Here is a 129,216-nt window from a genome sequence, read left to right as displayed (position 1 = left end):
TGTATGCCTTATGTGCGTCTGCTAGTCAACTAACAGACATTTTGACCAAAAGTCTTAGTGTGCATTCTTTTTCATTTATTCGTGACAAAATGAATCTTTATGATATCTATAACTCATCTTGAAAGGGAGTGTTAAAATGAACTGTAGATCCCTCTAATTAGGAATACAATCTTCTAATTAGAGAAAAATATGTTTGTATAATTCCTAAATTGTAGATCCCTCCGATTAAAAATGCAATCTTCTAAAAATTATACAAATATATTTTTCTATAATTAAAAATGCAATCTTATAGATCCTTCTTATTAAAAATATAATTTTTTAATTATAAAAAAATATATTTATATAATTTCTAAATTAGAAAGTGGTGAACCGTTGGATGGTGAACCGTTGAAAAAATGACGTTCCACTGCAGCAGGGCCTAACTCGAGGGACACCGTAATAACAAAACATTATTGCAGCCCAGCCCAAGGCACAAAAGGATAACCGATTCCTTTTAGCTGCTTTTAAAAAAAGGCCTTCGGACCCTGTAGATCTGTCACCAATCCAACCATTAAGTCCTATCACTCCATAAGGAAATCACAGTAGAGACTGTCACATTTTAGATCGAAGAGAACTTTCCATCGTCGTTAAAGCCATCCCATTAGTGGAGCCAAAGTCCAGCCCAGCCTAAACCAGAGTCCAGAAAATTTGACCTTAGAACTCCCATGTGCAACTGCAACCAACCCTACTATCAAGGTCCCAAACTCTAATAAAAAGGTTCGATGATTCTATAACTATAGATATAATTTTTTTAGAACAAGTGTTACTCAATCATAAATTTGTAACCTAACATTTAAGAATTTTATTGCTTTCGACAAATATCACAACGGAAAAAACAAAGAAATAAAAAATCCTATATGTAATGCTTATATATAGAAATCAACACCACTTCGAGTTGATCAAGTAATACAAACAAAACCAACTAGTGCAAGCACAACCCTGGCATCACACAACAATATTAATACACGTCTCTCCTTATCCCTTTGTGTAGTTTAAAATATCAAATAGAACTTTTAATCACATATCAACAGCAAACTGTAGTAACGGACAGGAAAACACAACCCATCTTCACATTCGGCAATAAAAATTTGAATCTGAAGTTACTGGCTCAGTTTGTCTGAGTCTCCTCCTCAATCCTTGCTCCTTCAATTAGCTGAGTATTCTACAGCCACACAAATTTAAAAAAAAAAAAAAAAAAAAAGCTATAATAAGGGACAAAAATTGAAGGCATATTGAGGACAATGGTTATCTTAACGATCATGAAAGCAACATTATAATGTTATAGGTCACAAACAAAACAGAGCTATGTATTGAGTCAAAACTAATGAGCATACCATGTTCTCCTTGTCTTCGTAAGATGTCTCCTCAATAGGCAAAGGATCAGCTGCATCAACTAAAATAAAAACCAATCATTTAAAATATTAGCATATAGAATACTAACCAATACAGTAATTAGAGAGAAACATGCGCAGGACCATCGTGGACCTTGTTAGCAGGAAAAATTCATGTCAAAATCATTAATAAAAAGGCCCAGAAGGCTGCCATCAGATAGATTTTCATATAATAACCAGTTAACCACTAATAAAAAGGCCCATCAGGTTGCCATCAGATAGGTTTCATGATTAGCCATTCCTCCCATGCAACTCCTATGGAAAACATGCTCTGTTAAAAATCAAGAAGGCTGGATATGCTAAGAAGACATGCCAGCTACATGATGATTCTTACTAAGAATATGCGATGTTCTAAATTTCTTAGTAGTTACCTGTTTCGGATATTGACTTCTTTGGCGAGCTTTTGATCTTCCCCTTGCCCCCGTTAGATTCCATCTTTCTTGGCTGCCGAAATTTTTTCTGTGCATTACTACCATTAGTATCGTCCACAGACACAGCATACACTGGGCTCTCATTGCTGGATCCCTTCTTCTTATATGCAGGTTTTCTCTGCTGAATACTCTCTCGCTTATTTGACTCTGCAACTGCCCGAGTGTTTGGATTCAGTGACTTCGGTTTCAGATTCCTACTTTTGGAAGCAGTGGAGCTGCGAGGAGCTTTGTCTGAAAACTGGTTTCTCTCTACAGGTAACTGAGAACAGCTCTCAGAAACCTTCAAATGTTCAAGATCTTCTACAATGTTGTACATCTGGAGTAAATCCTTTGCAGGCTCTCCTAGCTCTGCTACCAGGTTGTGTCTGCATACATATGATTTAAGCTCATCTCGCACTCGATCCAAAGGCTGTGGATTTGATAAAAAATATGAACTAAAATTAATAAAATGAGATATAAATAAAAAAGAGAGAAAAAAATGAACATCCCTATAACAAGAATTTTATGGTTTATATATTGTAAATGTAAACTAATGGGTAGTTTTCTTGACATCAATCATCAATGCCTGGAAATCAGCGTCTTGCAAAGTATATATCCATGCTTATATAAAGTACTTTACATAGAGAAGCAGAGTTCTACAGCTGCTGCTTAAAAAAGCTATTTACGTAATTTCAATAAATAAGTACATTACATAGAGGAGCAGAGTTCTGCTTAAAAAAGCTATTTACGTCATTTCAATAAATAAGTACTTTAAATAGAGGAGCAGAGTTCTGTTTAAAAAAGCTATTTACTTAATTTCAATAAATAAACAAAAATGAAAGATAGGAAGAAGAGACCATTACGCAAATTTAAAGCACAGACAACAAACATAAGATGCCGAGTATATATACCTCACATCCTGACTCCATTGCAAGCTTGAAGAAACCAAGTGAGATTGAGTGCTTGGAGGCAGACTCTGACAGTTTGATCTGTGCTAACCAATAAGAGACTGAAGATATCACGCTAAACTTTCGCCTGCTCATAGACTTTGATACATCAGAGACGGGAGTATCACTTTTCCCTGGGGTGTTTGATCTCTTCATTCGGGTCTCTGATATTGGAGTTATACTTCCAAAAGGGACCTGTCGAGGGCTCGTAATAGGTTTGGTAGGTATGGAGAGCCTTCGTGGAGGTTTTGCCGATTTCTCCTTTCCAGAAATATCAAGAGCACTCACACTCTTGCTTACAACTGATGGAGGCCTTCCCCTGAATAATATATTGCAGAAGAAATGACTACTTGAATAGATGGAAATGGTAGTGGCAAAATCAGTCAGTACAGCATGGAAAAGCCAACACATATAGTACTTGCAGTAAGTTACATTTGGAAAATCTTGCATAAAATTGTACAAAGTTAGGACTGACAGGATAATCTGCAACTTTCAAAATGTAGGCTTCAAAATTGAGAAAAGAAGATCATCGCCATCGACTAAGTAGGCAAATTTAGCTTTAATTCATAACCAAAACATAGCTTTGTTAGCATATGTTCATAAACAGACGACTCAAAAGGTTACCAACAGACTAAGCACATAGTCGGTCATAGCCACAAAACTACTATAACAGTAGTAATACTTACGATGAAAATGAAAACGCTCATAAAAAACAACTGTGCAAGAAAGTACTATATTACATAAGTTCAACCTTAAAGTTAATCCAATTTCATCACTGTTGCCATTGACTTCTAGCATACTTAATCTTCAAGGGCTCCTTCCATAAAGAAGCTTGATCAGAATCATGATTTTGGCCGGCCTATGCAGTTTCCCTTCTTGTGTGAGCATGTTTGTGCACGCATGCATGCATTCATGGAGAGGGGGTGGGGACGGGGAGAGGAAGAAAGTTCTATATGCTTGAAAAAGATTTATACTGATTTTTAAAAGCTTCAACAATCAGAACTATTATTTTCTAAAAAAAAAAAAACTGATTTCGGCTACAGAATCCAGACAGCGCTTCATTATTGGAATGATGATAGAATTCCACTATCGACACAATTAATACCAGATATAATTTCATTAAGAACCCCATTAAGTTTTCTGAGACTAGTAAGTCAGATGGTTGGTTCTCATCATAATGAAGATATGACTACAGTAAAATGATACATGATCATAGATGTATTTTGCCAGTGACATATTCCGCTGACCATCCATCTAAATTGCTGGTGTAATGTATCATATTTTTCATAGTTTCTCGATATGCAGCCCAGAAAATAATGTATGCATTTTCACATATGTTACAATGTACAGAAAATACAGCAGGTCATTAAGTCAACACTAGCAAGGAATCAAATTGATGCAGTCATACGGCAACAGATCTGATCAAAGCCCTGTTTGTTCCAACCAAAAAAACAAACACTAGATTTCATGCAACTCTCACACCAGCCCTTTCATCCATCTTTTTTCGCATGAAAGTTTAACTAGCTATCATATTTCACTCCCTTTTTACATGTCATTTGTGCGTCTAATGTACCAAAAGCTTTGCAACTTGATATTCCCATAATAATCTGAGAGACCATGTTTCTTGGGATCTTACATGCAGATTATAATGTTCTCTGAGACTCCTAGACAAATGGACCATCTCCTCTGAATTGTACAAACTGTAAATCTTGATATTTCTATCAATAATTTCAGTTTGCTGTGATCATCTACGATAATATCTGTACTAATCGGTTTCAAGTCAAAGAAAGAAAGAAAGAGAGTTACAGATGCAGCTAATGATCGCTCAAGTTCAAGCACCTTCAGATCTTTCATGTTTCGTGAGTGTTTCAACCCATTTAAAAATTTAAATATATTTGACTACACATACATCTGATTATAGTTGTTGTGGCGTAGAAAGGACTTCTTTAATTCTACATCAGTTATGAGTTAAGAGGAAATATGGCTTATATGGATTAGAACCTTTTCTTCCAATGTGAGGCATTTTTAAAGGACAAAACCGTGAGACTCTAAATAATCAAAGCCCATTGAAGTCAAAAGCCCATTGAAGCCTAAGGCCAACTGAAGCCTAAATATGGTCATGAGTCAAAACGGACAATATCTCACGTATGCAGAGACATAAGCCAACCATCTGAACTATTTGACCCCTTGATCCATGACCACAACAATAATAATGCAATGTCTCGTTTGCACTTATACTTCCTAATTAAATTATACAATCCCTAATTTGTAGTTATTATCATTATTTTTATAATAGTGGTATCTTGTTAGAAATAAATATAAATCCATTAGCATTTGTTGACTACTTACGTTGGCAGGCGTTCCATAACTTATACTTTTTAAGGAACATTCTCATATACTTCAATTCAAGAAGAATAACTCTCTCCTGGAGTAAAGAAAGAAATGCCACAATATTCTATTGATTAAATGCCTTTTTCAACTGCACTTTCATGGATGTGTACACCAATCACAACCCAATGTATAGAGTTAATACATGAAGCAACGCACAAATGTTTGGCAACACTGTATTGCTGATCAAATTTACTGACCTAGCAAAAGTAAGCAATCCGACATAACAGGAATCCATCACTCCATTCAGCAATTATGGTAAATCCTAGGAACCAGGCTTGAATCAAGAGTCTATGTACAAGATAAATATCTAATAAATATTAGATCACGTCGATATTTTAAATAACGCGATAACACTTACGGTCCCAATACTGAAATAATCCAGATAAAATGCTCAATCTTGAAAATTATTATTTTGTTGTGGAAGCAGGGTATCTCTGTAAAAGAATTTTCACTGACCAACCTGAATAGCTTTTTCTTTGAGAAAAAATTCAAACATATGGTGACGCAGTTATTATTGGCTTTCCAGTATCCTCTGGTATAAATCCAACATTCCCATCCATCAACTGACACCATGCTTCTTCCCAAAATGGCAGCATTGGCAATATCCAATATCACAAGCGCCCCGATTCCTATATAAGCACTGAAAACTATCGATCCCATAACTTTTGGCCTCATTTCTTCTTCAAATCAAGAAAAAAAAGGGGAGAATCCAAAGTCCCTAATTCACTTGTGGCAAAATAAACCAAAACATATAATTAAAATGAAAGGAGGAAGATTAACAAACACCTACCATCCAGAAACAGAATTAATTGTAACAATAAAATGCTAATTTAAATCCCGGGGAAAACTTAAAAGGAAAAAACCTCTTTGAGGTGGAATTTGATGCATCCGTGATCGCCGGATTCGCCTCCTTCGGCCTGGCAGCAGATCTCAGCGGGTACCGTAACTTCGATGGTCTCAGTGAAGCTGCTAGAATTAAGCAAGTTATATGGGAAGCAAATCGAAAGTGTGAGAGGAAAAGAGGGATAGAAGGAAGAGATACAGAGAGAGACGCAGGAGGCAAGAGTAGGAAAATAACCAGGGCCAGCGGAGTCGTCCTTATCCATCTTCCCTCTTCTCTCTCTCTCTCTCTCTCTTCTCGAATGCGGTGGAGTGAATGCGTTGCGTCGGTTGCTAATTTCTTGTAATATAAAGAGAAGGGGAGCTTTACTGGGACCCCCCTCTCGATTCAAATTGTTGTTTGGGCGGGAAAAGACTGCATAATCGGGAATTCAAAGAAAGCGGTGACGATATTGCTCCACGTCGCCGTTAACGTTCGGGAAGGCAGAACGCGCCATGGGTCCCACACTTACGGGAAAAAAGTTTCCAAAAAATAATAATAATAAAATTTTTCGGCACATGTATCTGCACCCATCTTGACGCCCATAGTGAATGTGCTCCACTGCCGAGTAGCGGGTCCCACGTTCTTTGTTGGCGGGGTACAGAAGTTAGTGACGTTTATGTTTTCTTGTTTAAAAATTTCGAAATTTGAAACGCAAGGAAATGGCGGGTGGGACCAGCGAGAGGAGGGAGCCATCGAGATAGAATTTTTTTTCTTCCTCCTTCCTCTCTTCTCCCCCCACCCCTCCCCCTCTTTCTTTTTTTTTTTTTTTTCTTTTTTTTTTTTTTTTATGTGTTACGTTGGGACCAGGTTATTTTGTGCTATGCTGATGGGATCCGGAACCGTTGAGGGAGGGTAACCAAGAAGATCCACCCGCTCCTGATCAATTTGCTTCTCCACCCGATGCTTGTCCTATCTCTACCCCTTTTTTTATACCCGCCACCATCTCCAATACTGCCTCTCCTATCTCTTCTTGGTCTTTCACTAACATAAATATTGTGACTTCTATTTTTATAAAAATTATTAATTAAAATAATACTATCATGTATATTTTATATCATTCAAAAATAAATCAGCATATTATCAATTATTAAAAAAAATATACTGCTATCTAATATCATTTAATATTAAAAAAAGATGCATTGCTATATAAGTTTGATTAAAAAATTTTAATACAAAAAATTTTTTGCTAATTATGATTGATCAGTTGTTATAATTGATCATATAGTTTTTTATTATTTTTAATGAAAAAAATTAATTTTCTTGAATGATGTACTTACTTGTTATTAAACGATTGAAGATATATACGATACAATTATTTTAATCAATAATTTCTCCTCCCTCGTAGCCTATCTCAACTTTGCACGCACCCTTTCCCCCTTTGTCCATTGCCTAAATTAGACATATAATATGATAAATAAATCTGATAGCAGGTGGGCGTGACAGACCAGATAAACTTCCGTGCAAAACACCTGCCCCAAATCCGGACCAAGGCATGCAATAGAAGACTGGCTCTGTATTGTGCTGTATCGTGCACAATAGGGTGGGACAATAACCCCAGTGGCATGGGAGGTGGAGCTTAATTATTTCGACAGCAAGGTTAGAGTCCAAAACATTTTTCTCCCTTAAAATGAATTAAGATATGGATTACTGAATCAATTAATCCTGTCAATAACACCAATCTTCACATGCTGCATGACATGTAAAATGCTATGCTCGCTTTTTTCTTTTTTTGTTTATTTTTTGTCATGGAGATTCTGGTCATAAAAAATAGCAACGTGTTTCAACGAGAGGGATCCATTGTATCCCTCCATGAAATGAATTATTAGCAAGGGAGACATCTATGATTTAAAGTAATGTCCATTACAACATATTGGAAGAGGGATCAGTTGTATCGTATAAATCAGTAATAAGGAATTGAAGCAATGGCAAATGCTTGATATAGTTTATTGTGTCTTACCAAAAAAATATAGTCTGTTGTGATTCATAACAAATATTTTATTGGAGAAAATGTTATTATTTTGTAATTGCTTCATGCTGATGTTTATATTAACAAAGGTGGTGAGAAAATACCAGTAGCGGCCCATTGTTATGTTACAATGACGAATAATGACATCAGAATAACCGTTATTGTAGTTCCGGATAATCCTGTTACAGTCGCGTTCAAGCAAATAGTGGTCATCATACTAACTCGCAATATTTAAGGATGAGATCTGTTGTGGCGAAATAATTATCTTGTTGGAAGTTTGGTCCCATCTTCATTGCTTTTTCATTGTGATGAATGATCTTAAAGCTTGGGTCGGATCTAGACTGTGATATTTTGGCTTTTAAGTTAGCCGGAAATTGCACTCGATTAGGACCTCCAAAAATCGCATGTAAACTTTTTCAGGCTTCAATTTGTTGATCCTACTTTAGAAATGATTGGATCAAACCTAAATTCTCTTTTCGAGTTTAAATCTTTGAACCGATTAAACCATACCATCTTGTGCGGCACTCTTATCTCGGCATGGCAACGTAAATGCTGTAAGTAACATAGGGACCAAAAAAAGAGGAAGAAAAAGAAGCATAAGAACTCCCAAAAATCATTTTGAGTCTACATTCTAGACAAAGGGTTAAATACCTAGGCGGTGGGGCCATCCTAATAGCAACAATTCCTAGGCACTAACTATGGGCTCTTCAAGGTTATTCATGTACCTTCTTGACCATTCATGTTGGGTTGATATTGCTCAAAGCATAAGGTATGGTATACCAACCATTGACCTATATTTGTCAATAGAACAAAATAGATTAGTATCATGAATTGATTGTTAAACTACTGACTATTGGCTCTTCAAGGTTATTCACTTACCTTCTTAATATTCACGTTGGGTTGATATTGCCCGGAGCATAAGCCATTGACCTAAATATTCTTGCAAGCAGCCAAAATATTTTAGTATCACGAATTTGTTGTCACCTGAGGACAACCAACAATTTACGTTAGGATGACGATGACGATGATAATAATAATAAGGGCAGTAACAATAATAATAACAGATATTATCTTAAGAGTACTATATGCATTGAGCTTGGAATTGGTCATTATTTTGAGTTCATTGATTGGATTGATGGATATCTAATTCCAAGCCTGTCACTCTTGGGAGACGACCATTGGTACTTGATGCTAACATTTGAACTTTTGAAAGGATTTAGCCAACCGCATGAGCCACGATGTACAACCAACTCTCTCTCTCTCTCTCTCTCTCTCTCTCTCTCTCTCTCTCTCTATATATATATATATATATATATATATATATATATATATATCCCGAATCCTGATATTTCTTGAACGGACAAGAGAAGAAAATTAGAGAATAATATGGGCTATGTTCAGATGGACGTTCTTATTGAGCTCTTGATCGCGTGAAGTCGTAGTGGCTTGACAGACTCCTTTTGATGGCTGCTGCTCCGATGAGGTTAACACAAATATAAAAACAGTGGTCATAGGACATTCGATTTTCAAAACTTTTTGTAATTGAATTGCCTTTTTGAATGGGTGTGTGCGTGTGTGTGTGTGTCTATATATATATCTCGAGGAAATTTGTTTCGGCCAAAGATCATGCAATTCATACGATATAATGGATTGTTTGAAATTTGTGTTTTTATGATTAGTGCTCTGGTCATCTTCATGCCTGCAACCTATTGATAGTTGATGTTTTGGATAGAGGTGCATCTTTCGCATGAAATAATGATTAACCTCCCTGCGAAACTATTATTGGATCATCAAAACTATTTAATTTGAGCTCTATACCGGCAGATGAGTGGACTTTAGAGTGCTTTGAAATGTGTGGTGGGTGATCCAACAATGATTTTGCATGAAGAAAAATTAGTCAATCATTATTTCATGCAAAAAATACAACATGATCCCTTGATAGTTATGCTTAGGCTTGCAAATAGATCGGGTCGGACCGGATCCTCAGTGATCCCGACCTAATCCTATTTTTTGATCGGATCTTAATATTGGATCCATACCCATCCCGATAAAAAATTAGGTCGGATCGGATCAGATCTATAGCCGAATTAATTGATCCATTGGATCATTCGGGTCGGATCGGGTCTATATATAATCCGGTCCCAATCCATAAAATACGGGTCTGCTTTGGATCGGATCAGATCATAGGTTTAATTTATTTGAAACCTACCATCAGATAATACTAATGCTCGATGATAACTAAAAAAAGCCTCTTTTCTTTTTTTTTTCTTCAATCCTTCAATTGTAACTTCTAATAATTAATTGTATTGGATAGCAAAAAGAAACAAGTGATTTTTTAGAAGAGTCAATATTCTAGAAGTCCATACAAAAGAAAGAAAACAAAAATTATATATAGTGATATAATTATCTCAATCTAAAACATCATACAAGAGGAATACTTGTACATGATTAAAAATGAGACTGCATATACTGTAAAGGACATAACATCTGTGCACATTAAAGTATATTTTGAAATTTTTTAAAGTCAACAAAACGAATTGAAATTCAAGAAGTCCTCTTGCTTTTGTACCTTATGGCACAGTAAACACAAATCAGAAGGTTTAGAAAACTGAGTCCAGTAAGAAGCTTCATTTAAATTATCAAGAATCCATCCAATCTTTCCTCCTCGGGTTGTTATAGATGTTACATAAAAAAACTGAAGGATTTGAAAAATTTTTAGTTTTGGAGATTTTTAGTTTGGAAATCAAATAGGGAAGACCGAAGGATTTGAAACCTTTTGGTTTAAGCCCAAATTTCTATTTGGGTGAGTCACTCTAATTGGGTTCGGATCTTATATTTGGGTCCGGATCGGATCGAGTTGGGTCATGTTTCTTAAGATTCAAATTAATCCAAAAGTCTCCACAGATCGGGTCAGATCCAAATTCAGAAAATCCAGATCTGACCTAAGAAAGAGAACGGATTCAATTTTTGAATCCGATCCGGCTCCATGGGTCTTTTAAATGGGTCCGGATCGGGTTTAACCGAATTGGATAGGGTCGGATCACGAATCAATCCGACCCATTTGCAACCTTAGTTATGCTCGATATCTTCTCTCTCTATATAGTCGTTCGTTGTGCATGTGTATGTACACCCATGTTATATGATATGATGATTTGCAGTAAGCACGAACGTACTCGTGTGTTATTGCATCCTGTTGTATATATTCATAGGACTAAAATTGGATCGGATATGGATCATTGTAGCTGGATTCTCTGGAACCACAAGAATCTTTAGAATGGGATTTCAATACTATCATATCCCTATTCATATTTGTTTTGTTTGATAAATATAAATACGGATACGAATATTATTAGAATACAAAAATTTATATCAATATTGTTTCAAACGGATGCAGATATAATTCGGATACTGAAAGTATAGATATAATTATAGATGTTACTTAGATAATTAAACTTTATGACTAGAGAATCAAAGATATCACTAAATAAATGATAAATCAAGTTGATAACGTGATTATAAAGTTGTATATTTTTTAAAAAATTAATAAGTGCTATATAAAATCATATATGATTATATATAGATTCGGATATTCGGATACGGATCAAATAGTTATCTATCCATATCCATATCTATTTTTTTTGACGGATATTGATACGAATATGGATATTAGTTGGATCTTCAAATTTCTATTCATATCCGGATTGATTTGGATATAAAAATGAATTCGAATGGATAATATCCATATCACTTTTATCTCTATGTATTTCAGTGATAAGGATTCATAATATCCTATGCTTTTTGGATGATGTCCTCTAATGATAAGATAATGCTAATTGTCATGAAATTATAGGCATGCAGGTTTCTCATAATTCAAAAAATTTCTCCTCATCCACGGCTAATCTGCCGTCGTTGATACACACACATATACACACACACGCACAGACAGACATACATGCCCTCGTGATATCTTCGGCACATCTCTTAGCCTTGAACTTACAAGAACTTATTCAAGGACTCTGATTTTATCCAATAATCTTCACCGTACAATTGATGCACCCAAAAATGGAACTCGAATTATGAGGTGGCCAGTTGTCAGAGTGCATCAGATAAACGGTTAAGATTGTTCTGTCTTTCGCGAATCCGACGCCAGCTCCTTCCAAAAGGAAAAGTTGAAAGTTAAAGTTGGTTTAGACTGCACCATCTGAGCCGTTGGATGTATGCCGGGACGATAAAGATCCGTCGTTTAGCACGCGCCCCATCATAACGCGTCGGGGTTATAATGGGCGCACGTGATTTTCTGTAGCCCACGCGTCCGAGCGATGGAGGCCGCGTGGTGTCCAAATATAGCGTCTCCATTACTAGCGGTTATATGCGGGTGTTCGATCTACCGTTGCAAGCATGCTTTATATGGGCGGGCGGTCAGGATCCACTCGAAAGAAACGACGTCGGCGGTGGTTTCATTGCCCGCGTATCAATTTATATGCGGACTATCGTTCCATCTATTCAATGCATCTCCTTTCGGCAGCACCTTAGGTCCTTAGTCCCTCCCAGGCGTCATTTGACCACCGAGTTCCACTACAGACTACACGGCCGGAGTCCTTAACATATGACAGTGAAATGACATAAATACCCTTAACAGGACGTGTTCAGAACAAGGAAACGAAAATCACTGATCCAGTTGCTACATTTTCTCCGCCAAAAGTAGGTCGAATATGAACGGTCATTGATCCAGCCACTCATCAGAGGGAGACAGGGCACCACTCGCACTTGGCGCTAGGATTGAGGGTAGTTCTGGAATGAGGACTGATAACGGCTAATACTTATACCATGGAGTCCGAGAGAAGTCAAAAAAATTAAGTTTTCTGTTATGCGGCCCCGTCAATGCCATCGAAACAAGTGAACACTTATAAAGCGGGGAGATCCGGTCCGCGAGAAACCACGTCACCTACACGCAAAGCTGGTTTTCACCTTTGTTGGGACTTATATTGGGGCTGCATATCTTCTTGTTTGTACTGTTTAATATCTACCTGCTCATGGCATCCAACGGCTCTTTCTTGAAAAAGCTTTCCCGATGCCATGTTCGTTCGCTCTGCCGACCCCCTCCAACCCCCCCCCCTCTCTCTATGTCTCTATTTTCTTTACTTTTTTTTTTTTTCTTTTCACTTGCTTTTGTTGGTTGCGGGTTTCCATCAGTTCCTTAGAGATCTGAAACCTAGTCTGATCTCTCCTTTTTCTTTCTCCATTTTTCCCCTTTCTTGATTGCGGTGGAAGTTAAGGTGTAGTTAGGGTTCCGGTATCTTGGCTCATCTGGTAAGCTTCAGATCCATGGGATTTCTGTTCTTTTCTATTTGATTTCACTCAGTGTTTGTTTTGTCCTTTTCATGTGTATTGGATTTGGAGTTCGGACACTGTTGGTCGAGCTCTTGGACTGACAATGGTGTTCTTGTTGATCGGATTCAGGCTTTCTCACTTTTCCTTGTGATTTGAGCTGTTTTTCTACATACTGTGGGTGTTTTGGTCTCAAAAGCTTGGATTATGCCTATCGATAGTTGTTTTGGTCTTCTTTATCCTAACAAGTAATTGTTTTTTGGGTAGGTTTTCCAAATTCCTTTCTTATCGTTTTTCTCTCATTTAAACGTTTTGACCTTTTTGATAGAATGTGAAGTGCTGAGGCGATCGGTTGAGTCATCGTTTCCTTCACGTTACAAGTCATTTCTCTGCCTTTCGTTCTATGAATTAGATTTTTCCTTACTTGATGTAGCTTGTGCTACATGCTGTGCTGTGATGAAGGGTTCTGACAGGATTTGTTTCGAGATATAACAATTTAGGATCTTGAGTTTCTGCTGATGGGGAGGTCTCCTGGAAGATGGATCAAGACGGTGCTTTTTGGCAAGAAATCATCCAGATCTCATGCATCGAAAGGAAGGGATGCTTTGGTATGCAACTGGATTGCTTTTTTTCTTTATGTCAATAATTGATTTATGATTTATTTTCTGTGCATGGAAACGAGTTTAATGATCAGATTTCTGCTTTTTAAAGGTAAAGATTCACTTGGTATAATTGATCTGCATGTGTTACATATGGCTTCGATCATTTGCTTTCTAAGCTGATTAAGGAAGCCTTCCATAGTAGCAAGTTGCTTGTTTGTGCACTTCTTTAGCCACACGTTATTCTCACCATGACCAATTAATTCAAGTGATGATGTCTGCATGACTTTCTGTAACATTTCTGATTTTTCATTGGTGCATACATTTGTACCTAGATTAACCAAACAGATCTAAAGCATTACATGCATGCCATCTCACTGTTTTGTCAAGGGGTGTGGTCGCCTTGCAGTGAAGATGAAGTGGAGGGTTGGTCAGGTTGGTGTATATTTGGCTTCTCTATATGATGGATTTAAGAATCTTCAACAGAGAAAGAACCGAGGTGATGAAAATCATGCAAGCCTTCTTTTATATGGGATTAAGATGATGAATATCATGAGTTTAGAGTTAATAATGGCTTCAAAAGATGTAGCTTCATGGGGAGGGAATGCATTGAAACATCAGATGAGCTTCTTGATGGTTGCATTGTCATTAATACCAATCAAGGTATTAGTAAGTTTTGATGGGATGATTTTGACTGTTGAGAGGAAGTGATTAAGGTTAATGTCTTCTGAATGCTGATGCATTTCTAAGTTAGGAGGTATCATCCTTTGCTTTTTGGAGGACAAAGGAACGTTAAAAGTGGATGACATGGGGGATAGGTAGCACTCATGCATTGCATATGGCTTTAACCTGAGGACAAGAGGGCTTCATTGTCTCAATTCTCTAATGGAAGGATGTCCTTAAATTTTGTAGGATCTCTTCCCCTTGATTATAGGTTTCATTCTTTTTTTCAAAGCCCCCATTATTGTTTCATATTGTGATCTGATGGTTTATTTGGACACAAGGTTAATCAATCCAACCATAATGGCCATAACATGTAGTAAGCTCATAAAGTTTCGTCTTTTGGGACCAGGTTTCAAATATTGGTGTTGCATCTCGTTCCAGTTTTTTGTCTGAATGGTATGGCACCGGTTACCAACATGGGGTATGGGATTGCATCCCATATTGACACACTAGTACCAGTGTTGAAAACTCGCCATAACGTTATGGTATTGTTCTTGTGGTCCTATTCTGGCGGTATTGGATACGTTGTTTTGGAAGGTGAACATTACAGCCAAAACTAAGGAGATCAGTTGAAAGTTATATGATTAAAAAGAGGTTTTGGTAGATAATCATCCAAAAGAAACATTTAAATAGAATGCTGGGGAACAAAGAGATCAGGAGTTTCCTATCATAGCTTTTGTGTTTTCGAGTAACCATGATATAATGGCAATGACAAAAAAATAGGGAAAGAGATGGGGATTATCATTGCACTTACAAAAGTTGACACCTGAAATCAAATGTTGGAGGAAGCACATAAAAGATAAATCATCAAAGAAATAATTCTAATTTATAAGCTTCTGCATCACCCTTTAGAGTTGAGATAAGCTTGGGACTTGGCTTCTCTAAACTCAAAGAGACTATTAGGCTTCGATCTATCATGTAATGGGTTGCATTATATTCAACAGACTGCCATTCTAGCGATACTGTATCTTTACAATGTGGTTTTCCACAACAAAGGCAATGATTTTTAAGGGCATTTGATGATTATACATGAAAACCAAGCCATTTGATTATAATAGATCCTCAAACAATGCTTTGTTTCCAAGGGCCTGTCTGGATGCAGGCATAACTTTTCCTTGAGTTAAGCTAAACAGTTGGTCAAAGTTAAGGAAGGGAGCGGTGACTGGAAATAAGTAAATTGATGAGAACATAGGTGCTCTTGTCTTCCACAGAGCACCCAATCCCTGAAAAAACAAGATACTGTATTCCACTTAAAAGGTGTTTCCTGGTGTCCCAATCCTTTTGGGATTTGATCTCAAGTTTCTCAAATAGGAAGGGTTTTCTTTGCACTATTTACTGATTCTCAGCATTTGTCATATATAGATAAATCAACCGGATAATCTGTAGTGGCATCCAAACAGCCCCTACATTAGGGCTTTGCATTCCTTCGAGTTGACAGTGACTACAGTATGATGAGGTTTCCTGGGGATAGAGAGTGGATGTCTTTCTAAGTAAACAAGTTATTTTGGGCAATGAATTAGAGACATTTGTTACTTGATATGCCTATAGTTAATCAATGTTTCAACTTGGAACAATGACCGAAATTTTTAATTGGTCATAACCCTCTATTAATGCTAACTGAGATGCATTGATGCAGTTAAGAATGTATCAGATTGAAAAGGATGCAATAACTCAACTAAGGTTTGTCTTGGCTGCTTTACTTTAGTGTGAGGACCTAATTTAGCAAAAGTAAGATGGTTTGACTTGGTTTAAGTAAAATATGGAAGATTAGTTGGTCACAATTAGGTAGTTATGTTGGAGAGGAAGGGAATATGTTTATCTTTGAGGGCTTGGATTACTTCTCTAAGTTGTTTTGTCTATCATATAATTTTCTCTTATAGAATTCTGCATCATATTTCCATGGAGAGAAAGAAAAGGTGATGGTAAGAGGCTAATCTGTTTTACCAGAAAAGGCCACATATAACTAGGGTTCAGAGTTAAACCTTTGAAGCAAGTATATCATGCACCTTGCTCATGGTTCATTCATGCTTCCTATTACTTAATTTCTGAACATGCAAGATACAGGGGGACATCGAATTACTAGGATAATAATTTTTAGGAATAAATTGACCTTGTGGGGTCCATGTATTTCATGTTATTGAGTGTAATATAGCTTAGTATTCACTTTATTGGGTCAACCCCCCCTCCCACCAAAAAAAAAAAAAAGCAGCGTTATCACTGAAATTTATATATATATTTTTTTCTTTTTTTGATTTGATATCAGAGGAGTCTAAAGGAAAAATTATCTCCTTGATGAGGCATATTTCTTTTCAAAGGAGTTGCTTGTTGTTAATGTTAATTCTGCTGCTGTCTTCTCCTCCCAGTATTTATTTTTGTTGATCCCTTTTCTCCTTACCCCTTTATTAGGGCAGTGGATGAGCTAACCTTGCTTTTTCTTTGTTCCATCCCATGAAATTTGCTATGCATGGACTTTAAAGAAATATTGCCTCCGCGTGCTGCGGAGAAATTAAGTCACAAGATATCAACATGATCATCTTTCGGGTCTGTGACCCAATATAAAGGAAAAGAAAAGGAGCATTGGTGATTGATCAGTTAGTTATGGATGGCTAGATATCTTACTTTTGTTTTGCCTTCTGTTTGCTTTCAGTGCATGTATGTTTGGTTGCTGCTTCTAGGTCTTATTTTTTCTGGCTTTTTTTGGGGTAATGATGATGGTGGTGGTGGGGTTTCTTGTTCTGCCTCTACTTATGTGTTGGAGATCTTGTATTTTTCCCTCAGGACGACCCTTGAGCCAGTTATAAAGTTACAACTGCTGAGGTCTCACTGTTTCTGGGAGAACACGCCGCCCCCCACCCCAACCAAAACCAAAAAAAAAAAAAAAAAAAGAAAAGTTCATTTTTTATTTCAGCCTCTTCTTCATGTGATGTCAGACTTATGAGAGCTTGGTTTGGCTTGAGATTGTATGTGATGGATGCAGTCCAGTAAACTTGTCTCCTCCCTGATATTTTGGCACCAAACAGCTTTGGCATTGACAAGTCGGCGTAGATTTGTTTTGTGATTTTAATACCATTCTCTGAAATCTGTTCGCTGTCCTGGAGCATTTGAACTTTCTCTGCATTGTTTACTCTTCTTTTAGAGATGACCAGAAACCTATGCTTACCAGATATAACTAAACAAAAGGACTGTAGTCTTGCTGTATTTCATCAGCAATGCAATGGTTCCCAGATGGAAATGGGATCATGCTTTTTGAAGTATGTCACGAGAACCTAACGAATCCTGATTAAGCAGTAGAAAAGTTTGAGGTACTCAATATTTGCTGCTAGGTCTGTGCATCTTCACGTGTGCAAGATTTGTTAACATTTTAAACCTTTTGCGTTTAATTTAAAATTGTCAGATATGTTCACTCAACATCACTTTCACTTGGGAGGCCTGGATTGTTAGTATAGTCAAAACTTCTTAGTAAGTTTTCGATACTATATATTAGCTGTCTTTTTCCATGTTGCAATGCTATGTGGTGACAATTATTGGAGGTCTTGCCTTAAATTGGTCAGTCACCTATGGTGCAAGGTCTGGCTGGTTAGTTGCATAACCAGTAGATGGGGCCATTAAATGATAACAAAAAAAACTTGCAATATCAAGTGCAGTTGTTGAAGAGAACTATTAAGCTGGAAAATGCATTTGTTAGTAGCTGTACGGGGCTTATTAGTGGGAAATATCACAGAATTAACCAGTTGTCTGAAAACCATTTTTACTCTACGTGAAGTCAGAGAGATGAGGAATAACATATGCCTTCTGGAAATCAAATGCTGGTTTTCTGTGTATATTTCTATATTTCAATGTTTCTTTCTCTACTTCGAGTCTGCTAAAGTTTATCGTCAAGTTTCTTCACAAAAAAATGGTTTTGTCATGCATTAGTATGCCCACTCTACATCTGCTAGAATTGATTGTATTTGCAAGGACTAACCAATCTGTCAATTTCTATTAGAAGAAAGCTGTAAATGATAAAGAGAATATTGGTGGAAAAGGACCATCTGCTCAGGTTGTGAATTCGCCAGTGATATCTCAATCAGTACTTGTAAATGCCAAAGCTAATGATATCATCTCAGAACCAGAAAAGGGGACACCTGATCGTATGGTTGTTGGAGCAGTTCCATCATCCATGGTTCAAGATGCAGATGATCAAGGAACGATGGGTCCTGACATATCAAAGGACTCTGAAAAAGTTCAGGAAGAGCAGGCTGCTACCAAGGTGCAAGCAGCCTTCAGGGGTTATCTGGTAACTTTTGCTTGGAGTTATGATAATTTGCATTTACTTTGGTTATTTCCAATTTTCCTTCCTCGCACTTCATCTATGTTGCATTTTGGCCAGGATAATGCACTCCTATTTGCATGCACTCCAAATTGCACATTATTTCAATAATGTGCTCGTCAATATTTTTTTTTTTACTCTTTAAGCTCTTTTAGGGAGATCATAGTTGATATCCCTCTCCTTCCCTCTCTCAGCATCTGAAACAATCTCTCTCTCTTTCTCTCTCTCTAATTTTTTAACTGCTTTGGCAAACTGTGGAACAGATAGATATATGGGAGAAGTCAATGGGAAAAAAGTCCTCAATGCTGTCTGATATCTGTATAATTTTGATGCAGTCTCGCAGGGCATTTCGTGCACTTAAGGGCATCATAAGGCTGCAGGCATTAGTTCGCGGGCACTTGGTGAGGAGACAAGCAGTTGTAACTCTACGTTCTTTGCAGGGAGTCGTTAGGTTACAAGCATTGATTCGTGGGCGGCGAGTCAGGCTTTCCGGTATTGGCCTTGAAGTCAATACAAAATGCTATCAGGGAAAAAATGTGGTAGATATACTTAACTTGGAACTTCTAAACTCTAAAGAATTAAGTTAGTGGATGTGCAACTTGTTCTTTTTTCTCTCCTTTCTCTGAAATGAATCTCCTGCTTGTGGATGTCAATGATGCACTACTTCAAAAAAAATTGCCACATAATCTTGTTTGATTGCGATGTTGGTCAAACTGGTGGGATCATAACTGGGTAGCTATTGTTAGTCCGGTTGCCTTGCTGATGTGTTATGAAAACAAGGTCTTGGATATAGTGCTGGAGCAATGAAGCTACTAATTCCTTTTGTTTCACACTCTCTTGGGCAATTGTACTGACATACATGCCCCTTGTGAGAATGTGGTCTTGCGTGTTTGGGGAAGGGAAGGTCGGCAATTAGTGGATGCATGGATGCAAATGTGCATTCAGCTTTTTGCAACAGCAATATTTCAAAATTGCAAGACCAACATGCTTGCATGCATTTTGTTTTATTTTATAATCTAAATAGAGCTGGGAATATTTCACTTGTACCTTAATCAATTCACTATAAGGTCTTGGAATGGCTGCACCAGTTTATTGAACTTTCTCACCTCCTTGTTGAAGATTGCCTTATTTTTTTTTTCAGGATGCTAAACAGTTGAAAACTTGGAATGAGAAACTGTCAATTAATGCTTTTGTTCGTAAGGTAAGTTGTGTTGCGTTAATGATGAGATCATGTTTTTCAAAAAGCTTCTTCATATACTTATATCTGTTAAGCAATATCTACCAAGCTGCTCAAAGAAGCTTTTAAATGATTTTCCAGAATATATATTGAGCATCAATCATGTTCATTATATATTTATTTGACAAGGGATATCTATCACTTGTTCCATTGTTATAGCTTCTTTCTACGTCGCCTGTTACAAAACCTATGCAAATCAAGTATGGTGATGGGGAACCCAATTCAGTCTTGATTTGGATGGAGCGCTGGACGTCCTATCGGATTTGGAAACCGCTCCCTCAACCAAAGAAGGCTGTTGATTTGAAAACTCAGGCAAGAAGGGGTGTTAGTGCTATGGAAAGTGAATCAGGCAGATCTAAACGTAGACTCCATAGGAATTCAGCTGGAAATGCTGACTCTGGGCCAGCAAATGTCACCACTGAATCTGGAAAATCCAAACGCAACCTGAGGAAAGTACCTATCTCCCCTGCTGATTCTGCACAGGAAAGCCCACAAACTGAGCTTGAAAAGGCCAAGCGTAATTTAAGGAAGGTATCTAATTTGACAACAGAAGCCTCTAACAGGGTGGATATTGAAAATGAGATACCACCTCGCAGTTTGAAGGTGTCAAGTTCCCCTTCTGATGTTATGCAACAGAGCATTGAGGATTCTGCAGACAAGGTGGAGACAGATACTGCAGTGACTATTGAGAATAAACCTGATGTGGAAACTGCACGACTGGTGGCATCAGATGGACCTATGAATACATTACCAGATGATTGCCCCACTCTTGAATTGACCCCATCGCAAAATATCTGTAAAGAAGATAATCTTTCTGCGGTTTATGGGGATTTGAGCATGAAGGATGAACAGCTATGCGATGGAAGCCAGAAAAGCAGCAAGAGGAGGGCTTCTTTCTCATCCAAATCCGAACATCATGCAGAGAATGGTTTGCAGAATTCACCAAAATTACCGAGCTATATGCAAACGACTGAATCTGCCAAGGCAAAACTACGGGGACAAGTTTCACCAAGGTTTGGGTCAGATTCGGCTGAGAAAAATAGTGCCACACGTCGCCATTCTTTGCCATCTTCCATGAATGGAAAGCAGAGCTCACAATCACCACGGACACAGAAACTGATTCAAGCAAGTGGCAAGGGGGTGTTCAGAAATGACAGATCTCTGACATCATCTGGAGATGGTAATGATTTTTGACCAACTCTACCTATATTTTTGGGAACTACGTTCTTGGATTTGCTTTTGTCAGGGTCATATTCTTTCTTTTTTAAAGTGCATAGGTTCATGATTTTACATGAGAAGTTGATAGTTCTCTTGTTTGCTATTCCTTCTGGAGATGCTTGAGTACTTTCGTTTTCTACACGATCATGAAACCACTCCCCTTTTCTTTTCATTATTAAATGCAGGGAAGGCAATCCAGGTAGATTGGAGGAGGTGATGACAAGTGGGTTCCAGTTCTTACAATAGCAAAATATTGTGGTTTATCTGCAGTTTTCCCCTGTTCATTGCTTGTTTGTGATGTAGGGTTGTCCTGTAATCCGTAATAACTTATTATTAACTGGGGTTTGGTGTGCTTAATTCTGTGTTCTTCACAAGCTTCAGCTTACAGAACGTTGTTTTGCACAGAAAAAAATGCCTTTTGGATTTGCCTTGTTGGTCATTTTGGTAGACTGCTTTGAATTTTCTAAATGTCGAACAACTGTGGGACCACTTATTAAATTCAGAATCATCCCAGTACTTTTTCCTACATGAACAAATTCCTGGACATATGCTGATGTGAATATCGGGCAGGTTCTACATCAGGTGTTTAATGATCTTCTGGGTAGCTTATCGAAGCTGATGTAATTCCAAGGTGGTTGAGTTCTGTACTGCAGCTTTTATCACAAGGTTGGTCCGTAACGAGGGCTCCAAATATGTGTATATTTTTTTGAGAACATCAGTGGCGATTTTAGTTGGATGGTTTTGTTGAGAACATCAGCTACACCGGCCATGCTATACGAGCTATGACCAACTCTCCTACTATTTAGTTTTTCTGTATCCTCTGCCTTTTTTTTCCTCGTGAGTTATTTAGAATGTCAGCGTGGAGTCGAGTATTTGGTAGGACGGTAGCATTCGTCGTTACTTGGATAAGGGGATGGAGAATTGATCCCTGATGGAGAATCAATCCTGGTTGGACTCAGTCCTCAAGGATGAAGTATAGGGTAGAAAAATAGAGATTATTATTCCATTCTAATCTTTTAAAAAAATGTTATGTAAAAATAATGATTATCAGTAATAAGATCAAGGACGAAGGTTCAAATTCTTTCTGTATATTTATGATTTATTTAGATGTTTTTTTATTAAAAAAAATTTATCAAGTATTTTGAAAAAATAAAGGAAAAGTTCAACATCGCAAGTGGAGCCGAGCTAAAGAAAAAATATAAATTATCTGATGTCTTGTTCAACAAAGGAATTTGTTTCAAAACATCCTTCATCCTCGTAAAAAATTTAAACAAGCCAGCCGTTTTAGGAACTCCATTCCAAAATTTAATTAAACCATTTATAGTAGATGAAAATGACATCAAATCACAAGTTTTAGGACGAAACCTGAGCTTTCCATTTATTCATCAGCCTTATTTAAAAATGATCAAATTTTTAAAATCTCAGTCAATAAACCAGATAACTCAGAAACAAAAACAACTTGAATACTTATATATATATATATATATTCTTTTTTTTTTTTGGTAAATTAAAGGAGTACAGCTTGCATTAAACATAAAGGAGAGAATACAGAGCCTGAAAACAGAGGCATATATACAGCCTGGAAACAGAGGAAACAGAGGCATATACACAGCCGAGAAACAGAGGAAAATAAACAGCTTAAAGACTAAAAATCAAAATACAGGAAACAGCAAAATGGAGTTCTACTTCAAAATGGCGCATAGCAGAGAAAGGGAGTAGAGGTTGCATGATTGAAAACTTTCCCTTTTGAAGAACCGGCAGCAGAAGACATATGGCAAGGAAATACATGTCGATCCTTTCTCAAAGCATTGTCCCTTCTCAAAGCATTGTTCCCTGAAACATCAGCCGGCAGAATAGATTGGAAATAGGGGTTTGAAACAATGTGAGCAATGTCATCCTGTTCTTCATTAAGACCAGCCTTGGCAACAAAATCAGCAGCCTGGTTTGCTCCTCTTGGAGTGTAAGAAACTTTAAAATTAGAACAAGAAGCCAACCAGTGGAGGATATCATTTAAAATGGGAAGATTATTAGCAGCATATGGTGAACAACACTTAGTCAAGAAAATAACCTTCATAGAGTCACCTTCTAATCAGATACTAGATGCTCTAAGATATGTGACCGCAACCAACAAGCCAAGCCATGCTGCCACTAATTCGGCATAAAAAACTGATGAAGGAGGTAAGGCTCTAGCTCCCAAAGCAAAAATAGTGCCTCCAGCATCCCTCATAATATAAGCGGAAGAAACCTTACCTTCAGCCATATCTGGGTAGGAGTACTAATAGAACCATTGAAAATACGGTTATTTCTAGCATTCCAGATCTGCCAAGTAAGGGTAGCCCATGGAGCTTTTAAATTTTTTGAAACAGAAGAGTACATGAGAGTGATCAAGTGGGGGAAAGAAACCGGACGAGTGTTATCAGTAGCAGACAGATGGAATTGCACCCAACAGCTAGCTGCAAATGGGCACTCAAACAAAACATGGGCAATATCCTCCATGGTATCCTCACAGAGATCACAGTAAGTATGAGATACATTAATAATACCACGTGAGGCTAAAATAACTTTGCAAGGTAAGCCCTGCCAAATCACCTTCCACAAAAAATATTTGTTTCTCATTGGCAAATGAAGGCCCCAAATCCATTGGAAGGAAGAGTCCCCACCCAGCTGGTGAGAGGGAGCAACCAGAGGGTAAAGATCCTTGAGAGAGATGAGCATAGAGTTGGTAGAATTCCAAGTAATCTGATTAGGGCCTTCATTAATAGTAATAGGGATCTTAGCACTATGGCTTATCATATTAGATGGAAAGAGCAAACCAATCTTATGTTCATCCCACACTCGACCAGGGGCAATGAGTTCAGACACGGAAAGCTGTGCCAATGGTGAGTCAATATTAATAAAAGTTGGCCAAGCATTAAGGGGTATAGAAGTAAGCCATGGATCCTCAAGAATGTTGATAGAGCGATCATTTGCCATATGAACTGATACCTAATAATAGCAGCAGCTCCACAGATTTTGGCCCAGATTGAGGAAATATGCCTAGGCTTTATATAGGAGTTCCAGAAACCAGCAAAAAGATACTTGGATTTAACAACAATAGCCCAAAGGGAAGTGGGATTGAGGACAATTTGGGCAGCAAGCTTGCAAAGAAAGATTTTCCGTCGAGTATCAAGAGAGACAATTCCCAGCCCACCAAGCTGTTTAGAATTACATACATTACTCCAGGCCACAAGATGCATTCCTCTATGATCAATGGAGTGGCCCTAGAGGAAAGTCTGATATTTCTTTTCCAATGTGTAGAGAACAAATTTGGGAACAGGAAGGCAAGAGAGGGTATAGAGTGGAAACGATGAGAGCACAGATTGCAGTAGAGCAGCCCTTCCAGCTAAAGAGAGAACTTTTCATTGCCAAGATGCAATTCTCTGGGTCATTTTTGCGTGAAGAAAAGCAAAATCCCTTGCATTCAGCCGTCGATGAGACAAAGGGAGACCCAAGTATGTCCAGGCACCTTGGGCTTGCCGACTTGAAAGAATACGCAGAATGTGAGCTCTATTAGAATTGGAGGTCTTGGGGCTGTAGGTGAGGTGAGATTTAGTCAAATTTATAGCTTGGCTAGAGAAAGAACAGTAGGCATCATTATAGCTTTTAAGCAGCCCACGTTCTTGACAATAGCTCTAACAATGAACAAATAATCATCGACAAAAAGAATATGAGAAACTATTGGTTCTCCTCTAGAGGATTTATACATCCTCAAAAGATGATTGGAAATGGCATACTTAAGAAGAGTGGACAGAATCTCCGAACTCATAATGAACAAGTATGGTGATAGTGGGCAGCCTTGTCATAGACCTCGCGAGGCAAGAAACCATCGGGAAGGAGAACCATTGATCAGTAATGCAAAATGAGGGCTAGTAATGCAGATCCGAACCCAATTTATAAAAGTAGGGTTGATTCCAAAGTGAGATAGCGCAATAAAGAGAAAAGGCCAAGAAACCTAATCAAAGCTTTCTCCATATCAACTTTCACCTACATCAAGCTCTTAGTAGGAGCTGTCCTGTTTAAAAAGTGCATGATCTCTTAAGTTAAGAGAAGATTATCAGAAATATTGGGGCCAGAAATGAAAGCCCCTACTCAATAGATATCAAAGAATGAAGAAGAGATTTAATCTATCCACAAGAATTTTTGCCACAATTTTATAGACCGAGTTGCACAAACTAATAGGGCGATAATCATTAGCTATAATCGGATTAGAAGTTTTAGGAATCAAAGTGATATAAGTATACTTCACAGGTCAGGCATCATAGAGTGGGAGAAAAAAATTCTATATAGCAGAGGTCACATCATCCTTAATTTTGAGCTGCTAAAAAGCTTAGAAGAAAAATGTAGGAAAAGCATCCGACCCAAGGACTTTGACAGGATGCATATCCCACAGAGCATTTTCAATCTCATCAATAGAGGCAGCTTTTATAAGACTGAGGTTTTGTTCATCAGATACAGAAGAGAATAAGATAGGGTAGCCATAGCCTCGATATTAGATTGTGCTGTCCATCTGAGCTTAAAATAATAAAAAAAAGATAAATCATGAATTTCAGCTGGTTGATCAACCAGATTATCATTGACCCTTTGCATCATCGAGATTTTGTTTCTTCGCCTCCTCAAGATAGTACATCTATGAAAGAAGGCAGTATTGGCATCCCTCTCTTTCAACCAAATGGCTTTAGATTTTTATCTCCAAAGAACTTCTTGCATGTGAAGATTTTTATTATATTCACTAAGAGTGTTGAAGAGTTGAAAATATTGTTGGTCGGTGAGGCCATTTTGTTGAGATTCAAGGAGTTGGAAACGGGCAATGTCGTCATACAAGCACTATCCCTTGGCAAAGATGTTGCCTACAGTGTGCTTCCATCTATTAATAGCTCTTCTAGTATCATGAAGAAGTATAGAAAGCCGGATATCTCGGGAGTGATTGCCATTACACTTCCAAGCTCTATGGATAGCTTCATAGAAACCTTCGATATACATTCAGATCTTTTCAAACTGGAAAGGAATATTCTTTCTCCTTTGAGAATCAGATAAATTTAGCAAGATCGGACAGTGATTGGAAGCAAATCTAAGAAGATGAAAATTTTAGATTTAGGATAAAGATTAAACTAGCTATCCGAAGCAAAACTCCAATCAATACGCTCCCAGACACTGGCCAAGCCCAACCTGTTATTACACCACGTAAATTTTGGCTCAAAAAAGTCAAATCAACAAGACTAGTTCTCGTGAGAAAGGATTTGAATTCTTTAATGTCTCGATCAAAAGAAAAGTCTTTGCCTTCTTTTTTATCTTCAGCAGTGAGAATACAATTGAAATCACCGTTAACAATAGAGAAGACCGACGGAGAGAACAGATTCATCTTGTTCCACAATTTTCTTCTTTAAGACATGAGTACTTGCATAAACAATTCCAAGGACCAATCAAATTTTTTGGTCACATGTATATCCATTCTTTGATTATAGCTTGCGTGGTTGGTTTTTACCTGAATTGTTTGAGCAAGACCTTGGACTCATATTCCTGCACCATCACACTTCAATACCCGAGATGCTCCCCAACTCATTATTAAAATAACGGGCATTTTCACCCACAGACCTGGTTGAGAACATGCAACCCATCAAACAATCGCATCATGACATAGTCGAAGCAAGTGCAACGGTTTATTTGTTTGGATTAGCTTTCTTGTGCCAAGAAAAAAAAAAAAATTCCATTAAGTGACAATGTCATCCAAAGGAACACAAGGTGCCATTTGTTTTAGTTAGTTTTATTGCATGCGTGAAGACTCAAATTGATAGGTGATTAGCTTTATAATCATCGCAAAATGGCTACCATTTTTTTTTTTTGGTTTGACAAGCTAAACATTTATATATATATAAAAGTTAGATGATCTGCATTTCCCTTTCAGCCGATATATCCCTATTATAAGATGAGACAGATGGCAGTATAGCTGATCCAGCTTCTCACGGACGTGAGCCTTGTGTTGGACTTCACGGTGAGCACTGCGTCCACCAGTCAATTTAAGTCGACTCAGGAAGCATTTAAGCTGTCTCTGCTCAAACAAGAAACAGCTTTAGTAGCCCACATACATAACGGCCTTTGCACACCATTCACCGCGCGGTGGTTTCCGGAGGTCACAACGGTAGAATTACCATAAAACAAACACACTTTGGATGCGACCTGAGAGCCCCACTACCTACAGAAGGCTGTTTTCTGTTTGCTACTCCGAGCCAATCGTGCGATGGTCCTCAAGTAAGACGTCTAATAACAGGGGCAATTTCGTCATTTCGTTGCACAGGGTCCGTGATCTACATATAGGAGTGACGTGAAGTCCTTGAAGGTCTGGTTCAAGAAGTAATATTACTACCTGTTGCTGCTATCTCTGGAGAGCGCAAAGGAATCAAGAAGACGTGGAATCCAGAACAAGAAGAGGGTGGATGAAGGGCCGTTGTCCTTCGGAGCCTCGTCACCCAGGCCGACGCTCTTCTTGAAAAGAACCCCACATATTCCAGGTCGGAGAATTTCACCTCTTTTTATCTTCCCCGTTTCTTTTTTGCTCTCTTTCGTCAATGGGAGTTAAATTTATAATCTTGTCGAATTTATTGATGTCTTCGACGGTCGTTGCGCTTTTTGGGTTTTGGTTTCCGTTAGGAAATTTCGATGTCACCAGGGATCTAAAATTTGTCTTGCGTAATTTAGATTAAGGTTCTCATTCTTTCTTTTTCCTGGTTCTTGATGATAGTTCACGTAATGTAATGTAGAAATTGGATTGGACGCTGCGAAAGTTGAGATTTTTTTAACTAAAGAATCACGCTTCAGTTCATGAATGCTTGCTTCTTTGTTTTTCTTTTTTAGTTAATGCAAACTAGTGGTGAATGCTTTGGTAATTCATTCATTTGGAAGATTCAAAAGTTCAAAGCTGAGCAAGATTGATTACAAACAGGCTTTTTTTTGAGTTCTTGCAACAAATTTCAGTCAATTACGAGGATCGCTTTTGTTTCGGTGGTCTCTCTTGCGTGCTGTAAATTTGAGATCGATCTTCTTGATTCTTGGTGGTTAACACAACATATATCGTAAAAAGAATTGGGTAATCACCATGTTTAACGTTTTTTTTCTTCCAAAATGTTCAGAGTTGCAATTTTTGCGAGAAACTAAATGAATGTTGTCCTAATTGAATGACCCTCCTGTTGGTGCAAAAATCCGCTTGCGTCGGAGAAGCTGGAGTCGGAAAGTCCAGTCGCCGCCGGGACCTGCAAAAGAAGTCTAAATCGGAGGTGGGTTGTTCCGGCAAGACCCTCCGACGCTCAAGTCAGTTCTCTGCCTCAACAAGAATGGAGTGCTCGAACGGAGAATTTAGCAGAGTTTTTAGATGAAAGATGAAAGCTTATCAAATAACGTATCTGGAGCCCCCCTTTTATAGGCGGAGGGGGCAGTAGCCTGATAGCGACATCTGTAACCGTCTGGCAGTGGGTTGCCCAGGGTCAGGCGGAGTTTGCTGCGAAGAGTAGTGGAGTGGACCCGTGGCTATCACCGAGTGTACCACGTGGAGTCTGCCACGGGGAGTGGAGCGGCGTCTGTTGTCGCGATTTGCCAGTGGATGGGAGAATCGCGCGGTATCCGTCGCAGGAAGTGGAGCAGGATCGTGGCCGTTATTGTGGCCTGCCAAGGAGTAGTGGAGCTGCGCGAGACCCATCGTAGGGAGTGGAGTAGTGCTGTGACCGTTACTGCGGCCTGTCAGGGAGTGATGGAGCTGCGTAGGGTCCACCGCAGGGAGTGGAGCAGTGTTGTCCGTCACTGTGGCCTGCCAGGGGGTCCAGACTTGTCGGTCGAAGTTCGGTTGGAGTCGGTAGCGAGGTCCGGTATCCGTAGGAGTTTGGGCGAGGTCTTCCCGCAGTCGGAATAGAAGACGGAGTCTGGCTTCCGTAGGAGTCCGGACGAAATCTACTTGCAGTTAAAGTTAAAGGCGAAGCCCGGCTCCCGTAGGAGTCCGGGCGGAGTTTTCCTGCAATTAAAGTTAAAGGTGAAGTTCGGCTCCCGTAGGAGTCCGGACGAAGTCTACTTGCAGTTAAAGTTAAAGGCGAAGTCTGGCTCCCGTAGGAGTCCGGACAAGGCTTACCGGCGGCTGATGTTGAGGACGGAGCCCGGCTCCGGTAGGAGTCCGGGCGGAGTCTACTTGCGGTTGAGGTTGTTGGCGGAGTCCGGCTCCCGTAGGAGTCCGGACGAAGTCTGTCTGCAGCCGTTGGAGTCGAGGACGAAGCCCGGCTCCCGTAGGAGTCTGGGCGGAGTCTTCCTGCAATTAAGTTAAAGGCGAAGTCCGGCTCCCGTAGGAGTCCGGACAAGGCTTACCGGCAGCTGACGTTGAGGACGGAGCCCGGCTCCCGTAGGAGTCCGGGCGAAGTCTACATGCGGTTGAAGTTGTTGGCAGAGTCCGGCTCCCATAGGAGTCCAGACGAAGCCTATCTGCAGCCGTTGGAGTCGAGGACGAAGCCGGCTCCCGTAGGAGTCCGGGCGGAGTCTTCCTGCAATTAAAGTTAAAGGCGAAGTCCGGCTCCCGTAGGAGTCCGGACAAGGCTTACCGGCAGCTGATGTTGAGGACGGAGCCCGGCTCCCGTAGGAGTCCGGGCGGAGTCTACTTGCGGTTGAAGTTGTTGGCGGAGTCCGGCTCCCGTAAGAGTCCGGACGAAGCCTGTCTGCAGCCGTTGGAGTCGAGGACGAAGCCCGGCTCTCGTAGGAGTCTGGGCAGAGCCTTCCTGCAATTAAAGTTAAAGGCGAAGTCTGGCTCCCGTAGGAGTCCGAACAAGGCTTACCGGCAGCTGATGTTGAGGACGGAGCCCGGCTCTCGTAGGAGTCCGGGCGGAGTCTACTTGCGGTTGAAGTTGTTGGCGGAGTCCGGCTCCCGTAGGAGTCCGGACGAAGCCTGTCTGCAGCCGTTGGAGTCGAGGATGAAGCCCGGCTCCCGTAGGAGTCCGGGCGGAGTCTTCCTGCAATTAAAGTTAAAGGCGAAGTCCGGCTCCCGTAGGAGTCCGGACAAGGCTTACCGGAGCTGATGTTGAGGACGGAGCCTGGCTCCCGTAGGAGTCCGGGCGGAGTCTACTTGCGGTTGAAGTTGTTGGCGGAGTCCGGCTCCCGTAGGAGTCCGGACGAAGCCTATCTGCAGCCGTTGGAGTCGAGGACGAAGCCCGGCTCCCGTAGGAGTCCGGGCGGAGTCTTCCTGCAATTAAAGTTAAAGGCGAAGTCCGGCTCCAGTAGGAGTCCGGACAAGGCTTACCGGCAGCTGATGTTGAGGACGGAGCCCGACTCCCGTAGGAGTCCGGGCGGAGTCTACTTGCGGTTGAAGTTGTTGGCGGAGTCCGGCTCCCGTAGGAGTCCGGACGAAGCCTGTCTGCAGCCGTTGGAGTCGAGGACGAAGCCCGGCTCCCGTAGGAGTCCGGGCGGAGTCTTCCTGCAATTAAAGTTAAAGGCGAAGTCCGGCTCCCGTAGGAGTCCGGACAAGGCTTACCGGCAGCTGATGTTGAGGATGGAGCCCGACTCCCGTAGGAATCCGGACGGAGTCTACTTGCGGTTGAAGTTGTTGGCAGAGTCTGGCTCCCGTAGGAGTCCGGATGAAGCTGTCTGCAGCCGTTGGAGTCGAGGACGAAGCCCGGCTCCCGTAGGAGTCCGGGCGGAGCCTTCCTGCAATTAAAGTTAAAGGAGAAGTCCGGCTCCCGTAGGAGTCCGGACAAGGCTTACCGGCAGCTGACGTTGAGGATGGAGCCCGGCTCCCGTAGGAGTCCGGGCGGAGTCTACTTGCGGTTGAAGTTGTTGGCGGAGTCCGGCTCCCGTAGGAGTCCGGACGAAGCCTGTCTGCAGCCGTTGGAGTCGAGGACGAAGCCCGGCTCCCGTAGGAGTCCGGGCGGAGTCTTCCTGCAATTAAAGTTAAAGGCGAAGTCCGGCTCCCGTAGGAGTCCGGACAAGGCTTACCGACAGCTGACGTTGAGGACGGAGCCCGGCTCCCGTAGGAGTCCGAACGGAGTCTACTTGCGGTTGAAGTTGTTGGCGGAGTCCGGCTCCCGTAGGAGTCCGGACGAAGCCTGTCTGCAGCCGTTGGAGTCGAGGACGAAGCCCGGCTCCCGTAGGAGTCCGGACGGAGTCTTCCTGCAATTAAAGTTAAAGGCGAAGTCCGGCTCCCGTAGGAGTCCGGACAAGGCTTACCGGCAGCTGATGTTGAGGACGGAGCCCGGCTCCCGTAGGAGTCCGGGCGGAGTCTACTTGAGCAGATTCTGCTGAGGACTTCGGCTGTGGGTATTTTATACCCAACACCTTCCATTCAAGAATTTTCATTTTTGTCGGTTTTTCCGATGGTATTGCCTATCATTTCCAATTTGTCTCCGATTTCTTTCCTTCACTTCTATTGACACAGTCTAATAAAAATGATTGATGTCAGTTCATTTCTCATGATACATGGTGCAGGGCAAAAACTGAGTCCCCTAATGCCTTGATAAAATATCTATGCTTTCTTTTCATTCTTATCACCTTATCATGTTGGTGTTAATTTGTAGAAATGTAATTTAAATATATATTTTCTCATCCCTTGTCTTGTTCTCTTATATTGGGTATTCATTGGTGATGTGTCTTAAATTTATCGCAAATTCATAATGTGCAATATAGCACGTCTGACGAGTACGGGTTAATCCCACAAGAAATTAATTTTAAAGTATATTCAAATACTTGCTTAGGCGAGCTTTAAAGAAAAAGAGAAGAGATTGTTTGTTAAATTATGAATTATCAAAGCAGTAAATTAATCAAATGTCAAGATAAATTATCTAAAAGATCTAAAATTTTTGAATTCATTAGACTAGTGATGTGTCTTAAATTTATCGCAAATGCACAGTGTGAATTGTAGCACATCCGACGAGTATGGATCGATCCCACGAAGAATTGAATTTTAAAGTGTATTCAAATACTTGCTTAGACGAGCTTTAAAGAAAAAGAGAAAAGATTGTTTGTTGAATTACGAATTATCAAAGCAGTAAATTAATCAAATGTAAAAATAAATTATCTAAAAGATCTAAGGCTTTTGAATTCATTAGACCAATGAATTAGAGAGCCTTCCTATGGTTTCTCTTATAGTGTCCCTTAATTAAGGTATAAAATATGAACAAGTATAGATCATGAAGAGATTTAACTCAACTATGATCCATCAAGCTGTCACGCCCCGAACCCAACACCCGGATCGGATACGTGATGGCCGCACATTCCTTAGAGCAAGCCCTAAAGAATATGAAAGGCCAAATTAAATCATTACAACCTTATCAACCATAATAATTTATTTTAACAATAATTCATAAAACTTTGCATAATTACAATTTAAATTTCTTCAATTCTCTGATCAGATACTATGACACTCTTATTTATCCTTCTGCTCACCCGTAAATTCAGGCCATAGCCAATCATAAGCATTCTGTAACTCTGAGAAGAAAAAAAAGATGAAGGGGTGTGAGCTTTACAGCCCAGTAAGAATTTCCATATCACACCAATATAATAATATAATCTGAAAATAAAGATAAGCAATAACACATAAAAGTCGATGTTCACTGTCCAGAATACTGCAAACATTTATAGATTATCTGTTTTATCAAAAGAGATGCATTATCATATATTAATAAGTGAAATAATTTTATTCAACGATTGTTTCATGTCTTATCTTTCTATTTTCTTTTATTATCACATCATCTTTAATCCTTTTCTTTTTGGCTTTGGCTTTGGACTACCAGGATCATGCGACGATCTTTTATTCGGATTGATTTCTGTGATCTTTCTCGGATCGAAATATTCATGATCTTTTTCGGATCAAAGTGACCATGATCTTTCTCGGATCAGATTCTTCATGATCTTTTTTGGATCAGATTCTTCATGATCTTTCTCGGATCATATTCTTCCACACATAAGCCTGTGGGGGCTGTTCCAGGCATAAGCTCCTGGCAAACTATTCCATATAACAAGGCCAGTCCAAACCATATTTCTCTTTCTTTTTATTTTCATGAAATTATAATATTTGACTTCATTAATCAATTCAAATTTTGTAGTATAATAAATATATCATACCTATATAATCATGCCATCAATCACTGATACATTTGTATTGATATAACATACTCATGCTCAAAATCACATAAATAAATAACAGTGTCTCAGATAATAACAAATTCATCGATCTCAAATCCAACGATGCAAAATCAATGAAATAAAACCAACGGTAAAATAACATATATAATGATGATCATGTACAGAGATTCTTACCTTTACCGGTGACTGATCCAAGCACCAAAAATCAATGTTCTTCTTTGATTTATGAATGTCTTTAACAAAATAATCCACTCGATATCATATGCAGACAATTATCTCTTCATAACCCTAATCAAATATAAAAATCATATATGGAGAAAATTATCCGATAATCAATCCTAATAACACAAATCTAGGACCTCTCTCAGGATTAACCAAAATTAGGATTTGTCTAAGTATCTGGATCTTCCACTGATCCATAAGACTTTTAGAGAGAGAAAATTCATGAAGAGAGAAAATTCTAGAGAGAGAAAGTAGAGAGAGAAAGTGGAGAGAGAATCTTCGTATCCTTCCGATGAGACAATCATGGTCGAGATCATCAGAGGTCCTATCAGAGTGACTTAACATGAATCAAATATTATAAATTAAGAATAGGATCGGACTGAGATCAAATCTACTGCATGAATTTCGGAGCAATCTCGGATCATCTTATTTTCATCTCAAGTTTATCCTAGAGTCTGTGATACAGTCAGAGAGAGAGTAGAAAGATTTTAGAGAGATAAAATCCACAAAAAGAGAGAAAGATCTAGAGAGAGAAAATAGAGAAAAAATTTAGAGAGAGAAAATATAGAGAGAAGATAGAGAGAGGAGAGAGGAAAGAGGAAGAGAAAGGAGGGAGAAGAGAGAGAGAAAATTCTCTCTTTCTTTTTTTTTCTTTCTCTTTTTCTTTTTCTTTTTCTTTTCTTTTCTTTTCTCTTTTTCTTTCTTCTTCTTTTTTTTTTCTTTTCTTCCCACGGCCTCCCTTGGGCCGAAATAGGGGAAGATCGTGAGGTCCCCCCCTCCAGTGACCCGAGCTCTGACGAGGTGGCTGGCTTCATCGGAGGTCAGGCAACGATGGCCGTCTATGCGAAGCCGACCGGCGACGGAGTTTGGCCAGCAAGCTTTCCCTTTTTTTTTCGAAAAACAGAGGATCCGCCCCTTTCTTTTTATTTTTCGGTCATTGGCCGGTCACCAGCGACCAAGACCTTCAAGGAAGAGGGATAGAGAGATGAGGGTCCGGTCTCGGAAATGGGATGCCGCAACCGACGGTGCCGGTGGCCGAAAAAGAGAGGAAATGGCCCGACCGAACAGAGCAAAACAGGGGTCACCTTGTTCATGGATTTTCTGATGATTTTGAAGGCCGGAGAGGGTGCACGAAGCCATGAAAAAGAGAGGAAGGAGAAGAAGGGTTTACCTCAAGCTTCAGCAGCATCGTCGACTCTATTTTCCGACGAGCATGGGAAGAGGTTGCCGCAGCTTCTACGGAGAAAAGGAGAGGAATCAGACTCAAAGATCACCGGTGGAGGGTCTTGAGAGAGGGAGAGGCTTATTTATAGAGGTCCCTAGGGCTCCGGTGGTCCTAGGACTTCTTTCCATCCAGAATTCATCTCCCGTTCTGTTTCTTTTTCTTTTCTTTTTTTTTTGTATGGGCTTTGGATTTTTGGCTTGATTCTGGACCCAATTGGGCCGGGATGTTACATTCTCCCCCCTTCAAATAATTTCGTCCTCGAAATTAAGTTATGTCGTTCGAGATATCTATTTCAAAGTATACATTCTTCATGTCATTCTCAAGCTTACGATAATATCTTATATATTATTTATTTCTCACAATCTTGTTATAACAAAAATTATTTGAAATCTCAAACTCATCTCTTCTTTTTAATTTCTCAACTTTTTGAAGAACTGTAACATTTTAGACTTGTATTAATATACCACCATTATTTGTCTAATACATTCCACTCGAAACTCATAATTATCTCAGACTACCCTTGATAGAAAAATAAATAAAGGTCAAACATCGGACACTCTTCATAATCATCGATTTCTTTCTTCTCTTGACCTTCCAACAAATTTTATATGTAGACTCTCATCTTAAGAAAACCTCAATCTTCTATATCAATCCAAGTAATAATATTAAATTTAAAAAAAAATAAGATCTATGTCAGGACATTCTAAGTTTGAACTAATATCAGAACTATCAAGCTTTTAATAAACTTGAGATATCTAAAATTTTTTGGCATTATTACAATGAAGCAACCTACTGACAAAAATTATCTGGCTATGATCAGATTAGATCAAAATTTATAGTATTCTTTCATTATCAATAAAATCCTTCCTTATTTGCAACTAATGTATTCCATCATAATATCTTTTGATTTAAAAGATTAATATTTCAAATCGATTTAATCCACCACGCTTTTGCTGCGTACTCTGATCTTAATTTATCAAATTATATAGGTCTATCAAAGATAAAATATCCTTATATGTTAGATCAATCTAGGATAGATCTAACCTTCAAATTTTATATAAGATTTAGGACAAAATTTTAAGTTTCTTTATCTTTACTACCTTTGGGTATAGCATATAAAAATTAAATCTTGATCTACTTCCTATATTTGAAATCATTGTATAAGTTTCATCACTCTTCAAGAATCCAACATGTCTAGAATTAATTGGAGTTAATCTTAGATTTACTTTACAATCATTTAGATAATTTCTAAATCAATCTTTTTTTTTAAAAGAATTAATTCTAACTTGACAAACTAGAAGAACTCAAGCTAACATCCTTAAGTAGAATCAATTTGATTATTTCTTATAGAGCTCCCTTCATCACACTCCCTTAATATTAATCAATAAATCCATACAAAATCTTGTCCCTTGTATAAGTCATTCAAAATTTAACACTAGCAAGATGTCTTAGTTCAATTTTAAAAAAAAATCCAAACTTTGACTTGAATAATTAATACACTTCATCATCTTCAACAATCACAAGAAAAAAATAAAAAAAATTAATCCATATATAGTAATACGAATTATTAAAGATTTCATCATAACCTGTATATTATACTCTGACAAAATAAATTTTCTTCTTTAATTTAACAATAATATCAAAATACTTTTGATCCACTTAGAAAAGTAAGCTTTTGACTTGAAATTCAATGCAACTTAAAAGATCAAGGAATCATATTCAGAATATGATATTTTGAGTAACCAAAGATTTCACCAAGATGTGTATCTCATATTCTCATAATAAAATTCGAGTATATTTTTCATCTAAGATTGAGTTTCATATATGACCTCTTATAGGTTCAGTGTTCAAAAATATTTCTCTCTCATATGATGTAATTTCTTCTTAGACCATATCCTAATTAATTTTCTTTGATAAATCCAAAATTTATAATGCTCAGACAATTATCATCGAAATTAAAAAATATCATGATCTTCAATCATATAAATTTTACATTCCAAAATCATCTAGTATACTCAATATAACTTATCAATACCTTGTACTTCCTTCCAGGATCAACTCTTCTTATATTCAGGCCACCCTACTAATTGAAATCCAAGATATACCTCGTCAATTCTATTATAGATATCATATGCCACTTATGCATAAATTTCATCTTAATATCTATTGATTTAAAATCTAAATATTAAATCTTCTCTTTTAATTCTATCATGTTTCTCATGATCATAACCTAAGTTCAGATATCACTAAAATTACAATTCTGAATAATTATAATCTTAAACTCAAATACCACTTAAATCATATTTTCTAGTGATCATAACCTAAACTCTAATATCATTCTATCATACCTTTAATGATCATAATCTTAAACTCTGATATTATCAATCATACTCTATTGATTATAATCCCAAAGTTTTGATATCACTTATATGATAATCCCTAGTGACCTTAAACCTGAGCTCTAGTACTGTTTATCATATTCTCTGATATCACTCTGTCACATCCTATTAATCATGCATAAAGTTTTGATATTACTTCATAATCCCTAGTGACTTAAACTTAAGCTCTAATATCATTTTATTAAATCCTAATCACTTATATCATAATCCCCAATGATCATAACCTAAGCTCTGTTATGACTCTGTAATATTTAAATCACTTATATTATAATCTTTAATGATCATAACTTGAGCTCTGATACCACTTTGTCACATCCTATTGATCTTACATAAAGTTTTAATATCTCTTCATAATCTCTGGTAATCTTAAACCTAAGCTCTGATACCATTCTGTCATATCCTATCACGTATATCATAATCCCCAATGATCATAACCTAAGCTCTGATACCATTTTGTCATATCCTATCACGTATATCATAATCTCCAATGATCATAACCTAAGCTCTGATACCATTTTGTCACGTATCCGACCCGAGTGTTGGGTTCGGGGTGTGACACAAGCATTTCGTTTTCATCCTAATTAAGAGACTTTTTCTTTCTCCTTTTTCTCTTGTGTTATGAGTTATGAAGAGATTCTGACCCAACTATAATCCATCAAAATTTTCATAAGGAAAAAGAAGAAAGGATTAAGAGATTTGTGAGCCTTCAACCAATCATCCCCTCTTGCATTGAATCAAGCATGGACTATGAAAAGATTCTGATCCAACAATAGCCAAATCTCTTGTAAGAGAGATGAAGGGAGAAGGACTCTAAAAATTAAAAGCTCGAAAAAAAAATTCAAAGGAGAAGGCTTCTATTTATAGTCTAGGTTCATCGCAAATCCCAGAGGGATTACTTAGCCAGACATAGTTGATTTGAAGTCCGAAGAAAAATAAAATAAAACCTAATTCTACTTTCTAGAATTTAATTTACGAAAATTAGAAATTACAGAATTGAAAGGTGCAGAAATTTAAATTACTCTATTGCAGAAATTAAAATTATAGAAATTAAATAGAATAAGAAAAACTAATTTATTGTTGAATAAAAATTATGATATAAAAATTTTTAACTCTTGAGCAATTAACGAGACTTGGAGTTGGAACAAAAAATAAAATAAAATAAACTCTATTACAGAACCTGACTCCCTTTCTTGGCTTGGGGCCAACCTCTCCTTGGCTGACTTTCTTTCTTGTGTGTTCGAAAGGTGGAATAAAGTGAGAATAAGATGATTAAAAGATTTAAAAGTGGGTATATTTTTTTTCTCATGTGTTGGAAGGGTGGAAGAAAGTGAGAATAAGATGGCTAAAAAATTTAAAATATGGATATATCTGTCTGTCACACAGGCTCCTTATAAAAATTATGATGTGGAGAGAGAGATGTCTAAGAGTAAAGATATTAGGTTTTATTTATAGATGTTAGGATAGAGTAAGATTTTATAATTTTTAGATATGAGATTAAAAAAATAAATAAATAAATGGTTAAAATTTTACTTGTAAAAAATGAATGGATGAATTGATAGTTGGTTAAATAGAGAAAATAGAGAGAGATGTCCCCCGGGAACTTGCTATTTTTTCTCCTGCGCTACGTGGAGATCGCCAAAACCCGTGTGCACGCTTGTTAAGTCTTAGCCGCATGCCACTTTAAATCACGTGGACCCCATTTGTTTGTTTGTTTGCATTTGAATTGCTTGACATCACGCGCTTGCATCACCTAAACTGAGCCACTATTTGCTCCCTTTTAAACCACAAAGTTGTTTTTAAAGCCCCCTGTGGACCCAATGTTAAATGCTCCTGTAAGCCACTTAGCTCCTTTTAAATTCCTATTTGCTGTGGGCACCTCACATGGGCCGGGCCAAGCTTCTTTGTCGGCCTTTATTTGGATCAACCATTCAATAGCTGTTTTGAATCTGATTTATTCTCAATTTATATCCTTTTAATCTACAAATCAGGCTCTTTATATTGACGATCATATTTTCTGTAAAACATAAATAAAAATATTAATTTTTAAAAAATAAAAATTAATTAATATATATTTTGATATTTTTATTGTGAAATATATTATACTTATCACACTCTCCAACTTATTCATTGCTAGTCCCTTAGTAATGCAATATATAAAATTTTTTTTAATTTTTTTTAATTTTAAAAATTTTTGTGGGATATATTTTTCAAAAATCTTTTGAAAATATTTTTAGAAGATTTTTTCAACCCCCAACTTAAATATCATTTTCTAATGAAGGAAGAAAGAAAATGCAATGTAAGAAAGAAAAAGAAAGATATCACCTGGTGAATATGTATTCTTTGTTGAAGGTGATCTAGTGCAATGTTGGCTTGAAAATTCAAAATTTGAAGATGGGTATCTTTGTTTATTCAATAGAAAAGATATTAGTTTAAAGAAATTAGGTTGCCTTCCAACAAGTGCTAAGTTTAATGTCTTCAGCCAGATACTAAAAGAGTGCCTATTCTATTCTTGCCCAAATCTTAACATCAGTCTATAATTTCCTACTTGATTCAGGCTCTTCCTCAAGATATTTTCTACTTGGGACCATTATGTGACTCATTCTTCTGATAACTAACAATTCTTCCTCTATAATTAGATTTAAGTATAATTTAAATACTTGTCGGGGTTTTAAGAGACCTAGATTTATGTACTCGATGTGCTGAGGTAGTATTTCTGGATCCCTTATTATTGTCTCTTCTTTTTTAAGCAGAGATTCAACCAGTGTTATGAGGGATTCAATAACTAATTTTGGTTTTAGCTGAGTGTAATAGTCACTAGGTGTGGATACCTCATTATTATTATCAGCTTCAGGTATCTCCTCCAGTTCTTCAGACCTGAATGTTTTCAACTGATTGAACTGGTCTTTAAGTTTTAGACCATTCTGAGCTCTAGGATCAACCTCTAGTTGGCTTGGTAATCTATCCTCTTCTAGTTTACTAACCGCTATAGCTGATTGGCCCAATTGTTTAAATAACTGATCAGTGGTTTGCATAAAATTTTGAGAGTATTTTTGATGTCTGAGGTTGATTGCGCTAAGACATCTAAATTTTTTTCTAATATGTTGATTCCTTCCTCAGGATCTAAATCTGATTGATGTTTGGTTGGGCCTTAGATATGATTAATAAAAATTGTGGGCTCCTAATGTTGCATCTTGTGACTATGTAAAATTGGTATGACTTTCCGACCTTGGGTTATAGGTTAGTGCATAAGGTTCATTTATATAGCTTTCATTGAATGCACTCTCCTGTATGAACTCAGTTTAGGTTGGGTTCATCAAATAAGGAGACTCCTCCACAATATGATTTAGTGCATCGCATCCAATGCACATGGTGCAAGCACTTGGTTAAATTGGATAGGTCTTTCGAATTCTAAGGCTTCAATTCTATTGATCAAAGTTGCAATTCTAGTATCTTCAAACTCCCTTGAATAAACATATGCATATTTAATTTCAGTGAATGTAAGATGTATGTTAATTATTTGAGGATCAATTGTAAAATTGTTAGCTGAGGAACTAATTCTAGATGGCTGGACAGAGCTAATCAGATAACATAGGTCCAGCAGAGTTCTAGTTTGTCTATTAGAATTTATTTTTTTCTCAGTGACTTTATAGGCTTGTAGACTTTAAATTATGTCTGGCAATCATCGTTTTGTCCTAATGGAATTTTTTTAAATTTTTTTATTATTTTATTTATTTTAATATATGAGAGAAAAGGAAGAGAAGAAGAAGAGTTCTAAAGATGAGAGTCCTAAGGGATCCTAGACCGATAGATGAGAGAGTTTTAGTTAGATTTAATTTATAAAAACAAGCAAGTTATCAAACAAATTAAAACTCTACATAGGGTTATCCTAATTTTAGATAACTCCGAACCACCAAGGTTGCCTTCGAGCTCTCTAAATTCACAATCGACTAACTGAATCGGCCAGTAAGTGTAAGATCGATGGAAGGCTCTCTATGCTTTCGCAACGAACCTAATTAGATAACCATCTTTCTTGGAAACATAGTTTCGAACCACTTTTCTAGACACCGACCGGCTAACCAACTTGAACCTGATTCAACTCTTGGGTTCCCTTGTCCTAATGAGCTCAGATGTCTCTAGGACTGGCGTCTAATCAATTTTATTTAAGGGTTAGGTTATGTAGATGTAAGGAAGTAATTTATGGACTGAAAAGGATGATCAAATCTCCACCTTATCTGATAATGAGTGATGCCCTTAAGATATATTATGAAAATGCAATGCAAAGAAAGAAAGATGATCAAATAAAGTGAGGTTTTTAAAGTTTAGGTGTTTCTTTATATTAGTTAAATCTTATGTGATTAATATTTTTTTTTATGTTAATCTAATTATAAAAATCAAAGTAAATGTTATGTTTTGAATATATTAGTGAGTTATGAAAGAAAGGAAGAGATTCAACTTAAAAAAGAATTAAATCAGCTAATAAGAAAAAAAACTTATGTAATCTAAATATAATGTGAGAATTCTAATTATATTAAAGACAGAAAATTAACTAAGCAAATAAAATAGCAATTAAAGGAGAAATTTAAGAATTAAAAATAATAATTTTTTTTTGATGTAAATCAAAATCTATCCTAGGATAACTACACAATGTAACTTCCTATTATGCTAGGACAACCTTATGTTATGATAGATTTTGATTTAACTAAAATAGCTAAAAGAAGATAGAAGAGAATTACTAAAATTAAAATTAAAACTAAAAGCATAAAGAACAAGAATCTGAAATATAATTTAAACATGCCAATTTTTCGACAACAGCGCCAAAAACTTAATGTGTTTAAATTTACCGCAAGCGTACAGTGTGCAATATAGCACGTCCGATGAGTACAAATCAATCCCATGAGGAACTAGATTTTAAAATGTATTCAAATACTAGCTTAGGCAAGCTTTAGAGAAAAAGAGGATAGATTGTTTGTTGAATTACGAACTATCAAAGCAGTAAATTAATCAAGTGTAAAGATAAATTATCTAAAAGATCTAGGACTTTTGAATCTACTGGACCAATGAATTAAAGAGCCTTTCTATGGTTTCTCTTATAATATCCCTTAATTAAGGTATAAAACATGAACAAGTATGGATCATGAAGAGACTTGACTCAATTATGATCCATCAAGCATTTCGCTTTCATCTTAATTAAGAGATTTTTTCTTTCTCTTTTTTTCTCTTGTGTTACCCAAGTATGGGTTATGAAGTGATTCTGACCCAACTATAACCCATCAAAGTTTTCATAAAAAAAAAGAAGGATTAAGATATTTGTGAGCCTTCAACCAATCATCCTCTCTTGTACTGAATCAAGCATGGAGTATGAAAGGATTCTGACCCAACGATAGCCCATCAAGTCTCTTGGCAAGAGATATGAAGGGAGGACTATAAAATCTAATTCTACTTGCTAGAATTTAACTTACGAAAATTAAAAATTGCAGAATTGAAAGGTGCAGAAATTTAAACTACTCTATTATAGAAATTAAATAGAATAAAAAAAATTAATTTATTGCTGAATAAAAATTCTGATACAAAAAATTTTAACTTCTAAGCCATTAACGAGAATTGGAGTTGGAACAGAAAATAAAATAAAATAAACTTTCTTACAGAATTTGACTCCCTCTCCTGATTTGGGGCCAACCTTCTGGCCGACTCTCCTTCTCGTATGTTGGAAGGGTGGAAGAAAATAAAAATAAGATAGCTAAAAAATTTAAAAAATGGGTATGTTTTCCTGTCGCACAGGCCCTCTACAAAAATTATGATATGGAGAGAGAGATGTTTTAGAGTAGGGGTATTAGGTTTTATTTATAGATGTTAGGAGGGTGAAGATTTTATAATTTTTAGATATGGAATTAAAAGGAGAAGATAGATAAATGATTAAAATTTTATTTATAAAGTGTTGCGGCCAATCGCCTCGTCGTCCGATCGTTGGGGAGCGTGCACCTGCAAAAACGAGAAGTCCGCACTGACCGGAGGCGGCTCCGGCGGGGACCCTCCGACGGTCAAGTCAGAGAGGTGACTGGGCAACAGTGAAATGAAGAGAGCTCGGTCGAGAGGGGGAGAGGGGGAGAGGAGCGAGCCTGTGGTTTCGAAGTCGAGAAGTGGAGAGATAGAGCGGATCCCTTGCACTGTTGCCTTCCCCGGTTTATATAGTGGAGCACGGTATGGCGCCGTCATTAATGGCGCAGACGAGTGAGGAACTGTCAACTCACTGTAGACTGTCAGAGTCGTCGTGAAAACGTCACGTCGCCGTGGGGCTGTCAAATCACCAGGGTTGACAATGCCCTTGGCGGGACAATGCCCCTAGATAGCCGCGCCGCATGTTGCTGTCAGAACTGACAAGGTCTGGCGGCTGTACGGCGATAGGAGGAGTCGACCGACCCTGAGTCGGTGGCCAGCTGAGTGGCGTCGGACCTCTCGTTAGTCGGGGAGTCTTACATGAGTCGGCCATCAGACCTCTGGGTTCATTCGGTCGGGGAAGGTGTGCCCGACATATCCTCAGTCGGTCGTGAGCCGATAATTAGCCGGTGGTGGCGTCCGTCAGTCGGTCGCTCAGACCGTCAGTCGGTCGGTCGGTCCCCCCGGCAGTCGGTCGGTCGGTCCCTTCGACCGTAAGTCGGTCGGTCGGTTCCTCCGGCCATCGGTCGGTCGGTCGGTGGGTATTCCCCAACAGTTGCCCCCCTCCACTCCTGAGTCGGATGGTGAGCTGTCGGATGCTTTTATTCGGGCAGCAATCCTGGGCGACCAGGAGTGGATTTGTCGCATGCATAGATCCGACCGTACCGTCGGTTGATCCGATGTCAGGCGCCTCATAAATGCCGAGCAATTTGGACGTCTAGTCGGTGTCAGATGTCACGTCGGCATCAGGTGTCAGATGTCGCATCTTATCATCGAAGACGTTACGTCGGTGTCAGGAGATCGGGCGCCGGACGATACGGTGTCAGACGATCGGATATCCGGCGTCGATCGTGGGAGCGTGGGGCACTGGCAGGCATCCCATCGGGAACGCGAATTGGTGCGGGCGCATAAATGCGGAACCGCGTCCCCGCGTGCCGCGTGTCGAAGGTGGTTGGCCGGCGCCCCCCGCATTTAATATGGGCGGTGCGGCCGTCTCGGGATGGGGCGCGCCGAGTCCTCAGCCACCCGGAGGCCGCCACGTGTCGCGCATCCATGGAGCTTCGATCGACGCGGAGTCATCTTGGCCGTCGGTCGGGCCTATATATATAGGACCTCTCGGACCCAAGACCCCACCATTGCCATTTTGCTGCCGAAACTCTGTCCGGGCGATTTCTCAGTCGTCGCGGGCAGAGCTTTCTTGCTTCCAGAAGAGCTCCTCCAGTTCGTGGTCTCCTCTTCGTCCTTCTCATCTCCTTCTTCTCCGTTTCTTTCTCATTCGGTTCCGGTATAATGGCCAGGAATCCGACTCAGGGAGCTCGGTCGGGGAACCCGACCGACGACTCCGGTTGACTCCGGAAGATGAGGTCTCCTCGCTTTCGGGGCCGAATGTTGATCGGCTTCGGGAGCAATATTGCATCCCGGAGCAGTTTCAACTGTCCGCCCCAGGGGCCGGTGGTCGGGTTAACAGCCCTCCGCCTGGTCAGCTGGCGCTGTATGTCGAGGACCTCCGTGCAGGTCTTCGGCTCCCGATTCCGGAGTTCGTCCGGAATCTTTTGAACTATTACGGACTCTGTCCGGCGCAACTAGCGCCGAACTCAGTCCGTCTCATAATCAGTTTTGCTTTGTTGTGTCAGCTTTTGCCGACCAACCCTCGCATTTCTCTCTTCCGGGCCTTCTTTGTGCTCCGACCCCACCCTAAAGCCCGAGGGTGGTGGCTCTTCAACCCCCGGAAGGGCCTTTCCTTTATCACCGGTCTTCCATCGTCCATTCATGGGTGGAAGAACCAATTCTTCTTTGTTTCTTCTCCATCTTCTTGGGGCTTTCCTTCTCATTGGGGTGTGCCCCGAACCGAAGCCAATGACAACAGTCGGGTGGAAGCGGACGACCGGAAGGACTTCCACCGACTCAAAGATATGTCGGTCCCGAAGCAGAGGGAGCTTGTTACCGACAAGCTCTCTATGACGCCGGCTTAAGCTTGGTCCCCCGACTAGGTATCGTCCGATTTCCCGATCTCCTTTTCATCCGACCCTTAGTTCGGTTCTTTAGTTAACACCTTCGTCGGTATTGCAGGGACACCTCCGAGAATGCGGCCGACAGACGCGGAGATTCGGCAATTCGCGACAAGGAAGAGGCTAGCATCGGGGGCCGGACCTTCGCGTCCGCCGAAGAAGCCTGCTCCAGCGGCGCCGATCATCGAAGCGTCGGTGACCGATCAATCCGAGCCCGTCATCGCGCTCGCGCTCCGGCGACGCGTTCGGAGGAGAGGCCGATGGGTGAAGCGGCCGAAGGAACGTCGGCGGCATCACCGGAGGCGGTGGAGCCGGATGTAGTTCGGGAAACCGAACACCATCCGGCGGCGTCTGTGGCCGCAGCGGGGGGTGCTCGTTCTACTTCGAGCATCCCCTCGCTGCCGGTTCCGTCGGTCGGGGCGACGATCGAGGGAAGGCCCCGATGGACCCCGCGGACGAAACAAGGTCGGAGAGCCGATCTGTGCCACCCAGCGCACAGTTTCCTGAGGGTGCATCGGCGTTGGCCGACCATAACCTGGCGAGAAGGTTGTGCCAGGGGATCCTCCTTCCGGCCGACGTGGAGTCGCTGAGATCTCGGCAGGTAACCGAGATGCTGTCCAAGTTCTACCCGACTATGGTCGAGGTAAGCTTCGCATCACCTTCTCTTTTCCTTAGAGATTTTTCTCATTATGTGATCCTGACGAAGCATTTGCAATCGGCAGCTGATCTATACAATGTCGGAACTGGAGGCCGGGTACCGGAGGTTCGGTAACGTCCGGGCTGCCTATAAGGAGAGGTCGGCGGCGGCCGAAGCCGAGAAGGCGATGTTGGTCGACCATCTTCAGCAGTCGGCCGACCGGGAGGCCAAGTTAGTGGACGAGGTCTCCCGGCTTGGGTCCGAACTTAAGTCGGCCAAGAAGGAGGCCAGACACAAGGGTCGGGCCGTGCGTCGTCTTCGGCACGAACGGGACGGCGTTGCTGCTGAACTCCAAGGCGAGCGCGAGCAGCTCCGGGTGAGCCTGGAGAAGCTCGCCAAGGCCGAGGAGAAACTTTCAATCGCCCAAGCCGACGCCGACATAGCAAAGGCGGAGGCGGAGTCGGCGAAGGAGTCGCTCGGCCGGGCGGAGGAAGAGGCAAGGTCGGTGAGGGAGTCGGCCGACCGGGCGGTTGAAGACTTCCGTGTCTCCGACCAATATCGGGAGGAGATGCTCAAGTCGGGTTTCGCCTCGTACCGGGTGGGGTACGAGGAGGTCGGGAGGCAGTCCGGGCCTTGTATCCGGAGCTGGACCTTAGCAGCATCGTCCCACCGGGGGCCGAGGAGGAAGCCACCGAGGAGATGGCCGACCAGCCATCGGGAGGCGTAGTTGCTGCGGAGGAAGTCGTCCCGGAGGAACGGCGCCGACTGCCAGTCCCCCCCGACCGAAGGACCAGCTCTAGCCGTCGACCCAGCCCCGATCGTGGCCGACACACCAGTCATCCCCGATCCCCCGTCGGTCGAGGAGATCGACTCAGACGGGTGATCGGGGTTTACCGACTTTCTTTTGCTTTTCCTGTTTTCTTTGAAATACTTGTAATCGGGCTTCGACCCGACTTTGTACACTTTGAATGAAAATTTTGAATGAAAACTTCTTCTGCTCTCCCTTTGTCTCCTTCTTCCAAATGTATGGTTGAATGCCTTAGTGAGTCATTAACTTATGTAAGTCGCTAACTCACTTAAGTCGGTAAGACGTTCGGCAACTCATGCCGCTACGAAGGAGGGGTAAGTCCCGACTTTGGGTCAGCTTCTGATAGTCGAGCTCGTCAGTCGGCGCGTCTTGTTGAGTCGGGAGCCGACCGAACCTGGTAAAGGTTCGGTAGTCGGGCTTCCATGGACGCGTTTAGTCGAATGTCGTCCGGCGCAGTGTCGGGGGAACGACAATAAGTCGGATCCCCATGCTCTTGCGTCGGGTATTCGTCCTGTATCTTTCGATATACGGTAGTAAGCCGAATATCGTTCAGCCGGCCGTAGGTCGGTCGGCAAGTCGTGGATGCGACTAAGGTCGCGTTGTGCGATAGACAGTGGCAAGCCGAATATCCCTCGACCGGCCGTAGCCTGGTCGGAGGTCGCGACGTCAGTCGCGTAGGCTTTTCGCCTCTCTTTGGTCGGGGCCCGATCGGCTTGTCAGTCGATGGTTTGGCCCAAAAGTTCGACCGTAGAAGGAGTGTTAACTCCCGTCCGTAAGGGTGCATCGGTCCTTGTAAGGGTCCGATGTATCGTCGATCGTCGAAGGAGTGTCAACTTCCGTCAATAAGGGTTCATCGATCCTTGTAAGGGTCCGATGCATCGTCGAAGGAGTGTCAACTCCCGACCATGTTGATGAGTCGGTCCTCGCAAGAGTCCGATGGATCACCAGCGATAAGACCGTTGGTTCCAGGAGGATACTAAGTCCACATTGGCATGTCGGGGCTTGACCTTGATGAGCACCGATCATCAGTCGAAGAGTTAAAACTCCGAACTTTCAAACTGAATTTGTATTCCGACTATCGAATTACAAAGTTCATTGGTAATACAGCTTCAGGTTGTCGACGTTCCAAGTTCGGGAATGGATCTCCCCTCAAGGGTCTCCAGTCGGTAGGCTCTCGGTCCGTAGGTGTCTGCTACCTTGTAGGGTCCTTCCCAATTGGGAGCCAGCTTCCCTTGGTCCAAGGGCTTCGACACTTCTGCCTTCCTCAAGACCAAGTCGCCAGGCCTGAAAAGCTTCGGTCTGACCTTGGCGTTGTAATACCGGGCGACCCTCTGTCGGTACGAAGCCATGCGAATTTGGGCCTCGTCCCGCAGTTCGGGGAGGAGGTCTAGGTCGGCCCTCCGATTCTCGGAGTTGTCCGGCTCTTGATACCGCTCGACCCTTGAAGATGGCAGTCCAATCTCGAGCGGGATCATGGCCTCCGTTCCATAGGCCAAACTGAAAGGCGACTCCCCGGTCGGAATGCGGGGGGTCGTTCGGTAAGCCCACAGAACGGAGCCTAGCTCGTCGACCCAGAGGCCTTTGGCTTCGTTTAGTCGGGTCTTGAGCCCGTGGAGCAAGGTTCGGTTGGTCACCTCGACCTCGCCGTTGGACTGGGGGTGCCCGACTGAAGTCAGTCGGTGCCTGATGTGGAACCTGACGCAGAAGTCTCTGAAGTCCTGGTTGTCGAATTGCCGTCCGTTGTCGGTGATGATGGTGTGCGGCAATCCGAACCTGAAGATGATGGATTTCTGGATAAAGTCCTCCATCTTCCGCTCGGTGATCTGCGCCAATGGTTCGGCCTCCACCCACTTGGTGAAATAGTCGATGGCGACAACGATGAACTTCCTCTGGCCCGACGCTGGTGGAAAAGGACCGAGAATGTCGACCCCCCACTGGGCGAAGGGCCACGGAGCGACAATAGGGGCAATTTGGCTGGCCGGTTGGTGTTGAATATTGGCGTACTTTTGACATGGCTCGCACCTCCGGACCAACTCGGCTGCATCCCTCTTCATGGTAGGCCAGTAATAACCTTGCCGCAGGACTTTGTAGGCCAGGGACTTGCCCCCCAAGTGATTCCCGCAAATTTCTTCGTGAACCTCTCGGAGAGCGTAGTCGGCGTCGGTCGGTCCCAAACACCTAAGCAGGGGAAGGGAGAACGACCTCTTGTAGAGTCGGCCGTCCATGATGACATATTGTGAGGCCGACCATCGGAGTCGCTTGGCCTCCGTGGGATCTTCGGGACTGATCCCGTCGGTCAGATATCGGACGATCGGGTCCATCCAACTTGGTTCGGATGTTAGCTGCTGTACCCCTTCGACCCGATCGATGCTCGATGCTCGAGGTTCTCCATGAACGTCCGACCCAAGGAGTCGAAGGCCGAAGTCGCCAGTCTGGAGAGTGCGTCGGTACGGGCGTTCTCCGACCTAGGGATGTGGGAAATTTCGAAATACTTGAGGCGTGCCACGAGGTCCTTCACTTTCTGAAGGTACTTGACCATGGTCGGATCTCGCGCCTCGAATTCACCCTTGACCTGCCCTACGATCAGCTGAGAGTCGGAGAATGCCCGGAGGCTGTCGACGCCCAGCTCCCTTGCCATCCTCAAGCCGGCGAGGAGTGCCTCGTATTCGGCTTGATTGTTGGAGGTCTTGAAGTCGAACCGGAGGGCGTACTCGGTGACCACCCCCTCCGAATTCGTGAGCAGGAGCCCGGCCCCGCTTCCCTGAGCGTTTGAGGCTCCGTCGATGTGGAGTACCCAGGTGGAGATCGGGTCTGGCTCAGAGACCACATCTCGTCCTGGGTCTTCAGCTCCCGACCCTTGGTCGGTTGTCGGGCATTCGACGATGAAGTCGGCCAAGACCTGAGCTTTTAGGGCAGGCCTTGGTCGATACTGAATGTCGAACTCGCTGAGCTTCATCGCCCACTTCGCGAGTCGCCCAGATGTGTCGGGTCGGCGCAATATCGCCCTCAAGGGCTGGTTGGTGAGCACCACTATGGCGTGGGCCTGGAAGTATGGACGGAGTCGTTGCGCGGAGACGGTCAGGACAAAATCATCTTTTCCATCTCTGAGTATCTGGCCTCGGCATCGTGGAGTACTTTGCTGGTGTAGTAGATAGGCTGATGGGTTCGGCACTCATTTTCTCGGACGAGCACCGAACTGATCGCCTCAGAAGATGTGGCCAAGTAGAGATACAGGGTCTCCCCGTCCTGCGGCTTTACGAGCAGCGGTGGGGAAGCCAAGTACTTCTTCAGGTCCTCAAAGGCCTGTTGGCACTCATCCGACCAAGAAAATCCATTTGCGTGACGCAAAGTTTTGAAAAATGGGAGGCACCTTTCAGCTGATCGAGAAATGAATCGGCTAAGAGCGACAATTTTTCCGTTCAGCTGTTGGACCTCCTTCTTGGTGTTCGGATGACGCATGTCGAGGATTGCCTTTATTTTCTCAGGGTTGGCCTCAATCCCTCTTTGAGAAACGAGGAATCCGAGAAACTTCCCTGAGGTCACCCCAAAAGCGCACTTGGTCGGGTTGAGCTTCATTCGGTGTCGTCGAAGGGTGCGGAAGGTCTCCTCGAGATCCTGAACATGGTCCGGGATCTGCGTGCTCTTCACCAGCATGTCGTCCACGTATACTTCCATATTGCGCCCGATCTGGTCTTTGAAGACCTTATTGACAAGTCGCTGGTAGGTGGCGCCGGCGTTCTTCAGTCCGAAGGGCATCACCCGATAACAGTAGAGGCCCTTGGGAGTCACGAACGCGGTGTGCTCCTCGTCTTCTGGTGCCATCCGGATCTGGTTGTATCCGGTGAAGGCGTCCATGAAGCTGAGCAGTCGAAATCCGGACGTCGCGTCCACCAGCTGGTCGATCTTGGGAAGTGGGAAGCTATCCTTTGGGCAGGCCCGGTTGAGGTCGGTGTAGTCGATGCAGATCCTCCACTTCCCGTTGGCTTTTTTGACCATGACAACATTGGCGAGCCAATCGGGATACATGGATTCTCGGATGAAGCCTGCTTCGAGTAGCCTGTCCACTTCTTCGTCGATGGCCCTCTGCCTTTCTGGAGCGAAGGACCTTTTCTTCTGCCTCACCGGCCTCATCGTCGGGTCGATGTTGAGTCGGTGGGTTATGGTTTCCGGGGGGATGCCCGACATATCTGCTGCCGATCAAGAAAATATGTCGGCATTGGCCGTCAGCAGCTCCGTCAGTCGGCGTCGTTCGGTGTCGGGCAATTGAGACCCGACCCAAACTTTCCTGTCGGAATTTTCTCCTATCGGGATCGCCTCGAGCTGCTCGGCCGGCGAACCTCGCTCTTTCTCCTCCCGCTGGTCCAACTTGTCGATTGTCAGGGAGCCCTTCGACTCGTCGTCTTGAGCGGAGATTTGGAAGCATCGTCGGGCGAGCTGTTGATCTCCGCGCATCTCTCCGATTCCATTTTTGGTCGGGAACCGAACAAGAAGATGGTACGTCGAAACGATCGCCTTGAGGGCGTTCAATCCGGGTCGTCCAAGTATGGCGTTGTAAGCCGAAGGAACTTGGACGACCGCGAAAGTTAGGTGGACCGTGCTTTGCCGTGGTTCGATGCCGACCGTCACGGGCAGGGTGATTTCTCCCTCTGTCGTGATGGCATCTCCGGCAAAGCCGATTAAGGGCATGGAGACCCCTTTAAGTCGGTCAGTTGACAGTTGCATTCGGGAGAAGGTCGAGTAAAACAAAACATTTGTCGAACTTCCATTATCAACAAAAATTCATTTTACATCATAATTTGCTATTGTCGCCGACACAACAACAGCATCGTCGTGGGGAGTTTGAATGCCCCGAACGTCGTCCTCCGTAAAGGTGATTATGTCGTCCGGGCGTGGCTTTTTCATCGGTTTCCCTCCCGCAGACGTCCCCAGGCCCAGCCGCTTGGAGATCATGTTGATGACTCCGGCCGTCGGCTGATTGTTCGTCGCTTCTTCAGTCGGCTGGGATCGTCGATCGGCAACTGGTTGGGTCGGCGGACCCTTCCAAAATTTGCCGAGATACCCCCGACGGATGAGAGCTTCGATCTCATCCTTCAGCTGGATGCACTGCTCGGTGTCGTGGCCGTGGCTTCGGTGAAATCGACAGTACTTCCGACGGTCGAGGCCTTTTGCCTTCAGAGGCGGAGGCCGTCGCAGGTATTCCTCCCCCTCGATCTCCATTAGAATCTGCGCACGAGGAGCGGAGAGAGGAGTGTAGGAGTCATACCTGGGGCGTGCCGGCCTCGGAGTCTGTTGCCGGGGTGACTTTTGGATTCGTCGGGGTGGCGAGACCCGACTATCGGTCGGGGGCCTGCTGGGTTCGGCGGGCTCCCGACCTTTCCTCCGCTTCTCTTTCGGGCCTCTGGGCTCGGCCAAGCGTCGGTCGGACGCTCCTTCGTCCGCGCGCATATACTTATATGCGCGCTCCAGCAGCTCGGCGTATGTCCAGGGGAGGGTCTTGTCCAGAGAATAGGTGAATCGGGACGCCCTCAGGCCCCGCTTCATGGCTGAGACAGCCATGTCTTCGTTGAGGTCCCGGACCTCAAGCGTGGCCGTGTTGAATCGCGCCACGAAGTGTCGGAGCGTCTCATTTTCCCCCTGCTTGAGGGAGAAAAGGCTGTCCGACGTTCGCGGCGGCTTTCGGCTGGTGCTGAAATGGGCCACGAACGAGTGCTCGAGCTGTCCGAAGGAGTGGATACTTTCCGACCGAAGGCCGGAGTACCAGGCCCTGGCAGCCTTGCGGAGCGTAGCGGGGAAGTCGATGCAAAAAAGAGCGTCGGTTGCCCCTTGAATCGTCATGAGAGCTTTATAGCCCTCGAGGTGGTTGACTGGGTCGGTGGAGCCGTCGTATGGCTCCACGTGCGGTATTTTGAACCGACTGGGAATCGGCTCGTCGAGGACCAGTCGGGAGAGAGGTTGGGCGGTCTGGAAGTCGACGTCGTTCGAAGACTTCTGGCCATCCATCTGCAACTTGGCGAGTCGGCGGTCGATTTCCTCGAACCGACGCTCGTAGTCATCCGCTCGTCGATGCTGAGAGACCCCGGGAGTGGAGTCTCCGGAAGATTCCGAGAGGGAGGCCGACGGCGTGCGCGGTCGTTTTTCCTTCCTTGCCCGTTCCAGCGGGGAAAGGGAGGGCCGTTGGGACCGTCGGTCGTCGCGCCAGGGCCGCTCCTCCTCTTCTCCGTGGGAGCGCTGTTGAGGGCGCTCGCGCGGAGGCGACGGGGATCGGCGCGGTCGTCGGCGGCTGCTCCTGGAGGGCATTGGACGGGCCGTCGGTTGCTGCTGGAGGCTCTTGACTGCGTCCGTCAGTACGGTCATCTGCCGTACGATGGCCGCGATCTGCGTCTCCGTGGTCACCGCGGGGTGTGGAGAGCTGGGCTCCGCCGCCGGCGGTGGCGGGGAGGCCTCTTCCCGGTGGGAAGAGCGCCTTGCCGATCCGGTGATCCTCGATCGTTGAGCTCTTGTCTTTGTCATGCTGTCCCCTTCCTGGCGCGCCAATCTGTTGCGGCCAATCGCCTCGTCGTCCGATCGCCGGGGAGCGTGCACCTGCAAAAATGAGAAGTCCGCACTGACCGGAGGTGGCTCCGACGGGGACCCTCCGACGGTCAAGTCAGAGAGGTGACTGGGCAACAGTGAAATGAAGAGAGCTCGGTCGAGAGAGGGAGAGGGGGAGAGGAGCGAGCCTGTGGTTTCGAAGTCGAGAAGTGGAGAGATAGAGCGGATCCCTTACACTGTTGCCTTCCCCGGTTTATATAGTGGAGCACGGTATGGCGCCGTCATTAATGGCGCAGACGAGTGAGGAACTGTCAACTCACTGTAGACTGTCAGAGTCGCCGTGAAAACGTCACGTCGCCGTGGGGCTGTCAAATCACCAGGGTTGACAATGCCCTTGGCGGGACAATGCCCCTAGATAGCCGCGCCGCATGTTGCTGTCAGAACTGACAAGGTCTGGTGGCTGTACGGCGATAGGAGGAGTCGATCGACCCTGAGTCGGTGGCCAGCTGAGTGGCGTCGGACCCCTCCGTTAGTCGGGGAGTCTTACATGAGTCGGCCATCAGACCTCTGGGTTCAGTCGGTCGGGGAAGGTGTGCCCGATATATTCTCAGTCGGTCGTGAGCCGATAATTAGCCGGTGGTGGCGTCCGTCAGTCGGTCGCTCCGGCCGTCAGTCGGTCGGTCGGTCCGCTCGACCGTTGGTCGGTCGGTCGGTCCCTTCGATCGTAAATCGGTCGGTCGGTTTCTCCAGCCATCGGTCGGTCGGTCGGTGGGTATTCTTCAACATAAAGGATGGATGGATGGATAGATAGTTGGTTAAATAAAAAAAATAGAGAGAGATGCCGACGTCCCAGCTTGCTATTTTTACTCCTGCGCTGCGTGAAGATCGCCGAAACCCGTGTGCTCGCCTGTTATCTGATCTCGTGCCAAACCTCTCGAAGACCCGTTTGGGCCCACGTTAAGTCTCAGCCGCATGCCACTTTAAATCACGTGGACCCCATTTGTTTGTTTGTTTGCATTTGAATTGCTTGACATCACGCGCTCGCATCACTTAAACTGAGCCACTGTTTGCTCCCTTTTAAACCACAAAGCTGTTTTTAAAATCCCGTGGACCCAACGTTAAATGCTCCTGTGAGCCACTTAGCTCCTTTTAAATTTCTATTTGCTGTGGGCATCTCACATGGGCCGGGCCAAGCTTCTTTATGGGCCTTTATTTGGATCACCATTCAATAGCTATTTTGAGTCCGATTTACTCTCAATTTGAGTATTTTTAATCTACAAATCGGACTCTTTACATTGACAATCATCTTTTCTGCAAAACACAAACACAAACATTAATTTTTAAAAAATAAAAATCAATTAGTATATATTTTGATATTTTTATGGTGAAATATATTATACTTATCAATTGGCATTTAATATTGTTTAATTTTTAATCAAATAAACATAAGAACCAACATGGATGTTGCTATATTGGCAAAAATGGGGATGGCATGTGGAGAATGTCCATGATTGCCACTATTCATTCTTAGATAAAATTGCCTACTTGTGCGGTACCTATTCCTCTGAAGCAAGCACCTTTATTGCAAGTTCCATAAGCTGAATATCCTGTCACGAGAACTGATTGTATTCAATATTCAGATCTTCCTAGTGAATCATGCAAAAAGTCAAAATTCTCTGCTCCTTTCATTATGAGAGTTGATTTTCTGCTGAGAATATGTAAATGTTTGATTATCACAGTACTCTAGATCATTATTCTAAAGAGAAATTGTCATTACATTTCTTAATTTTTTGACAGGTTAGGTTGGAAATTTATCTATGATTGCAACTACTGCATATTTCTTTGTTTACCGGGGCACTTTATCCAATTTCATTCTGATGAGTATGCCTTAAAAAATACATGTGATGTTTTCTTCACATCTGGTCTAAAAATATTTATACCTATATTTGCGATGCCAGGTTCTAATCTTTCTAAACCTTCACAGGGTTCAGACACAGAAAGTGGTGTGGTACATTTTGTTGAACCTGCTTTCCTCTCTACTAGACACTTGTATGTGTTTCGACCTAAGTGCATGCCAGATTTTACATTTTTCTGTTCAGATAGCTGTCAGTACCCTTTATCAAGGTATAATTTTTCTTACTTTGTAAAAGATTCCATCGTATCAGAAAATTTGTCTGATGAACACAGGGAGTGCTGATATTCTATGTTTGGTAACTGAAATTGTGTTCAACAAATAAATGTTGTGGTCATCACGGAGTATAGACGTTGGTGTTATCTTTATTTATACATATGGATATTATTTTTTTGTTTATGCTCACATCATTTATCTCATTAAACTGGTACAGCTATAGAAGCTTGAAGCAGATACATTTCTTTTGAGTAGTTCACCTGTTCTATTTCTCTACCCTTTGCAATTAAATTTTCATTATTTTGTTATTTATTTTTCACACCCTTCCTGGAGGTGTAAAATTTTGATTGCTTCTATTATGATGCTTGGTTACTGAAATCCATGGTTCACAGACTGATTCAGTAGCTGTTACCAGGCGAATTAATGATTTCAGACTTATGTAAGGTGATAATCGGATGCTCTTTTATTCAGTAACGCTTGTTTCTACCTTATATCTGTAGAACCTTTTTGAGTTCGGCAACAACTGCTTATCTATATAGCTTTGCAGATTAAAGGGGTGGATTATCCATGTCTAACAACAAGTACTTCTGCCCACATTGATAAAGTTATCACTTCTAGGCCATGTTTTTCTGACTGGCATTGTCATATGAAACTTGATTAGCTCAAAGAGATTAGAGTGAAGTGTACAAGTCTCTTGTTAAGGCTTCAGCCTCATATATGCAGGTTTTGAAGATGCAACAGAAGCAGGTGAACAGGTGCAAGGGTGTGTATGTATGGACTGTATGTCATGGTCCTCTAAGGCCTGTGCTATGTAGATGATGTTTGCTGTGCCACTTCACTAAACTTGTAGCCCCACTCAGATCCTTATCATGCGTTATTCAGCTATCAACCAAGTGTGATTGCATTTTTTTTTTTTCCATTTTTTTGAGAAAACCTAGAACAGTTATGGAATGCTTTCTAGGTTTTATTTTGTGCTGGAATGATTCATTATTGGTAAATGATGGGCTGTTTATTTTTTGTTTTTATTTTTTTGGGGGGGCAGGTGCCGGCAAGGGAATTCAGAGAAAAACAGAAATGAAATTATTGCAGGTATTTGCTGTTTAGCTTTCGTTTTTCATATCTACTGTTAATCATCTACGTAGGTAGTTTTGGATCTGATTTGTTTTTAATTTTGCCTTTGCAGCTTATGACTTCATATACTCCCATAAGAACAACTTCATGCACCCTACTATTGCAATGTTGTGTGTTCCACATGCAATTAATTTGGTGAGTACACACTAAATGAATCAGAATCATTCATATTTTTCTTCTTAGGTCGTATTACCATCTTCTTACTTGTTCGTATCAATGTTTCTAATTTATATCAGAACTCTTATAGCTTTTGAGCGGGCAAATGGGCTATGACATCCGGTTTGATTCTTGGCTGTTCATTTTGGAGGCGTGGATTCCATTGATTCTCTTGCAGCCACCTTTCCTCCCGACGACTAACCGCTGGAGCTCAAAAGCTTGAACTTTTATGGCAGGGGCCGCAGGGCCATGCACGTGAAAGCATAAGTTATTTAAGAATGACTCGATATAACAAGTCAACAAAGATTCAAGATAACCAGTGGGAAAGAGCAAGAAAAGAAAAGACTCCAGATCGCAAAAGAGTGATATAAAGAAAAAAAAAGAAGTTTATTCTTGCTTTTGTGTTCTAAATGGTCATGTACAGTCATGCTTCTTAAACTTTCTTTTGACCTTTCTAGTAAACTTTTCTTCAGATTTTCAAGGGACATGGAAGCCCACATTTAGTATTATTACAATTATGGTACATAATATTTTTTTAAAAAATATCTGTAAAGTATATTTTATATTTTTGAGTCTTGATTTTTTTTTTTTTCGATACAGAAGACGGGGAACTGGTCCGAGAAAAAAGGACCTAAAAACGAATGTAAGAGACACCCGCCAAGTCTGCCATAGCCAGACTGGTGGTGCAGGGGAGAGAACAGGGGGAAGGGAGGGATTCATCAGTGGGTCTTTCGGTCAAACTGCCGCCGACTGGTTGGTTTTTCGGAGCGCGTCGCACAAAGTGATATCAGCGAGCAGAGGCTATAAATGGCGTATTGGTGTTATTGATACCGTAATAAGCGTTTCCGCGTTTGCGACTCCGCGAAGCAAAGGGGCATTTTCGTCTTATAGTCTTGGGTGCGGAAGATTCTCGTCGGCCTCGCTCTCCGCTGTATATATTTAGCAGATACGATGCTGGGAAATCAAGTCATCGAACTCTCGGTCTTCTGTTCCTCGCTCCGATGGAGGGCACGTCCCGTGTGCCTGCGCGTTTCGTCGCGGAAGCTGGTCCCGATGCGCTACTGAGCATGCGAAAGTCGATGGAGTCGTCCCGGGGCCCTGCGAGCTTCTTCACCCAGGCCGATGCTCTCCTCCGAAAAAATCTCGTCTTCCAGGTCGGAGATTCCCACATCTCTCTTTTTCTCCTTCTTCTGTTTTCTTCGATCAATGCTTCATCGTTTATTTTTTCCTTCGTTTTCGATTTCTGGAAATCATTTCGATCCATGTTTACCTGAGCCTCTCTTGCATGGTCTAGATTATATCCCAGGTTCTTGTTGTATTCCTATTCATGGCTCACGCTATAGCGTGAATAGGGATAAAATTCTAATAATAGCAGAATAGCCTTTGCAGTTCAATATTCTAATAGCAGAATAGTTTAATTAGTTAAAAAAAAAAAAAAAGAATGATCCTTTGATTCAACTTATTAATTTATTATGATGATTTCTTTTCGAATCCCTGGCTTGCATATTTCTTTTTTTTATCTTTTTTTTTTTTTTTTGCCCCTCCTTCCTTTATGGGTTTGCGTATTTCTCGTTTATCCTTCTCCCTTTATGAATGTCATGCAGGCTAGTGGTGCATGCACTGAATCTTTTGCTGGCTTGAAATTTCCGAGCATTTCAGATATTATGCCGGTGTGTTGTATCCGACCATTCTCTTGGTTCTGGATTTGGCAACACATTCTAATTAGTTACTCAGTTTTCAGGCATGCTTGTATTTTGATCCCATTTCTTGCGCGATTCATATGCTTTAAACGTTAGGGTTGGATAATGATTTTTGGTGGTTCCTGAAACTGGTGCAGAAATCGTAAGTTCTTATTTGCGTCTGGATGTTACTGGTGAACTTCATTGTGAACTTTATTGTTTAGTTTCATGCTGAATTTGTCACAAAGATCTTTTTTTTTTTTGGATTTATCATAAAGATCTTATTTTCCATCCCTGATTTGCAGAAGCGTAAATCCTGCACAAATATCTGCACCATTCTTTTCCCAGTTCTTATCTGTTTGCTAGTTGGTTCCTTGCAAACTTGGGTTAACATCCTGTTGGTCAAGTATGGACCCAAATGTCAGTGTTACTGTGTTGAGGCTAAGAATGGCACATGCAAGAAAGAGGCCTGTTTGGATAACATGATGCCAGATCAGTTGTCTCCTTGCCCAGTCCCCAGCCCTCCAAAATGGCCGCCTTTACTACAAGTTCCTGAGCCCAAATATCGTGCGACGAGAGATGACATTATTCCATTTACTGACCTTCCAGATAAATCATGCAAGAGGACAAAATCATGCCCTGCTACTATACTTGTAACTGGTGGCAATCAGTCTTTTGCAAAAAGTAAGTTAATCTGTCAACAAAGCAATGGCATTTTACTTTATCTTTTTGAGTAATTGCCACTTACAAACTTAATCTTTTGATAGGTCTGACAGACAATTTTTTTATGAAGAATTCTTCTTCAAATATCTCGGATTACCTGGGCACTTTTTTATCCAATCTTATTCTAGTGAGTTTGCTTTCCATGTACATTTAATAGTTCTTCATGTTTTCTATGTTTCGTTTTTTCATATTATCATTATTAGCTATGACACAATATTTGAATCCTTCTAATCTTTGAGAGCTCCACAGGGAACAGACTCACAACCTATGCAAACGCAGTTTACTGAAGCTGCTTTCTTGCCTTTTGGATCTTTGTATGTGGTTCAACCTAAGTGTGCATCGAATTCTACCCATTTAGTTTCCTTTCAGGTAGCTGGTTCTCCTCTTGAGAAAGGTAAAGGACTCTTTTTTATCTGAAAAATTCATGCCTGAGTAGCATCGGTACTAACTATATTCTAGGTTTCAGTTTGATGGTTTCAAGGAACTAGTTTGATAATTAAATGCTTTTCTTATTATGGAACATAACATTTGCATTTTCTTTATGTGTTTGTGATTCCACCTTTCTCTAGTAATTTCAGCTGCTTCTCATTTTGGCTCATAGGCATAGACAAAGGACACATTACATTTAAGAATTTACCAGTCCTGACACTCACTCAGCAAAGTTGAAATTTTACAATGCATGCAGTAGTTCTGGCACGTAGCACTGAGCAATTTAGGGAGGTATGGAATAGCAATTATCCTATGGTTTAAGTGCTGATCTCATGCTTGGTTACAAGATGTATAGTTTAATGACTGCTACAAAAGCCATTGTCAATTATATCAATGATTCGAACCACATGCCGTAAAAAAATAGAATGCCGTGTTTTTATTTCCAGTGAAAACATTAGAACATTTATTCCCTCCCTTTTTTTTTATCCTTCTCTGTATGAAACTATTTTTGAGTTCATTATTTAGCTATAAGATTTCGGTCTTAAAGTATGGATTTTCCATTTTAAAACAACATATACCTTTTATCTGTATTTATCATGACTTATGGAAACATTTACTAATGTCAAGAGCATGGTTTGTCATAGCGGTGCATGTCTTACCGTAGTGGTACCAAATCAAGACTTGCTACAGGAGGTGTACCGATTCTCGTTATGTTGAATCGACATCTATATCGGACATACCGATACTGTACTAGCATGGTACTAGTGCTACCGAGATGGCCAACTTTGGTCAAAAGTAAAGTTTTATGTTTCGACAAGATGGGGGCGTCTTGGCCATCCCATCTTTTTTTTTATGAGAAAATGAGATCGGGACTCCAAAACCCATCCACACGGGAGAGAAAAAGAAAGAAAAGAAGGAAAGATGAAGAACAGAAAAAACTGAAAGGAAACAAGAAGAAGAAAAATGAAAGAAAGGAAGGAAGAGAGAAAAAAAGAAAGGAAGGAAAGAAGAAAGACAGGAAAGAGGAAGAAGAAGAAAAGGAAAAAAAGAAATGAAGGTATAAGAAAAGAAAGAAAAAGGAAAAGAAAGCAAGGAAGATAGAAGAAAAAGAAAGAAAAAAGAAAGAAAAAAGAAAGGAAAGAAAAAGAGAAAAAAGAGAGAAAGACGAAGGATATCTATCAGGATGCATGATCGGGATCGCTATTTAGATTGAACGGGACGATGGGATGTCCCGTTGCATTGAGAAACCGGGACACCTTCATCCCATGGGATTTTAAAACTTGGTCAAGAGTATTACTTTGATTGATATTGTGACTTGAAACTTGAGGAGCTTGAGGTGTTCGGTTGGAGTGAGGAGTCTAAGTCTTTTATGAGGGTCGACCGCAATATAAAGTTATAGAGATGGAAAAGTCTGTCATCACAGGGTGCAGGCACATATATGCAAACTGCCTTTGGGAATAAAGGAACACATTGTGACCCTACAAGGCCTGCAGTACATGACAAAATCACCTACACCACAAGAAACGAGGGCTCGATCCATGCATATACAATCTATAGAGACATAACCGCTAGTAATTTCAAGGGGCATCATATATTTGTGGACTAAATGCTATTTATGTATGATATGTAGACTAATTCGTGAATAAAATAATACATTATGGTCCTAGAGCACCTCTAATACGTGATACTGTCACCTAGAAAACTTGACATGAGTGAAGTTGTAACTTCATCTTCATATTTTATTTTATTCAGCTAGCTAGTCTATACTCGTGCTTTTTAACTTTTTAATCCTTTAATCCTGGAATAGAGGTTGAATGTGTACAAGGTTTACCATTATGGCGCAGCAATTCATCAGCGATAAATGATGAGTTGTTTAGGGGATATGAGAAAGGGAATGCAGAGAAAAATTCTAATGAAATTCTTGCAGGTAGCTGTCATTTAGATTTTCTTTTTTTTTTTTCCTTTTTAAATTTATCTAATTTTGATGGGTAAATATAACTCTTGACTTGTTTTCCCATTGCAGCTTATGATTTCTTAAATTCTGATGAGAAAATCTTAAATGTTAGTATCTGGTACAACTCAACCTACAAAACCTTGGAAGACAATGGGGAGCCTACAGTGCTCCGTGTTCCACGCTCAATTAATGTGGTATGTCCATGCTAAATTAATCAGGATCTTTTATGTATGTTCCCTCTCTGCTGGCACCAAGAGGAGTACCATTTATTGGTACAATGCCATCCCATAATACCACTGATATACTGGTATGGGTATACCAGTATCCAACCGTTGCTTTGCTGATTATTATGGTACATGCTGATCATTTGTATGCTAGCAGGCCTCGAGTGCATACCTTCGGGTCTTGAGAGGTGGTGCCAATATGCAGTTTGAATATGTTAAAGAAATGCCCAAATTGGGAATGCGGATTATGATTGACTTATCTTCTTTAACTGGTACACTATTCTATGTATGGGTTATGGAGCTTCTTTTTCCTGTAAGTATGATACTCCTTAAATTTGGAGACCGTGCTCTATGATTTATTTTCTGTGTACTCTGTTTCTCATGAATTAAGAATAATGATATAGTTGTATATGTTGCGGTAAACTCTTGTAAATGAAAATTTTGTTGATGTTTCATTGCTTGCAGTTAATTCTGTGATCACATTAGTCAATCTTAATAGAAGTTGTCTGCCCTTCATTTTCCTATAAAAATGCAGATCATTTTGACATACCTAGTCTACGAGAAGCAGTGGAAACTAAGAATTATGATGAAAATGCATGGACTTGGGAATGGACCTTATTGGACGATATCCTATGCCTATTTTCTTCTTTTATCATCAGTTTATACATTATGTTTTGTGATGCTTGGCTCGATTACAGGTAAGACAATTTTTAAGCAACAGACATACATCTCAACTCATGTTCTTCTGATGTGAATATTTCCTTTTGTTCAGATTTAAAGATCTTCCAGTTGAATGACTACAGCATACAGTTCGTGTTCTATTTCATTTACATAAACTTGCAGATTGCACTAGCATTTTTTGTTGCAGCATTCTTTTCTGATGTGAAAACTGCTACAGGTTAGATGCTAACCAGATAAAATTGATTACATTTTTTTGCTAACACTTTAGATAATTCATCCTTTCTTTAATTTATATGGGATCTGATGTTGCAGTAGTAGGATATATATACGTATTTGGTTCTGGCCTACTTGGAGAATATCTGTTCCAGTATTTTATTGAAGATACTTCCTTCTCAGGTAAGAGCATTTTTATCATCAGCTTAAAAGTGCTCAACTTGAGTATCTTGACATATTGTCCCTTCAAAATTAAGTCACAGTCTTTGTTTCAGTTGGTTTATTCGTAAACAATCTTTCAAGAAGTTGTAATTATTAAATATATATTTGTTTCTGTTGTTTAAGGTGGTTGGATTCTAGTAATGGAGATGATTCCTGCACTTTCCTTGTACCGTGGGATATACGAGTTTTCAAATTATGCGCTTCAGGCAAGTCAAGTTGGTACTTCTGGCATGCAATGGAGAGATTTAGGTGACAGACAAAATGGCATAAAAGATGTCTTGGTTATAATGGTTGTGGAATGGCTACTATTGCTCCCAGTTGCATGTTATTTGGATCAGGTTGTCTCATTAGGAGATGGGGTTGGGAAAAGTACTCTGTTTTTTTTGCCATGCTTCCGGAAGAAGCCTTCACTGCCTTTCTGCAAGCCCATTTTACAGCAACAAAAATCTGAAGTTCTTGTGGAAATAGAGAAGCCTGATCTCTACCAAGAAGTAAGCTTTGGTGAATGTATTTGTTCTTTAATGTGGGTTATATGCTACACACACACACATATACAGATATATATACATGTATACACACACATACATACATGCATATATATGTGTGGATATTTATGTATATATACCTACATATGTACACACACACACACACACATATATATATGTATGTGCACACACACACACACATGCATATGTATGTATATATGTAGGTATGTATGTATGTGTACGCGCGCGCGCGACATGAACAGAAGTTATCTCCTACGTTTGATCCTTTGGACTCGTAGCTCTTGCAAAACTGTACATCAGATTTTATACAATAAATTTCTTATAACTAGCTATTGATAATTATCTAGTGCCTGAGACAGAGACAGATGGTCAGTGGGCCTCTGAAGTAGTTGTTACGAAATTACTCTTATCAAGTTATCACAGCCTGTTGTATTATGGCATGTAAGGTTGCTACAAGGGGACCTAGTGCTCCACACTGGGAAACTTTTGCAAAAGGGGTTTTTACATCAATTGAACCCAAAATTGTTTCAATTTATTCAGGAGCAAGAAATATACAACACAGAATTTTTTTCAGATAAATTTCAAAATAATTTCAATCAGTTCAGATATATGTTTTCTATAAGTTGACTTAGGCCAGCTGCTTATATGGATTGTCTTGTTTTATTTTAATATTGATGTATTTGGTTTGAAGTTTGAAGATTCTGATTTATCGATTGAGTAGATCTTGTGATGGCCGGACCATAAGTTCCTTATTTTAGATTGTATTGCTCGAGTGGTTTTTAGTTTTGTTTGCTAAAGTACGTGAAGAGATGCATCTTTCTCCTTTTGATTGCTTTTGCAATTATCTTCAACTTCTAAAAAAACTCTAGGCTGTTCCTAGTTAGTTTTGGTCCCATTTATTCTCTCTATACAGTGCTTGGAAATTATGGTATTCCATCATAGATTCCAATTTTCTTTTGATTTAATAAATTTCAGAGACAGGTGGTCGAACAACTTCTACGAGAACCTAGTACTAGTCATGTGATCATATGTGATAATCTCCAAAAGGTCTATCCAGGAAGGGATGGAAACCCAGAGAAGCTTGCAGTTCGGGAACTATCTCTTGCCTTGCCTCGAGGGGAGTGTTTTGGCATACTTGGTCCTAATGGTGCCGGAAAAACTTCTCTAATCCACATGGTAAGTAAGTTCACTCCCTGATAGTCTTAGTGAATTTGAGCAAGATGATCAAACTCTTGAAAAGTTTTCCTTATAAGAGAGCCCATTACATGGGTTTTAGATTTTAATCACATCAAAAAATTATGTTATGTTTTTATGTTTCTTCGGATAAGTTGTGAATTCAGGAGATTGCAGCACACCCCCACCCCAAAACAAACCCAAAGGAAAGGAAAAAAAAAAACACCCAAAATTCCCCTCTGTTTACTTTTATTGCTTAGACTATCTTATTGTCTTAGACAAATGATCTGTAAGCATTTTTCTGGGCCTTGTTTGTTTTCCATTCTCTTTGACATTTATGTGGTTTTAGTTTTATGATGCAAAAAATCAAACCAATGCCTTAGATGGTATGAAGGATAATTAATCTATTTACAGATGATTGGGTTCATAAAGCCAACATCCGGCACAGCATATATTCATGGAATGGACATACGAACTGATATGGAAAAAATATACACAGGAATGGGTGTATGCCCACAGCATGAGTAAGATCTTTGTTTTTCTCTGTTATTTTCCTGATCCACAAAGTTCAGTTGATGGATTACATAACATCGGTTGATGGAACCTAAGATTCAGTTATTTGAATCACAAATACCTTTTCTGTTTTGTTTTTTGAGCACTGTACTGCAGCTTGTTATGGGAAACACTGACTGGCAGAGAGCACCTGATGTTTTATGGCCGACTGAAGAATCTAAAGGGTGCTGCATTGTCTCAGGTATTGTGCAAATATTTGGCATATTGCTCCACTTCTTTTTCTTTAGTTTATTTTCTTCAGCAAGTGATTTACATGTGTGCAACTTTTCACTTAAGAAAATTCTTTTAGTTGCTGCAGAATATAGAGTTATTGCCAATGTGCCTCTCACTTTATTCATCAAGAACTTGAGAATTGTACAAAAGTCTATATATTTTACATATTTATTTTTGGTATTCAATATATTTGAGTCTGTGGCAACCATGATAAGTTAATTTAGCCTGTATGCCTTATGTATCGCAATATTGTGTTTGAATGAGCACTTTCTTGTGAAGTTGTGATGCGATAGAGATGGTAGAAAGGAGGTTTAGAATACTATATTACTAATTGTGATTAAAAGAGTTACATAGGTTGTGCCGATGGTGATACAGCCTTGATGTGAGCTATGCTGCAGAAGAATTCAGAAAGCCAACCTGGAAAAACAAGGGAAAAATAAGAGTAGTTTTTGACGATGTGGTCAATGTTATGGGTGTTTACTGCATAATTCTGATTGAACAAACTAAAGGAGCATAAAAGTTTGCCTACCTACTGTTAGAAAATAAAAAAGTATTTTCTGAATCAGGTTGATGTCTTGTCATTCTAAAGATTAAAACCTGAACAAATGTAAACTTAGTAAAACACAATTTTAACTGGATATCTGATTGAAGCATTGTTGATTTAGAAGATCATGTTTTACATGAAGCTTAGTTTTTTGTTGTTTTCAGCATCCAACAATGTAGTCCAAATTCTTTAAACCCCACCTCCCCACCAACAGAAAAAGTTCTCCAAATAATAGGAAAATTCTTGAATTAACCACAGCTTTCTTATTTGACTGAATATTTCTTAGAATAATTCTCAGGAAAACCAAATGGTTAAGATTTTCCTGTGCATGCTATGAGTTTTTTCTTTTCCTTTTCCTTTTTCTTCACTTGAATGCTTCTCCAAATTATACCCTGGTGGTTAGACTACTCAAGAAATATTCAATTATTGATAACATTTTTATTCTGGGTGGCAATCGATGGCATATTTATGCATAAATCAAGGAAGCTCATGGATAGCAAGTTTATGATGCTATTGCTGTTGTTGTTCATGGTAGTGTCAACAAATAAACATATAAATATATCAATGTTTTAGTTTTTGTAATTTTTAGTTTTTACATTTAAATTTTTTCCAATCTTTGGCGAATCTTAACTCATTCTTTATTCTGAATTTGATCATATGGAACTATTCCTGAATTCTGAACTTGTGACCATGATTATCGGAAATACCACATTGCAACTATGTTTTGATATGTTTGGACACATTTTACACCAAGATAAGACCACTTCAGTATTGCAAAGTCCCTGCATCTCATATGAAATTGGTATTATTATTAGAAACAATAAAAATTAGATCATCCTTCTAAATTAATGAACCTGACGTGTTTCTATCTGTAGAGTAATATTCCTTGCTGGAAACTAGGTTCATTGGTATTGAAATATATGGATGCCTACAAGATTCATGATACGTCTATGGCTCTACCTCCCATGCCCGCTACTCTTAAGGATAATTGTACCTCTTGAATTTCTAAATCATGATAAAACACCTCCACCACCCCATGGTTGACCACAATAAAAGGATCCTCTTAGCTCATGGTCTGCTACTAAAATAGATCCGGTCTACTCTCTGCAAATTCTCAGCTAGCTAATTCATCAATAAAAATTCATGTCCTCTGGTACCAAATTAACCTTATCAGAATTACTAAATAATCAAAACCTGTACTATGTTAATTTCCAAACTTCAGCTGCAGCATTTTCAAAAACACAGATATGTCTCACCATATACTTGAACTCCATTATGAGTGGCGCAATGGGACTACAAAATTTCTATTAAACTAGGAAAAAAAAGTTTGCCAAAAATGGTGCTGCATCTCTTAAACATTCTCCAGAAGCATTTAGGAAAATGATGTCCTTGTTGTCTTCAGCTAATCTAACTTTTGTGAAAGCAGCATTTCAAACAGTCTAAAAACAAGAAATCTCTCCTGCTTGTGCCGGATAGAAACACCTATTGTTCCTAATCTAGAATTTCATTCTACTCTTTTATATGAAGCTAATTTGTTTTTATGGCATGATACTAGTGCTTCATCCTTCTCCCATCTTCATCACTAATTTATGATGAACCTATGTGAAAGGAGAAGAGCATGCATGAATATTGAAAAAATTAGTGGAAACAATTTTCTTCATGGGGGCAGCATGATGGTAGGATTTTGCTCATTTATTTGAACAAGCTTACCTCACACTCGTTGTGTTCTCTCCTTTTTTTTTAGAAGTTTCTTCATTTTGAACTAAACAAGCACATGCATGCTTGCCTATTCTACTACCGTGACAGATAGATAGATGCAACAAAAAAAAGGTTCTTTTGCACAATCATGAATAAATAAATTTTGTATTATGTTTTCAATAATTCATAACCTCTCTTTAACATTGCTTTGTATGACACATCATGCTGATTTGACATTAAATTATTAAAGAAAATCTTCTTCTGAAAATTGTAAACTACTTGTCTGTGCTGTAATGAATTACAAGGTATGATTAAACTGCATTTTATCTTTATAATAGGTTAGCTTTGTATGAAAGAGCTTACTATAATAATTTTGTGGTGTATTGAATTTTTCCATTTCTTGATTCTTGTATGCTTGTTGTCTGCATGACATTACGATCGAACACTATCATCTTTGGAATCCCGTGCAGAATGATAAGCTACCTCTTTGAAGAAAAATTTTCAACATAGGAAGCATCAGTAGCCTTACTCTTGGAATTTCTTTGGCAGTATCTCATTTTCTTGGAACCTGTATTCCGTATTTTGCAGGCGGTTGAAGAATCTTTAAAGAGCGTGAACCTATTCCATGGTGGTGTTGGTGATAAGCCAGCTGGAAAATACAGTGGTGGCATGAAGCGGCGGCTTAGCATTGCTATTTCATTGATTGGTGATCCCAAAGTATAATATATTTTTCGGCTTAAGCATGTTCATGTGCTATCAAAGTTTATCAGCTTATAACAGCCCACTGACAATATGCCTCTGGAATTCCTTTTAGGTTGTCTATATGGATGAGCCAAGTAGTGGGTTAGATCCAGCATCAAGAAAAATCTTATGGGATGTTGTAAAACGTGCAAAGCAGGATCGGGCTATTATTCTTACTAGTACAATTTGTTACCATAGTTCTGAATTTAATTTTTCACCTCATGACATGTCCCTTTTTCTGGTTAGGAGAGTGCAGTTTGTTAGTCTTTACAACTGGTTTACAATAATTGGACAAATACATTGAATTTATTGGCTGATAAAATGATAAAATATGTATTTAGTGCTCTCTCTCTCTCTCTCTGTGTGTGTGACTTCATTGGTTTAGTTGTCTGCTTGTCTGTTGCAGCACATTCAATGGAAGAAGCAGAGGCCTTGTGTGACCGATTGGGAATTGTTGTAGACGGAAGTCTGCAGTGCATAGGGAATGCAAAAGAGGTTGGTGGCAATCTTGATATCTTGATACTTTGGGTCAGAAGTTTCCTTTTGGCATGTAGCTAGTATCTGAACTATGAATATTCTACAAGAAATTTATGATAACTTGATCATATGTAGATCTAACAATTGATTTAATAATGAAAAAAAAAAAATGTATGAATTGCTTACAGAAATGGTGTTTTTGACAGCTGAAAGCAAGATTTGGAGGATCTCGTGTCTTGACGATAATGACATCACCAAGTGAAGAGGAAGAGGAGATAGAACACTTGGTTCTGCGACTCTCACCCAGAGCAAATAAGATATATCATCTATCAGGAACCCATAAGTTTGAATTGCCAAAGGAGGATGTCAGAATTGCCGATATTTTCCAATTAGTGAAGGAAGCACAGAGAAAGTTCCCTGTAGACGCATGGGAATTGGTCGACACCACCCTGGAGGATGTCTTCATTAAAGTTGCCAAAGGAGAACAGGCATTTAATGAGCTTTCCTGATTTAGGAACATCCCATTTGAGACATTTTGATCTGACTTTTATTGTCTTCCTGGTTATTGTTGGCTCCTTTCTGATAAACTTTTGCAGACTCTAATATGCTAGTCCCAGAGAAGGCGTGTTTGGGTTTCAAGATTCTAAATAATCTAGTCATTAATATATCCAGCTTTGAAACTTGTGAAGAAGGGTTTTAAGCTGGAAACCCAAACTATACTATGAGATACAAGCTTATATCAATCCTTGGATTAAAGTTTTCTTTATCATTTGCAATATTCATGTTGTCTTTTCTTGTTATTGTATTGTATTAACGAAACTTCTTTTGTTAAAAGGGGACAGTTCTCCAGCCTGCTTATAACCAGGCACAATGACAACGAATGGTTAAAGCTGGACATCGATATATCAGCATAGGAATCAAGAAAATTAGAAAGCTTGCGTATTTACAATGACACCATCTCCGGATGATGAGCAAGAGGTGGAGAACCTGGTCCACAGACTCCTCCCTGGTGCAAACAAGATAGACCGGTTGTATCCTTAGATCTCTATCACGTGTTAGGATAGGTTTTTCAGAGCCTCCGAGAGGGCTAGGATCCGTGACTAGAGATGGGGAGCATACCGGAGGTGACCCTGAGCTCCGGCGGCTCCCGGCCCATCCCCCTGGTGGGCATGGGCACCGCGGGCCGCCCCGTCGTGCCGGAGAACGTAAAGCTTGCCGTCCTCCAAGCCATCGAGCTCGGCTACCGCCATTTCGACACCGCTTCCCTATACCAAACGGAGCGGCCCCTCGGTGAGGCCATCGCTGGAGCCTTGCAGCGGGGCCTTGTTAAGTCCCGGAGCGAGCTCTTCGTCACCTCCAAGCTATGGTGCAGTGATGCCCACCGTGACCTCGTCCTCCCGGCCCTCCAGAGGAGCCTCCGGTACTTGTTGGAAAGAACACCCTCTTTTACTCCTCTCTCCTCCCGACTCCCGCGAGGAACGCACACTCTTTTTTCTTCGTTTTGACTTTTGAGAAAGATCTCAATTTTAGCAATTTCGAACCCTCCACGTATGTATATATATATATATATACATTGTCGCCGTAGTTTCATAATATTACTTCAAGATTGCTTTAAAATATATGTTTATCTTATCGAATTATGCTCATGAAAAAGAACGTTACGTATACAATTACACAGTTACCTTCTGTTATCAGCTTCTATGTCGCTTCTAACTCAGCAGCAGACTCCATACACGCACACCAAAAAACATAAAAAAAGGCAAAAAGAGAAACCAAGGAACCATCCAAATCAAGAGAGCATCTGAGGGCTATGAGTATTGAAGTAAAAAACCCAAATTGTTGCCTGCTCCCTAATTTGCTATTTCATTTATTATATAACTTTATTGCGAATAATGGTGGGAGTGCCACGAATCATTTTGTTGAGGTGATGGAATATTATCCAGTAAAACAGTTGGGAAAACGCCTAGCTTTGTTTTTTTTCTGTTCTTGCTTCCTTCTGTTCGTTGGTCATCCAACTCTCCCGGAAAAAAAAATAAAAAAGTTCCGAGTAACCTTTTTTTCTGACAAAAGATTAGTGCAACCACTATGCTGTAACCCTGTTTTGCCATTCTTTATTGTACACGTGTACTCCTTTGACATTGTTGTTTGTGGTGTAGAAATCTCCAGTTGGATTACCTTGATCTCTATCTAATTCATTGGCCTATGAGCTCAAAGCCTGGGGCTTGCAGTTTTCCCATAAATGAGGAAGACATTCTTCCCTTGGACTTGATCTCTGTTTGGCAAGCCATGGAGGGGTGCCAGAAGCTTGGCTTGGCAAGGTCAATTGGGGTCAGCAATTTCTCACGAAAGAAATTAGAAGAGTTGCTCGCATTTGCAAAAATACCTCCTGCTGTTAACCAGGTTTCATGGTTGTTATTTTATAGTCTTTAAGTTTTTTTTTTTTTTTTTTTGGTAGAAGATGTAAAATATAGGTTGAGATGAATCCGCTTTGGCAGCAGATGAAATTGAGGGAGTTCTGCAAGGAGAAGGGTATACATATAACTGCTTGCTGTCCCATAGGAGGCCAAGATAGAACAGAGAGCAGGAATCTGTTGATGGAGTCTAAAGTTCTCCAAGAGATTGCTAAGACTAGGGGAAAGACTCTGCCTCAGGTAGTAATCAAATCCTCATCATCCTTTGCTTGAACTTACAGCTTCAGAATTACCATGCTTCAGACTCAAATATACTAATTGGCTTTGACAACCTTTTCTTATAATTTTTGAAAAAAAAAAAAAAATCTCTTTGTTGTAATTTCTTTACATGTTCTGTTTTAGACATGCATGGTAGTTAGCCCCATTATTCTGCTTCCTGGAACTCATCCATCTTCAACAGCCTAGCCTATGGCATGTTGCATATTGTATGGAATATTTCTCATCCAAGCCTTTTCCCATCAAATATAGGGTCCATATAGAGTACAACTAAGCTTAGAAGGCTCTCTGAAAGTGCTGAATGGATATTGCATCTCTGTTATCCTGACATGAACCCTCTAAAATTTGTGCCACTAATGCTAATTTAGGCTGGAGGGGTATGTGAGGAAATATGTATAACTACATTACTAGGTAGATAGGGAGATATACCCTATCTGTTATTATTTAGGATAGAAGCTATCCTTCAAAATCTCCCCCAACTTGCAAAGAGTCTAATGAGTTGATAAATTGATGACTTTTCATGTGGCATCCCATGTTTCTCTTTTATATATAGGGAGTCAAGTTCATCTCAGAAACACAAATAAGCAAAAGAGCTAAATGTAAAACACCTCCATAAATTTTAAGTTGTTTTTTTGAGAAAAAAAATCCTTCTTTACTCTACCTTGATTTACATTTCTCTTCAGGTTTCCTTAAGATGGGTATACGAACAAGGGGTGAGCTTGGTAGTGAAAACTTTTAACAAGGAAAGGCTCAAGGAGAATATCAATATCTTTGATTGGGAATTAAGTGATGAAGAACATCAGGAAATTAGTCAAATTCCACAATGTAAGAAATACTCATTACAGTCTATACTCTCCCATGATGGGTCTTGTAAGCTGCTTGGCCTTTCAGATTTTGATGTGCTTGATGAGTAATAAACCAAATGCATTGGATGATTTGAGAAAACTTATAGTTACATTCAAAAGACAAATTATTCTATCTATTAATGCTTTGTATTTTATATTTCTCCATGGCGAGTTATATATTTTTAGCTCTTGGCTTTTGCAACCCTAAATTATACTCCTTTGTCGTCTTCGTGTATGAAAAATATAAGAAATATGTGGAATCAATTTTCATCTTTCTATCGTCTGTAGCATGAATATTTGGAGATTGGAGAGAGAGTGGGGGAGAGAGAGGATTTTACCGTGGCTTGTCAAGGGTGCATTCACCCTTCATTTTTTATTGTTTTTCATTCTTTTATGTTTTTTCTCTCCTTGGTTGTATAGTGTTGCAGTGTCATGCCTCACAAAGTGGTTGGAATGGAATAGGTGTTTTGACATTACAACTAGAAACCAAAGCTCACAATGTATCCCATTGCTTCCACAAATGCACATAAAGTTTATCCCTGAAACCAAGTTCAAAGAATGTCATGCCCAATTTAGAACATATGCACATTGATGTGATATCTGAAGAAGCATGTGGAACCATAGTCCATCAGATTGTACCTAATAAGAGTACTTCCAAAGCAGCATTAGAACTTACATAAAGTTTTTCTTTTTCTTTTTTTTTTTCTTGAAAAAGAATTATGATATTATTATTTATTGTGGTCCTATGATCATAACGCATACCAAAGAACATATTTTCCGGTTGTACTTAGGCCACTCTAAGGTATCAAAAAGGCTCTCATTCTGTTGAACATTTTCAATCTATGCTGCAGTGCTATTTGGCATGCTTCTATTAATAGGATTCTAACTCGGTGGATTGCAAGTCATATAAACCCACAATTGTCCAGCCAAACAGGCTGCTCCACCCACTGGTGGCTCTGTCCAAGGACTAGCATTATTACGAGATAATATTAATTTATGCATCCGAGAGAATCTTACCATATTGGAACGTCGACAGCATTATGTAACAACATTCTGAAGAAGGATTCAATGACTTGGTGATATAAATAATAACGTGCTGAGATGCTTGCCCATCCTTGAATACATCTGGATGCATCTGAAGGCAGGATGGGTGGCATCAACCTATGTTTTTTCTAGTAGGTGGATGTGTGGGTGGCGGACAATGCTGTGGCCTAGATGACTCCCTAAAAAATAAGACTGATGGAGATTTTGCCATTGACGTACGTTACCTGAATTAGTGCAAAGGTTCAAGTCAATGATGATAGAAAAATTGCCGACTTTCTAGAGTACTTTGACTTAGCTTCAAAACAATCAAAATACAAAAAAAAAAAAAAAATACAAAAAAAACAAAAAAGCACCTACCTAATCAAACTAAAATATTCTGCTTTCTCAATATAACTCACCCTAGATAGCAAGTAACAAAATCTTGAAAAAGAAGTCCAGATATTATGTATCATATTTCCTCTATCATCTCCATCTGTCTCTTCTTTTAGCCGATCTATTAACTCCATCTAGCATCGAAACCTGGATGCAATTTGTTTCTTGCTTTTTAACTGAAAATTTAGTATTCATATTTGTGATTATAGTAAAAGCTGCATAATATAGTGATGTTAAGTGAAGTTTATTAAAATTTTTGAAGCAACTGATAAATGAGAAAGTGAGCAGCCAAATCCAAGGAGTTAGAATTAACAAAATATTCGAGATATTGTGGTTCGCTAAAATCTCTCTCCCAAACAAAACTATAATGCTTCTACTGAGAAGGCAAAACTATGATGAAAAATGACTCATCAAATTCTTATTACAGCAAATTTAGTAAAACAAATGATTTTTTTTTTCTTTAAACAATTTTCTCAGATGAAAAGAACTTCCGATAGCAAATATAGGTTAGGTGCTTAATTTTTAAATGTTTTATTTTCTGCTTCCCATAAATATAGCTTTATGCACGCTTGGTATAATTTTTTGATTTTTACCAAAAAGAAAGAAGGTCAGGGACTCAGGGCACTAAGAAAAATAAAAATTTGGAGGAGCAAAAATCAAGAAAAATGTAACAAAGTCAAGACAATTTAGATTTTTCTTTTGAAAATTCAGAAAATTTTCAAGAAAGATTCATCTGGCATAGGGGTTTGTTGTCATTATTCTTCTGCACATACTCTTTAAGAAATCTTTATTTGTAGTTCTAATAGTAAACAAACACATGCACGTGTACTAAAGAGTACTTTTTTTCATATTTTCCCTCCAGTTTTCTTCCCTTATTTTGTGATCTTGTCTTTGCTTCTCTTCTTGGGATGTTAAAATGAAAAGCTCACTATATGCTTCTAAACAAGTCAATTCGGCATCTATATATCATGTCTTAGTTTTGATCTTTGTGTCGTCTATAGCATGAATACTTGGAGCTTGCACCGAAACACATTAGAATTCTCTTCTTCTCTTTCTCTTATAATATTATTGATTGTTGTGTTGAAATATTGGATGTTGATTCTTACTGAAGCAAACGATATTGCACACATTAGATGCTTGAAACTTCGTAATTTACATAATTCAATCTATGGTCCACGTCTTTGTGATGACCTGGATGTTCCTAAAACTTCCAAAAATTCATCAAAATGGCGTTTATATATTTCATCATGATCATCCAAGACAGAAACTCAACAACTAGATACACATCCAATGGTCTTCAGAAACTGGAGAATCCATAAGACCATGAGACAATTATTTTCTAAGTTACATAGAATTGAAAGGAAGGTGCTAATTTTCAACCAACCATGACCTCAACAATAATACTTAATTCCACCCGTTTCATATCGAGGGAACGTGGTTTATCACCAGAAAAATTTTTACAAGCAAGGCTCTTATAGCTTTTGAACAGAGTAGAAAATGCAGCTAATTGTTAAAGCAAGCGCTACCCCGTTGGTCTTCATTTGTTCTTTGACCATTTTCCTAGCTTTCCAAGGTTCCAGTATAGACAAAAAGCAGCCATCTGGTTTGCATTAAAATATGCTTTCCACCGCCTGTAAAGACTGGAGACAACTCTCAGAGGGATACTAGGAGATGATCCTTGGAACTTTGTGGGGCCTCAGCAACTTCGTCATTCATTGCCTGTTTCTCTCAAGATCTTAGCAATCTAAGCCGGCCCAGTTGCTTGAAAGAGATTCCCATGTGCTCTAGCATCACATCCATCAAATGGCAGGATATGATAGTATCATCCATAGTTTAGCCAAGGCGAGAATAAATAGAGGTTTTGACAGGATCGTGGTAGATTACGCAAGTTGACGCACTAGCTTTGTTGACCTTACACGATTTTTTTTTTTTCAAATACAAGATCATTAAAATTTATTATTTTTAAAAAAAAATTATGAGATTTAAAGATCAAAATGGATGATATCTCACATATCAAGTCATGAATCTTTGATCATAATATTGATGATACCTTTTGGATTAGAACTCAAAGGGATAAATGTTTATTGCAACAGAAATGTTAAAGATTTTAGAGGGATTGATAAATAAGAAAGATAGGTTATCAAATCAATCAACAAGATGAGAATCTACAAAAAAAAATTAGAGGCAGTATAATTCACTATTTTTCCTTTAAAAAAATATATAATATAAATTATTATAGGCTCATATGAGTTCTGAGTTATTTTTTTTCCTGTAAATTGGATAATAATAATCTTTAAATTAAGGAAAATGTTTGGGGCATCAATAAATTGCGCATGAAAAGTTTATCCACAGATGTATCCTTTGTACGGAGGAAGAATTCATCTTCCTTCGCGCCCATCCACCATTGGATCATCCACTTCTCGCTTTGAGAGCTGTGCAGGCGGATGAATACAATTGAGGGTATTTTTGATAATTTAGTTAAACAAAAGAGAGGACGGTGGACGTTCCGGTAACTACGTTAGACTTAAACAGCTGATTGAAGTGGGCACTTGACCTCAACGAAGATAGACCGCCTGCCGGGAAAACGCAATACATCAAGGTTTCCTTCTTTTTCTTCCCTCATCGATGAGATCCCAACGGCTATATTTTTCCCTTCTGCGTCTAGATTTCTTTTTATTTTGGCGTAGTAGTTCTGTGAGTTAAAAGGGGGAGAACTAGCCATTAAATGGATTCCTTCTCTCCCGTTCTTCCGGGCCTGCTAGCTTCCTCACGCAAACAAACGCTTTCCTAAGAAAAAACTTCGTCTTACAGGTATGTTGCTCCGAATCCGTCCTCTTCGTGTCCTTTGTTCCCACCCTTTTCCATCGATTTCTGTGACGTTTTAGCTTCTTAATGTTGGAAGTCTTTATGGTTTTCTTGGTTTCTTTCCCTTTATTTTTTTTGTTTCTTTTTTTTTTTTTTTTAATTTTTATATGTTTCACTGGCGGGGTTTCAGTTCCTGCGATTATTGATCTTCCTGTGCTTAGTGCGGGGGTGCGTTGGTTAAAAGTTTTGTGAATTCTTGGAGTTCACCCACTTATTTTATATCTTTTTTGTGATGTTTGGAGATGAGTTCTTGTTTTCATTTTTTTTCTTTTGGTTCTAATAACTGAGTTTTGATCAAGTTTTTTTTCACTTTGAGTCTCAGTTACTGCTTCTTCTTTACTCAGGGTTGATGACTTTGTGTCACCGTTGCACTTTGCCCTTTCGCATGCTTATTGGGATCCTTCAATTAAAAAAAAAGAAAAAAAGTCTGTCGTTGATTTCTTATCATCTTATGGTTGGTAGATCTGAAATGGGGGGCAAGTGTTGGGGCAGATCCTCGTCGCTTGGCCAACTATCTTTCTTCCTCTTGAGCTCGTCATAAGGCCGAACTCATTAGAATGCCAACCTCATCAAAAAATTGAAGTCATCAGAAATCCGACCTCATCATAAATTCGACCTCAACATCACCTGAATATATGGGAGCAAATTATTATTATCTGAGTTAAATGTTACATCGGCCATTTGGACTTCAGCCGTCGGCCCCGACCTTAGTATTCGTGTCAAGCTCGCTGCCAGCCTCTAAGGCCTATTCCTTCTGGTCCTTGGTTCGGTTGCCACCAGCCGAATCATCTAGGCAACTGTCAAGCCGAGTCATGAAAGTCATGATGACCCTGAGAGGCCGCCCTACGGTCCAATCACATCATCCATTAAGTAAGACAGGCGGCCCTTATCAAGCGGCTCCTGTCTTCAACAATGGCGGCCCCATGTGCCATGAGGTGACAATACTCACCAACTCAAGAAAGTCAAAAGGTTAGGCACAGCGCCGCTCAGAGATATAATGAGGGAAAAAAGGTCTTTTATAACCTCCATCTTCTTCTCAAGGTTTTAACCTCACCTATAAAAGATAATCCGAAGATCCAAAAAAAAAAAAGAAGGTACGCCTCCTCTTCTTCCCATAAACGCGGGCACTTTTCTATCTATTACGGAAAATCTGACTTGAGCATCAAAGGGTCTTCACTAGAGCCAACTCCGATAGAAATTTTTCTTGCAGGTCCGGCCACTGCCGACGCACCGAACGTTAACTCGCTCCAATACCTCTAGCCCAGAATGGATTCCAGACGTAACAGATTGACGCTAGAGGAAGAGCCCTTACCCACTTTTGGAAAAGAATGCACAACCCATTGTCGTACTACCGCGAAGAGTATCCTTAGGGCATTCTAACCCAAAGACCGCTCACCGACAGTAGTTTTGGTCGGAGATTATAATCCATGTGAGCTACCAGAGGCGTCCCCATAATCCTCTTTGCCGGTTCCCAGAGAAAACAAAGTTGGAAGGCCAAGTGCGGCTCTTGAGGATGTTCAATAGGGGGTAGAAAATCTTTGACGGGACAAGTTGGGATAGTACGGCTAAAGTGGATAGGGGTGGCCTCTCCCTAACGCTCTATTCATAGCTTCCTCCTTTGATGACGGCATTGAGTGGCCAACCGTTCGTCGGCTAATCCTTCATCAGGCATTCTTTTAGCCTCACGGCTAACTCACGATTGGCCAGCTATTGCTCCCTGAGCGCCACGATTTAAAATCAATGGCCTGCTCAGCGACAGTTGGCGCATGACAGTCCCACCTTCGGCGATCCGATGTGCCACCCACTCCAGTCGCCTCGGCACCAGATAGAAATCTGCACCAACAGAGGGCATGTAATCCGGATCAGAGGAGGAAACAAGCTTCAAAAGATCCGCATAAAACTTTCGAGGTAAGAGGCTCCTAAGCCCTCACCCGTCATCTTGCTTTCTTTCCATTTGGTAGGACCGTAGGCCCTTGAGTGCTCAGATCAAGGCCGATCCGAAGTTAAAATGAGGCCGATCCATCGGAATGATCCGAAGCCAAATTGAGCCCAAACCAAAGCCAAAAATGAGGCCAACCTAAAGCAAAAATATGGCCAAGATGAAGCAGAGTTCAAGGTCTCTCAAACAAAATTCACAGCTCTTATGGTAAGAGGCTCTCAAGCCCCATTCGCTATCTTATTTTCTTCTTGAGCAACAGGTCTTTGAGTACCTAAGCTACAGTAAAAACCCTCGGTAAGATTCGAGGTCACCTCGACAAGATCTGAGGTGCAACAGTAAAAATTTTTGACTAGATCCAAGGTCACCTCAACAAGATTCGAGGTGCAATAGCAAAAATTCTCGACCAGATCCGAGGTCACGTCGACAAGATCCGAGGTGTAACGGCAAAAACCCTCGACGATATCCGAGGTTATCTAGATGAGATCCGAGGTGTAGTGCAGACAAAGGCCTCGATGAGATCCGAGGTCACCTCGACAAGATTTGAGGTGTGGTGCAGATAAAAGTCTCGACGAGAGCTGAGGTCACCTGGATGAGATCCAAGGTGCAGTGCAGACAAAAGCCTCGACGAAGATCCAAGGTTACCTTGATGAGATCCAAAGTGCAGCATAGACAAAAGCCTTGATGAAGATCCGAGGTCACCTTGACGAGATCCAAGATGTAGTACAGACAAAAGCCTCGATGAGATCCGAGGTCACCTCGATGAGATCAGAGGTGCGGTGCAGAGAAAAGCCTCAACAAGATCTGAGGTTACCTCGACGAGATCCGAGGTGCGGTACAGATAAAAGCCTCGACGAGATCCGAGGTCATCTTGATGAGATCCAAGGTGTAGTGCAGATAAAAGCCTCAATAAGGATCCGAGGTCACCTTGACGAGCTCTAAGGTGTAGTGGAGACAAAAGCCTCGACGAGATCCGAGGTCACTTTGACAAGTGTAGACAAAAGCCTCGACAAGATTCGAGGTCACCTCAGTGAGATCCGAGGTGCGATGTAGATAAAAGCCTCGATGAGATTTGAGATCACCTTGATGAGATCCAAGATGCAGTGCAAACGAAAGCCTCGACGAGATCTGAGGTGCGGTACAGATAAAAGCCTCAACGAGATCCGAGGTCATCTTGACGAGATCCAAAGTGCAGTGCAGACAAAAGCCTTGATGAAGATCCGAGGTCACCTTGATGAGATCCAAAGTGTAGTGCAGACAAAAGCCTCGACGAGATCCAAGGTCACCTCGATGAGATCTGAGGTGCAGTGCAGACAAAAATCTCGACGACGTCCGAGGTCACCTCCAAACAACGACATCATTTTCTTCGAGAAAAATCTGCAAGGAGTCCAAACTCCTCATATTCTATAACTCTATGCTGAGCAATTCAAATACTCAGAAATTTATCAAGCAACTTGGTCGCTTGACATCTAGCCAAATAATTACATCATTGGTTAGTACCCGACGAAATGTTATTCGACTGACACCTAATTAACGGAGCTGCAAGCTCCGGCAACTACAAGCGTATAAGCTACGGTTTGCATGCAGACTCAGGTGAACAAAGTTATGGTTAGCTTATTCTCGATTGACGAAGGATCAATTGATCCGAAATAAAGCTTTCTCTGATCAACTAAGTTTCGATTCAATAAAACGATCTACGATAGACTGATCTATGATTATGCTCCGATTTGATGACTATATTTTAAAAATGATGACTCGTTCTACGAAACAACAAAGTGGCTGATCGTCAAAGAAGCAACTCGGATCCACACAGTGACTAACTCCCTTTGCCCGATCAAAAGTGCAGAATCGGACTCGAGAGTTGGGGGACAAGTGTTCGGGTAGATCTTCATCGCTTGGCCAACTACCTTTCTTCTTCTGAGGAGCTCGTCAAAAGGCCGACCTCATTAGAAGGCCAACCTCATTAGAAAGCCGAGGTCATTAGAAAGCCGACTTCATCGGGAGGCTGACCTCATCATAAATCCGACCTCAACATCACTTAGACATATGGCAGCAGATTATTATTATCTAAGTTAAATATTACATCGGCCATTTGGACTTCGGCCATCGGCCCCGACCTTAGTATTTATGCCAAGCTCGCTGCCAGCCCCTAAGGCCTATTCCTCCTAATCTTTCGTTCAGTTGCCACCAGTCGAACCCTCCAAATAACTATCAGGCCGAGCAATGAAAGTCATGATGACCCTGAGAGGCCCTCCTGCAGCCCAGTCATATCATCCATTAAGTAAGGCAGGTGGTCTTTATCAGGCGGCTCCTGTCTTCAACAGTGGCAGCCCCATGTACTATGAGGTGACAATACTCACCAACTCAAAAAAGTCAAAAGGCTAGGCATGGCACCGTTCAGAGACATAATGAGGGGTACTAAGGTCTTTTACGGCCTCTCTCTTCTTCACAAGGCTCCAACCTCACCTATAAAAGGTAATCTGAGGATCCAAAAAAAAAAAGAGAAGAAGGTACGTCTCCTCTCCTTCTTATAAATGCTTGTTCTTTCCCACCTGTTGCGGAAAATCTGACTTGAGCGTCAGAAGGTCCAAAGGATCCTCGCCAGAGCCAAATCCAACGGAGATTTTTCTTGCAGGTCTGACCGTCACTGACGCACTGGACGTCGCCTCACTCCAGCACCTCCGGCCCAGGACGGATTCTAGATGCAACAGTTTTCTTGGTTTCTTTTCCTTTGTTTTTTTTTTTTGTTTCTTTTTTTTTTGTTTTTATATGTTTCACTGGTGGGGTTTCAGTTCCTGTGATTATTGATCTTCCTGTGCTTAGTGCAGGGGTGCATTGGTTAAAAGTTTTGTGAATTCTTGGAGTTCACCCATTTATTTTATACCTTTTTTTGTGATGTTTGGAGATGAGTTCTTGTTTTCATTTTTTTTTGGTTCTAATAATTGGGTTTGGATCAAGTTTTTTTTCACTTTGAGTCTCAGTTACTGCTTCTTCTTTACTCAGGGTTGATGACTTTGTGTCACCGATGCATTTTGCCCTTTCGCATGCTTATTGGAATCCTCCAATTAAAAAAAAAAAAAAAGAGGTCTTTCGTTGATTTCTTATCATCTTGTGGCTGGTAGAATGGATGCATATTTTCCCATGAATTTGATCAAAGATTTATATCCTCTACTGACCACCGTGCTGGTCATGGCTGGTATGATCGTGTGTCAGCGGAGAGCTGATTCTATGGTACAGGTAAAATTAGAAATTCAATTTACAATTAACAACAAAGTCAGAATACTTGAAGAAGAAAAATAAGAATCTCTGAAAGAAAAATTTAGCAAGTATAGCTTGATGTATTCAGCATATGAAGTTTTGATCGTTATGAATATTCATCTACTTTATTGTAAGATAAGTTCTTTATTGATTCTAGTAGTAAAGAAACTTATAACTTTTCTAAAGAATTCATTTCCTTTTTCTTTGTTATACTTTTTCTCCTCTTCTTTTTCTTCTATTTCCTTTTCTTCTTCTTTGGATGTTAGAACGCAAAGCATTCACATATTGCTCTCGAAGTGATTTTGGCATCAAGTACCTTAAGGCTTAGCCAGGCGCTCACTGAGGCTTAAAGCAATAAATTTTCCCTCAATTGATCCAAAACAGTTTGCACCAGAACACATGAAGTTCATCGACAAGTACCCTTGGTTTGCCAGCAGGTTATACAGGCCATACTTATATGGTTTCTTGTTCATAAACCAAACATTGGTTATGGACAGTAATGATACAGTTTGGTAAAGCCAGTCTTCGATTTTGTTTCCTCTAACTAAGGTAATAATGCTCAAGTACAGGTTCTGGTTATTGTGCTCCAAACTATGTCAATGCGCAAGTATAAAGATTTAAAAATTGATCTATATATTAAAATAAAAAAGAGAAGAACTGAATTAAGTATATTTTCTTTGACTGCAAGTTGCTAGTTTGAAATCTTTTTCATGGGCCTGCTTATCTTTTCATGCCATTGTGTGTCAAGTTTGGAAAAATAAGCTTAACATGCTGGCTGGCTTTGACCAGGACATGAACGGTATAATAGTTGAGGTTTTTAAGTGTTTCTTCCCATCAAACTTATGTAGTCACTTCTGTTCTCTCAAAGCATTACTTCCTTTTTTTTTTTTTTTTTTTTTTGCAAAATTTATTTTACTTTATGTCAGAGGAAAATGGTTGAACAGCTACTTCTTGAACCTGATGCAAGTTATGCCATCATCTGTGATAACCTAAAGAAGGTTTATCCTGGAAAGGATGGAAACCAGGATAAGTTTGCAGTTCAAGGTTTATCTCTTGCCTTGCCACATGGAGAATGCTTTGGTCTGCTTGGCCCTAATGGTGCTGGAAAGACAACCTTCATCAATTTGGTTTGTAGCAAGCATTCCAACTTTACAGTTTGGCAATCAGATTTTTAAACTGCATTTCTTTTCACCAGTACAAACAGGGGAATCAAAAGATTAGTTCTGATGTTCTCTTTTTTCCCTACTAATAAAACTTTGCTGATCTCAGATCAATGTTATATATACAGTGGCCTATATATATTATTTATGCATGTTATATATGTAGATACTGGGATTCCTATTCTTATCCTCATCATGCTAAGTACTAACAGACTTTTCAGTTGACCAAGAGGATTTTTTTTTCTTTTTTATTTTTTATTTTTAGAAAGAAAAGTGACTAGAGGGTAAGCTTTGGTGCAATGGTAAGGTTGCTTCATCGTGATCTAGGTGTCACAGGTTTGAAACATGGAAATAGCCTTTTCGCATTTTGTCATGATAAGGTTGCATATATTTGACCCTCCATAGATCCCTTAGTGGCGGGAGCCTCATACGATGGGTTGCCCTTTTTAGAAAGAAAAAGTGATTAGAGTAATTTTGGATTTGCTTGGATATTAATATATTAACATAATTGCTTTCTTATTTTTAATGAGATGGAATGGCTTTCTAAAATAGATACTACAGTCATATGTTCCATAAGAGTATCTTATTGACTATAGCTCTGTGCAGTCTGGATTAATTAAATGCAACTTGCAGATGATTGGTCTTATAGCACCCACATCTGAAATGCATTTGTCCGAGGATTCAGCATACAGAATGATATGGACAAAATATACAGCTGTATGAGAGTGTGCCCACAGAATGAGTAAGAAATGTTCTACTTCCACATGATAAGTGTTATACTGATAAAATGAAACTCATATGATCTACTATGATATAACTGATGAAACTTGTCTTCTGATTCTTTTTTTCTTTTTTCTAATTAATGCAGCATGCTCTGGGAAATGTTGACAGGTAGGGAGCATCTATTGTCCTTTTGGTCGATTGAAGAACCTTAAAGGTTCTGCTTTAATGCTTGTGAGTTTTTTTGGCACCTATCATATTGTTTGATTAATGTAGCATGTGTGTATTGTAGCTTTCATATGCTATTCATCAGAGGACTAGCACATTGTGAAGCGCACGTATAGGGTTCTGCTCTCACTGGATGTCTTCTTTGCTTGCTATTTCCATTTAATTTGGCTCTTTTCAGGTTCCAATTATTGGAAAAAGATAAATATTTCCCTTGATCCTTCTAGTATATGGTAATAAAAGAATACCATGAAGCACATCTCTACTTCATCCACCTTGTTGTTGTTCTATCCAGAGATTTCCTCAGCTACAACATATTGTGTGGATGATAAGAATAATTAACTAAGTCTGTTTTTTGGCCTTCAAGTTCTAACAAATGGTACCTACAGAGCTGCATTGTGCTTTGTTTAGTATTGACTATCCTCTAAGACCATATGCTCTATGGTGTTCTCCATAGTGTTAATTTACTGATTTGGAGTTTCCTTATTGGTAATAAAGAATACCATGAAGCACATCTCTACTTCATCCACCTTGTTGTTGTTCTATCCAGAGATTTCCTCAGCTACAACACATTATGTGTAGATGATAAGAATAATTAACTATGTCTATTTTTTGGCCTTCAAGTTCTAACAAATGGTACCTACAGAGCTGCATTGTGCTTTGTTTAGTATTGAATATCCTCTAAGACCATATGCTCTATAGTGTTCTCCATAGTGTCAATTTACTGATTTGGAGTTTCTTTACTATTTCTGCTAAGTTCCTGCTGTCTGACCATCAATTTATTGCATACCAAGTGAAATCTTATTGAATGTCAGCATTATCATATTTATCTACGACAAGCTTCATAAGGTTGCAGGTAAATATTGGCTGATCTCGCTATAATTGGTTCTCAAATCTTTGCATTTTGCTCCTATGCAATGTGTAAGAGTATGCTTTGTATTAAGCAATGTATAGGAAGCACACCAGCTTATGTCCTTTATGACCTTTTGCATTTTACAAAATGAAAAGAATGAAATAAAATTTCGCATCCATAAAAAAATCAGTTGCCTCTGAAATGATCATGTGCGTTCATTTTCTATGATATTGTAGACTGTTGAAAAATCTTTAAAAAGTGTAAATTTGTTTCACAGTCGTGTTGCTGATAAACAAGTCAAGAAATACAGTGGTGGTATGAAAAGTAGGCTTAGTGTTGCCATCTCAATAGGAGATCCTAAAGTATGCTCATAACCTACATGTCTCCTTGTTAATCAATATTCTGCTTCATCTTTATTGGTGTGTATGTGGTGAATGTGCTAGGTTGTCTTCATGGATGAGCCCAGCACTGGACTAGATCCTGCTTCAAGAAAAAAATTGTGAATGTTTTGAAGCATGCAAAGCAGAACAGAGCAACTATTCTTACCAGTAATAATCACTGCTTAACCAGTATCCCCATTGTTTCTGCTAGTTTGAACATTTGATTTATTATTTTTCTGTTAATTTAGCTGTCTTTATTCAAGAATGTTTCCTTGTTCTACCACATCTGATCATAGTGGCTGGTGCCGCTATTAGATCAGCTGTTGAACATACATTTTCTAAGCTGTCTTTTTTTACTAATTTTTTAGCACAATCGATGGAAGAGGCTGAGTTTCTATGTGATCGATTGGGAATCTTTGTAGATGGCAGTCTTCAGTGCATAGGAAACCCAAGAGAGGTAATTTGACATGGTTCATTGAAGTACTATTATGTCTCTAAAATTACTTATCAGTTTTATTAGATGTGAACAATGGCCTCCAAATATACTTGGGGGACAGCTGATAATGAATGATCCGTGTTTCTTTCCATTGGTAAGTGAAAAACTTGTTTCATCATGAAATAATGATAATATTGCACACCACCAAAAATATTGTGAGCAAGTCAATCAAGAAATTCTCTTTAATTGAAAAGCTCCAAATGCTCCAGCCCCTCTAGGCTAGCCTTTCACATATTCATTAATAGCCTATCTTACATGAATAATTTGAACCTTCATCTCAGAAATAGTACTGCTGGTACACTTAAGAATAATTCTTGATACACCAAATGACAGTTGATTGTAGCTGCCCAGAGTATTGTTTGAGTTGCCTGCTAGGGTTTTCTACTTCTCTTTGTGCAAGACTTGTCACTCTGAGCCAAAAAAGGATGTTTATTTTGTTCATAACAGAAAACAAAGTGGTTGGCAAAAACCTTAAATTGTTGAGAAGCTAGCATCTTGTCTAGCATACTCATCTGATCACAACCTTATAACACTTTCGGAGCACCTTGTTGAATGTGATCTATATGTGCCAAAGCTGCCTTGAAAAACACAAGCCACCATTGAACGTTAACTAACTACATCACAAATGAAGAAAGACAATGGAACTTGGCATTGACTGGTCCATCTCATAGCAGCAGAGGAAGCACTGCATAACGAGTGCAGTATTTTCCAGCTTTGTGGATGGCCATCATCAATAAGCTCTTCACCGATGCTACCCAAAGGAAAAACTATTTTTTCTAGGAATTGAAGTTCCCAAAACAAAGTTTGTGAACAGAGGACCGTGAAGATGAATGTGACTCAACAAAGTGACAAAACACAGGGAGTAGATCGTGATTCTTCCACCCAAATGTTTGCACCAACCTTGCCATATGTGTGATCAACTTCAGGAAGAACATCTAGTAGCATGTTACATTTCTTCATCACCTAACAAATAACAGGCATCTGAATAAGGGGCAGCAAAACCCATCAAATGAAATGCTTGTCAACGGAATAAGACATAGCTCATGCAATCCTAAAAGAGCTCAGGGATTAACTATTGACTTCATTTTCTTTTTTCCATACTATTCAATGTGAATCATATTAGGCGCATTATATATAATGACTAACAAGATAATGTCAAGAGCCAAGAAAATTATGTTCTAAAAGCTTTTTGCTCAAAACAAAAATGAATAGTTAAACAGCGCAAAAATTTTATTATGTGTTTTTGTTACAGTTGAAGGCCAGATATGGAGAGTCTTATGTCTTTACAATGACAACATCTCCGAACGACGAACAAGAAGTGGAGAATTTAGTATTTACAATGACTCCTAATGCGAAGAGGATTTATCAGATATCAGTGACGCAGAAATTCGAATTGTCAAAGCAGGAAGTCAGAATTGCTGCTGTTGGGTATAAAATACCCACAGCCGAAGTTTTCAACAGAATCAACGATTCCGCCCACGATGTCGACCTCAAGTAGACTCCGCCCGGACTCAACGTCAACTACTGGTAAGCTCCGTCCGGACTCCTACGGGAGCCGGACTTCGCCTTTAACTTTAATTGCAGGAAGACTCCGCCCGGACTCCTACAGGAGCCGGACTTCGTCCTCGACTCCAACAGCTGCAGACAGACTTCGTCCGGACTCCTACGGGAGCCGGACTCCGCCGACAACTTCGACCTCAAGTAGACTCCGCCCGGACTCCTACGGGAGCCGGGCTCCGTCCTCAACGTCAACTGCTGGTAAGCCCCGTCCGGACTCCTACAGGAGCCGGACTTCACCTTTAACTTTAATTGCAGGAAGACTCCGCCCGGACTCCTACGGGAGCCGGGCTTCGTCCTCGACTCCAACAGCTGCAGACAGACTTCGTTCGGACTCCTACGGGAGCCGGACTCCGCCGACAACTTCGACCTCAAGTAGACTCCGCCCGGACTCCTACGGGAGCCGGACTTCGCCTTTAACTTTAATTGCAGGAAGACTCCGTCCGGACTCCTACAGGAGTCGGGCTTCGTCCTCGACTCCAACAGCTGCAGACAGACTTCGTCCGGACTCCTACGGGAGCCGGACTCCGCCGACAACTTCGACCTCAAGTAGACTCCGCCCGGACTCCTACGGGAGCCGGGCTCCGTCCTCAACATCAACTGCTGGTAAGCCCCGTCCGGACTCCTACGGGAGCCGGACTTCGCCTTTAACTTTAATTGCAGGAAGACTCCGCCCGGACTCCTACGGGAGCCGGGCTTCGTCCTCGACTCCAACAGCTGCAGACAGACTTCGTCCGGACTCCTACGGGAGCCGGACTCCGCCGACAACTTCGACCTCAAGTAGACTCCGCCCGGACTCCTACGGGAGCCGGGCTCCGTCCTCAACGTCAACTGCTGGTAAGCCCCGTCCGGACTCCTACGGGAGCCGGACTTCGCCTTTAACTTTAATTGCAGGAAGACTCCGCCCGGACTCCTACGGGAGCCGGGCTTCGTCCTCGACTCCAACAGTTGCAGACAGACTTCGTCCGGACTCCTATGGGAGCCGGACTCCACCGACAACTTCGACCTCAAGTAGACTCCGCCCGGACTCCTACGGGAGCCGGGCTCCGTCCTCAACGTCAACTGCTGGTGAGCCCCGTCCGGACTCCTACGGGAGCCGGACTTCGCCTTTAACTTTAATTGCAGGAAGACTCCGCCCGGACTCCTATGGGAGCCGGGCTTTGTCCTCGACTCCAACGGCTGCAGACAGACTTCGTCTGGACTCCTACGGGAGCCGGACTCCGCATCTGATTTTGATTGAAGGGGATTCCGCCCGGACTCCTACGGGAGCTGGGTTCCGCCCGCGACTTCAGCTCCGAGAGGGCTCCGCTCGGACTCCCACGGAAGCCGGGCTCCATCCACGACCCCAACCGCAAGGAGGACTCCGCCCGGACCCCTGCAGAGGCCGGACTCCGATCGCAGCCGAACTTCAGCCGATGGATCTGCGCCCCCTGGCAGGTCACAATAACAACCATGATCCTGCTCCACTTCCTACAGCAGATTCCGCGCAGCTCTATCACCCCTGACAGGCCGCAATAACGGCCACGATCCTGCTCCACTTCCTGCGACGGATACCGGACGATTCTCTTATCCGCTGGCAAGTCACGACAACGGACGCTGCTCCACTCCTCGCAACTGATTCCACGTGGCGAGCTACGGCGATAGCCACGATTCCGCTCCACTACCCTTCGCAATAAATTCCTCCTGACTATGGGCGGCCCACTACCAGACGGTTACAAACGTCGCCATCAATCCGTTACCTCCTCCGTCTATAAAAAGGGGGACCCAGATACGTTATTCTCTAAGCTCTCTTTTTCATCTCAAAACTCTGCTAAATTCTCCGTTCGAGCACTCCATTCTTGTTGAGGCAGAGAACTGACTTGAGTGTCGGAGGGTCTTGCCGGAGCAATCCCACCTCCGGTTTAGACTTCCTTTGCAGGTCCCGACGGCGACCGCGACTCCCCCGACTCCAGCTTCTCCGATGCAAGCGAATTTTTGCACCAACAGGATTGGCGCTAGAGGAAGGGTCTGTGTCTTCGCAGTACCCTTGTTCTTAAAGGAGCGTTCAACGGGGCCGCCTCCGATTGTCTCCTCCGACACCCACTCCTTGTTTCCCCCCGCGGGATCCATACTCGATGCCTCCACGCAAGGCGTCCACGCGACGGTCCACGGTCTTAGCGGCCAGATCTCAGGCTCCGGCCTCCCCTCCTGTTTCTCAACCTCCTCCTCCTCCTCCTCCAGCGGCGGCGGTCGGCACGGAGCAGTTTGACTTGCTGGCACAGCAGGTCAGAGGCCTCGTCGAAGCTGTGCAAGTAATGCAGCAGCAGCAGCCGCAGGCGTCGGCGCACCCGGAAAGGGCATCCCCGGAATGCCAGAATCCGGCGGTGGGGCGGGCCACCTGGGCCAGCCGCCCCATCCTTTCTGGGAAAACAAACCCGAGGATAGAGAGCCCTCAATCGGACCACGACTCCACCCCTGGAAGATCCTTGCCCTCGTTCTGCCAGAGGACTCTCGAGACTCGAAGTCGAGAGGATTTCCTGGACCGGAGGCTCCAGGAGATGAACCGGCGGATTGAAGAACTCCGCCATGCGCCCTCCGCTTATGGTGAGGATATTTGTACTGACCCTCCCTTCTCCCAAATGATCATGCAGGAATCGATCCCGCCAAACTTCAAACTTTCCCAGTTCGAAAGCACGACGGGACTTCGGACCCGGTTGATCATCTGGAGGCCTTCCGGACGATGATGCTGCTTCACGGTGCTCCTGATGCCATCTTGTGCCGGGCTTTCCCGTCTACCTTGAAGGGAGCGGCGAGGAACTGGTACTCGGCTTTAAAACCAGGTACCATCTTTTCCTTCGACCAAATGAGCCACCAATTTGTGGCCCATTTTGTCAGCAGCCGGCGCCCCCGGAAGGGTTCGGAGTCCCTCATCAACATCAAGCAGAGGGAAGGGGAGTCCATACGGGCATACATCAACCGCTTCAACATCGCGGCGCTGGAGGTCCGGAACTTGGACCAATCAGTCGCCATGGCCGCCCTGAAAGGCGGCCTTCAGAAGAATGATCTGTTGTTCTCCCTGGAGAAGAAGTATCCCAGGGACTTTGCTGATTTGCTGGCTCGGGCTGAAGGATACGCCCGAGCGGAAGAAGCCTTCAAAATGAAGGATGAAGAGACGGCGAGGGAGCGGCAAGCGGGAGACTCGAGTAAACCCGCAGTTGAGAAAAGGCCAAAGGAAGCCCGGCTGCGCTCTCGATCCCCTCCCGGGCATAAGCGCGCCCATACTCCACCCCGGGCACGCAGGCAGAGAAGCCCGGATCGCAGGGTTCGGCGGGGTTTCCCACCAGGGAGATTCCGCAACAACGCCCCCCTCAACGCCTCGAAGGCCCAGGTATTGATGGAGGTCAGGGAGCAGCTCCCTAGGCCGGAGAGGATGCGCATACACCCCGGGAAGCGCAACCCCAACAAGTTCTGCCTCTACCACCGCGACCACGGCCACGACACAGAGGAATGCATCCAGCTCCAGGATGAGATCGAGGAGCTCATTCGGCAAGGTCGACTCGACAGGTTCATCCGCTGCAGGCCTTAGGGTAAAGGAGACCGGCCAAGAGCCCTTCCGCAGCCTGAACCGCCAAGAAGGGAAGAGCAACCCGGGGACCGGCCTCCCATCGGGACCATCGACTCCATCACCGGAGGGCCTCAAGGAGGAGCGGGCCACCCGCGACCGTGGAGCTCGGAACACCTGTAAATGTATCACTTACGATTTCACCTTGAATCTAAATTTCTTTCTACTTAACGTACTCTTCCCATCTGGCGTGGATTAATTATGACTGGATATGACCCCTCCAAAAACAAAGTTATGTCAGGAACGGGGGAGAACCCCGTCCAAGCATACCCAAAATGAAAGTCCGACTATCTCAAAATCGGATGGTGGGAGAGGCCTTACAACGCCCTAATGTGCCCCCACAGCCATGTCAGGAACAGGAGGAGAACCTCGTCCTGACATGAGCAAAGTCAAAGGCCCGATTCTTTTAGACCGGATGGGGGGAGAGGCCTTAGAACGCCCTAATGTGCCCCCACAGCCATGTCAGGAACAGGAGGAAAATCTTGTCCTGACATGAGCAAAGTCAAAGGCCCGGTTCTTTTAGACCGGATGGGGGGAGAGGCCTTACAACGCCCTAATGTGCCCCCACAGCCATGTCAGGAACAAGAGGAGAACCTCGTCCTGACATGAGCAAAGTCAAAGGTCCGGTTCTTTTAAACCGGATGGGGGGAGAGGCCTTACGGCACCCTAACGCGCCCCCACAGCCATGTCAGGAACAGGAGGAGGACCTCGTCCTGACATGGACAAAGTCGAAGGCTCGGTTCTTTCAGACCGGATGGGGGGAGAGGCCTTACAGCGCCCTAACGCGCCCCCACAGCCAAGCAAGGAACGGGAGGAGAACCTCGCCCTGGCTCGAGCGAAGGGGAAGGCCCGGACTCCTACGGGAGCCGGATTCCGTCCACGACGCCAAGGAAGACTTCACCCGGACTCCTACGGGAGCCGGATTCCATCCACGACGCCAAGGAAGACTTCACCCGGACTCCTACGGGAGCCGGATTCCATCCACGACGCCAAGGAAACGTCCACGACGCCAAGGAAGACTTCACCCGGACTCCTACGGGAGCCGGACTCCGTCCACGACGCCAAGGAGGATTCCACCCGGACTCCTACGGGAGCCGGGTTCCATCCATGACATCTGCAGCAAGAGCTGATGGTGGCGAAGCCCGGCCGCCCAACAAGATCGGGTGAAAAGAAAAAGCCCCTCATTGGCACCTCCTCGCTCCTATGCAACCCCGCGAAAAGCGAGGGAAGGCCTTCACTCCGAGAAGAGGAGGAAAATTAAAAAGGAAGGATGACGAACTACGGCGGGAACGGACGAAGGATGAACCACACCAAAAGACTTAAAGGACTTCGTCCCAACTGAAACGGAGAGTTCCTACCGAACACCTCCGGCCGCTAAAAAGACTTTCGACACCGGTTAGGAAGACAACGACATCTCCGAAATAATGTGGAGCCCGGACGGTCAAGCTCAGGCTCGCGGCCATGTACGACGAGAAAGGCGAGCTAACGCATCGACGACCGGGCGCCCCTAACGACGTCTACATCAGACAAGTCAAATGACAAGAAAGGTTCGGCGCACGGACGAGGTAACACAAAACACTTTTTTTTTATTCCATTTTCGATATACACACTACAAAGCTCGGAAGGTCAAGGAAAGAAAGGCAAAACGACAAAAAGGAAGTAAATACATGAAAAGACAGAAAGACAGAAAGAGCTCTAAGGAGGCCCTGCTCCCTCTGACCTAGAATTATCTACTCCGTCTCTTAACCAGGACTGTCTCAGATTCTCAATTTCTTCTTCTAGCTCTTCCCTCTTCCGCAGTGCATCCTGGAGCGCCCGACGAAGTTGCTGGCTCTCAGCCTCCGCCTCTCGATGCCTCTTCCTCAAGACCTCGGATTCCGCCTTCGCGTCCGCGACGGCCCGCCGCTCGAGTGCCAGTTGGATCTTCACTTGTTGCAGCTCGACTGTCTTTTCCCCGAGGGAGACAGAAATCCCCTCAACGGTGCCTCTTAGGGCTTGGAGCTCTTCAGAATCTTGGGCGGAAGTAAGCTGTGCCCTGTTGGCCAGCTGCCTCTGGAGACGGACGACTTCGTCGGTCGCCGTCCTGAATCTTCCTTTATACTCTTCCACCTGCCTGCGCCAGCTAGCCCGCTGCACGTCGTGGCTCACCTCGGCGTCCTGGAGCTGCTGCTGAAGGTCGGAGACCTTCTGCGACCACCTCTGTTCATCATCGACCCGGGCCAAGAGCCGGGATGAATTTCCTTCCAGCTGGCCGATCTTCCCCCTCGCAGCTGACAGTTCCACCTTGAGGGCGCTGATCCTGGCGGCCTGGGCCCAAATTCGGTCGCTGGCGCTCTTCTTACATTCTCGAGTTCCTTTGCGAAGTTCGCCTTCCTCCGGCTATACTCCATGATCCCCTTCACATGGAGACTCTGAAAGTGGGTGGCCTCAGCGGTGGCTTCAGAGTGACCTTCTCTCGATTTGCGGAGCTCGCCTTCCGTCTTCTTCAACTTCTTTGTCAGGTGAAGACTTCCTTCTTCAGCCGCTGGATCGTCGATTTCAGCGGGACCCCCAGGGGCAGGGGGAGCACTTCTGCAGGGCACTGCCATCGGAAGGCAAAAGCGTCAAAGCCCGACTTATTGCAAGAAAAAAAGCAGAGAGAAGGAAGAGGAGGAGGAAGGCATGAAAAGAGAAGATAAGGTAAAAGATGAATACTCGCTGGATCCTGGGGACTCAGGCCGATGTTGAAAAGAAACTGCTCCCTCAGAAGATTGGAAAGGGAAGGAGCGGAATAAGCTAGAAGCTTCTGGGCGGCCTGGAGGTCGTCCTCCCCCAGGCTGGGAGCCCGGCGGACAGAATCCCTCAGAGAGCCCCAAGGGGGCAGGCCTAGTTTCAGGGTCGGGCAGTGGATGAAGAGGTATTTCCCCTTCCAATTGTGGATCGAAGAAGGGGCGCCTTTCAGCAGCCCCTTCTTGCCGAGCTGGGGGAGAAGTACCACCAGTCCTTCGCCGAAGAATGGCGCTTGAAGGTATAGAAGTGCCTAAACAAGGAGAGGGACGGCTGGACCTCGACTACGTGGCAGAGGGAGAGAAATCCTATCAAAAATCTAAAAGAATTCGGGGCCACGGAAGCCAAGGAGATGTCCAAGAAACGGAAGAGGGCAACGACAAAGGAAGGAAGCGGAAGCCGGAGTCCGGCACGGAACGCTTCCTGGTACAAACAAAAGCGACCGGGAGGAGTGCTGGCCCGGTCAGAAGGGCCAGGCAGCTCCAGGTCGTACTCCGGAGGAACTCCGTACTGAACCCTTATCAGAAGGAGTTCCTCCGAGGTCAGAGAACACGGAATGGCGCCTGGCGCGAAAACCGGGCGGAGCCCAGCCCCAGACGCGGGTTCGTCTGCAGAGACGGGGACCTGGGGGTTTGAGGCAGAAGAACTCCCGGAACTGCAGGGAGCAGAAGAGCCGAAAGATATTTCGAGTAGTTTTGAAGGGGGGCTCTAAAGGACCCTAAGAAGACGGACAGAAGGGGGAACGAGAGGCCACAGGAAGCTAACTCGGAAGGATGCAAAAGGATAATGACAGAAAAGAAGTCCCTAGGTGGTGAGAAGAAGGTTGGCGGTGCTGGAACTAACCTATATCGCTCTGAGGGACCTGGGGGACGAAAACAGGAGACGCCTACGGCTCGAGAAGACGCCCACTGAAACAGGGCTCTCGAAGAGAAGGCAGACGCTGGTAAGAACTCAGGAACAGAGTAGGGCACCTAAAGGTGGGAGGACGGGTTTAAATAGACTCTGGGATCCGGCGCCATAATGATCGCGAATCTCCCCAAGCCAGCCCGCATCCGACACGTGTCCCACTTCCCCTGGCAGGCGGCTAAAAGCGGCTGGCGGTTGGTAGGGCCATTATTGCGCCGTACCTGGGCCAGCGTTCCTGCAGGAATTTCGAAGAGTCCCTTCGTACCGCCCCAATTCGAAAAGACTCCGGCACGCGCGCAATTAATGCCCAAAATATCTGGGGGCAGCAGTGCGTGAGATTCGAGGGGACGGCTTCGGCTGTACCCATCTCTCTGTACTTCCTTCGTTCGAAATTCAAACTCGGAAGTAGGGAGACTGGTGTTGGGTATAAAATACCCACAGCTGAAGTCCTCAACAGAATCAATGATTCCGCCCACGATGTCGACCTCAAGTAGACTCCGCCCGGACTCCTACAGGAGCCGGGCTCCGTCCTCAACGTCAACTGCTGGTAAGCCCCGTCCGGACTCCTACGGGAGCCGGACTTCGCCTTTAACTTTAATTGCAGGAAGACTCCGCCCGGACTCCTACGGGAGCCGGGCTTCGTCCTCGACTCCAACAGCTGCAGACAGACTTCGTCCGGACTCCTACGGGAGCCGGACTCCGCCGACAACTTCGACCTCAAGTAGACTCCGCCCGGACTCCTACGGGAGCCGGGCTCCGTCCTCAACGTCAACTGCTGGTAAGCCCCGTCCGGACTTCTACGGGAGCCGAACTTCGCCTTTAACTTTAATTGCAGGAAGACTCCGTCCGGACTCCTACGGGAGCCGGGCTTCGTCCTCGACTCCAACAGCTGCAGACAGACTTCGTCCGGACTCCTACGGGAGCCGGACTCCGCCGACAACTTCGACCTCAAGTAGACTTCGCCCGGACTCCTACGGGAGCCGGGCTCCGTCCTCAACGTCAACTGCTGGTAAGCCCCGTCCGGACTCCTACGGGAGCCGGACTTCGCGTTTAACTTTAATTGCAGGAAGACTCTGCCCGGACTCCTACGGGAGCCGGGCTTCGTCCTCGACTCCAACAGCTGCAGACAGACTTCGTTCGGACTCCTACGGGAGCCGGACTCCGCCGACAACTTCGACCTCAAGTAGACTCCGCCCGGACTCCTACGGGAGCCGGGCTCCGTCCTCAACGTCAACTACTGGTAAGCCCCGTCCGGACTCCTACGGGAGCCGGACTTCGCCTTTAACTTTAATTGCAGGAAGACTCCGTCCGGACTCCTACGGGAGCCGGGCTTCGTCCTCGACTCCAACAGCTGCAGACAGACTTTGTCCGGACTCCTACGGGAGCCGGGCTCCGTCCTCAACGTCAACTGCTGGTAAGCCCCGTCCGGACTCCTACGGGAGCCGGACTTCGCCTTTAACTTTAATTGCAGGAAGACTCCGCCCGGACTCCTACGGGAGCCGGGCTTCGTCCTCGACTCCAACAGCTGCAGACAGACTTCGTCCGGACTCCTACGGGAGCCGGACTCCGCCGACAACTTCGACCTCAAGTAGACTCCGCCCGAACTCTTACGGGAGCCGGGCTCCGTCCTCAACGTCAACTGCTGGTGAGCCCCGTCTGGACTCTTACGGGAGCCGGACTTCGCCTTTAACTTTAATTGCAGGAAGACTCCGTCCGGACTCCTACGGGAGCCAGGCTTCGTCCTCGACTCCAACGGCTGCAGACAGATTTCATCCGGACTCCTACGGGAGCCGGACTCCGCATCTGATTTTGATTGAAGGGGATTCCGCCCGGACTCCTACGGGAGCCGGGTTCCGCCCGCGACTTCAGCTCCGAGAGGGCTCCGCCCGGACTCCCACGGAAGCCGGGCTCCATCCACGACCCCAACCGCAAGGAGGACTCCGCCCGGACCCCTGCAGAGGCCGGACTCCGACCGCAGCCGAACTTCAGCCGATGGATCTGCGCCCCCTGGCAGGTCACAATAACAACCATGATCCTGCTCCACTTCCTGCGGCGGATTCCGCGCAGCTCCATCACCCCTGACAGGCCGCAATAACGGCCACGATCCTGCTCCACTTCCTGCGACGGATACCGGGCGATTCTCCCATCCGCTGGCAAGTCACGACAACGGACGCTGCTCCACTCCTCGCAACTGATTCCACGTGGCGAGCTACGGCGATAGCCACGATTCCGCTCCACTACTCTTCGCAATAAATTCCTCCTGACTATGGGCGGCCCACTACCAGACGGTTACAAACGTCGCCATCAATCCGTTACCTCCTCCGTTTATAAAAAGGGGGATCCAGATACGTTATTCTCTAAGCTCTCTTTTTCATCTCAAAACTCTGCTAAATTCTCCGTTCGAGCACTCCATTCTTGTTGAGGCAGAGAACTGACTTGAGCATCGGAGGGTCTTGCCGGAGCAACCCCACCTCCGGTTTAGACTTCCTTTGCAGGTCCCGGCGGCGACCGCGACTCCCCCGACTCCAGCTTCTCCGACGCAAGCGGATTTTTGCACCAACAGCTGCTGTCTTCTCAGCTGTTGGAAACTTCAAGAGCAAAGTCACTATACATGCATGGGGTCTAGCTGATACAACCATGGAAGATGTCTTCATTAAGGTTGCAAAAAGAGCAGAATTGTCTGATAAGTTGTCATGAGTGGTTCATATTTCCTCTGCTGTACATTAGGACAATGTTGATTGTATATGTAATGTCGGTGTTGATCCAAAGGACAATGTGGATTCCGTTCTAGATTGTGTATGTCCATTGAACTGTTTGCTGGCTCATATGACATTATGCCATTGTATAAATGGTGAACCAGCACAGATTTGCCTTTATCAATTTCTATTCCAGAAATTGTTGATACCTAAATGGGAACCAAACCAGCAGCATGCTTGATGGCATAAAGCATTCCTTTATAGTGTTATGCTGCTGTGAAAAGGCGCCATGTAATCTTGTCTCTTGGGTTTCGCTAGTTACATTATAATCTCTACTTGCGTGTAGAAACTTACTTGGCAACAAAGAACTTAGTTTGAGACATCATATCCTTGGTTGTAACTAATCTCTCCACAATTATTTTTTCGTAGAAATCAGGTGAAGGGATAAAGGTAGGAATATTAAGAATCACTTTAAAATTCCAAGAATATTATTATTATTTATCATTTATATATTTGATGATAGATTAAAAATGTCCTCCTTTTTTTTTTAACATTCGGCCTTTTTTATTTATAATAATTTTTTATAAACAAAAGGGCAGACAAAAGGGGGAGGAGGATGAAAGCACCGGTATCATTTGATATCAAATGTCGCTTCCTTAAAGAATAAGCTTTAATAAAATGGCGAGGAGGGAGAGCGGCCGAGAAGGCGGCGCCGAAGGGCCGGCAGGAGACCCTAACCCTAGACCTCGTAGGCCAGCTGGCACCCCGTGGGTGGAGGTCCACCTCTTCCGGCGACGAAGAGGGCCGATCGATATCTTCCGGTCGAGCCTCGGAGGGCGGGATCAGGACCGCCTCGAGGTCCGATCGATCCTCGCCAGGTACGGGCTCAAATCGGTCTTCGCCTTCAAGCCCCCCTCGGAGAGGGGTTTCCCGATCCGTTTCAGCCCAGATGGGACATCTCTCCACCCCTACCGAGACGGAACCGTAGTCTTCATCGACGGAGAGCCAAAAGTGAGTTCTTCCCTCCAGTGTCTCGTTTCGTGATCTCTTAAAATGATGCATAGTATATGTTTGTAGTATTTCTTGAAAGGCCCAGCATTCTGTTTTAGAACAATTTTGAATTAACTTCTTCTTCTTCTTCTTCTTCTTCTTCTGAGAGAGAGAGAGAGAGAGAGAGAGAGAGAGAGAGAATTTTGAAGTAATTTCTTGTCTTCTTGCTTTTTGAGGATTGGATTTTCTAGATCTCTTTTTTCTCGATTAATATTTTTTTTTGGGGATCCAGGACTCGTTATTAAAACCCGTTATCAAGATCCTGATTGGTATAGCTGTTCCAACCCTTCTGATTGTCATCTTGATAAAAGAACTCCCGGAGACGGCCAAAGCATCAAGGTTGGCGACCGGACTCTTCCCGCCTTGGCTTCTTGCTTGTATGCTTGTTCTTTTCACTCGCCTGAGGAAGAGACCAAGGACGTCCTGAAGAAAAATATGTTGCACTAGCTTATGATGTTATTTTTCTTGTAATTAGCGATCTAATCTATGCTGTGTCAGTTACACTACTCTCATATCATTCTTGTGCGAAATTATTATTGGTATATGATACCGTTTACAGATACTATCAAAGGTAAACAACGCTGTGATATTCTTGTAAAAAGCTGTGATGATGATTATGCTTTGTTGAGATGGAAGTGATTGGATTAATTTTCGTAATGCAAGTGTGGAATGAGGCACTCAATGATATTGAGTTACTTACCAAGGAAACTGCAAGATTATATACTGCAGCACAGCAGATTCCCGAACTCGCTCGCTGGCATCCTCATCCAAAGTGATCGAAGAGAACTAGGCCATCCCCCATGCCTTTTTTGTTTCAAAAAAAAAAAAAAACTCATTTGTGTCTGAGGGCCATTCACCAGCAGTCTCAGAGGCACTTGAACTGCTTCAGTGTTTTTTGAAGATGAGGCTTGGTTTCGGATTAGTGGATATGTTAGCAGCAGCAGATATCGGAGTAGAAACCCTCTATGACCCATACATAAATTATTATGGCAAAGAGGGAAATAGAGGACGGCATGGTGGTCGGATCACTGTAGGAAAGCAAACAAACATACTACGACCTGACGAAGAGTTGACGATTGAAGGAGATGGTATCTTTGTTTCGGGTTAGCATGAAAAGGTCTCTTTTTCCGAGCAACTCCTATCTTTTGGAGCTACTTAAGAGTGTTTTAAGATGGTGGTCACAGGGAAAATGTCAATCTCCATCGACAGGTCCAGGAAAGTGGAGTATATCATCCTGCATTGAAGTGTACGTAGATTTAGCACTTACTATTCCCATGAAACCTTTTGTGGAACAATCACAAAAATAATATTTTTGCTTTATTTGTATGTTGGTTCTGGAAACACAAGGCGACAACAACTGATAGAACACGATTTAAGTTAGTTTCTCCTCTTTTCTATAAATTAACAGTATGTGAATTAACACTGTTTATTTTCTTCTTACAAGCATTTCACTTTTTGCAATGACATTTGTAAACGAATCACTGGCAATGTCCATAAGATAGATCTGATGATCAAAACTACAAGCAGCATAGCTAAGGCCATGGTGAAATTCACAGAAATCGTGCAGAGCAACTCCGAACTAGAGAGCACATCACAAGCAATATCATGAAATGCCACAGTAAGAGTCCCACCACATCTTCAGCAGCTGCTAAAATTGCTTTCTGGCATTTGCAATTTTGCACACTATGCAGCACGTCTCCTTTTGAATTGAAAACAGTTGTGGTCTGAGATTTTAATCAAACATTGATATCAGCTCGCTTTGATCTGGTGCTGCCAATATCAGGCAAACTTGATGCTGAAAATCTCTGGAAGCTGTAATTCTCGGATGTAGACATTGGCTGCTGCGGATAGAGTGTGGGAGGTGGTGTTAGGTTTCTTTGAGCAGGGAGAGGGGGAAGCGCATTGTACTTGTAGCTCTCGCTACTTAAACTGCGAGAAACACAAAGCATTATGATCGAAGATTTCAACCAGAAAAAGTAACAATAAGAAATTTAAATATCAAACAGGAATAACCATGCGGTAAATCACATGAGATCAGGCTGCCCCACAGCACTTTCATCGTTACTGAGGCACATGCTTTATAGTAATAACTGCTGCATATCAAGATCCGGATATATAGGACATGTAAATATGATTATCTAAGCCATGCCATGTTGTGCTTAAACCCTACTGACTAAAGATTTTATTCCTTGCTTAAGTCCTGGCCCTGTACACACTTCCACATAACTTTGTGCAAAACAGAATAAGGGTGCACGGAAGCATGTAGAGAGGCATGTAAGTGTGTGCAGAACCCATGAGAAAAGAGTAGAAGACCTTCCAAGATATTATAAGTGATCTCCGTGGTTCTCTGATAGAAAAAACAAACACTCCCAAGCACAAATTCAAGCCTTACTACATGGGATTTTTTAACATCATATTATCCATTTTATTGCATCTTATCAAAGTCAAACAGTAGAATTTCATATCTACTTAAGTGTGTGCCTATTTATTGCATCATGCCATATATACATATAACAAGCAATGCGTGCTCCATGAAGAAAATGACACAAATCAGGAAAGAAGGGCCTCATCCTCGTGCTGTCTTCACCATTATCAACTTGTAAATAAATATCAAAAGAAATGTAGAACAGATATTACAGAGGTATTGACATAATCTATACCCATTATGCACCATATGGTTCAGTAAATACCATACCAAGGGCCATAAGAAGCACAAGACTGTTACCAATACAGGGAAGTACTTAAATCATTGGGACTTGCAGCAATTTCAGCAGTAATGTTGAGTTTTAAAGGTTCAATGAAAAATATATAAAAATATTAAAAATTCAAAAAAAAGGTTGAAGTATTTAAAATATAACTTTTTAAAGAAAAAAAGCCAAGAAAAATATATCAGACAGTATTATCGAGTATATGCATTACTTAATTTTCAAAAATGTTAAAACAATGTTTCACATCATTTGCTTGCAATATATCCCCCAATTGTGGATAATAATATAGAAATATGCGAAAATAATCCATAGATAGCAATCTAACGAAAGTAAAACTAATGATAATTCAATAAGCACATAAAGAATTGCAAGATTTTCTATTAAAGTTGGAAAAATTGATGGTAATTCCAAAATGTTTGTGCCTAAAGATGTCTTATCTGCATAATATATAGGAGCTTGATAGAAAATACATTATGATCTATCTACATGAAATATAGGGGAAAATTAGGAAATAAAACAGAACTTAATAGGTCTTACAACTTCCACACCTTAAGAGCTTTTATCTCACACCTCACAAATCACAATTTAGGGCTAGCCTTGGCGCAACGGTAAGGTTGCTTATTGTGACTTAAGTGTTATGGGTTTGAAATATGGAAACAAATTCTCCACACTCAGGAGCAAGGCTGCATACATTTGATCCTCCCCAAATCCCACAACAATAGGAGCCTCATGCATCAGGACACTCTTTATCTCAAAATCACTACTTGGGAGGGCCAGTCTACTTAACATCTTATCTCTTTTCCCTAAAAAATCTCCAAAAAACCTTCAAAATCTATAAAGCTTTGAATTAAAAACATGCATCTAAAACACTTCAAATCTTCCTAAAACTTACAAGATCCAAGTTCGCTACTTTTAAAATGCTTTTAAAATTATATAAATGGGCAAGCATAAAAAGGCAGCCTATATATACATAACTATGGCCCTGTAAGTTACTTTTGCTCAAATCACCATGAACTCATGTTTGGAACGATTATGGGAAAAATTGAAAAGTTCCTGTTTAGGTTTAGCATGGACAAAACTTACGACCATGCTTGAAGTACTCTTCTTGCTAAATTCCACAGCACAAATAAAAAGTTTGCCCATAAAGGGGCCTGCCACATGCGCATGTGAAAATTTTAAATCCTGATCACCTAAGGATCCAGTAGAGGGATTTTCCAACTTGTATTTCTTATACAGTCATTTATTTATTCATTTCTCTGTACTCACCAAATTGATATTTATTTCAGTTCTGTAATTACCAAATTGATATTTATTGCACTTTTGTTTTGGAACTACAATCTACTTGCTTCACCTTAAACCTTATGGATATTGTAGCATAGATTATGCTCTTACACCTCGTATTACAATTTGCCCATTAACACAAACATTCAGTAGGTTGACACAATTTCCAGAGGCCTACTTGTGTTTCAGAGAGCTTTATTTTATTATTTGAAAGCAGGAAGGTCACTGCTATGACCACCTGATTCTAAACCTCCATGTTACGGATCAAGACAGATTGACATACAACTTCAAAAAAATCAAAGGAAAAAATAAGGATGACTGATGTAATGAAAGAATGCAAAATAAAGTACCACTAGGTAATTAGTGCACAGACAAGAATTAGGAAAAAGAAAAGGATCAGCGAAGGTAAGATGATAAAATAAAATGTAAAAAGTGCATACCTTAAATTCTTTTGAAATTGATCATCATCACTTGAAATCTCATCCAACCGCTGGATGGAGTTCTGCTGGGCAGCTACAGACCAATGATTTGGTGCAGGTAGTCCATCAGAAAAATATCTTCTCCTGATCAACTGAACAAATGCATGTCACTAACATTTAAACTTAGATTACAACCAAATAAATAACATCGGTAAAACTTCCACATTATGAAACAATAGCATTGATACACACCATGCGGAAAAACTTAATCAAAGCTTCTTTGTCATATCTAGCTTCTTTGGCAGCCTGCAAATAGTAAATAGAAATTTTAGAAAAAGCTAATATAAATGAATGATTTTAAAACCTATAAAGTAAAAAAGTACTAAGCAATGTTTTTAACCCAGAAAACAAAAAAAAAAAATCAAAACAACATATATTTCATGGTTAGAAAGTAGACTTAAGTATCGAATGTCCCATGCCGCATGCTGCATGCTGCAAATCAAGTAATCACTCAAATCAGTCTCCAAGAGGATCTAGCTCCTACAAGGATCTAGACAAGATTTGATTGCTGGAGTACACACTGAATAGTAAAAATATGCATGACAAGATAAAAGACTTAAGATATGACATAATATGGAATAGTAAATAAAAAGGCAAAGGAAAAATCTATATGTATGAAGAACCAATAAGATTTGCAATATAATTACACACATGATAATGTGGGTTCTATGAAAGGTGCTAGATAATTGAATTTTTGAACATCTATGATCTATGGGAGGTTGTTGAAGACAATACTTGGTTAGCTGTTGTGCGAACAGATTCACTAATAGCCTCCAACTCACAGTACCCACTCCCAGCAGAGCGCACATAGAAGGCTCCTGAACACACCAACCCTAATCAGCCCAAACATTTTCATACATTTTGCAACACAATCAATAAAACCTTTTGTTTTGTTGATTTGCGATATATCTGCAGATGGGTAAATCTGGGTTGATTGCACAGGTAGCTCGGCACAACCAAACTTTGTTTTTGGAAATCCACCCACTTCAATGACACTTGCAAGTCTATGAATCTGCAGATGGGTCAACTTGGGTTGAAGATTTGCTAAAACCAGTTTCCAATCAGGCAGATTCATCACATTTACTAACTGCAGCTGGGTTAGATTCAAGTCAGCAAGTACAGCAATGTTATCAGGCTACCTTTGGTCTAACTAGATTCAAATCCGACCCAATATGTTTGGTTTTGGTTGGGTTGAGCACAGGTTGGGATCAATTGGGTTGAGTATGTGCCTATGTCATCACTAGGGCACAGGAAAATTTACTGTCTATATGATGAAAGCAACATTATAGCAGATATTGTATCAACGCCAATCACTATATCTAGCTAATGTTTATCATCTCTTGCTCAGTGTAATAATACAAAACTACATAGCCAATTTATTTAGCAAAGGCTAAATAGCAGTTCTTCAATACTACAAATAATCATATGCCTATCATTTTTAGGTTGCAGTAGGTTATGCCTCATTGTTTTTGGTCTGGTCAGGTCATAAAGTAACCCATTTTGATCCATTTTAGCTTTGTGACTGGGTCAATTTAGGAACACGCTATGGATAGCCAAGTTCAACAATGAAATGATATCAAGTTCAAAAGTTGGGCCAAATCCAACACAATTCATTAAGAGACATTCTGAAAAATAGCATTTAGTTAAATAGCTAACATCTTCCAAATCAAGGGGCATCTGATGTGAGGACGGGCACTAAGTTTGTTGAAAGGTTTGACTTTTGAGTATCATTAAGCTATAAAATGTTTCTTCAAAAACCAAATCTAAAGGGCATTTAGAATTTGATCACAGTAATGTGTAGCCAAATCCAATCCCTCTGAAATTGGTTTCAAGATTTGGATCTAATCCAACTGAATTCATCATGAGGCATATCACAAAACAAACCATTTAGCTGAACTGCCAATGATGTGCAACTCAAGTGGACAAGCAGCGGAAAGCACTAAGTTATTGAATACCATGGTATTCCAGCATATAGATATGGTACAGAAAGAAGGTAACAACAGGGGAAAAAGCAGTAGACAGAATGTCTGCATTCTGTACACGAACTACCCCCAATCAGGAAGAGAAGCCACTCAAAAAAAAAAAAAAATCACTACATAAACAGGTGCAGAAGCCAAACAAGACCAACGAAAAGGCAACAGTTAGTCCAACTATAGCAACTGCTTAAAACAACTGCAAACAAAGGCAACTCCATTTTTATAATTCATTTATTAGAAGTATGATAGATTTCAGAGTATGCATAGGTGCTTTTCGATAAATAGCAGAATATCTTGATACATTGCACATACATATATTCACTCAGGCTGTACCTTATACAAGATACCATTGTTGTTCAAATCTTACAGTTCACGACCTCGATCTTACCAACTGGATCAAAATGGCCCTATATGATCTCGATCCTGTTAGAATTAGAGTACTAGTTTAGCTTATATTGTTCCTCTTGTTCCTTTGAAACAACTTATCCCTGAAATATCTATTTAAGTTATAACTATATATTAAGTTCTCACCATATTTAGTATGCGTCCAAGTACATTGTATCTAATAATGTATCCAAGTACATTATATCTAATAATGTATCCAAGTACATTGTATCTAGTAGCCTATAAAGGCCCTTTGAGAGGCTAAAAGAAAGATAAAAAATATTCTCTTCCTTCAACAGATCCCATCCTACAATCAGGCTTAGTGTAGGATCACAAGATTTAGATACATATATTGACTACACATTCTTTCGGATCATATATTCTAGCTTGATTATGCTAACTGCATATTAGATCATGGGTAGGCTCATTTTCTATAAATCAAGCGACTGTGGTTTTTAAATTAGTAAGTATTAAGAAGTAAAATTAGCAAACCTGCTATTGGAGTCTATAGAGTTAAAAACTAGTTGCACATATTTGTCCTTTTCTTTACAGCAATATGTTTAAACTTTGTCCCTCCCAAAATATTCCAGCTAAAAGGATAATTAAATTGCTGGATAATGAATAAACTTCTTGAATAACCAAATAAAACGTTTGTCACATTAAACGTGCTATACATGGCCTACACTGGTGAAAACTGGAGTTGTCGATGTATGGCTTTCTTCGTTCATTTACTTTATAGTTGACTCATATTTCAATTCCACATTTCTTTTGTAGTTAAAAGGTCCTATAAGAAATGAAAAAAAAATTATGATCTACGATCGGTCAAATCCAAGCTAGCCCCTTCTTTGGTTTACTACTCGATCCCGATCTTAACAACATGCAAAATGCATTTAAAACAGATAAGGAATTATTCACGTACGCATGAAGAATTTCTGATAAGCTATAAAAGGAGACAGATCTAATATATTTAAAAAGCACCAATAAATCAGCACGCATGATTATTATCATGAATGTTTGCATGCAACAAGTGACTTAGATATCGGTAGAAAGAGTCGTAAAAATGGGGCATTATGATATAGCTCAACATAACTGTAGAAGATCTGAAATTATACCCTGAACGTTATACATACACACACTTCCACACCCACATATAAGTACATATGTATGAATGTATGAATGTATGTATGAATGCATGTACGTATATATGTACGTATAGTTCTTACTGTGATAAGGCCTGAACTGCCTGGGAAGCTCTCTGTTAAAGGAAGTTCTTCGCTAGATGGAAGTAGGCCCTGCTTTTCAACCCACTGGCGAGCAGCATCAACAAGGTTTCCACTGCTTCCCCTGATGCCCTCCTTGGCAGCAATATCAGCTTTGTTACTGATAACCAGGTAAGGAACAGGAAGACCTCCAGGCCCTCCAGATCCAAGTGGAGCTGAAAATGTCCCAGTTGCTGCAATTTCTGCTGCCCACCGATGCAAGCTTGTCTTTGTCCTCCTTTGGGAGAGATCATGAACAAATATAACGCCTATGGATGAGTGTCAAAATAGGAAAATGACTGCAGCATGTTAATTCTCAATAAACAAACTGATCTAAATGATACTTTTGTTCTCAAAATAAATAAATAAACCAAAAAAAAAACTGTTACATGCAATGATCATTTCCTCACTATTATCATAGATAGAAAGTGATATTTCCAGCATTTTCCACTTTACACAATAAAGTCATACATCGTCAAATATGGGTAACATGCATTCTCTCTATGCTCATGACTCAAGGGGGATAAGAAAACTTATTTACAAAAACTTGTTCCTTATCCCATTTTAGAATGTCAGAATATAAACAAAATTCAAGACCAATGAAACCACAAGGACACAATTCTTAAGAGCCCCCACATATTATTTCTATCAAAGCATAGATTCTAATCATCTAATAACTGTGAGAAAGAAGCACTTCTCATGTCACATGAACAAACCGGTGCAAAGTGGACAATCTTAATACAAACAATTGCCATATTATGCTAAAATGGAATATATTCAGATTACGATAATAATTTCATTATCCCCGGATCAAGATCAAATTTTGAAAATCAAAAACAATATCACAGCTGAATAAATCTGGAGATAATCAGATTACTGGCTGCAGGCCTGTGGTACATGCACAAGATGATGATTACAAAAAATATAACCAGAATAAATCAAATACCACCCATATGCATATGGAAAATCCGCATAACGGTGCAACCAATAATATTAATGAAGGGGACATCAATTTGTGGCAAGAGGCAAAGTGATCCATGGCAAGGGACAAGCAAAAGGAATAATTTCCAAAGAAATTGTCGAAAAGACAGGAAAAAAAAAGATGCAAATATAGAAACCAAGCAAAGAAGGACAGAGGCCAACAACCCACTATTCTAGATCCGATTCCAAACTAACCCCCTGATTACTTTACTGACCAAGGATTCATGCACCACAGCTACCCCCGCACCAGTCGCATGTTGACTGAGTACAGTAGCATACCATACCATGTCTATGAGGCCATGCCATTTTCATACGATCATAGGTTTGAAATTTGGGAACAATTTAGCTAAACATAAAGATGTGAAATTCCCAAAAAATGAAGATCTGCAAAAAGTGCAAAAAGAGTTCAAAAACATTCAATATGCAGCATTTTCAATTTGTATATTATAAAAGGTTCCTTAAATTAGCCATGGATAATTTTTCAATATATCATAAAATCTGTCAATAATTAATGAATAATTGCACACTCTATAATAATTCATATAAGAGGAAGGCTTTAGAGTTTTAATCATCTAAGGGAAAAAAAGAGAACAAATTGAAATTGTTTCAACACTTTGGAGACTAGTGTTATTATAGTTCCAATCATGTGCTCGCTCATGTTGCATGGCTAATGGCAAAGAAAAGCAGGTTCATCCCACTCCAATAATGATCCATGCAAGTGCACACCTATCCCTCTCTCAATATCCAATCCCATCAAAAACTTAAAAGATTCCTCTCTCTCTCTCTCTCTCTCTCTCTCTCTCTCTCTCTCTCTCTCTCTCGCTATAAATGTGATCTCGTCATAACACTTCCCTTTTATTAAGTAACCATAACTAATAAACTCCAAAAGACCCAAAGTTTTTAGATAGTCATGTCAAGCCTAAGGGCATCATCTTTTCTTTTTATCCAGCAACCCTCAAATATCTCATGTGGTTCCTCCAAAAAAATCATGACAAACATGTACATACTGATTAAGCAAAATCCAACACTATTTTCTAAAAAGAAAAGAAAGAAATTCCAAGCCTAAATCATGAATGAACAGAAGTAGTATAATGGTGATCTTAAAGATACTGTCATACGCAAAAATATCGTCACAGCCTTCATAACCTCACGCCCATTTGTCCCAATACTATGGCTGCCAAAAACCAATTCAGCCATCACAAGCAACAATGTCTCTTAGATATGTATAAACAATAACTTTTTATGGTTTATTACATTCCTCAAGTCTTTATTTCATTTTACAGCACATATTCAAGTTGCCTGACTTGGAACTTCCCACACTTGAAAATGACTTTGAGTGATCTCCCTCATAGCAGATGACAATGTTTTGCATTTAGCTGTATTTTTCTCACATGCAGTGGTGAAAAAGTACAAATTTTCATATTCATGTGAAGAATTTGATACCCGTTTTTCCTACAAAAACACATCAATATCAAGAAAGCAGAATCCATTGATATCAATACAACATTCATGGACAATTATTCTCCTACAAGCCATTATGATTTCACAATCAGAAATAAAATTTAGTAATGTCCTCCTCAACAGATATTATGTTCCTTACCATATATAAAAAGAAGAAAAATAATACGAACATATGATATCGTGGACACCTGGAGCCCTATATATAGCAATGACAAGTAAAACAATCTAAAACATGAAAGTTTTGATGTAATATAAAACTTACCATTGATTTGTGCATAAAAAAGAGATCGGCAATCTTTATACCGTTCATGTCCTGAGACATCCCAAAGCTCAACAAAGAAGTCCCTTTCTGCATCACCTTTTATGCTGTTAGAAGAGCTGCCAGCACTTCCATAAGTAATATGCTGGATAATATAATATGTGAATTTGTGAGGAAGCATTAAGTGAAAGCATATTCCCATTTGAAAAGAAAAAATGTAACAACCTTACCTTCACACTCACTGTACACCCTATTGTTTGAGGTGGTCTAGCAATCGAAGAATCCTTTACAATTAGATGCACGAGTGATGTCTTTCCAACACCTGATAGGTGATTTTATTTTATTATAAAAAAAAAAAAAACCTTTAAACAATACTGCAATAGGTGAGCATGCAAGCATGCATGGAACAGACATACATGTACATAAGAATACATACATACAAACAACATAGATATGCATGCATGCATGCATTGCATGGAAAAAATTGTGCTAAAACTAATTAGAATAAGCATATACTATAAAAGATAAAATACATTGTTTATTTGGCTAGACATAATTTTTTAGGTAATTCATACTAGATGCAAACTCTTGCTACTCATGCACTTCTGCATGAAATACTAAGCGGATGAAGAAAAAAATATCTAAACTTGCTGATTTCTCATGTTTTTATGTTCCTTTTACTGCTAATAGTAAACTTGATTGGTTGCAAACAAAAACACTTAATATCTCATATTTTAGCTGGAGATTCTGTGCAACACTTGAGGAGAAAAACCATTTTGCGAAACCACTGATTCACCTTCGAACATGGAATGCCCCTTTCAGAATGCCGACATCCATCCCCCCCCCCCTCCACATACACACGCTTGAAAATAAAATAAAACATGATTATGGTTTTTTTAATGCAAGGATGGGCATTAAATGTAATCAGCTAGAGATCAGCTGCAAATTAAACTCTGAAAATCAGTCATCTCATTAAAGTTAGATAAATTTGCAACAAAAAAGCATATTCATTTGTGCTGATCTCGCATGATAAACATTAAACGGAACACAGAATCAAAAAAAAAAAAAATCTAAAAAACAATCAGTCGGTGTAAGATCAGTCGATCATCTAAACAATTCAAGAACCAACACTGGTAAATTATTTCCAGCTATCTAGTCGGAAGGACTAAAGATCCAGTCTTTCAGTAACAAAAGAAAGGTAAAGAAAGGAAATTTCAAAATTCAACGAGCAAAAAGAATAGCAAATCGATCGATTACCAGAATCTCCAACGACGAGGACCCGGACCTGGCCGCAAGGAGGGCCGCCGTTCTGCTGTCCACTGACCCTTTCCCTCGCCCTCCAGAACATGTCTCCTCCAAATCCCTCAATCACAAGAATCTACTCCCGGACCCAAGAAACCCAGTCCCGCAGAGATCAAAAGCCCTCAGATCCATCAACGCAAAAAGATGGGCGTCTCATCGAATTCAACGCAAAAAGATCCATCCAATGGAGAAACCAAACAAAGATTCATCAAGAACGCCAAGTATCCAAACCAAAAACCCAGGAACAATAAAACCCTCTGGACCAAATCGTCTAAAAACACATCAATCGGAAGAACCGAACATGATCTGAGACTAATTGGCCAAAACCCCAGCACTGTCCCAATCCAGAACCAAAGGATTTGGGTGCCGATTCGGAGAAAGCAGGAGGGCGATTCGGTCTAAAAGCACGTAGAAAGCGAGGAATTTAAACTCTTTCTGAATACCAGAAAGGATGGGAAGGAAAAAGGAGGGAAAGCCAACAAGATTTGGGAAGGGAGATGACCTATTTTGTTCGATATTTCCTTCTCAGCTTATAAAATGCCCAGGATCGAAGAAGCAAAGAAACGAGTCGACGGGAGAAGACCCTCGATCTGATCGGCTTTTACCCTTGAACTCGCTGCTTTCGCCCCACTTCTATCCCTATCCAACAGATCGCGTCACGCTGACGAAGGGGCCGCTTATGCTAAATTGCAGCAAGGACTTAACCAAAGAAGGGCGGGTTATGTCCGTGGGCTCCAAGTCAAGAGAGCTCCATCACCTTGGTAGGTAATTGGATTTTTCTTTTCAAAAACATTATTTTGGTACCTTTTTGAATTGTTAGGTAAATTAAATATCCGTCATTAAGCATTCAGTAACCTTCATACTTATTATATACAAGGCTTGGAATTATCTTTCTTCAGAAATCAATTAAATTATATGTATAAGTATGTAAAATTATTAAAAGGTTTTGTATGGATGCTCAGGCTTCTCATTCCAATTGAATAATGTATGTACTAATCTTCGTTCTGCAACTTTAGCATATGCTAAGCCGTGCCTACTATATACAAGGATTGGATTTCACTTATTTATTATCTTTATGAAAGAATGGATTGGATTAGAATATAATTAATAGATACCTTATTAAATTGCACTGTATAGATGATAGGCCTCCTGATTCAAATTGAATAATATATCCCCTAGTTTGCATTTATTGCAAATATTCGACAACAAAATGTCTATCATCAATGGTTTGATTCTGTTTTGAATTCAAATACATAGACTAGGTCTTCCCTAATTTTAGTGTAAGAACCAGATCGGATTAAGGTAGCACTCTACTTTCCACTTGATGATAAAATCTTTGTTGCATGAAAAAAGACTTCAATCATTCATAGCAACCGATGATATGGATCAAAATATACTCCTTCAATTTATATTTTTGTAATATTTAAAGCTGAGGTATACTGTGATATCCCAGCCAAAGCCCAAACTAACAAAAAAAAAAAAAAAAATAGAAAAACAGGGGAGAAGACTCCCTTCGGGAGTCTTCTTCCTCCTCTCGCCGGCTCCTAATCGGAGTCGGAAACAAGTTCTCTCCGGCCCTATTTAAGGAGGAGATCCCTCCTCTCTCCTTTCCATCGAAAATCCTAAACTCAAACGGCGGCAATCGCCGGAAAAATCCCGCGGAAGACCGTCCCTGTGCCGTCCAATTTCTCACCGGAAAAGCTTCGCTGGCGACGGAGGTAAGCCTCCTCCCCTTCCTCTCTTCTCCCTCTTCCTTCCCGTGCCGATGTGCACGCTCGCCGGTGACCGGAGTCGTCGGATTTTGTTGCGGAAGAACCTCTATATTTTGCTCGTTTTTCTTTGATTTCCGATGCCGGTGGTCGCCGCCGACTATCGATCTTGGCCCTCTTCTTATCGGCGAGTCACCCTCCTCTTGCCGACGGCCACCCCACGCCGGCTGCGCCGCCGGTCGGCCAACCAACGGAGGGACCTCAGGGTCCCCTGTTTTGGCCCAAAGGAACCCACGGGAGAAGAAGAAAAGAAGAAGGAGGAGGAGGAAAAGAAAAGAAAAAGAAAAGAAAAAGAAGAAAAAGAAAAGAAAAAGAAAAAAAAAAAGAAAGAAGAAAAATAAAATGATAATGATATAATAATAATAAATAGGATTTTCTCCTCTCTCTTCCGTGAAGAAAAAGAAAAAAAAAAGAGAGAGAGAAAAAAAAAGAAAAAAAATTATTAAATTAATTAATAAATAATGATATAAATAATAAAATATGAGAAAGAGAGTTTCTCTCTCTTCCCTCTCTCTCTTCAGTCTGAACTAGTATTTTCTCTCTCTAGAATTGGACTTTCTCTCTCTAGAATCCTCTCTCTAGATTATTTCTCTCTCCTAAGATTTTTAGAATTTTGAGAAGAATGATGATGAATTTAAATGATTCTCGTAATGGATTTTTGATCTGTGATCGTCGGACGATACACCGACATCCACTTTGATCAGATCAGGTATTTTTAGATTTTATTTTTCATGATCTTATTGAATTATCCACATGATAATTTTAGCATGATTTGATCTGATCGATCAGAATTTGTTGAATCATATTGTCTGAAGAATTCAAGATGAGTTTTCTCTCTCTAGAATTTTCTCTCTCTAAAATATTTTCTCTCTAGATTGATTCTCTTTCTAAAAAAAAAAAGGCTAGTGAATGAAGAAATTTCTTTTAATAAGTTTGATCTGATTTTAATGAAGAACCCTGATCTATGATTGTCAGACAGCGTACTGGCACCCACCTTAATCAGACCATGAATCTTTAGATTTGATCATCCATGATTCCGATCTAGCCATGATTTGATTTGATCATGTTGATTTCACCAATTGAGATATTGGACCAATTGTAATGTTGGATTGTGTCACCTGATCAATTTGAATTGTACCTCATGAATTCTCTCTCCTCTGATTTTCTCTCTCCACTTGATTTTATGAAATCGATGAAGAAATCTCGGTCCTATCACTTCGAATCTGATTTGATCTGATAGTCAAACTTTGGATCGTTTAGGTCCTAATTAGATTTTGATTAGATGAAATTAGATGATTGGACCCAATCTAAACCGTTGAAATATGGTATTCGTATTCTTTCTAATTATTGAAATTGATTCTGTATAGGATTGTGGATGTTTGATCATGGGATATCGCGATATGATCTACGAATAAAATTTTTGGAAGAAAATTTATAGAATTATGTGGATTTATTGGAATGCGTTCGAGGTAAGTAATGTTTCACTTTTTTTAGATTTATCGGCAAATTATAATGTATTCTTCTGACATGATTTGTGAAACGATGCATGAATTGGATGAATGGTATTTTATTATGAAAATATCTTATTTAAAATATTATGATGAAGCATGATTGAACATATTGATTTCATGATGCATTATATTGATTGATTTCGATACTACATGATTATATGTTTTATTATCGAAATTAGAATATAAAATATGATTTATGAAGAATTATGATATAAGAAACACTATGAATTGACAACCTGACTATGTAAAGGACCCTGCCAATGGGGGCATATACGTTGACAATTGATTGTCCTGAGGATTTATGTCGCCAGCGAGACCAGCGACATGTCGCCAGAGAGACCAGCGACAAACCGCCAGAGAGACCAGCGGTTCCGAAGGACTTTGCTGCCAGATAATTCGCAGCTCACTGCAAGTAGATATGCGGTATTATGATCCTGCCACAGAAAAAATGTGGTCATAGCTCATGGTTGACGAAAAGAATTTAAGAATGAAAGAAATTGAAATTTAGAAAGAAACTTAAATTTTTGAAAAAGAAATGAATTTGGTATGAATTATGTTGCATAATTGAAATTGATGAACTCTGTATACTTATTTTCTATAAATAATGATTTACTTAAATGCCTGATGAAATCTATTGAAAAGTGATTATTGCTTACTGGGCTGTCTAGCTCATTACCTCCTATTTTTATTGTTTTTACAGATGTTGAGGAATTAAGATGATACAAGATATGAATGGAAGAGTGATCAGAAGTAGAATCCCTATACTTTTATTTTAGATTGAAAGTCTTATTGAATTTGATGTAAGACCTATGAATCATTATTGAATTTATTGAGACATTAAAGGAAAAAAATTAGGTCGTTATATTTTGGATTTAAATTATTGACTAATTATTCCGCTGTTGTTTTAAGATAACATGATAAGATGCCTTGCATGCTTATGGGAAGAGTTTTCTATGAGTATGCGGCAGTTGCCATGACCATCGATTCACAATCTCGAGTTGGGGGCGTGACATATATGGATGGTGCAAGATGGTAGGCATGAACACTAGAACATACTCCGTGTATAACAGTGCTCGTTTTGATTCAACATCGTTCTCCCCTTTGCCAATGAAAGATGTAGGCCTACACCCCTTGCATCGCATGGCTGCCATCAGGGGCTCTTTTAACTTGTTGGCGATAAACATGAAGTGAGATGCTGATTTCTAATAGTTTTTATTAGATTCAGCTAATCCCTTGCTTAGTTATACACATTTCTCCTAAAAGGGCACTATGGGCCAGGCTGTGGGCAGAGTTTTTCTAATTCGTGAAAGCCTTTGGTTGAGCAATATATTTGGACGGACTTAAAGTCCTGGATTTGGTTCCATGAACGACAGTCTTTCAGATTAAGGTCCCCATTTGGACCACTACCACTGGGCTTGGATTAGAAGATTGGGTTTTTGTGGAATCCTATCCATGTAATCCATTTTCCGTTGACTCCCATTAACTCTGCAGCAAATGGTATGATTATTTAAAAGTGTCCGACGGGGTTTTTATCTTTATCTAACGTACACTTGTCACCACAGATACGGCAAAAATATGCAAGTAAACCTTCTTAAAGCATGCTCGCAGACGTTATCCCTGGCAAGATAAAGCTCTTTCCTTTCAGCCCCCACAAGCTCCTTTCCTCTTAGCACTTTGTTCTATAAATTAAGACTGTTATCGAGCAGCAGTCATTATTGAATTAAATACATGATTTCTTTCCAGGTTCTGCTACCTTTCCGTGCCAGAACGTTTCATATTGTCACTCTTGATTCCAACCATCTTTTTTTCTGAAGCGGGCTAATCCATGGCATAGTTATAACTCCTGCAATGAAGAAATTGCAATATTTCTTCGGTTTTCGACTCTTCATACTAGGCTTGGCATAGGGAGTCCTCATCTGAGAGGCCCAACTACCAAAGCCCACGATTACGGGTACAGTCAGGTGGAACTTGGCGTAGCTTGGATGCAATCAACAAGTTCGTTTCAAAATCAAGCCTCGAGTTGAAGCTCCATTTGTTTATCATTACTTCGAGTTTAATTTTGAATCGGGCTGAGTACGAGCCTGATTGATCGGTTCGATGAGCTCGATTCAAACTTGCTAGTTGGAGATTGATTTGTTTACCTCTGAATCAAGCTTGATTCGACTTCCAAACCACTCATGTGCTTAACTTAAGCTAATTATTTAAGGACTCTACCCATGGGGCTTAGCAAGCTTCCTTGATAGTATTTAAATTATACCTTCTATATCTTCTTTAAATCATATATGATGAAAATATACCCTTCTCACATGTCATAGGAGACTGGTTCAATTCATGATAAATTCACCAGATCGATCCATTCCCAGGCTGAAATCATCAGCATTTGGTGTGGCCATGTAAATGCCGCCGATAAATCTCATCCCCTTCTCATTGCAATTTGCCATTGACTTCATCTGCGTGCGTGTCCTAGGTTGCAGTTTTATCTTGAAAAAGGTTCAATTGCCATCCACTTTGCTTCATGGCTGAGAACAACTTTGGATAGAAGAATGGATTGCATACGTCGTGAAGTTTTTCGATGTACATGTGTACATCTTGACAGCAACAGTATTGAGTATTCAATCACGTACCCAGGCGGACCTTAGCTTTCTTGCTTTTTGAGTGAGTCAAAGTGAGGTCATGTTGTACACATCAATAATCACAGTCTTTCATTTCTATGGCGAGAAATCGAGATACATAGATGATGAATGGGGTCCATAAAAATAAGTGGTGGTGATATATTGCATGCAGTTTAAAGTCTAATTTATCTAATGTTGGCTTCAAAGTCATGCTCCTTCCAAAAAGTTTGCAATATCGATCGCTTGAACTGGGTTCTGAATTTGATAGCGAGCAACTGAAGTTAAGCCTCCATAGAAGGCATATATTCTTTCTATCAAAAATAAATAAATAAATAAAATAGAGGAAATATCTTCCTGATCCGATGTTTGAATAGTTCATGTGCTTCGTAGGAAATATTCATGTTGGCTCCATCGAGGGGTTGGAAAAAGTAATATAATTTTCCAAATCACAGATGCCACAAAAATGCATCAAGACTTTTGTCCATTGGTTTTTGCAATCTACAACAGCCTTGGTACAATTAGAAATCATGAACCTGATAGCAAAAACATGAATGTCGAAGTGGAATGTATTGCATCTGTGACGGGTCATAACTGAGTGTACGACTCAAGCTTATCGTGGAGCCAACAGGCATTCATGTAATAGCAAAATCCCATATGAGTCAATTAGAATTGGCCAACATGTGGTTGAGTCCGATAATGAAAATCTAGCACATCAGCTGTGAATGTTATGTAGTGAACAGTGTCCAAGATGATAGAATTAATCTGCTTTCTGTTTTGTGAGAAACAAATGCGAAACTGACCTTTCCTGTTTCCATTATGGTGTGACAAGTTACAAGGGATTACCAGTTTCTCCCTCTAGTTCTTTCATAGTTCTTAAGTTATTTCCTTCGTGAATATGCATAAAAAGCAACAGCCCCAGTGTCGCGGCAGACCCTTGGATTTTAGAAAATGAATCTAAGGATATGTTTGGTTAGAAGAAGTTGGATTTTAGAAATCGAAATAATTGATTCTCATTCCAATCTTTTGAATGGAAGGAATTTCATTTTCATTCATGAAAGATAGTAGGAATGATCTAATTCAGACTTTCTTCTAGTACTCATAATATTATAATTTTGATTTCGATCGTAAATGAAAGGAACAAAAAAGTTGTTCATTTCAAATATTTTTAGTAAATTTATTGTGATTTTTAATCTAACTCATTTTGATCCTGATTTGAATTCGGATTTTGATTCTGATGGCAAACTAAATGTACTTAAAATGCCAAGAAGACACTAATGACATATCCTTAACTCCATCCAAATTTGCTCCGTTGATGAATCAAAGTTTTGAAGAGACTAGTACACATCAACCTATGAAGGATGTGTAGCATATGGTTTTTGTAGCTCCGTCCATAGGTGACGGTGATAAAAAAGATAAAAAAAAAGTGATCTCTTATTAAGCCAAAGTCCTCTCCATCTTTTCCTAGTACTAGCTCCCCATTGTAAGCTAAAATCTTAATCAAAGTTCCGACATCTCCGCTGGACTCCGAAACAGGGACTCCATCCATTTCTCATCCTAAACAAAAATTTGAGACTATCAAAGTGTGGAAACCGATGGATACTAATTTGAACAAATCTGTGATAGCTAACACTAATGTGGTTGAGCATAAATCTGATAAACAGGTAGCTGAGTTGAATAACCACACACATGGGGTGGTGGTTCAATAGCTTCAACTCACTCTTCTTCTCCATCGGGATGCATCTCCATCAAGAGAAGATAAGAAAATTTTGGATGTTACTGGTTCTATGGGGACAGGGTTGGAGGGTTTAAATAGGGCTCTCCTTCTAATCCTTAACAATGAAGATGATTGTGTAAAATTGCAGAGGAGCTGCAAAGTCATCCTTTACAAATCATACAAAAATGCTCTTAAGAACGAAAAAATATGATATTATTTGTTTTCTTGAAACCCAATTATAGAGTAATGCTTTTTATAGAATAAGTAGATTTTTGAATCACCAATGGGGTGTTTATGTGATTCCAGCTGTCAGTTTGTCAGGAGGCATTGTGGTAGTTTGGCATAAGTCTTTAGGAAAAAAAATTTTTATGCATGTTGAAAGGCAGATTGTTTTTGGTGCCATTTTTGTTCCCAATAAACCCAACAAGATATTAGTGTTAGTTTATGCTAGTACTTCTTATATTGAGCGTCGGAGCTTATGGAATCAGATCCAGTTAGTGGTGTCTATGGGATTTTCATTTTTATTGGCTGATGAATTTAACTGTATTCTAAACCCGAAGGATAACAGGGGAGGTAGATATTTTAGGGTTGACCGTGAAATTAGAAAATTTAGAGCTTGTTTACATCAAACTGGCCTTATTGATTTAGCATTCACGGGTCCAAAGTTTACTTGGTGTAATAATCATCTGGGTATAACCAAGATCTGAGAGATGATAGATAGAGCTTTTGTTTCTTCAAGCTGATTGAATTTGTATACTGAATCTCTTGTTATCCATCTGGCTAGGTTTGCTTCTGATCATTGTCCTCTATCTATTGTGGTGTCTAATCATATCTGGAGAAGCCCTATTCCATTTAGATTTGAAAAGTTTTGGTTATCTTATAATTCTCTGACTAACATTGTACAGCAAATTTGGCAGCATGATGAAAACATCACTTCGGACGATCGCCTCAATACACTTCTCCAAAATGTTCGTATGGCCATTAAAAATTGGAAAACTAGGTTAGGTAACTTGTTTCGAAAAGGTAAGCTTCTGTATTCATAAATTTATGATTTGCAAATAATAGAAGTAAATTTGGGGGGGCTTTCTCCATTACTTCATAACCGATTGCTAAAGTTGCTGGTGGAGTATAATGCAAATTTGAATCATCAAGAACTTCTTTGGAGGCAAAAGTCTAGGCAAACCTGGTTGCAAGAATATGATGCAAATACTCGATATTTTCATATATCCACTATTATGTGAAGGAGGAAAAACAGAATAATGAAAATAGTGGATCCTCATGCTAATTGTTTAACTAAACAAGAGAACATTCATAGTTTGTTACTTGATCATTTCATGCACCATTGGCAACAAGATGAAAATGTATCGCAGTTAGATTATCTATTGCTAACTCTTTTAATTTCTTTTGTGTAAAACATGGATCTAACTAAACGAGTGTCAGATACAGAGATTGAAGATGCTATCCATAATATGCAATCTGATAAAGCTCTAGGATCAGATGAATTTCTTGCATTATTCTTCCAGCATTTGTGATCAATAATTAAAAATAATATAATATTAACAGTCAAACATTTCTTTGACATAGGTATGTTGTCATCTACATGGAATCAAACTTTCATTATTCTTTTGTCAAAAAAATCTATTCCTCAAACACCTAACGATTATAGGCCAATTAGTTTATGTAATACTATATATAAAATCTTGGCAAAAATTTTGGTCACTCATCTTAAGTCTGTTCTTCCTTCCTTGATATCTGAGGAGCAACGTGCTTTTGTTTCAGGTAGAAACATTTTCATCAATATTCTCATTGCTCAAGAGTTAATGCATTCTTTAGCTAGGGCATCCAGATCACATGGACTAATGATGATGAAACTTGATATGGAGAAGGCATATGATAGAGTAAATTATAGTTTTTTGTTTCATATTATGCACATGTGTAGTTTTCATCAAATTTTTATTACTTGGATCAAAGTTTGCATTCAATTTTCTCAATTTGCTCTGCTCATTAATAGATCACCTACACACTGGTTTACCAACATTCATGGTATTAGACAAGGTTGCTCTCTTTCCCCTTATCTTTTCATCTTTGTGGCTTAAATTTTTTTTAATCTTTTAACCACGGTTGTTTAGAATAAATTGTTATATATTTATCGTCCTAGAGGGGGACCTTATTTTTCTCATATTTTTTATGCGGATGATTACTTGCTCTATGCCTGGGCCACGACTAGAAATGCTATTGTTCTTGCTTCTATCATTGATACCTATTGTCAATATTCTGGTCAATGAGTTAATCATAATAAATCTTCTATTTGTTTCTCATCTTCTGTTTCCTCTGCTGTGAAAGAGTCCATCTTATATCTTTTGCATTTTTCTTTTCATCCTCTATCTTGGACTTATCTTGGCATCCCTTTGTCTCCAAACATCTTAAGAATTACTCAGTATAAATATTTTATAAATAAAATTTCATCAAAAATTGGTGCTTGGAAATGGCGCACGTTATCCTTTGCTGGTAGAGCTACGCTTATTCGATTTGTGTTATTAGTTTTTCCAACTTATATTTTAAGTGCTGTGCATCTTCCGCTTATAATTTTAAATCAAATGAAAAAGAAATTTAGGGCTTTTTTATGGGGACATTCAATGGATACTAGAGGATTTCATCATATTACTTGGGATAAAATTTGTTTACTAAAAGTAAATGGAGGTCTTAGTGTCACATCTTTAATTTATCGTAAAAAGCAATGCATTAGGAGGTTGGCAGCTTTCCTTATCTTACATTCTGACTCATTATGGGTAAGATTAATTAAAGGTAAATATCATTTTTCTGGCTCCTGGATAAGATACTCCCCACCGAAATCTAGCTCAGCCATCTGGAAGAAAATTTGTATGGAAGGGATTAATGTGCAATTCTATTTTCAGTACATGATAGGATCTGGACATAATATTAATATTTATACTGATCCTTGGATTTCTATTTGTCCTTTACAATGGTGGCCAACATTTGTTAATATGGACTCTGATATTTATCAAAAAAATCTTTCTAAATATATTGACAACTCTCATCAGTGGTTAACTAAAAATTTATCTCAGCTCCTATCTAATGATCTTTTGCACCTGGTGCTTGCAATACCTCTTCCGATATCAACAAAGGAGGACATTTTAGTTTGGGGACTATCAAAGCTTCCTCATATTTCCCTTAAAGATATGTCTTTTATGGACTAGCAACCGACTTTGCATGAATATGGCCATCTTTTCAAGCCACTCCCATCTCGTGTTAAGTACTTTTGGTGGTAATTACTATAGGTTCGTCTACCAACTAAACAGTATCTTGCTCATTGTAAAATAATTTCTTCTAATAATGAGTTTTGTGATATTTGTTTGGATATTATTGAAGATTGTAATCTTTTTTCACCGCATGTCCTATTGCATATCGCTGTTGGAGGTATATTTCTCATATGCAATTAATACCTTCAGAGTTCATTTCTTTGACAAGCTTGTTTGATTTTATGCAAAATGCCAATGTTAGTAAGGAGGAGAAAACTTTTGTGGTTTGTGTTACTTGGATAATATGGCAGGTAAGAAATGAGTGCATTTTTAGTCATACTATTTTTATGCTTATGCAAGTTCTACGTAGAGCCATGAGTTATATCAGTGGTCCTAGTTTGTACCCGGATAGGCACTGGGGTAGCATTCAATTTTTTGCTGCCAAGAGCAATACATCTCTATCAGTCTCTTGGCTATCCCCTCCCTATGGGTTTATTAAAATCAATTTTGTTGGCTCTCTTGTATAAAAACAGGCTTCGTTAGCTTATGTTCTTAGAGACTATGCAGCTTATATCTTGCAGACTAGTGAAAAAAATTATTTAATATTTCTGTGCCTTTTGCTGAAATGATAGTTGCTTGTTTAGATATGTCTATTGTTGTTACTAAATTTAATGCAACTCATATTATTTTAGAAGGTGATTCATGTACTATTATTCAGTGGATTGAAGTATTGAAAAATCAATTGGCTAAAAAATTCTCTTTTTTATGGGGTATTTTCATTTGGCGGTTCCAATTGCAAGAGTTTCAACTGGCTCACATATATAAGGAGGAAAATCAAGTGGCAAATTATTCAGCTACTAAGGCCAGATCGGATGATTTTCAATGAAATAGTCTCAATGAGATTGACTCATATTGTTTATATCTTTTTAATGCAGACAGATATGGAGTTCTATATCAACGAAGGGGATGAAAGAGCGAAGGACATGGAGGCCATACATACAATCCTATACAAATTACTTCCTCTAGGGAACATCAGTCTCATTGCTTTGTGTTGTATTGCTTTTAAGGTCGGTTTGTACAGTTTTCTGATGCTAATATCTTATTTGTGCAGGAATATCACCAAAGTCTTGGGGAGCCACATCTTCAAATCACCAATTGCATTGTTGTGGTGAAAGTTGAACGTTCAGAGGGAATTTTATATGATATTCAATAAATATCTAAGGACTAGAAGAAAAAGAGAGAAAAAAGCAAAAATACTAATGCTGTGCATCTGTATCACTGCTTATTGATGGTGGTTAAGAATTCTTTGGTCAGCCTATTGAAAGAAGAGGATATGTGCCTCATGTGCTCACATATCACTTTCACTAGGCTCCAATGTTTTTGAATGCTGCATAAGGGAGATTATCTGCTGTCGGAAGTGCATTTATCATATATAATTGCTTCTGTAAATCTTGACACAGTTTCTAAAATTACCTGATCAACTGCGGTGGTTAGCATTACATTAAACAGCGAAAGGTTCATCAATGTCATCTTTCCAAAAGGGCATCAGAGGTCCTACTATTGTGCTTCACTGATCAAACATTTTAATTCCTGACTCTCTTGGTGGTTGAAGGCATACTACACTTCCTTTGGCTCCCATGACTTATAGCTTCGATTAAGGCATTTTCTTGTTTTGCCTGAAATGGTTCACTGTGTCAGTCTACTGTTTCATGCATCCTAGTCATCTGGCAAATGTATCATATTACTGAAAAAACAAAACAAAAAAGAAAAGAGATCGAAAATAAAAAGGCAAAAAAGCAAAAACAAAAAGAAAGGAAAAACAGCAAAAAACAAAAAAAATAGCAGAAAAAAATCAAAAAAAGAGGAAAGAATTTATTTTACTAACATTAGATATCTTTTGTTCTGCAGCATTAAGAGGAAATCACTACATTTATAAATGTAGTCATATTTTTCTTCAATTGAATCATCTTTATGCTCTATGTTCCAGCACAAATGTCAGAATCTTCAATACTTGGTCACCTTCTTTGCGCATGGAACATAGTAGTGAAATTTTATATTGTACATACGGCTGCCAGCATACAAGTATTTTGGGCATAGATACATAAATTGGCCCATAGGGTGAGTCTCCATGGTTTTGGAACCTATCTTTGGTTCAAAATGACAATGGCTCTTCCCTGGAGTGCATGCCTTGCTGCTGCTTCACTTAATGCATATATTAATTCGTATTTCTGTTCGTGGTGTCGGAACTCTATACTTCTATGGAATTTCACAACATGATGATTCATTTTAGGCATCTTCTTCCATTGTCTGAATTTGGTCTATGTATGGGTGTACTGTTTTCAATGTTTCAGACATTGGCCATATATATCATATCCTTGGAAAAATAAAAGAAAAAAAGAGTCCGAGATTGAAAATGAAGAATCAAAAAAGCAGAATCAAAAAGGAAAGAAAAAAAAAAGAAAAAAAAAAATAGTAGCAAAAAAGTATCAGAAAAAAGAAAAAAAAAATATTTTATTAACATGGGTTCTTTGTTGTCTTGCAGAATTAACAGAAAGTTCATCCAGTTGCTAATATAAATATTTCTTTCTTACATTGGATCTTCTATATGGATGCAGGATTCATCAAATGGCCAGAATTTGCAATGCTTTACAAGCTATCTTTGGTTTCATAATTTCAAATATCTAATATTTCTTTACTAGGAGGATGCAGTTAGTGGCAGCGACCTTCTTTCTTCATGTTCGCCTTGGACATTATCTCTCATTATAGAACAGGCTTTTGTTCATGGTGCCTATACCCTACTGATGTTATTTTCTTCGCCGTCTTTGTTGCTAATTCATAGCTATAGAAAGATACAATACAATACAAGTAGCAAACCTTCAATTGATTTTTGCTCAATTTTTTGGGCACATAACTCAATCATTCTTTTTCATCGTACACTTTTTATATACTTCACAAAATGTATGTGTTGTCAGGATAGGATATTGTCAATATATATCTCCACAGTTTTTAGGCTTGTATAAGTTACAACTTGTTGTTGGCTTTCTGTTTTCACTTATACTGACAGACATGTACGCATAAGTTTCTGTGGATAAAATTATATTTTCAATCAATCAAAAAAAAAAAAAAAATACCGAGAAGACCGTTAACGTTGCACGCAAGGTATGCAACCAAAGATCCATAGTCTTCTCTTGGGTGTCCGCCCCACCTACCATTGCGGCTTACCGGAGGATCTACTCCCCGGGGTAAAACGCATGAATGAGATCAGCAACCACGCCACCCCTCTGCTTGTCATACGCAAGATATAAAAAAATAAATAAAACCTCGTTCGTTTCACAGTTTGTGCCGACGCTCCAAAGACGTTCATTGGATGCACATTTTCCCCGCTTATTGTTAGTTTAAGTTAATTGAACATATTTAAGTAATATAAGACGTTAACAAAATCGTGGATGACGTACCCACAGTACCTATCCGTGGTGTTTCACGTGCTGAATGTTGTCGTATCACAGATAGACGCGTGTGACATAAAAGGTGCTTGCGTGGACGCTGATACGCCAACCATGCCAACTGTCCAAAGGAGGGTCGGGCCGGGTCGGTCAGGGTTGGGTTCGCCCTTAGAAAGTGCGGAAACCGTGCCATCTGGGCTCCAATTTGGGACCACCCCCCGTTTCTTTATCCCGCTGCCGCCGCGGAAATGGACGGCCCGGAAGACGCCAAGAAGTATGGGACCCACCTTGCCGTCGAGTGAGAGGACGTGTCGAGGCCACTTGCGCGGAGCTGGCAGCCACGTGGGTCCCGCCTGGTGGTTGGTTCCGTGGCGGTGTTGGAGGTGCTTGCGTGGCGAGCTTGGTTATAAATATACCACCAGAAGTCGACGCGTACACGGACAGGTCGCATCATGGGGACGCGTCACTCCTCGTCCCCTCTCGAACCGAGACGTAGGCAACAAAATACGTGGCATACGGCGAAGCATGGACCCAATCATTAGACTGGTGCCAAGCAAAAACTGTTCCAAATTCCCTACTTAATTCAATTCATCTAAAGGTTATTATTATTATTATTATTAGTTAATGCTATCTTGTGGGTAAAACACGCCTCATCTGCCATGTCTTTGACAGAACTGCCGCCTCCTAATCGTCTTGTGTAAGTTCATGGTTGGCACAACCAGGAGTTGGTGCAGGTTGAAGAGTGGTGTTCAAATTGGACAGTTTATCAACGTGACAATAGCAAAATAATGGTCACATTTTTCAAGAGATGAACTAAAATTTATGGATCATAGTTTGCATTTTTTTTATTATTATTGTTCTGCATATTTTAAGAATTATTTTTTTTAAAGATTGATGGTTGGATAACATTTTTCATAAACACATCATGAGTTATTCAATAACCCAGTCAACATCTTTTAAAATCATACATGCGAATCAAGATGGAAGACTAAATTAATTAGCTTTTAGATAGATGTACATCACATGTCTTTTCAATTCACAACATACACTAATGCTGAAACACATCAATGGTATGCATTGAAGTTATGGACTTCACCATCATATTTTTGGTGTCTAAAATGCATAACATATTATTAAAAATAATATTCATACTACAAAAAAGAATGAGAAGATGACTACTTCATTGCACAGCGACCATCATGCATACTTCGGTAAACAGTCGGTGACAATTTCTCCCGTTCGACTATAAAGAAGTTTTAATTTTATTATCTTAATATTTTAATAAATTAAAAAACTAAATCATGCACTGTTATTATTATTATTATTTTTGGTTCTCTTCAACGTTGAATTTTTCCAAGTATAACATGCATAGCATAAGCAAAATTCTAGTTTACAATTAATGAAAACTCGCAATTGTTATCGTCCAATAGAACGATGCAAGTTGGGACAGAGCACGAACTCCGCAAGCATCTCTCACCGATAAATTAAACAACATGGTATTATATATCACGCGCAGGTCATGATCCATCCCTGAGATGGACCGCTCGGCAGCACAAACATTACCCGCCTTACATTCTCAGGAGTACTCCCACCACGTCCTAGTCTCTCGTTCTCACTGAAAGGCCTCTGCCATATCACGTCGATGCAAAAAAACGCATCCTCAGGGTAGCATGGGAAAGGACCGTGCTTTCTCCCCCATCTGTCCCTGTAACAGGCCTCGAAACTCTTGGTTCATCATGAAAGTTCTTCAAATGGACAAAAGAACACTCCAGCTCAGTGATACCAGCTCAGCAGTATACTGTGCAAATAATATTCCATTAGACGGACATTCTAGCCACCTCAGTAATCAGTATTAGAGAGAGAGAAAAAGAAAAAGAGCAAGAGAAGCGGACCGTTGTTGAGGATTTTATAGGCTAGAATTATTCTAATAAAATATGACCACATCATTCGATAAGATTAAAAAATCAGCAAAAATCATATTTTATTTATTATTCATATTTTTTTAATTAAATAAAAAAGTTTTAAGTTTGAATCACTGAACGATATGGCCACATTTTATTGGATGGTCTAAAATCCATGTAACAGAATACTTTTAATCAATAATTTCTCCCGTCTCTACCTCGATTTCCTTGGTGCCACTCTTTTATTCGATTTGAACCATCTTGTCCGTTCGAGTGATTTAGCAGAATGCGCCATCCCCTCTCAGTGGAGATTGAAAAATTGCTGCACCTTAACACGAGCCGATGGAGAGGGAAAATAATTGTTAGATTTTACACGAATGGGTGATGAAGGATCTAGGCTTTCTGGCAGATAATACAAGGTCCTAATTAGAGAGGGGATTGAGTGGACTGACCTAAATGTCATTTATGATCGAGAGGAGGAGCACAAACCTCATTGTCCATGAATGGAACCGTTGGTGAAGCATGAGGAGGAGCATAACCCTTGTCCCCACTTCATGGCTAGTCTTCTGGCCTACATCTACCTCATCGTGGAATAGGCTAGCATACAACCACCCCCGCCCTGCTTTTTTGTTTGATGTCACCGCCTTTGTCACGTCTCTTATGGTCGGACCGGTATCAAATTTCTCAATCTTGTCGGGCATTGGAGGATCTCAGCCTCCCACTAGATTTCTCCGAGATCACCGATCTGATAAGATCACTTTGAGATTAAGTATTTTGAGAGAGCTGATCATGTTTATCCGATCGATGGAGGAGATCCTTTTTTATGAGGCCGATCTGATACAAATCCATGAGATCTAAATTCCACCGGCTTCACGTAGATGGAGCGGTATTTTACTAGCATGATATACCGCTGAGCTGGATATAATTTCTTCCGAAATAAGCCTTGAAATTTCTCCAGTCATCAGTTTAGTGGCAATCCGAGTCACGCAAATGGACAAAAACCACTCGAGCATTCAGACAACCATCTCCAAAGAGAGGACCACCTATCTATTCCCAAGACATTGACCAAGGTACCTTTCCATTGCCACGAATTTTACCACGAAAACTATACAACTTTATTATATAAGAACAACTCAATACAAAGACGAAAGGCTTCACAAACCTTCTAGACGTTGGTTGCCACTAAATGGCTTATTTCTAATTATTCACCACCAAATAAATATCACGCAAGACAGAGAAAACACAATAAATAGGTGCACATCGAACATCGTATGAGTCAAGGCCAGAGCCAATAGGACTGGTCCTCCGCAGGGAACCTGTAATTATTCAAATTGTCTTCAAGCCTCAGGAAGCCACAACCTTGGACCTCATCAACCTCTTCGGTATGTGAGAGATCGGAGTGATCAGGTTCAAAAGCATTGGAAGAATCCACAGGCTCCATCAGTGTGGAGCGATGATCTACTTCATCAATGTAGGGAGGGCTCCCGGAGTCTAACACGGTGCTGTTGACCGAGCTGAGGTCCTCTTGCTTGCATACTGTGACCTGGCCATCTACTCTTTTCATCTCACCCATAGGATCCGAGACCATATTCTGCGGTTGGTGAGGAAATTTGGTGCATTCAAATGGCTCCGAGCTGCCGATATCCTTGTCTTTGAGGAAGACCTTGTTTGTGAGAGAAAGAACCTGTCAAGATGAAGCTCCAGTTGATGAGGGCAATGGTTCCATAATTTAGAATACTAAATTCACAAAAAAAAATCAGCCCATTGAACAGATGAAATGAGGCAGGATGCTGTGTCAAACTTTCCTTTCAGTAGCAATGAACATATAGTATACATGACATGTCCATCTACTGCTTTCGTTAGTAGCAATCCGCAATATGACGAGAGAAAAAAACAAGAGGAAAAAAAAAACTAGTGATTTAGCTAGAAGCGTCAGGATTTACACCTTTCTAGACCTAAAAACATTATGCAGGCATCACAAGTAATGCGTAGAATGACTGCAAGACAGAATTAGATTAGTTTGTTGAAACATCCAAGATATGCAATATGCCATCCGAGACAGTTGCAAAATGTTAACCAACCTGTCCATATATAAACAGATCAGGAACTATTATAGATCAGAATGAAAGTGATAGATGAAAATAAGATAGTCAATAGTCCCATGTTATACTCCTACACTATATTTCATCTGACCTCTTATATTTTTAGTGCTTCAACAGCAGCAGATAACTTAAAGAAACAAATGCAATATATTCAAAGTTTGAAGAAGTAATTAAGGAATAGGTGTGGTTGGCAGACCAGAAGCAGTGTTTAAAGAACCAAATTCTTTGTGAAAGTTCTGAATGGATTACCTCGGCTTGAAGTTTCTCCTTCTCGTCGAGCAGGTTATCATAATCAGTCTTGAGTGCATCATAACTAGATCTCAGGGCCTCGTAGTCCTTCTCCAGTTGCTTTGTCTTCCACCGAGCACG

General features: G+C 40.9%; 7 protein-coding genes, 1 long non-coding RNA gene and 1 other non-coding gene across 22 annotated transcripts; 5 read left to right on the top strand and 4 right to left on the bottom strand.

Annotated features, from left to right (window-relative positions):
- Positions 1 to 912: 912 nt before the first annotated feature.
- On the bottom strand, positions 913 to 6,356 carry LOC105040351 (uncharacterized). 3 transcript variants are annotated; one of them, XM_073254855.1, is made up of 6 exons: positions 6,257 to 6,356; positions 6,042 to 6,144; positions 2,752 to 3,106; positions 1,802 to 2,270; positions 1,374 to 1,432; positions 913 to 1,201 (listed from the first exon to the last, which is right to left on the bottom strand). In XM_073254855.1, the coding sequence occupies exons 1-6, from the start codon at positions 6,282 to 6,284 to the stop codon at positions 1,148 to 1,150; spliced, it is 1,068 nt and encodes a 355-aa protein (XP_073110956.1). In that variant the 5' UTR covers positions 6,285 to 6,356; the 3' UTR covers positions 913 to 1,147. The 3 variants fall into 3 exon arrangements, with proteins under 3 accessions (XP_073110956.1, XP_073110955.1, XP_073110954.1); XM_073254854.1 differs by lacking the exon at positions 6,257 to 6,356 and adding an exon at positions 5,639 to 5,904 and having other exon boundaries at positions 1,374 to 1,423; positions 6,042 to 6,126; XM_073254853.1 differs by lacking the exons at positions 6,042 to 6,144; positions 6,257 to 6,356 and adding an exon at positions 5,639 to 5,904.
- A 6,730-nt stretch (positions 6,357 to 13,086) lies between these two features.
- Positions 13,087 to 21,866, top strand: LOC105040312 (protein IQ-DOMAIN 31). Of its 8 annotated transcripts, none has more exons than XM_010916794.3 (7): positions 13,087 to 13,337; positions 13,818 to 13,963; positions 18,666 to 18,953; positions 19,322 to 19,525; positions 20,128 to 20,187; positions 20,383 to 21,403; positions 21,627 to 21,866. In XM_010916794.3, exons 2-7 carry the CDS (start codon positions 13,874 to 13,876, stop codon positions 21,656 to 21,658), a joined length of 1,695 nt encoding a protein of 564 aa, XP_010915096.2. In that variant the 5' UTR covers positions 13,087 to 13,337; positions 13,818 to 13,873; the 3' UTR covers positions 21,659 to 21,866. The 8 variants fall into 8 exon arrangements, with proteins under 8 accessions (XP_010915096.2, XP_010915092.2, XP_010915093.2 ...); XM_010916790.3 differs by having other exon boundaries at positions 13,088 to 13,337; positions 18,663 to 18,953; XM_010916791.4 differs by having other exon boundaries at positions 13,129 to 13,337; positions 13,789 to 13,963; positions 18,663 to 18,953.
- Positions 21,867 to 57,815: 35,949 nt separating this feature from the next.
- LOC105040313 (ABC transporter A family member 7) lies at positions 57,816 to 69,797 on the top strand. Of its 3 annotated transcripts, none has more exons than XM_019848873.3 (18): positions 57,818 to 58,132; positions 58,963 to 59,341; positions 59,425 to 59,507; positions 59,630 to 59,774; positions 61,617 to 61,736; positions 61,833 to 61,957; positions 62,145 to 62,300; positions 62,523 to 62,685; positions 62,760 to 62,885; positions 62,981 to 63,064; positions 63,227 to 63,594; positions 64,585 to 64,785; positions 65,197 to 65,306; positions 65,452 to 65,536; positions 68,399 to 68,527; positions 68,625 to 68,730; positions 68,937 to 69,046; positions 69,235 to 69,797. In XM_019848873.3, exons 1-18 carry the CDS (start codon positions 57,980 to 57,982, stop codon positions 69,535 to 69,537), a joined length of 2,946 nt encoding a protein of 981 aa, XP_019704432.1. In that variant the 5' UTR covers positions 57,818 to 57,979; the 3' UTR covers positions 69,538 to 69,797. The 3 variants fall into 3 exon arrangements, with proteins under 3 accessions (XP_019704433.1, XP_019704432.1, XP_010915097.1); XM_010916795.4 differs by having other exon boundaries at positions 57,819 to 58,132; positions 68,958 to 69,046; XM_019848874.3 differs by lacking the exon at positions 68,625 to 68,730 and having other exon boundaries at positions 57,816 to 58,132; positions 68,958 to 69,046; positions 69,235 to 69,371.
- Positions 69,798 to 69,952: 155 nt separating this feature from the next.
- Positions 69,953 to 82,979, top strand: LOC105040352 (non-functional NADPH-dependent codeinone reductase 2-like). Of its 3 annotated transcripts, XM_073254847.1 has the most exons (5): positions 69,953 to 70,448; positions 71,185 to 71,428; positions 71,500 to 71,679; positions 72,399 to 72,540; positions 82,962 to 82,979. In XM_073254847.1, coding segments are annotated over exons 1-5 (882 nt in total). In that variant the 5' UTR covers positions 69,953 to 70,134; the 3' UTR covers positions 82,964 to 82,979. The 3 variants fall into 3 exon arrangements, with proteins under 3 accessions (XP_073110948.1, XP_073110950.1, XP_073110947.1); XM_073254849.1 differs by lacking the exons at positions 72,399 to 72,540; positions 82,962 to 82,979 and adding an exon at positions 72,981 to 73,353; XM_073254846.1 differs by lacking the exon at positions 82,962 to 82,979 and having other exon boundaries at positions 72,399 to 72,723.
- Positions 82,968 to 99,067, top strand: LOC105040315 (ABC transporter A family member 7). The gene is made up of 9 exons (XR_012139521.1): positions 82,968 to 83,162; positions 83,829 to 83,912; positions 84,087 to 84,149; positions 85,230 to 85,355; positions 85,437 to 85,541; positions 85,742 to 85,830; positions 87,122 to 87,396; positions 97,990 to 98,406; positions 98,678 to 99,067. It is a non-coding gene; the product is annotated as an ABC transporter A family member 7 (transcript).
- Positions 98,074 to 99,084, top strand: LOC140850863 (uncharacterized). Its single transcript, XM_073253462.1, has 3 exons — positions 98,074 to 98,406; positions 98,678 to 98,822; positions 99,005 to 99,084. Exons 1-3 carry the CDS (start codon positions 98,074 to 98,076, stop codon positions 99,082 to 99,084), a joined length of 558 nt encoding a protein of 185 aa, XP_073109563.1.
- A 724-nt stretch (positions 99,085 to 99,808) lies between these two features.
- LOC105040316 (small GTPase LIP1) lies at positions 99,809 to 111,202 on the bottom strand. Its single transcript, XM_073254845.1, has 7 exons — positions 110,491 to 111,202; positions 109,464 to 109,555; positions 109,237 to 109,378; positions 106,497 to 106,801; positions 103,106 to 103,159; positions 102,875 to 103,005; positions 99,809 to 100,374 (listed from the first exon to the last, which is right to left on the bottom strand). The coding sequence occupies exons 1-7, from the start codon at positions 110,579 to 110,581 to the stop codon at positions 100,182 to 100,184; spliced, it is 1,008 nt and encodes a 335-aa protein (XP_073110946.1). The 5' UTR covers positions 110,582 to 111,202; the 3' UTR covers positions 99,809 to 100,181.
- A 15,016-nt stretch (positions 111,203 to 126,218) lies between these two features.
- Positions 126,219 to 127,369, bottom strand: LOC140856160 (uncharacterized). Its single transcript, XR_012139510.1, has 2 exons — positions 126,964 to 127,369; positions 126,219 to 126,642 (listed from the first exon to the last, which is right to left on the bottom strand). It is a non-coding gene; the product is annotated as an uncharacterized lncRNA (long non-coding RNA).
- A 614-nt stretch (positions 127,370 to 127,983) lies between these two features.
- On the bottom strand, positions 127,984 to 129,210 carry LOC140856159 (uncharacterized). The gene is made up of 2 exons (XM_073253316.1): positions 129,097 to 129,210; positions 127,984 to 128,429 (listed from the first exon to the last, which is right to left on the bottom strand). The coding sequence occupies exon 2, from the start codon at positions 128,331 to 128,333 to the stop codon at positions 128,022 to 128,024; it is 312 nt and encodes a 103-aa protein (XP_073109417.1). The 5' UTR covers positions 128,334 to 128,429; positions 129,097 to 129,210; the 3' UTR covers positions 127,984 to 128,021.
- Positions 129,211 to 129,216: the final 6 nt, after the last annotated feature.

Source organism: Elaeis guineensis, chromosome 3, assembly GCF_000442705.2.
Source record: "Elaeis guineensis isolate ETL-2024a chromosome 3, EG11, whole genome shotgun sequence".
Taxonomy (NCBI): domain Eukaryota; kingdom Viridiplantae; phylum Streptophyta; class Magnoliopsida; order Arecales; family Arecaceae; genus Elaeis; species Elaeis guineensis.
Note: the sequence above shows the minus strand (reverse complement) of the source record. Positions and strands in the feature narration are given on the sequence as shown.

Excerpts from the sequence above, each read along its gene's own strand:
- LOC105040313 (XM_019848873.3), top strand. The coding sequence starts at position 57,980 with ATGGAGGGCACGTCCCGTGTGCCTGCGCGTTTCGTCGCGGAAGCTGGT. Across the intron at positions 59,775-61,616 it reads TGGTTCTCCTCTTGAGAAAG|AGGTTGAATGTGTACAAGGT; the intron begins GTAAAGGACTCT and ends ATCCTGGAATAG. Across the intron at positions 63,595-64,584 it reads AGCCTGATCTCTACCAAGAA|AGACAGGTGGTCGAACAACT; the intron begins GTAAGCTTTGGT and ends AATAAATTTCAG.
- LOC105040352 (XM_073254846.1), top strand. The coding sequence starts at position 70,135 with ATGGGGAGCATACCGGAGGTGACCCTGAGCTCCGGCGGCTCCCGGCCC. Across the intron at positions 70,449-71,184 it reads GCCCTCCAGAGGAGCCTCCG|AAATCTCCAGTTGGATTACC; the intron begins GTACTTGTTGGA and ends TTTGTGGTGTAG. Across the intron at positions 71,680-72,398 it reads GGGGAAAGACTCTGCCTCAG|GTTTCCTTAAGATGGGTATA; the intron begins GTAGTAATCAAA and ends ATTTCTCTTCAG.
- LOC105040312 (XM_010916790.3), top strand. The coding sequence starts at position 13,874 with ATGGGGAGGTCTCCTGGAAGATGGATCAAGACGGTGCTTTTTGGCAAG. Across the intron at positions 18,954-19,321 it reads CAGCCTTCAGGGGTTATCTG|TCTCGCAGGGCATTTCGTGC; the intron begins GTAACTTTTGCT and ends ATTTTGATGCAG. Across the intron at positions 19,526-20,127 it reads GCTATCAGGGAAAAAATGTG|GATGCTAAACAGTTGAAAAC; the intron begins GTAGATATACTT and ends TTTTTTTTTCAG.
- LOC140850863 (XM_073253462.1), top strand. The coding sequence starts at position 98,074 with ATGGCGAGGAGGGAGAGCGGCCGAGAAGGCGGCGCCGAAGGGCCGGCA. Across the intron at positions 98,407-98,677 it reads TCATCGACGGAGAGCCAAAA|GACTCGTTATTAAAACCCGT; the intron begins GTGAGTTCTTCC and ends TTGGGGATCCAG. Across the intron at positions 98,823-99,004 it reads CCCGCCTTGGCTTCTTGCTT|ATACTATCAAAGGTAAACAA; the intron begins GTATGCTTGTTC and ends TACCGTTTACAG.
- LOC105040316 (XM_073254845.1), bottom strand. The coding sequence starts at position 110,581 with ATGTTCTGGAGGGCGAGGGAAAGGGTCAGTGGACAGCAGAACGGCGGC. Across the intron at positions 109,379-109,463 it reads GGTGTACAGTGAGTGTGAAG|CATATTACTTATGGAAGTGC; the intron begins GTAAGGTTGTTA and ends TATATTATCCAG. Across the intron at positions 106,802-109,236 it reads TTTTTATGCACAAATCAATG|GCGTTATATTTGTTCATGAT; the intron begins GTAAGTTTTATA and ends ACTCATCCATAG.
- LOC140856159 (XM_073253316.1), bottom strand. The coding sequence starts at position 128,333 with ATGGTCTCGGATCCTATGGGTGAGATGAAAAGAGTAGATGGCCAGGTC.
- LOC105040351 (XM_073254853.1), bottom strand. The coding sequence starts at position 5,853 with ATGAGGCCAAAAGTTATGGGATCGATAGTTTTCAGTGCTTATATAGGA. Across the intron at positions 3,107-5,638 it reads TCAAAGAAAAAGCTATTCAG|GGGAAGGCCTCCATCAGTTG; the intron begins GTTGGTCAGTGA and ends TATATTATTCAG. Across the intron at positions 1,202-1,373 it reads ACGAAGACAAGGAGAACATG|AATACTCAGCTAATTGAAGG; the intron begins GTATGCTCATTA and ends GTGTGGCTGTAG.